The 144,179-nt window shown below is 38.3% G+C and overlaps 3 protein-coding genes and 1 non-coding gene across 4 annotated transcripts; 2 read left to right on the top strand and 2 right to left on the bottom strand.

The window, feature by feature from the left end:
• Positions 1-56,340: 56,340 nt before the first annotated feature.
• LOC132607649 (uncharacterized) lies at positions 56,341-72,488 on the bottom strand. The gene is made up of 4 exons (XM_060321742.1): positions 72,003-72,488; positions 71,529-71,825; positions 62,727-62,814; positions 56,341-56,360 (listed from the first exon to the last, which is right to left on the bottom strand). Exons 1-4 carry the CDS (start codon positions 72,486-72,488, stop codon positions 56,341-56,343), a joined length of 891 nt encoding a protein of 296 aa, XP_060177725.1.
• Positions 72,489-95,406: 22,918 nt separating this feature from the next.
• LOC132608501 (small nucleolar RNA R71) lies at positions 95,407-95,513 on the top strand. The gene has a single exon (XR_009570415.1). It is a non-coding gene; the product is annotated as a small nucleolar RNA R71 (small nucleolar RNA).
• A 3,441-nt stretch (positions 95,514-98,954) lies between these two features.
• LOC132605864 (factor of DNA methylation 4-like) lies at positions 98,955-102,687 on the top strand. Its single transcript, XM_060319126.1, has 2 exons — positions 98,955-101,418; positions 101,882-102,687. The coding sequence occupies exons 1-2, from the start codon at positions 100,915-100,917 to the stop codon at positions 102,068-102,070; spliced, it is 693 nt and encodes a 230-aa protein (XP_060175109.1). The 5' UTR covers positions 98,955-100,914; the 3' UTR covers positions 102,071-102,687.
• Positions 102,688-103,335: 648 nt separating this feature from the next.
• LOC132605863 (expansin-A6-like) lies at positions 103,336-107,646 on the bottom strand. Its single transcript, XM_060319125.1, has 3 exons — positions 107,411-107,646; positions 106,171-106,489; positions 103,336-103,944 (listed from the first exon to the last, which is right to left on the bottom strand). The coding sequence occupies exons 1-3, from the start codon at positions 107,562-107,564 to the stop codon at positions 103,635-103,637; spliced, it is 783 nt and encodes a 260-aa protein (XP_060175108.1). The 5' UTR covers positions 107,565-107,646; the 3' UTR covers positions 103,336-103,634.
• Positions 107,647-144,179: the final 36,533 nt, after the last annotated feature.

Here is a 144,179-nt window from a genome sequence, read left to right as displayed (position 1 = left end):
CATATTTTAAAATGACGTATTACGATTCTTATCTTGCCAAAGTATTATTTTACGAATGTATTTTGTATGAATTAATTTAAATATATACTATTTTTAAGAAAATGTGTATTATATTTTTAAAGGGGGGAAGTAAATAATATACTTACCCCTCCCCCCACCCCCACTTATTTTCTCGTGAACCATCACTTTATTCTTTTATCCTAAATATTTCATCTCTCTCTTGAGAGAGTTCAGAGGTGGTGCTAGGGTTACACCGCTAGCCACAGCCCCTCCACCGTGTTTCTACCCCTTTTCTTCCCACCACGGGTATTTTTCCTCCCTCCCCCCCTTTGTGGTGTGGGATGCCATGGGCGAGCCTTAAAGGCTTTAGCCAACTTGTGCTACCACACCACCCCAAGAAGGGGGGTGTGTGGTGATTTGCTCGACGGTGGGGATGAATATTTGGCTACGTGTACGCCTAGATAATGTTTTAACGGTCCTATTTTCTTTGTTGTTGGTCTGATTTTGTTGTTTTGTGTGTGTGGGCATACTATTTTCCATCTGGTTTTACAATCTGGTCTCATTTTTTGTTATTTCTCGTACAATATGCGAAAAATTAGCAATTTAGTACAACTTATTACAATGCGCTGTATTATTTTTTGTCATTATTCATTTTTGAAATGGAATCTGTGGAGGATTTGGGGATTTAGGAGGGAAATCTGGTTGAATAGAAAGTAGGAGTAGAGAAGAGGGGACTTTTTCTTTTCTTTTTTTTTCAAAAAATTGTTAAGGCTCGACTACTAGGGTTTGAATGCCTTGATAATTTATCCCAATAATATAGTACATATATACCTATATTACCAAAATATATAGATATATTACAACATATTACCATAATACATAGGATATTTACCAAAAGTAGTATATTATACCTTGAAAAATCAAAAAGAAAAGGCTGGAAAAAGGTTTTCTGGGTGTTTGTTGTTGAAGGGTTGATTCAATCTCTCCATTAGATCTTTAGGTTTCCTTCGTAAGAGGTAATACTCCTATGCTACTATCTATTTCAATTCCAGTCTTTATATGAATTTAAATGACCATATTGTTGTTTAAATATGTGTTTAAAGCTTTATTTCACTAATTTGGATATATTTCTGACTAGTTTAGTTGATAGTAAGCTGCTGATGTTGTTTAAATTGATATAATGTGATGTAGTCTGCCTTTGAATCATGATTGAGGGTTTGTTATGTTGTTTTCTTCTTGGAATTTATAAGCTAAATGTGACATAAAGAATGGTGTTTTGAGGTTTAATTTTATGGTGCTAGGCTGTTTAACGCTTTAGTTTTGTTATATGGTACTGTTTTATTGAAAGTTTAAGTGCTTGGCCTTTTTCTTGTGATTTATATTCATAATGTTGTAAGGATGGTTTTGTTTGATAATAATGGAACAATTTAGTTTACTAGCTTATTTGTATTATATGGCTGTGATTCTAGATATAACTTCAGATGGATTTTGTTATAAAAGTTGAATCTTTTCTCTAGAAATCTGTTAAGTTTGTGAGTTTTGAAAGGTAAGATTTGACCCTGTTTCATCATTTGGAGGTTTTGAATTACCTTTAATAAGTTTAACATCTTTTAAAAAGGGTAACTTAAGGTTTTGAAGTCTCATTGTTAGTTGAATCTTCTGAAGTCCTAAATTTACTTCTGAACCTGTGTGAATTGCTAGTGATTACCTAGAATTTGTTTTTTTTTTTTAAAGAAAGTAAGGAGGATACTTTTGCTGAGACTATGGTGTGTGGATCTCATTCTTAATATAACAGGTTTCCTTTTCACTTGCTAGCTAGTTGCCTAGACTATCATGGAATACTATTATGTTTTAATTTGGACTTTGAAATGCTAAATAGACAGACCTTATACATCTTTGTTGTTTGAATAAGTAGGAGTATAAAAAGGGTTAAACTAAGTCCAGGAAGCAAGAGTAAAAATTAGTATTAGATCAGTCAAGTCCAGGAAGCAAGAGTAAAACTTGTTATTAGATCAGTCTGTTGTTCCTTTCCTTCTATGTGCCTGATTTCTTGGAAGCTTGGTCTTTAATGGAAATTTCTCTTCTAAAATAGTGTCATGAGTTGACTAAAATATTAAACTTTGCTGGATTTACTGACATGCTATAATGAAGGATAAAATTTGCTCTTGAAAGATAACCACGGTGTTTGCTAGTTGTTTTTACAATCTCAGAACTGTATGTTCACATGTTTCTCCATTCTCCCTTATACTGTCTCAGTCTAAGTATGGTGTTTGGTGACCTAGGAATAGAATCATGATCCCCTATGCCCAAGGTCTAGTTGTTTTATGAGTGTTTCTATGTGCATTCTCCTATGTCTGGGATTTACTGTGACTTTATATGACCTTCACTCACACTTAGGGTAGATTCATGCTCCCATGATTCTTGTGAACTTGTGTAATCTTATTTTGATCACCCTCTATAACTGAGTAAGATCTTTGTTGTCTTCTTTATTTTATTTTGGACTTTTGTATGTAAGCTTTAAATAAAATCAAATGTAGAATTCTGTTGATGTATCATGAAGGTGACTTGGATCTAAAAATGACTTTAGTAAATATTTAAGGCCTCTATGACTTAAAACAGGCTAAGATTAGAAATTTAGAAGCCATGACCTTAAACTTGCTACTTGATTTTGTGGTACCTTGTTATGATATAAGTAAAACTAGGTAACTCACTACTATTTAGTTAGTCTAAGAGGTGATTAAAAGATGTAATTCCTAGAAATCATGTGGCATTTGCTTGTTTTGATTGAGGCTAAAACTGATTACTTGTTATGCTTGCCTGCTTACCTTGCTTTGCCATTTCTGAAGCTTGCTAAGTTATGTGAAGATAAAGGGGATCTTTCCTGTAACTTCTTGAACATATTTGAGACTGCCTAGATGGAAAGTTAGTAGAAATGTGAAAGCTGTAAGATTTGTAGTTAATCTCTGATCCTAGAATAGTATAAGTGCCATTTTGAACATTGTGTGTGCTAGTCAATGCCTATTCTGTTAGCTTATTTAGCAAAGATAGAAGTTTAGGGAGGTTGGAGGTTAAATTTATGTTAAAACTAAGTATAAAAGGCTAAATTAGTTCTTGAGACTACTGTGACGTGTCTTCCTTTTTTACCTGTTATTTACCTAGAATGTTCTGCAGTCTATTCTTTCGTATAAAATTCTACTCCTTCAAGTTGGTTCTTGAATATAGTTTTCTAGGAACTGTTGTTATTTCTAGGAACTGGGTTAAATTCAGTCTATGTAGTTGTCTTTTTTCTTTGCCATTTGCTTGATCAATTCTTGGCTTATATGATACCACCCTGACTTTGCTTATTGTTTGAACCATGACCTAATATACCACTTGGAACTTGGATAAAGAACCACAAACACTCTATCTCCCTAACTGGATCATATGATTTAACCCCCCCCCCCCCCCCCCCAAGTTTTTTTTTTCTCTTAACTCTTTCTGATTAAGACTATAATATACCTATGCTTTCACGTAGGAATAGTATCATGTTTTTTTTAGTCTCATTTTGGATTCCATGAACTGCCAGTACATCTGTTTGAAACTATATTTTGGATGTGACTAATTCTTATCACCATATGTACCTATCTGATTCCTATTTGAGCCTTTGACTCCTTTACATGTTTCTGGGAATAAACTGAGTTAGGTTATCACTTGAGTACTTCACCAATGCCCCTATATGACCCGATTTTGCTAGAGACACCTTGTGATTTGCTGTTGAAGCTTTGCTTGAAACAAAACTCTGAACTTGAATTTGTTTAGATCTTAACTAGTGAAATTGGGAAATCTGGAATTACTTGAGTATATTGTTTAAATCGTTTAGGCATCTAATCACGTGATAGGCTAAAAAATATATTGAAATTGATCCCTCCACTTATGACTGCTCTGTGCTATCCTGTTTAGGTAATTACGGATAAAATGAACTTGATACTATCTTAACCTATGAATAGACTCAAAAGAGACACTTATGTTTAACTTGATCCTCTTATCATGCTGTATTTTGCTTGGATTTCTTGAAACTGGAAAACAGTTGGTGTTCACAACCTTCCTCTGTTTGTCTTTTTGGCTTGATGGACACTCCTTTGCTCCTTTTCTTTTCCCTGCTACTGTCTTTCCCTGCCTTCACTTGGACTCTTACCTTGTTCATGTAGTTGTTGCCTGTGTGATTCTTGGCCTTAGGATGTTTAGCTTGGCCTTGCTTTTTGTAGACTTAAAACATGCCAAACTATGATGCATCTCATGTTTTTCCCGTAGTTGTATTCTTAACCATAATTGGTGGTTTCTTTATGGTCCTTTCCTATTTGATACTTGCTCAAAATTGTTTTAGCTTATAAATGACTCATTTTAAGTTAGCAATGAGAAGCTGTGTGAGTTTAAACCTTGAAAAAGCAGTGTGAAAACTATAGTTTTTTTTTTTTGGAAACCATAAAAATTTGTATACTTGATTCATCTTTGAATCTCATTGAATTAACTAAGTTTGGACTGAAAGCTTTGCTTGTGAGCTATGTTTGTACAACCTGTGCATCAACCTCTTAAAACTGAATTGTTGGAAAACTTCATTGCATGAAGATTTCTTTAACTTAGGACTAGATTAACCATGAACTTTGAGTGTTCATTTGACTCCCAAAACCCTACTCTGTACCGAGTTTTAGAGGCTGACATATATGTATTTGCTTAGCAAACTGTTGATTTTTTCCTATTTTGATTAACTGGAACACTACTTGATTTGTTGTGCAAAAAAGATTGTTATTTTAGACTACAAATGTGGCTGCTCATTCTGCCTGATTCTAGGTCGTTTAAATCTGAAAATTTTAGTTATTTCTTCTGGGAACTTTGATGTGTTTTCGGTAGTTTGGATGAGTTATTTTGAAGAGGAGAATATTGGGGAAGAGTAGTATATATTAGTGTATATGGAGGCTATGCCCTTCTAAAGGGTTTTGCTCTCTATGTCCAAGTATATCAACTAGTATATCATGTATATCATGATTCAACACTTAGAAAAATTGAGATAAAATGCAGTGGTATATCTGTGGTATATCATGTATGTTACCTTCCATACTTAGGAAATTTTCAGTTTGAGCCTATTATTTGGGCCTATCATCCGTGTGTGGTTTGTTTTCGCGGTTATTTACGGGCTTATTACATGTTTGGGCCGTTTTCCTTATTCTGCCGTTACAAAGTATTAAGTAGGCTTGGCCCAAATCTGATGTAATTTATTTTTAGCATTGTAATAATCATTATAGCTTTTAATTTTGTACTTACTTAATTTGTGAACGTATACTAATGTTATGTATGTCCTTTACCTCTCTGTCCATCCAAAACCCGTTGGTGGGCCCTGTTAGGGCCCACTAACGTATATAGATCGATTCAACCCAACTTGGAACGAAATAGAGCATACGTTGGAGTTAAGACGAGATTGATTGCATAAATATTTTCCTCTTGGGCTTCGTCGGCCGAAATTCTCTACCTCATTTAAATTATGTACTTTAAATTGTTATTTGCATAATTATTGTGCCAATTGGAACCCTTATTAGATTGCCATTTTTTAAAAATTGCCAAAATCAATTTGCCATGAAAGAAAAGACTAAATCTGAAGCATTAATACGAATTGGGACTGATTTGATTAATGGGACCAAAACTGCTGACTTTTATGAAGTGTGGAACTGATTTGGACATTTACGAAAACCTATGGACTTGGACGTATGGATTGATTTGGACAAAACTTTTGAGACTAGTTATGATTATTTAGACTTAGGTTAAAAAATAAAATTTGACTAAAACTTAGCAAAGGATAGAATAAAAAACGGACTATATATATGTAGAATATTATATGGCCTATAATAGTATACCTAATCGCTGAACAGAGTATGGGTAAGGGTTCTGATGATCCCCCGGGGAAGGAGTTAGGCACTCCCATATTAAGGATCCATAAAATACGGTTGACCTAAGGGTTCTAATAGTATGCCTTTGTAAATATAAATTGATTGTGATAAAAACAGTTTTTGTTTCATATTCCCACAAATAGAGATTAGTCATTTATGCAAAATGTACCACGTTTCAAGAATCAAAAGTGGTAAAAAAATTCCCAAAATTGGGCATTTAGGGTGTCGGACTAGAACACTTAGGCTAATACCCAAAGGCTCTTAGCCTAAGTAGGACTCTACGTAAGTCCACTCAAAAATAGTTTTGAAAAATATTTTGGAGTATAGGAAAATATTTTTAAGAAAATAATTTAGGTATACTATTATAGTCCATATAATATTCTACATATATATAGTCCATTTTGTATTCCATCTTTGCTATGTTCTTGTCAAATTTTATTTTTTAACCTAAGTCTAAATAATCATAACTAGTCTCACAAGTTTTGTCCAAATCAATCCATACGTCCAAGTCCATAGGTTTTCGTGATTAGGAAGCGGAGAAGAACGAGAGCTGCAAAACCAAGAAAAAGGAGAAAAGGAAGGAAAATGAAAGGAAAATAGCAATAACTATGCATTTAAGGAAAAGGGTAATTAATCTTCTCGGTTTTTAAGTAAGTATTGTTATGTTTAGCTTGGATATGGATAATCTCCATCTCCATTTATATTACTGTGGCCTGTGAATTTGCTTGGTGGGGTTATCCTAAGGTTGGTTCATTCGGCAAAACAATCAGAGACCCATGGAATTTTTTGTCGTAATAAAGATTAGGTGTTTATTGGTGTAGTTTTTTTTTTTCATAATTAATGGTAGGGTTGAAGACCTCCAGACAAAGTGATGATCTAAATCAGATTTTGATGATTTGTTTTGGGGAAGTTATGGTGGTCGCCGGTGAGGTGAGATTCTTGATTTTGAATTAGAATTGGCATAGAATTAGTTTTGCTTCGAGATTTAGAAATTATAAGTTGAGAAACTTATATAAGCTATATAGAATAGATACATTATCTATATACTACAGTTTGAGTTGATTTTGTGTGTTTATACATAATTACACAAAACATATAAATGATTACACAATACATATAAATTATATATACATAATATATGTAAGTTTTATATATAGCTATACAGAACAAATATATTATCTATACACTGATGATAAAGTGGCAACATCGGCTGCAAACTAGATGTGTGGATTGTATATATGGGTTATTTCCCCTTATTAATAGGTATAAGTCATGTGTATTTTCCTACATTTTCAAGCAACGTTAGGTCAGGTCCAATTTCATAATAAAGTCAGTTTTTAATATTTTATTTTTAAAAAAATATCAAAAGAGAAAATGATTTTTTTTATTTATGAGTGAAGGTCATTTACATTGCCATTATCTTAACTTCTAATTTTATATAAACTACTTATTTTTAATTAACACTTAGAACAATTTTTTTAATTAAATGTAGCCCATCATGGACATTTTATTAATTCAAAAAGCAACAAAATTCAAATCGGTCCAAAAGAAATAAAGTGCAAAAAAACGGAAAAGAAATAAACAATATTATCATTTGTTCTACTTTCCTAATTGTAACCCTAAAATGTCGGCTTTGCTTCTCTATCTTCATCTTCACTTCTCTCTGTAGATTCTCGCCGCCGATTGTGTGAAAATGATGAATAGACCGGCTTTCGATGCCAAAATCATTGTCTTGATGATTGATTTCTAATTCGCACCACCAGAATTTGCCTTGTTCGTCATTTTTAGGTATCAACAACTCCAGGTAATACTTAAATGGTGTATCACTTTCCTTTTTCTTACAATTTCTTACTGAAATAACTGATATTTGTTGTTTCTTTGACCTGTATGTATGGAAACGACACTTGTTATAACGACTCGTTCAGTCGTTGTGATGTTTCTTGATAACTCTGGTCTTTGTTGGTTTTCTCCCGACTTTTATTAAGCATAGTTAACTTGTGAGAAACGTATGATGCGTCGTTTGTACATTGGAAAGCTTCTAGCTACGAGTTCCAATCCGAAGTTCTTATACGTTCGAGTTGTTCGGTTTATTTCGTACTTCCTTCGAAAATTCCATATGATCGGGTAAGTTTGTAATGTTTCATCGGAATAATGTCCCTTATCAATACAAGTCTGGAAGGTCTCCTATATGTCGCGGATGTCGAAAATTGGAAGGTTAGATCTTCCAAGGTTCTGTAGCCACAATTCGCAGAGGGAAGACTTGTCGTGCAGCCGCACATCCGTTGCAGTGAGTAAAGGTCATGCCCCTGTGGAAGCTAAGCCAGAAAGTTAAGCACGCAGGTTGCAAATTGCCCACTGCGGCTAGTCCGCACCTGCGAGTAGAAATGCGCTGAAGCGCAAATCGCTGAACAGATCTAGAAGTAAATATCCACTTCGTCTTAACTCATTCCATTTGGGCATCATTGGATTAGGAAGCTTTACCTAGAGAAGATTTGGGAGGTCGGGACCAAGACCCTTGCTATGGTAAGTCCTCATCTCTCTCATTTGGTTTTATATTCTCCACTAGAGGGCTTTAATGGTAGTTCTTTTGTTTTGGAAGGAGGGTATGACTACTCACTCTGTGAAACCTAAAATCCTTTTCATACTTTTCCTAAATGAACCTTGTGGGTGGTTGTAATATGATTGATTCTTGATGGAACGGGTTTCGCAAAGATTTAGGTAATCTAATTTAGAATTTCAAAATTCTCATTTTATCCGCTATGCCCAAAAGTCTCAAATTGGGGGTTGGGTAGTCTATATATTGAACCTTTATTGACTAAATGTGAATATTTATGACTCATATGTGTGTATACAATACGTTTTGAACAGATTGGAAACCATTCGGAGATTTAGCAAAGAAACGAGAAGACTTGGGGATGCTAAGCTTCAATTCCAGGCATGTTGAGATTGAAAACCCTATTTTTGCGTATGTTGGTCTAAAATGAATCTAATAAGAGGGTCACGGGGAAATTAGATTGCGTTGTGATACTGGCGAGGTGACGAGCACCTATATCGGATACCGGTCATCATGTTAAGGGTATTTGCATGCTTTAAATTGTATAGTTGGTCTGAAAGCCATATTTGGGCACTAGCTGATAGATTAGTACGATCCCTTGGATTTGTAATTGTGGTCTGATGCCCATACTTTATGTCTCTTATTATTATTATTGCCTGTCTTTTCTGTTCTGTGCATATCACTTATATATCATCATCTAAATGAAAGATAAGTAAAAAGGTGAAGCTTTTATGATGATGAAAAGTTAACAATGGAATCCATGCATATTCTTGTACATTGGTTCTAGATTTGATGCATGTTATATTCATACTTTACATGTATTTCATGCATACTTTTGAGGATATGATAGTGAGTCCGAGGGGATCTTGTTCCAGATAAGTAATGATGTTGTGGCACGTTCTGTTGGCATTTGAGCCCGGTGGGCTAAGAGACAGGTTATTGAGATATGATGTGTTAAGATCGTGATCTGAGGGTTTATCGAAACATTGATATATGGGCCTCATGAGCCCCCTATGGGTCACGATTCGTTGACATTCAAACGTGTGTATATGGGGGAGTGGAACAAAGGCCTTACATTGCATTGCATTCATCCCTTGTTTATGTTGTTTCTTGTGAGTTATTAGTATTGACTTGCCGTGATTTGGTATCTATCTGTTATGTGAGTTAAATCAGCTAGGATGAAGTTATCCTCCACGTGAGTTAACAGTAATAAGTATGGGTGTGCTTAGTTGAATTGATCTTCTAGATTGTCCGTCAAACATGTCTAGAGACTTGATGAAACTTTGGGATAGAAGCTTTATTAGGTTTATGAGACGGCAAACCGCATAATTGGTTAGACTAACTAGAAAGAGCAGATTTTTGTGCACTTAGTTTGTGGTAGATCTAATTAAGCCTAAGTGGTTATACGAAATATTGGGAAAGACAAGTGAAAGCATGTTGAGTTCGATAATTGTGACACCTCTTTCTTATATCTCTTGTACTAATCGTGTTTAGATAAAGTGGTAAGTGGTTTGTCGGCTAGCCCTGGTCTCCGTATCATATAGGGACAGTCGACGATGCCGTTGGGTATTATTGATTTTGTACGCACGCACACTTGCTGCATCTTTTATGGTGCAGGTTTGATTGGATATTGGATCTGATGTTTGGGCGTGATTGGAGTCCACTCGAGAGCTTCGGGGTTCTAATGCTACCGCGTGTGGCGACCGGATTTCTCCTCTCTGAGTTAATTTTGTTCTGTCTACTTCTTATTTGAACAGTTTGTAGTATTGACTTGTTTAGATGGTTAGGAAAACTCTGTAGTGCTCATGTACACTTATGACCAGTTTTTGGGGTAATACTTAGTTCTTTTTGAATTCCGCGATGTTGTATGAACTGTATCAAATTGATTTGTTTTTAATAAGAAATGATTATTGTTTTTGCTTGATTTACAAAAGGATTTAGTTATCTTCAAGGTTGTCTTGCCTATCGATGGGAAAAGATAAGCGCCATCATGACCTTGTAATTTGGGTCATGACACTTGTTGATCTTGTAAAACTTCCACCTCGACCCTTGAGATCTGTCGATGTCATATTTTTGTCAGGTCCTCTGGTTAGATGTATGATGTTGTATACCTGCGAACTCAAAGAAAAGGAAAGCATATCTTCAAGGTAATATATCCCTTTAGTTCGATCTCGATGATATCTGCTTGTTACCCCATGAACTCTCTTCCTCAAACTTGTACATTGTTGCATCTAAATGTTCAGAGACTTGACACTGTGTTTCTTGAATGGCTGGTGTTACACCTCAAAAAATTTCGTGTCATCGTACGATAAATAGACTAACGCAGGGTGAGATGAATACGATGTTTCTACAAGTAAGAAGTAGTACTTAACGTTTCGCATTAAGATTCCAAAGACGTTTGAAGCAAGAGAAGAAAGTTCATCGAAGAATGCCAAGTCTAAGTCGTGCTTTGAAAAGGGTTTCCAAAGTACCGAGCTAATGTTGATCTAATGATGTCTTGAGGAAAAGTTATAACGCTCCTTAAGTTGTTAATGAAGTGCTAAGCAAGTGCTAAGAAGGTTCCATAAGGATTGGAGATCAAACGAAACGACGGAAATAATTTCAGGAAATTGGAGTTATACGAACACCTTATACGGTCCGTATAAGTTTATACGGTGCGTATAAGGGTCCGTATAACCCAACAAAAAATATGTTTTCCCTGATGGTGAAGTACGGACCATATAATGTGATACGGACCGTATAAGGGTCCGTATAAGTCCCGACGGGCTAAACATTTTCCAAGTATAAAAATGTGATCCCACTTCAAAAAATTCATTCTTCCAACTTCTCCACTTCTCTCCAAGTCTCTAGAACATTCCATACATTTCATTTACAAGAATTCAAGGGAAATCAAAGATCAATATCATTAATCCAAGGAAATCGAGTGCAAGAAGCTCTCTAGGGTTTCTTGGAGTCAAGAAATCTCTTTGAATGGAAGTTAGGGTTTTCTCCAAGTGAGGCAACTCCACCCAAAACCCGTTCCTACACAATCAAAGATAAGTTTTATGATCATTTCATGTTATTTGGAATACTTATGGGTTGAAAGACTTGGATTATGGAAGAAGGTAGAATGTAGAGCTTAAATGTGGAAGTGATGGTGTTCTTGAATAATAGTTGACATGAATCATGATTCTTGACATGTTACGAGTATAATTATGTTATAAATGATCTTAATAATATAGGAGAAACATTATATGAGGATGAATGTAATGTTGTATTTTGACCATGGTTATGAATGACGTTGAGAGGAAATTGTGGTAATTGGATAATGTCGAACTTGACAAAGTTATTGATTACGATATTATGGATGTTGTTATTGATGTTTAGGAGTTGTTATACCATATGGAGGAAGTTGTAGAAACAAAAGAGATGCTGCCCAATTTTCGTTAGCTTTAGCTTAAGCTTGAGTATGTTTCCGATTACCTAATCTTAGCACGAATTCTTTTGAATGTAGAATTACGAACTTGGAAGGAAGTGTTTATTCGGCAAGTTAGAAAGGCGAAAAAGGTATGTAAGGCTAGCCCTTCTTTTCTAAGCCATGATTTCTATGACATGACTTCCTCTACCTTCCCATGACTTTCTTACATTTCGAAAACGATGAGTCAATGTTTATAAAGAGTTCCTCATGAGATAAAGATAAGAGATACGTTATGAATATAACAATGATAATGATGAGTCTAAACCTAGAGATTCTAAAACTCATGATGTGATATTCCTATGAAGTTAATGGTCCTTGTATGACTCTTTGATGTCATTCATTGTTGTTAGACTCACCTTATAATGTTAGTTCTTTTAAGGTGATACATGATGGTTATGGTTACTCCATAATGGAATCGGGAGTCCTCGACCTTACGTCACCCCGATAGAGTTATAGTTGTCTCAGAATTCTTATGTATTCTTTATGATAAGGATATGATGATGAGATTACACCGTGCCTAGATGGCCGGGCATGACACCGCAAAGGAGGGCTGTTTGAGATAACACCGTGCCTAGATGGCTGGGCATGACACCGCAAAGGCGGGCGGCTTAAGAGAACACCATGCCTAGATGGCCGGACATGACACCACTAGTGGGCGGCGCGTGATGGTTACCCGGACGCGGGTTAACGATGATGATATCTTGTATACATGTGTTTTTCTTCAAAGATTAAGCGGGTTATATCTCCACCCCATGTTCTATTATTTCTCCGTTATGTTAGTATTATTCGTGCCTTACATACTCAGTACATTTATCGTACTGACGTCCTCTATTTTCGGACGCTGTGTTCATGCCCACAGATAGACAAGGAGGTGGCCCAGATTCATAGGAGTTCATCAGTAGATTTACAGGAGCACTCCATTATTCCGGAGGTGCAATTTTGATACATTATTTTGTGTATATATTTGGCACGGCGTGGTCCTGTCCCATCCTTATGTCTCAGTACTCTAGTAGAGGCTCGTAGATACGTATGTGTGGGTAGTACATGTCCCATGATGACTACATTGTATATTCTTGTATATCATTTTTGCAGCCGAGAGGGCTTATGTATACTTATATATTGCCTTGGAGTTTATATGTGTTCAGGATGAGTATGATGAGTAGCATAACGAGTGGTGCCCGGTAGTCAGCTCCGGGTACCCGTCATGGCCCTTAGTCGGGTCGTGACAAAAGTGGTAACAGAGCAGTTCCGTTCTAGGGTGTGTCTATGAGCCGTGTCCAGCAGAGTCTCATTTATGGGTGAGAAGCGCGCGACGCTTATAAACAAGAGGCTGCGGGGCATTTAGGAAAAATGATCGTTCTTCTTCTTACTAGATCGTGCCATAGAGCCATGTTGTAGGATTTTCTCCTCTCTAATTGTGCGTTATGATTTTAGCGATTCCGAGAGAAAATCCATAGCCGCCCAGAAGGGCAAGGATGCGACAGAAAGGCGGATGGAAAGGGAGCCATTAACAAATATAGAAGAAGGTGAATCTTATAATGAGGCTACATCCAATACCTCTCACACTCCGCCTATTCTAGAAGAGCAAGAGGGGGCTTTAGCTCTGGCTCCTATGCCTCCAGTTCCTCCACGAGGTGCTCCGGTCAACAAATGACCGAAGCTATTCAACTATTGACACAGCTAGTTTCCACTCAGGCACAGTGGCAGAGTACGAGTCCAGGTGATAGGGCGACTAGTGCTAGAGCCCGTGATTTCATGAGTTTAAATCCACTAGAATATTTTGGGTCAAAGCCGGATGAAAACCCACAAGGTTTTATTGATGAGATACTGAGAACGTTGAGAATCATCCATGCCTCTGATACGGAATGTGTGGAGTTGGCAACTTATAGACTCCGGGATGTGGCAGTTCTCTGGTATAATAACTGGATATCTTTAAAGAAAGAAAATGCACCTCCCCCAGTTTGGCAAGAATTCGTAGATGCTTTCATCCACCACTATTTTCCACCCGAGGTTCGGAGGGCTAGAGCTGACAAATTCTTGAATCTTAAGCAAGGGAATATGAGTGCCCGGGAGTACATCCTTCACTTTAACTCATTGGCTAGATATGCTCCGACTATGGTGGCTGACATGGGAGATAGAGTGCACAGATTTGTGAGTAGCTTAGGGCCACACCTGTTCAAAGATTGTTTGATAGCTTCATTGCAAGAGGGGATGGACATTTCCCGTATTCAGGCCCATGCCCAAAACTTAGAAGAGCAACAACATCCTTAAAGGGGTGAACGTGACATTGATAGAGGACAGAACAAGAGAGCTAGATCTGCCGGTGCTAGTAGTGAGTATAGAGGGGGTCAGTGGCAACAATATTCCAGATATTCGGGCCAGTCCGCGACGAGTACACCTCCTCGATTTGTAGGCAGGAGATTTGACCACCTCATTTATTCAGGATAGGGTCAGAACTCGAGAGCTTCGGGTTCCCATTTTAGAGGTGATTATAGTCAGAGGAGACCACCCGTACCACGATGTAGTAAATGCAGAAAGTTACATTTGGGACCGTGTCGCCAAGGTTCATATGCTTGTTATATTTGTGGACAGACTGGGCACTTGATGCGTGATTGTCCCTCGAGGTACAATAGAGGTGGGGTTCAGCCTACAGGATCAGCAGCTGGTTCTTCCTCGACCGTGCGCCCCGTGGGACAGACTCCCCATATTCCAGCAAGCCGTGGTAGGGGCAGCGGGGGAGCATCTAGTTCAGGTGGTACCCAGCCCCGTATTTATACTTTAGCCGGACGACAGGATCTTAAGTCCTCCTCAGATGTGGTTAGAGGTATACTATCCATATTCTCTCATAACGTTAATGCATTGATAGATCCGGGTTCTATGTTTTCTTATATTACTTCTTATATTGCTGGCCGTATTGGGGTGAAACCCGAGCCAATTAAACCTTTCGAGGTATCTACTCCAGTTGGTGATCCAGTAACAGCGAGGCAAGTGTATAAAAATTGTGTGATTGTGGTATGTGATCGTCAAACTAAAGTCGATTTGGTCGAGTTAGAAATGCTAGATTTTGATGTTATCATGGGCATGGCTTGGCTGGCTTCTTATTATGCTAATGTCGATTGCAGAATGAAAATAGTTCGATTTCAATTCCCGGGAGAACCTGTACTTGAATGGAAAGGTAATACAGCGTCTCTAAAAGATAGGTTTATCTCTTACCTTAAGGCGAAGAAGATGATAGTTAAAGGCTATATTTACCACCTAGTCCGATTTCATGACACCGAAGCAAAGCCATCGACTTTTCAATCCGTCCCGATAGTAAATGAATTTCCAGAAGTATTTCCCGATGAACTTCCAGGCCTTCCTCCGAAAAGGGAAATTGATTTTGCAATTGATGTGTTGCCGGACACCAAGCCTATATCTATTCCTCCTTACAGAATGGCTTCTGTAGAATTAAAAGAGCTAAAGGCACAATTGAAAGATTTACTTGAGAAGGGATACATTAGGCCCATTTCATCATCGTGGAGAGCACCTGTCCTATTGTGAGGAAGAAAGATGGCTTCCAAGAATTGATGATTTGTTTGACCAATTACAGGGTGCCAAATGGTTTTCTAAAATTGACCTAAAATCGGGGTATCATCAAGTGAGAGGTAGAGAAGAAGATATTCCTAAGATAGCTTTCAGAACGAGATATAGAGCCCGCTTGGTGTTTTCAGCTTTTTTGAGTGTTTGGCTGGCCAGCTTAAAGTCATTTTATGCTTAAAATAAGCTCAAAAAATAATTGACCCCATTTGACTTAGCTTATCTAAATCAGCTTATAAGCTGTTTGCAGCTTATAGGCATAAGCCCATCCAAACAGGCTCATAAACAGGCTCATAGTCACTGTGAATTTTGGGTGATGTCATTTGGGTTGACTAATGCTCCGGCGGTGTTTATGAACCCGATGAATAACGTATTCAGGCCACTTTTGGATCTGTTTATGATCGTGTTCTTTGATGATATCCTAGTATACTCTTGGACAGAAGCAGGGCATGCAGACCACTTGCGTATGGTCCTTGGAATTCTTCAGACTCGAGAATTGCATGCAAAATTTTCAAATGCGAGTTTTGGCTAAATTCTGTGACTTTTCTGGGCCATATTATCTCAGCGGATGGCATTCAAGTTGATGTTCAAAAGATTGAGGCTGTAAAGACTTGGCCAAGGCCTACAACGCCTATAGACTTTTTGGGATTAGCAGGTTACTATAGAAGATTTGTGGAATGGATTTCCTCTCTTTCAGAACCATTGACGAAGTTAACTCAGAAATTAGCAAAATATCAATGGACTGATGCTTGTGAATGCAGTTTCCAGGAATTGAAGGATAGATTAACTTCAGCCCCGGTCCTGATACTTCCAGAAGGACCAGATGGTTATGTTGTGTACTGTGATGCCTCTGGTGTTGGGTTAGGCTCTGTGCTGATGCAACACGGTAAATTCACTGCTTATGCCTCAAGGCAGTTGTAGAAACATGAAAAGAACTATCCGACCCATGATCTTGAATTGGCCGCGGTTATTCATGCACTAAAGATGTGGAGGCACTATTTGTATGGCATTCATGTTGATATTTATAAAGATCACAAGAGTCTCCAGTATACTTTCAAGCAGAAAGATTTAAATTTACGATAGAGGCGGTGGTTGGAATTATTGAAGGATTATGATGTGAGTATTTTATACGACCTCGGAAAGGCGAATGTAGTAGCTGATGGACTTAGCAGCAAAACAATGGGTATTCTATGTGAGATCCCTCCGGAGAAGAAAGAATTAATCTGTGAGCTTCACCAGCTAGCTAACCTCATAGTTCGTCTAATTTATTCGGGCAATGCAAGAGTTGGTATTCACAACCCAGCTGATTCATCCTTAGATATGGAAGTAAGAGAGCGCAAATATGAAGATCCCCATTTGATCCACTATAGAGATACATTTTATGAGAAAGAGAAGTCGCCATTTGAATTTTTCTACAGATGGAGTTCTTAGATACCGAGATAGGCTATGTGTCCTAAATGTTGCCGAACTACATCGTCGGATTCTAGAAGAAGCTCATTACTCTCGGTATTCCATTCACCCGGGAGCGACAAAAATGTATCACGATCTCAAGTTAATGTATTGGTGGGATGGAATGAAGAAAGACACAGCAGAATTTGTAGCTCAATATCCAAATTGTCAACAAGTAACAATCGAGCATCAAAAGCCAGGAGCATTATTGCAAGCGATGAAAATTCAAGCTTGAATATGGAAAGTGATTAACATGGATTTCATTGTAGGTTTGCCTCGTTCTCGGCGAAAATATGACTTCATATGGGTGATTGTTGACAGACTCACGAAATCAGCTCATTTTCTTCCAGTTAGAACCACATATTATGCAGAAGATTATGCAAGGTTATACTTTAAGGAGATAGTGCGACTTCATGGTGTCCCGATGTCTATTATCACGGATAGGGGAGCACAATTTACAGCTAAATTCTGAAAGTCCTTCCAAGAAGGTTTGGGTACTCAGGTAAGGCTTGGCACAGCGTTTTATCCACAAACTGATGGACAAGCTGAACGCACTATTCAGACCTTAGAAGATATGCTACGGGCATGTGTCTAGCTTTCAGTGGTAGTTGGGATGACCACTTACCTCTTATTGAGTTTACATACAACAACAGCTAGCATTCCAGTATTCAGATGGCTCCGTATAAAGCTCTATATGGAAGGAAGTGTAGATCCCCAATTGGATGGTTCGAAGTCGGAGTGACATAATTGATAGGTCCATAATTGGTTCAGCAAGCGGTGGAAAAGATCAAGGTTATTAGAGACCGATTGTTGACAGCCCAAAGTCGACAAATATCTTATGCGGACAACCGTCAGCGAGACTTAGAATTCCAAATTAATGATTGGGTGTTCCTGAAGGTATCACCGATGAAAGGCGTGATCAGATTTGGCAAGAAGGGAAAATTGAGCCCTCGATACATTGGACCTTATAAGATTGTCCGCAAGATAGACCAAGTAGATTATAAGCTGGACGTACCTCCAGAACTTGAATCAGTCCATCCAATTTTTCATGTGTCAATGCTCCGCAAATATTTTGGAGATCCCACTAGAATCATGCCAGTAAATGATGTTCAAGTGACGGAAAAGTTGATTTATGAAGAGGTATCCATTACCATACTAGATACGCAAATACGGAAACTTAGAAATAAAGAGGTGGCTTCGGTCAAAGTCTTGTGGGGGAAAAATAATCGAGAGGAACTGACTTAGGAAACGGAAGAAAGCATGAAGTCCAAGTACCCACACTTGTTTCCTCCCCCGGAAGAGATCCAAGATGAGACATCGGTATTATGAGGTATGAAATGCTCATTTTTATTGCTTTTGGTCGTATGTGGACATAATTGCTTGCTATTGTATTGTAGCCCTGTGAGGCGATGTTATTGTGGGCTATTGTGACAGGATGGTAGTGCCATATTACAAGGGAAACTCTGGCGAACTTTTTGCAGAATTCCCGAGAATTTAACATTCGAGGACGAATGTCATTAAAGGGGGGAAGATTGTTACACCTCGAAAAATTTCATGTCATCGTACGATAGATAGACTAACATAGGGTGAGATGAATACGATGTTTCTACAAGTAAAAAGTAGTACTTAACGATTCTCATTAAGATTCCAAAGACGTTTGAAGCAAGAGAAGAAAGTTCGTCGAAGAATGCCAAGTCTAAGTCGTGCTTTGAAAATGGTTTCCAAAGTACCGAGCTAATGTTGATCTAATGATGTCTCGAGGAAAAGTTATAATGCTCCTTAAGTTGTTAATGAAGTGCTAAGAAGGTTCCCTAAGGATTGGATATCAAACGAAACGACGGAAATAATTTCAGGAAATTGGAGTTATACGACCACCTTATACGGTTCGTATAACTTTATACGGTCCGTATAAGCGTCGGTATAACCCAACAGAAAATATGTTTCCCCTGATGGTGAAGTACGAACACTTATATGGACCGTATAATGTTATACGGACCGTATAAGTCCCGACGGGTTGAATATTTTCCAAGTATAAAAACATGATCCCACTTTAAAAATTTCATTCTTCCAACTTCTCCACTTATCTCCAAGTCTCTAGAACATTCCACACATTTCATTTACAAGAATTCAAGGGAAATCAAAGACCAATATCATTAATCCAAGGAAATATAGTGCAAGAAGCTCTCTAGGGTTGCTTGGAGTCAAGAAATCTCTTTGAATGGAAGTTAGGGTTTTCTCCAAGTAAGGAAACTCCACCCAAAACCCATTCCTGCACAATCAAAGGTAAGTTTATGATCATTTCATGTTATTTGAAATATTTAGGGGTTGAAAGACTTAGATTATGGAAGAAGGTAGAACGTAGAGCATAAATGTGGAAATGATGGTGTTTTTGAATAATAGTTGACATGAGTCATAATTCTTGACATGTTACAAGTATAATTATGTTATAAATGATCTTAAGAATATGGGAGAAACGTTATATGAGGAGGAATGTAATGTTGTATTATGACCATGGTTATGAATGACCTTGAGAGGAAATTGTGGTAATTGGATAATGTCGAACTTGACAAAGTTATTAATTACGATATTATGGATGTTGTTATTGATGTTTACGAGTTGTTATACTATATGGAGGAAGTTGTAGAAACAAAGGAGATGCTGCCCAATTTTCGTTAGCTTAAGCTTGAGTATGTTTATGATTACCTAATCTTAGCACGAATTCTTTTGAATGTAGAATCATGAACTTGGAAGGAAGCGTTTAGTCGGCCAGTTAGAAAGGCGAAAAGGGTATGTAAGGCTAGCTCTTCTTTTCTAAGGAATGATTTCTATGACATGACTTCCTTTACCCTCATGACTTTCATACATTCCGGAAACAATGAGTCAATGTTTATAAAGAGCTTCTCATGAGATTAAGATAAGAGATACGTTATGAATATGATAATGATAATGATGTGTCTAAACCTAGAGATTCTAAAACTCATAATGTGATATTCCTACGAAGTTAATGATCCTTATATGACTCCTTGATATCATTCATTGTTGTTAGACTCACCTTATAATGTTGGTTCCTTCAAGGTGAGACATGATGGTTATGGTTACTCCATAATGGAATCGGGGGTCCTCGACCTTACGTCACCCCGATAAAGTTATAGTTGTCTCGAAATTCTTATGTATGCTTTATGATAAGGATATGATGATGAGATTACACCGTGCCGAGATGGCAGGGCATGACACCGCGAAGGCGGGCGGCTTGAGAAAACACCGTGCCTAGATGGCCGGATATGACACCACTAGTGGGCGGCGTGTGATGGTTACCCGGACGCGGGTTAACGATGATGATATATTTGATATGTATACATGTGTTTTCCTTTAAAGGTTAAGCAGGTTATATCTCCACCCCATGTTCTATTATTTCTTTGTTATGTTAGTATTATTCATGCCTTACAGGGTCGCTTGCCTAGTTCACCGGTACTAGGCTATGAGAGGCTCAACATCGGGTCCAATGGAAAGCAAGCCTTGCGAATGATGGTGGCTCCATATACATTTATCGTATTGACGTCCTCTCTTTTTGGACGCTGTGTTCATGCTCACAGCTAGACAGGGAGGTGGCCCAGATTCATAGGAGTTTATTAGCAGATTTACAAGAGCACTCCATTATTCCAGAGGTGCCATTTTGATACATTATTTTGTGTATATATACGGCATGGCGGGGTCCTGTCCCGTCCTTATATCTCAGTACTCTAGTAGATCCTCGTAGATATGTATGTGTGGGTAGTAGATGCCCTATGATGACTACATTGTATATTCTTGTATATCATTTTTGCAGCCGAGAGGGCTTATGTACATTTATATATTGCCTTGGAGTTTATATGTGTTCAGGATGAGTATGATGATTAGCATAACGAGTGTTGCCCGGTAGTCAGCTCCGGGTACCCGTCATGGCCCTTAGTCGGGTCGTGACAGCTGGTTTGTGTGGAATCTTCTGATATGTACTTGATCTTCTTCTTATTGTATCCATTTTTGTTATCATTTCTGTACTCGATTATCAAACAAGGTAATTGGGATTTATTACTATTAAGTATCCTTATAAAATGACTCCCCAAATCCCTAAAATCTTGACAAAATACACTACCTTTATCAATTGCTTAATTAGCTTATGCATCAGCCAATTTATTACCCTCTATGAGAATACGAGTATTTAATATTTTCTTGTGATCAACTAATTCCCTGATTTCATCAACCCACACTGCAATATTCCGTGGAGGTTTCCAACCCTCTTCCAATATCATCTGTATAAGTTGTGAGTCTGTTGGAATAATAATCTTATCAAGAAGTTAACTCTTGCAGTACCTCATAGCTTGAACTATTGCACAAATCTCACTTTCATTGTTTGCCACATGTCCAATCTCTTCTGCTTGTGCATACACCAAATCTCCTACCTCATCCCTTAGACATTAAGACTCAAAAACTATTATTAATCTTGAGAAAAATTAGGTATCAATAAGCAAAAAAGTCAGGCTGGTCTTTGTTTGTTCAATTTGAGAACATAGAGAACAATCGGATACTGATGAAAAGAATTTGGGTTGGTCTTTGTTTGGTCAATGTGATTCTAATATCATTATTGACTTCGACGGAAGTTTAACCTAGTTAAAAGGTAATTAATATAATATGTGACATTTCTAAGTTGTATGATGCTCATTCTCTACCGGCCACTCAACCTCTTTGACGTGAAGGCCCGCGATAGCAGTCACCTCCTCTTACTCTTTTTTGTTTTAATTACACTACTAATTAATAGAATTGATGAATATCATATTTCAACTAACAGGTTGTAATGTGCTTAAGAATTAAGAATGAAATTAGGGCAGAAAAAGAATTTTTATTGCTCAATGATTTGATCAATTACAAGGATTATTACAATAGAACTGTAGTAACTAACTAATATCTCCTTAGCTTGCCTGACTGGATAATTGAAGTTCTTGTTAAACAAGAGATGGAGAAATTAGGAAGAATTTAGGAAGGAAGAAGAGAGAAAGAGATCGAGAGAGAAATTTGTGGAAGAAGAATACCGGTATATGTCATTTATGAATTATGACCCTCTCCTAATCAATTAGAATATCTATTGAGCTGAAAGTCGGTTAAGATGAATTGAATGCCCTCGTCCATCGCGACTTAATCTCCACCATTTGATTAGCTTCTCATTTAACACCAATCCTCCTCTCAAGCGTACACGTGTCTCTTTAATTGATAACCCTAATTCCCAATTTAGGTAAATTCTCAATTCAATCGCGGACATAACACGGGCTCTTTAGTGCATATCAAAAATAAAAAATGAATTCGAGTTGGCACAGTGCAGTAACATTAAATAAGCACCACGTCATGTGCCTTTTTCTCCGTTTAAAATCATTGTTAAGTCGTATGCATTTTTCTCCATCTAAAAGCATTAATAAACTGTGTGAAAGTCATGTGCATTTTTCTACATCTAAAAGTATCATTAAATCACGTACACTTTTCTCAATCTAAAATCACCGTTAAATCATGTGCATTTTTTCTCCATCAAAAAGTGTTGTTAAATTGGATAATTACTAGAAAATAGGCCTACAGCAACGCCTCAAAAACGGTTGCAATAAAATGAAAACCGTAGCAATGGACCTATCGCAATGGTTTAGGGGTCCGTTGCACCTCAAGGCGTTGCAATAGCCCTATTCCAACGGGGTCTGTAACCGCTGCTATAGGTAAAGCTACTGCAACGCTTGTTTAATTAAATGGAACCGCTCAAAACCGTTGCAATATTACTTTATGCAACAATTTTGTGGGGCTATAGCAACGGTTATTTGGAGCTATTGCAACGTGTATTTGGGGCTGTTGCAACGTCTTATTTATTAGCTATATAACAAAATATACTACACTAAAATTTATAAATTTTTTGAAAGAAAACAGTTTATCAACAAAATCATAATTCAAAATATCGAACTAATATCATGCATATATAAAAGAAAAACGTATAAAAAAATTGACATTCAAGAGTTAGATACATAAGTTTGCAAAAAAAATCTAAAATAAAAGATCTTAAAACATGTGAACATCTAGCAATGATCAACCTATACTCTTAAGTAAGGTCTTCACTTCTTTTGCCTACCCCTTGTTCATTTTCTTCACTTACAAAAAATGTTAAATAAATGATTAAGCAAAATGTTCACAAAAGATATATATATATATATATATATATATATATATATATATATATAAAATGATCAAAAGAAATGTGACAATTGTCCAGTAGAACATCCACAACTATGTTTTAACTTCTCCATAACATTTTATATTTTTCTTCTCTAAAACATCTCAACCAAATAGTTCCCCAAGAAAAAGACAAGTGAAAATTCACAAACACCATACTCTAGGCTTTTCTTTTCACAAGCTAATCCTAACAGAAAGATGAAATGGGCTTCATGACATATATGATTAGAAGTTTCAATATTCTCTGTAAACTAAAGAAAAGAATCTCGATCATTCTCCAATAGGATTAGTTGTAAGCAGATTTATACCAAGAAAAAGTCATTGTTATTTTTGAATCTGCTCTGTTTTCTTCTCCTCTTTTTCTTTTTAAGGATGATGAATAAACATTACCTAAAACAATAATAGTATTATGTAGTTTCATATTCCAAAATCCACCAAAGCAAGCTAGAGAATATCATTATTTACTTTCTTATTGGCCTCAATTGGTATTGAAAGACTGGAATAAAAGATCACATGTTCACTTATTCTGGGCAAAAGACTGAAACGATACAAGTAACAGAAAGTGCATAAGTAGTTCGAGAGTAACCATAGCATCCTGTCCGACAGCAACAACAGATACAAACTACGGCAAGCAAATACCACAAGCCACAAACTAGAATACAACAATGGTGAAAAGAGGGGTACCAGCACAAGCAACTAACTGTATCAAGAATTTTTTTTTTTAATCAGATAGTCACTAGGTCGTCAAGTATAAGCTAAAAGTATTGACGAGATGACTGAGTACATCATATATTGGCATATATGATAATAAAACAAGAAAACACATGAGAGACCATCCCGACAAATTCTACAAATTTTGTTTGAAGTGAAGTTTGTATATGGTTAAAACCGGGTCAATGTATGACCGATGAATCCGGAGTTGAGGGTAAGTCCAAATGGGCACGAGCATGTTCGATCTTTTCTTCACACCGGGTATCGTACCGGATGCAATTGACCCGAGATAAGGAAATCGTGTCCGTTGGTCCGGATACGCCGATCTAAGATCAATGTGTCTATTGGTCCGGTTAACCGGTTGCAATGTTGCCACGCGTCAGGAAACTGTTCTACCATTTTGTACTGACAACCGTACGGGTGTCAGACCATACGGTCCTACCTTATCTTTTTTAGGGTTTCTTTATTCATAAGGGCCTTTGTGTTGCATTAAAGGCCCATAAGGCATACCTATAAATAGAGGACATTCTCCCCCTTTTTGGGGTTAGCTTTTTCAGATCTCAACATTGTAATAGTCAAATATATTGAAGCTCTCTCTCTCTCTCTCTCTATGATATTGGTCCGGATTTGTGGTGTTCTTTAGCTTTACTCATTCATTCAGTATAACATATTTCTTAATATACATATTTGGCATAAAACACCAATCACATACACGTTCTCACAGCAATAAGGCACTCAAATATATATATATATATATATATATATATATATACATATATATATATATATATATATATATTGCAACAAACAAATCCATTGACACTTCACATCAACCAAATAGATTAAAATTCATCCACATATCCTATACCACACTTACAAATTTAATTGTTACCAAATCCGGGGTAAACAGTTTGGCGCCCACCGTGGGGCCAGGTTAATAGTGGTTTTTTAATCTTTGCTTCTTCTTGTACCCATTGATTGAGGAATCTGCTAATTTTCACAAAAAATAGACAAAATGGCAAGCAGCGAACAGTCTGGTCATGTCAACAACAACGAAATTGTGGCTGAAAACGAGAACAGTGGGCTACGAAACCTACCTGCAGATCCAGTCGACCCGAACTCTGTTGATTCGAGAAAAGGCCTCGACCTGCAGAATACTGTGAATCAGGAGAATACCGCTTTTCCGGCCACTGATCCTTTGAATACTCATAACTCAATTACTTTATCCAGGCTCAAGGTCGGAAAACACCGGATACTCCGGATGAGATTAACTTACGTTTAATATTTGAAATGTTGCAGGAATAGGGGACCGCTATAGCTGAACAGGGGATTGCAATAGCTCAGCTGCGGAGCAAAAATGACAAGGCAACTCCAGAAAGGTCAAAAGGGGTCACCGAAGCAAGGTGGGACGAAACGCGGATAGTCGAGAGTAACGGATCCAGAGCTGGATCAACCACCGAAGTTTTGAAGATGCTCGAAACCTTGGCAAAGGGGGTGGATTCAACAGAGAAGAGGGTGGAAACGTATAACCCTCGGGTGGATTAGATCCCGGGAGCTCCACCGATTCTGAAAGGGCTGGATTCAAAGAGGTACATTCAAAGGCCTTTCCCTCCTAGTGCGGCTCCGAAGTAAATCCCAAAGAGGTTCAAGATGCTGGATACACAGAAATACGATGGTACAACGGACCCACAGGAGCACGTGACTTCGTACACCTGTGCCATAAAAGGCAATGATGTCGAAGAGGATGAAATTGAGTCCGTGCTGTTGAAAACATTTGGGGAAATATTATCAAAATGAGCGTTGACCTGGTATGACCATCTGCCCAAGCATTCCATCACTTCCTTCGAAATGCTCGCAGATGTGTTCATCAAAGCCCATGCGGGAGGTAAAAGGTGCAAGCTCGGAAGACAGACACCTTCCAAATAGCCCAAAGGGAAGATGAGTTGTTACGAGAATTTGTGAAACGATTCCAAAGGGAACAAAAGGCATCATTCAGCCGCACAATGATACATTGGTAATTTCTATCCTTATTTTCAACTCACAAGTTAAACGTATTTTAATTGACCCAGGTAGTTTGGCCAACATCATCCTGTGGAGAGTGGTAGAACAGCTAAGGCTACTCGACCAGATTGTACCGGTAGCCCGAGTACTCAGTGGGTTCAATATGGCAAGTGAAATCACGAAGGGAGAAATTTATTTGCCGGTCAACATTGATGGCACCATACAGCAGACGGTATTCTACGTCATCGAGGGAGATATGAGAGCAATACCATCAACACTACACCAGTTCCTGAAGTTCCCGAACCCCGAGGGGATAAAAACTATCCGAGGTGAACAGCCCGCTGCAAGGGAGATGTTTGCGGTCGAGAAAGCGCCATTTTTTTCAAAAAAGCCGGATCAAAGAGATGATGAATTAATCGGAGACAAGGACACCAAATAGCAATTAAAGGATACGGGTTTGAAAGCGGAGCAAAAGGGATCGGGCCCGGTTGGTGAAGAGGACGATTTCAGCGTGCCCAGATCGTTTGTATTACCGAATGACTTGGATGCAACCAAATCTACCATGGAGGAGCTAGAAGAAGTCATCTTGTTCGAATATCTACCGGATAGAAAGGTATACCTAGGTACGGGATTAACCTCGGAGCTCAAGGACAAGTTAATTAAATTTCTTCAAGCTAATGTTGATTGTTTTGCATGGTCCCATATATACATCACAGGTGTGCCACCGGAAGTCACGACTCATAAGCTCGGCTTCGATAGGAGATTTCCCCCCGTGAAGCAGAAAAAGAGACCGATGGCCGAGCCGAAACATGCTTTCGTAAAAGAGGAGGTAATAAAGCTTTTAAAAATAGGCACTATTCGGGAGGTAAGACACCCGGACTGGCTGGATAATGTAGTGGTGGCGCTAAAGAAAGGTAATAAATTTATAATGTGTATTGACTATAAGGATTTGAACAAAGAATGCCCGAAGGATTCGTTTTCGATGCCACATATCGATCGAATGATCGATTCCACGGCCAGGTATGAGATGTTAAGTTTTCTCGATGCTTACTCTGGGTACAACCAAATCCGGATGCACCCGAAGGACCAAGAGAAAACATTCTTTATTACCCAATATGGGACATACTGTTATAATATCATGCCATTCGGGTTAAAAATGCCGGAGCAACATACTAACGCCTAGTTAATAGAATATTCGAAGAACAGATAGGGAAAATAATGGAAGTTTATATTGATGACATGCAAGTCAAGTCCCTGGAAACAGAGGACCATTTGAAATATTTGCAGCATACCTTTAATGTACTTCGCAAATACAACATGAAGCTTAACCGGGAGAAATGTGCCTTCAGTGTCCGATCAGGGATATTTTTAGGCTTCATGGTGTCGAACCGGGGAATTGAAATTAACCCGGACAAGATCAAAGCCATCAAAGATATTGAGATAGTGAACAATGTTAAGGTCGTACAAAGGCCCACCGGAAGGATAACAGTACTGAGCTGTTTCATTTCGAGGTCTTCCGATAAGAGTCACCGTTTCTTCTCACTACTAATGACTTCGTCTGGACACTGGAATGTCAAAAGGATTTGCACGAACTAAAAAGATACATATTGAGCCTACCTCTGCTGCACACACCGAAGGCAAACGAACAGTTGTTTCTATACCTTGCCGTGTCCGAGGTAGCGGTAAGCGGTGTTTTGGTCCGAGAAGAAGCAGGTACGCAATTCCCAATATATTATGTGAGTATAACTTTAGGGGATGCAGAGACTTGCTATCCGCACCTCGAAAAGTTGGCCTTGGAATTGGTAAGTGTGTCAAGAAAGCTTAGACCTTACTTTCAATGCCATACGATATGTGTAATAACTACTTACCCGCTAAAATATGTCATGCATAAATCGGAGTTATCAAGTAGACTGACCAAATGGGTCGTAGAGATTACCGGATATGATATCGAATATAAGCCAAGAACATGTTGCATCCCATATTTTTGTGCATTGGAAAGCGTGCGAGTTAAATGACACTACTAACGAAAACGTGGTTATCCCTCAAGCTTATAGGTGATTAGAGTGATGGTACATACGCATTGGAAATGTTAGAAGTTAAGCACATTGAAGAAAATAAGTTTCGTCGAGGTTTGAAATTTATTTGAATGAAATACGGTCCAAGCTATAATATCCTGCATTTTGGACCGGGAAATTGAAACGTCCAACATGAGAAAATTTACCCGAGCATGGAGGATTTGATCATATTCAAGCATGCAAATTAAGAAATCGGTGTATAAAAGGATGAAGTCCCGAAATAATTTAAGACGGTAAAGAGTGACATCGATGATTGAAAATAATAATTTTATGTGTGGCAAATGAGACTATGGACAAATGCTATATCTCATGATTATGATAATAAGTATATGAAATGTGTTAAAGTGGTCCATGTTTAAGTGGATTGAGATCAAAAAATTAATTATGCGGATAAATTATTAAGCATTGGATTTTAACGGGGCATTATTAAATTAACTAACAGATCATAGATGTGCATGGAAATGGGGCTTGACACGTGGTGGGCTGAAAAATATGACTAAGGGTCACATATTAGTGGTGGCATCCTTACAATTAACTACAAAGTGATGAGGTAACATATTGGACCCCATGATCTACTAGGTAATTAAGTCACATAATGTTTCTGTTAAGTAATGACAAGAGAGGTGGTCTCATTCTCCTATTAATTTCTCCCAACAAAAATGTGACCAGCAACCTTGAGAGGTCTTTGGGCTTAGCAACTTCATTATGTACTTGTGTAGTAGCTATTGTTTAATCCTTGAGAATTGACTTGGGGGAGCAAAACGTTAGCAACAACTTTGGCTTTGAGAATCAGCTTGAAGAGCAAGACGTCGGCAGCAACATGTTTTCCTCTACATAGCAGCACATGAATATTTCATGACATCAAATATTAATTCTAGTTAAGAAAAACATATGGGTTTTGCGCACCGCTTCGGTTTCGTTGTTCCGTTTTATCGCGTTGTTGAATTCGGGCTTTCTTCGACGTGAAGTGAGGTTGAAGAAGAGTACTTCTTGGAATATAAGGTAATAATTCTCCTCTACTAGATATAGTTAAATTCGTCCAGGTCATAGTTAAATTGAGAGACGAGAACTACGAAATTATTTGCGGGAAATCGGATAAATTGTTATTGTTATCATGTGGACTGTTTAGAGGTTGTTATAAATTGTTTGGTGTGCTGGAATATCGTGGGATTGGCTATAGTTGTTGTTGTTGTGTTTGTTGTTATACTACGTATATACGAAAATATAGAAGTGTATACAAGCATCGGTATAGGAATTTATATTGGGTTGTTTTAAAAGTGATTTAAGGACGGATTCAATTTCATTTGGATAAGTATTTGTTGATATTATTATTGGTATTGTGATCGATATTATGGCTAAGTTGGAATTCCAAGGATTATTAAGTTTTAAGGTAGATGCTACCCGAATATCGTTAGATTTCTAAGTAATTAAGGATTGGTTTGAAAGAGTATCCTAATTTGATTATTGGCATATTTGGTATTGTTTGTAGATTGGTGAAGCCCGAGACCTAAGTTATGGTTAACTTGAGAAGCGACAAGGTATGTAAAGTTATCCTTTCTTTCTTTTTGGCATGATCCCTATCATATGAACGAACACAGTGAGCAAGCAAGTTCCAAAGACTCTGTTCTTAGAAAGTGTAGAGATATTTGTATCCTTGTCCTCCTATATTTTATGTCCATAACTCCCAGAGACTTATCATACTAGCTTCTTATGTCACCAGAGGAGTTCGGAGTATCCTTTTCCGAGTCTTACATACATTTATATATTATATTATATATGGATCGGGCCGTACATTCCTCGGCACTAACATATTATATTATATATGGATCGGGCCGTACGTTCCTCGGCACTAACATATTATATTATATATGGATCGGGCCGTACGTTCCTCGGCACTAACATATTATTTTATATATGGATCGGGCCGTACGTTCCTCGGCACTAACATATTCTATTATATTTGGATCGGGCTGTACGTTCCACAGCACTATCAGTTATATTGTAATCTATGCCTATCATACGCCGTAGAGTCAGTTTCTGTCATATAGAGTTATGTAGATATTCTCAAATGTTAGCCACAAATGCATTCCATTATTGAGGCAGGTTTTCATGATTCATATGTACTTGATGTTCTTATGCTTTATATACTCAGTACATATTCCGTACTGACCCCCTTTCTTCGGGGGGCTGCGTTTCATGCCCGCAGGTACAAACGCTCAATTCGATGATTCCCCAGCTTAGGATTTCCTGTCAGCTGTCTTGGAGAGCTCCGTTGTTCCGGAGCCTAGAATTTTGGTACAGATCTTCTGATGTATTTATATATGGTTGTCCAAGGGTACGACGGGGCCCTGCCCCGTCATATTTCACTACTAGTACTCTTCGAGGTCTGTAGACATGTGTGTGGGTTGTATATAGATTATGGTCAGCTGTGTCTATATAGTTGTTGTGAATGTTTCTGTTGGTTGCGGTAGCCTTGCCGGCTTGCATATGTTATCGATACGTAGTGGCAGCCTTGTCGGCTTGCGTAGTATATTAATATGCGGTGGCAGCCTTGTCGGCTTGCATATTATAATGATATATAATGGCAGCCTCGTCGGCTTGCGTATTTGATTTCGTTGTGATTGGTTGGGACTCCGCAGGGGACAAATTATCTTGATATGTGATGTTGAGGACCTTTGTGTCTATGTCGATTCCCATGATGTCTATAGTGTCATTCTGATTGTGTCTAACAGGTATACATATGGGTGTCCAGCTCGGGCACTAGTCATGGCCCACAGGCTGGGTCATGACAAAAGTGGTATCGGAGCAGTTCATCCTCGGAGTGTCTACAGACCGTGTCTAGTAGAGTCTTGTTTATTGGTGTGTTGTGAACCACATCTATAAACAGGAAGCTACAGGACATTTAGGATGTTACTTTTCCTTCTCACTCTAGATCGTGCGATCGAGCCAAGAGATAGGAAATGATATCCCTTATATACTAACCTTTGATTTCAGCAGGAGAATGGTGTTGACAAGAGAAGGTAAACAATGCTACTGGGGGTTACAGAGGTAAGATATTTCATCGAGGTTACGTTATCAGAAATTGTATATATATATAATGGCAAACTGTCCATCATCAAGGTTAGTAATTGTAAATATAGTAAAGAAATGGATATAATGTATATATATTGATGATAAGTTCACTTATAAAGTGTGAGCAGAAGAAGCTGAAGGAATCAATAAAAAGATAGGTAAGCAGGGTATATGTAAGATACGGTATGAATGTTGCAGGTATGATTGAAACCTACAGTTAAAGATTGAAAGGGAAAGTAAACAGGAAAGTGTAACAGGTACAGTTTGATTTGGACATACGAGGTAAGTTCATCATTTTCATATTGTTATTGATATGGGGATCCCTGTGCGGCTATGATACGAGATAATATATATGTATATATGTTGGCCCTGTGAGGCATTGTTGGTATCTCCTACGTGCAGGTTTTGAGATATTAAGAAATACAGAAGAGACTCTGCCCAAATTTTCCTAGGAATAAAGAGGGAATGAGATATAAGTTCGTAATATTTCTTAAAGGTCGTGTCAATAGTAATGATAGGATTTGACCAAGTTGCAAGTCTGACTTCGAGAAATAAAGTTAACTATTGAATTGATAGTAATAGTGATTATGAGGTCGATATCGATATGGTAAAAAGGAAATGCTAGGACAATTTGGAAGGGCTTGTGATACTAAGGGATGATTTAGAAAAGGCTAGCAAATCTTAATAGAGCGTTATATTAAGATATCGACTGAATTGATAAGCAGGGATAAATTACGACGAGTTTGTAGTTAGAAGGAGTAATAGTACGATTGAGATAAGAGTACGGAAGAGGAAGAATTGTGATGAATATAAATGTATTGACATGGCAGCTTGTGTATTAAGGAAAATATTGATCAGAAGGGGTGAAAGGTTAAGTACGCCTACTCCACAGAGTGTAATTAAATCATAGTAAGAGTCGTGAATAAGGTTAAGAAGTGTTAAGCTATAGGATTGAATACGAACAGGATGTAATGGGAATACCATAAGGGTTGTTATGAAAATGAGTAAAGCCTAGCGAGGAAGTGACTAAAGGATATGACGTGATCTATGTGATTAAAACATTAAGGCGAGCTATAGAATGAATAAGAAAGACTTATGAAGTTCTTCTATAGGGAAAGGTCAGAGTAAAGATTATGCGATAACAGAAATGATAGCGAGCACAAGAGAAGAAGGAGTTAATTGAAGGAAGGAAATTAAGAAGAAAGCGAGATAATAGTGCAGTAATAGGTTATGCCATGTATAGCTGAGAACACGAGTAATATAAGTGACGGAACTGTGAAAGACCAAACTATAGCAAGATGAGCAACGAGGTAGAATGGGTGCTAGAAAAAGGATTGAGATTGGAAATAGGGACATAGAGCAGAATATAAATAAATAATGGTATAAGTACACCCTTAAGGGGGGAAGCGGGTGTGAGAAATATAGGTGTAAGGTGGAAACAATTGACACTGAAATATATTTGATATAAATGCTTAAACTTCAAGTGAGATCCCTCGCTGAAACAAGTAGGTAAGATCTGAAAGCCAGCAATAAACGGATAGAAGTCAGGATGGTATTTGAAACAGTGCTGAGAATTATTTGTAAGATCTTGAATGATATGACATTAAAAAGTGGGTGCTTCTGAAAAGAAAGAATACGACAAGAGCATGAAAATGAGTAATTTAAGAGATATTATAAAGAATAGCAATGCTATACCAGATTAGAGGCTAAGATGTTGGCAATAGAGTTGTTTGCTAATGATATTGTGACTTACAAGTACCAAAGGAGAAGGGATAGAAAAATCTCCTACAGTAGGATATGAAAAAAAAAATCAAAGGGTGAATAAAGGAAGGGAAAGGAGTATGACAAGAAACGGCATGAAACGACATGACATAATATGACTAAAGTGTTATAAGTTGGATTAAGGGAAATTATGAAGTGGCTTAAGCGAGACGATCAAAACGAGCGGGTTACTAGAAGACAGTGAATTTAAAGAGAACGAACAAAAGGACGGGCACCTTAAGTTTGGGTTGTAACATAAGAATTAGTTATGAACTATATTACTAAAAAGGGCTAATGCGTAAAATGACCTATGGGTCTCGATAAATTTGTGGCAAAGAACACTATGACAAAGGCATCTATCCTATGATGAGATGTTTATAGACATTAGACAATGAAGGGAAATTGACCCTTGACATTATGAGGTGATACGACAAACATAGACGTAAGAATGAAATGGTAAGAGGTATGGACCGAAGGACAAAAGAGGGACGAAAAGTTCAAGATAGCACTTCGTAAGGTGATGCAAACTATAAAACAGATTTAAAAAATGGGCATATGACAAAGGAGAGATATTACATCAATGTGATGATAGGGGTGCTATAGGGGAAAATTACCTATATCAGTGTTCACTCAAGATGTGATGCGAGTATTTACCTCAAAAGAGTGCTTTGGGAAATTTATTATGGTACACGATTAACATGGGATTTAAAATCCCTTGAGATCATCATGTATTTTAACCTTTGACCAGATATAAGTGAAATGAGAAGAGACACCCGGAGAGGATTCTAAAGATAAGAAGAAGGTTCCTAATTATTACGTAATCGCAAAAGGTTAAAGGATGACATGGTATCAGTATGTAACAAATGATTTATATGGTTGATTTAATAATGTGAGTATGGAGGTAATGACTATACGATGGACGAAAGGGTTCTAGACTAGTTGAGGCAAAAGAAAGAGGATCGACGAATTTAAGTATCAAGAAGAATTATATCAGGAGAGTGACTCACTTATATCTCTTGAAAGGATATTCCTCAGGTGTCAAGGGAATATTGCAGCCGGGATTCATTACTAAGAAGAAAACTCATTTTCGACTATTCACAGGGAATGTTATAGAAAGTGCGTGTCAGAGGATTAAAATGATGACTCCAAGACAGATGTAAGTTGCGGACTATGCAACCTAAATGGAGAGTGGAGGTAGACCTATAAGAATTAGAAGAGAGAACAAGAGGAACCGATATGTAATAGTAAAACTACCCAAAAGGAAAGATGACTCCACAACAAGAAAAACTCAACTTAAGCTTCAAGCGTAGATGGATATAGTAAGTTGCAGCCAGTTATGGAAGTATCTAAATTATGACCACCTTCTTTTGAAATTCAATGTTAATCGGTGTCAAGTGGAGAATGGTATTAAGTTAAGCAAGGAGAGACACGACATGATAGAAGAGTAATTGATTCGTCATAAGATCACCATAACCAGTATATTTATACAAAACTACTTTAACATTCGAGGACGAATGTTCTAAAGGGGGGGATTGATGTTACATCCCATATTTTCGTGCATTGGAAAGTGTGCTAGTTAAATGACACTACTAACGAAAACGTGATTATCCCCCAAGCTTATAGGTGATTAGAGTGATGGTACATATGCGTTGGAAATGTTAGAAGTTAAGCAGATTGAAGAAAATAAGTTTCGTCGAGGTTTGAAATTTATTTGAATGAAATACGGTCCAAGCTATAATATCCTGCATTTTGGACCGAGAAATTGAAACGTCCAACATGAGAAAATTTACCCGAGCATGGAGGATTTGGTCATATCCAAGCATGCAAATTAAGAACTCGGTGTATAAAAGGATGAAGTCCCGAAATGATTTAAGACGGTAAAGAGTGACATCGATGATTGAAAATAATATTTTTATGTGTCGTAAATGAGACTATGGACAAATGTTATATCTCATGATTATGATAAAAAGTATATGAAATGTGTTAAAGTGGATTGAGATCAAGAAATAAATTATGCGGATAAATTATTAAGCGTTGGATTTTAACGGGGCATTATTAAATTAACTAACAGATCATAGATGTGCATGAAAATGGGGCTTGACACGTGGTGGGCTGAAAAATATGACTAAGGGTCACATATTAGTGGTGGCATCCTTACAATTAACTACAAAGTGATGAGGTAACATATTGGACCCCATGATCTACTAGGTAATTAAGTCACATAATGTTTCTATTAAGTAATGACAAGAGAGGTGGTCTCATTCTCCTATTAATTTCTCCCAACAAAAATGTGACCAGCAACCTTGAGAGGTCTTTGGGCTTAGCAACTTCATTATGTACTTGTGTAGTAGCTATTGTTTAACCCTTGAGAATTGACTTGGGGGAGCAAAACGTTAGCAACAACTTTGGCTTTGAGAATCAGCTTGAAGAGCAAGACGTCGGTAGCAACATGTTTTCCTCTACATAGCAGCACATGAATATTTCATGAAATCAAATATTAATTCTAGTTAAGAAAAACATATGGGTTTTGCGCACCGCTTCGGTTTCGTTGTACCGTTTTATCGCGTTGTTGAATTCGGGCTTTCTTCGACGTGAAGTGAGGTTGAAGAAGAGTACTTCTTGGAATATAAGGTAAGAATTCTCCTCTACTAGATATATTTAAATTCATTCAGGTCATAGTTAAATTGAGAGACGAGAACTACGAAATTATTTGCGGGAAATTGGATAAATTGTTATTGTTATCATGTGGACTGTTTAGAGGTTGTTATAAATTGTTTGGTGTGCTGGAATATTGTGGGATTGGCTATAGTTGTTGTTGTTGTGTTTGTTGTTATACTACATATATACGAAAATATAGAAGTGTATACAAGCATCGGTATAGGAACTTATATTGGGCTGTTTTAAAAGTGATTTAAGGACGGATTCGATTTCATTTGGATAAGTATTTGTTGATATTATTATTGGTATTGTGATCGATATTATGGCTAAGTTGGAATTCCAAGGATTATTAAGTTTTAAGGTAGATGCTACGCGAATATCGTTAGATTTCTAAGTAATTAAGGATTGGTTTGAAAGAGTATCCTAATTTGATTATTGGCATATCTGGTATTGTTTGTAGATTGGTGAAGCCCGAGACCTAAGTTATGGTTAACTTGAGAAGCGACAAGGTATGTAAAGTTATCCTTTCTTTCTTTTTGGCATGATCCCTATCATATGAACGAACACAGTGAGCAAGCAAGTTCCAAAGACTCTGTTCTTAGAAAGTGTAGAGATATTTGTATCCTTGTCCTCCTATATTTTATATCCATAACTCCCAGAGACTTATCATACTAGCTTCTTATGTCACCAGAGGAGTTCGGAGTATCCTTTTCTGAGTCTTACATGCATTTATATATTATATTATATATGGATCGGGCCGTACGTTCCTCGGTACTAACATATTATATTATATATGGATCGGGTCGTACATTCCTCGGCACTAACATATTATATTATATATGAATCGGGCCGTACGTTCCTCGGCACTAATATATTATATTATATATGGATCGGGCCGTACATTCCTCGGCACTAACATATTATATTATATATGGATCGGGTTGTACGTTCCTCGGCACTAACATATTATATTATATAAGGATCAGGTCGTACGTTCCTCGGTACTAACATATTATATTATATTAGGATCGGGCTGTACGTTCCACAGCACTATCAGTTATATTGTAATCTATGCCTATCATACGCCGTAGAGTCAGTTTCTGTCATATAGAGTTATGTAAATATTTTCAAATGTTAGTCACAGATGCATTCCATTATTGAGGCAGGTTTTCATGATTCATCTGTACTTGATGTTCTTATGCTTTATATACTCAGTACATATTCCGTACTGACCCCCTTTCTTCGGGGGGCTGCGTTTCATGCCCGCAGGTATAGACGCTCGGTTCGATGATTCCCCAGCTTCGGATTTCCAGTCAGCTGTCTTGGAGAGCTCCATTGTTCCGGAGCCTAGAATTTTGGTACAGATCTTCTGATGTATTTATATATGGTTGTCCAGGGGTACGACGGGGCCCTGCCCCGTCATATTTCACTACTAGTACTCTTCGAGGTCTGTAGACATGTGTGTGGGTTGTATATAGATTATGGTCAGTTGTGTCTATATAGTTGTTGTGGATGTTTCTGTTGGTTGCAGTAGCCTTGCTGGCTTGCATATGTTATCGATACGTAGTGGCAGCCTTGTCGGCTTGCGTAGTATATTAATATGCGGTGGCAGCCTTGTCGGGTTGCGTATTATAATGATATATAATGGCAGCCTCGTCGGCTTGCGTATTTGATTTCGTTGTGATTGGTTGGGACTCCGCAGGGGACAAATTATCTTGATATGTGATGTTGAGGACCTTTGTGTCTATGTCGATTCCCATGATGTCTATAGTGTCAGTCTGATTGTGTCTAACAGGTATACATATGGGTGTCCAGCTCGGGTACTAGTCATGGCCCACGGGGCTGGGTCGTGATAGAACAGCCATTAAGTCTCAAATCTTAGCCAATTTTGTGGCAGACTTTACCCCCGCTATGATTCCCTAGGTCGAAAAAGAACTTTTACTAACCTCGAAAAAGGCTTCGGGTATCTGGTCTTTACACACAGACGGGGTTTCGAACCTAACAGGTTCCGAGTTGGGCATTGTTTTTAGGACCCCCGCCGATGATGCCATTAGAAAGCCGATTAGAACTATTAAATTGACTAATAATAAAGCAGAGTATGAGGCTATGATTGCAGATTTTGAATTGGCTAGGAGTCTGGGAGCTGAAATAGTCGAAGCAAAATGCAACTCTCTCTTGGTCGTTAACCAGGTAAATGGCGTCTTCGAGGTCAAAGATGAGCGTATGCAAAGATACTTGGAAAAAACTCAAGTGATATTACATCGGTTTAAAGAATGGACAATGCAACATGTACCCAGAGAGCAGAATAACAAAGCCGATGCATTGGCCAATTTGGGCTCTTTAGTCGAAGCGGAGGAAATCAACCCCGGTACCGTAGTGCAATTGATGAATTCGGCGGTAGAAAACGTGCAGGCCGAGATAAACACAATGTTACACCTCGAAAAAATTTCATGTCATTGCATAGTAAATAGACCAACGTAGTGCGAGAAGTATACGATGTCCTATAAGTAAGAAAGGTTATTTAACGATCTAATTAAGATTTCTAAAGACATTTGAAGCAGGAGAAGAAAGCTCGTTAAAGAATGTTGAGCACAAGTTATATTTTGAAGAAGGATGTGTAAAGTATCGAGTTAATTTTGACTTGATGATGTCTTAAAGAAGAGTTATAATGCTCCTTAGATTGGTAATGAAGTGTTAAACAAGTGTCAAGAAGGTTCCATAAGGATTGGAGATCAAAGGAAACGACGGAAATCGTTTCAGGAAAATGGGGTTATACGACCGCTTATACGGTCTGTATAACATTATACGGTCCATATAAGGGTCTGTATAACACCCAACAGAAATTTTGTTTCTCTGATGGTGAAGTACAATCATTTATGCGGACCGTATAATGTTGTACGGACTGTATAAGTGTCCGTGGAAGTCCCGACGGGCTGAGTTAAGTTCAAGTATAAAATGATGTTCCCACTTCATTATTTTCATTTGCCACTCTTCTCCACTCTTCTCCAAGTCTCTAGAACATTCCATATATTTCATTTTCAAGAATACAAAGGAAATCAAAGGTTCATATCATAAATTCAAGTGAATCAAGTGCAAGAAGCTCACTAGGGTTCACCCAAGGCAAGAAATCTCTTTGGAAGTGGAACTAGGGTTTTCCTCAAGTGGAGTATTGCTATCCAAAACTCATTCCTACACAATCAAATATAAGTTTTATGATCATTCCATGTTATTTAGATCATTGAATGGTTGAAAGACTTAGATTATGGAAGAAAATAGAGTATGGAACTCATATGTGAAGGAATGGTATTCTTGAGTAATATTGTAACATGAACCATAAATCTTGAGATGGTATGAGTAGAATCTTGTTGTAAATGGTATTAAGAACGTGGGAGAAACATTATGTGAGGATGAAAGTAATGTTGTATTATAACCATGGTTATGAATTATGTGAAATAGAATTGGGAGACTTGAGTAATATATGGTTGATGAATATTGTTGGATATGATGTTATGAATGTTATCATTGATGATTGGGCGTTGATATATGATATGGAGAAATTTGTATAAAAAAAGGAGATGCTGCCCAATTTTCTCTAGCTTTAGTTCAAGCATGCTTACATTATCGATTATCTAATTTTAGTATGAACTCTCTTGAAGGTAGAAACGTGAATATTGGAGAGGAACGTTCAAGTGATAGAGTAGCTAAACGAAAAGGTATGTGAGGCTAGTCCCTTCCTTTCTAAGGCATGAATCTTACGACATGATTTTCCCTTATTCTCCACGACCTTCTTACATTCTGGAAATTATGAGTCTATGTTCATGAAGAGCCTCATATGAGATAAAGATAATAGATACGTTATGAGTATGATAATGATGATGATGAGCTTAAGGCTAAAGATTCTAAAGTTCATGATATGATGCTTCTACAAGTGATAACGGCCCTCAGTTCGTTGGCAACAAGGTCAATAATTTCCTCAAAGGGTTGAAGATCAAGAAGATAGTATCGACTCCGTATCACCCGAGTGTAAACGGACAAGCGGAATCCACGAACAAAACAATAACTCAAAATCTAAGGAAAAGGCTCGAAACATCGAAACATAAATGGAGGGAACTGCTTCCGGAGGTACTATGGGCTTACAGAACTACGTCAAAATTAAGCACGGGAGAAACACCTTTCTTGTTGTTCTACGGGGCCGAAGCTCTGATTCGCGTAGAAGTTGGCGAACCAAGCCTCCGGTTCAAATACGTCGTCAGCGGGTCAAACGAGGAGGCTATTGCCGTAAAACTCGACCTGGCGGACGAACTACGCGAAAATGCGTTGGTCCGTTTAGCAGTTCAAAAATAGAGAATGGAAAGGTACTACAACCGGAGGGCCAAATTTCGTCATTTCCAAGTTGGGGACTTGGTACTCCGGAAAGTTACATTGAACACTAAGAATCCCAATGACGAGAAGCTGGGTCCGAACTGGGAAGTGCAGTACAAGATAACCGGAGTAACGGGCAAAGGATCATACCAACTGGAATCCATGGACTGACAACAGTTGCACAATAACTAGAATGTGGCTCATTTGAAGAGATACTATTGCTAAGGTATGGACGCCTACTGTCACGACCCAACCCCGTAGGCCGTGACTAAAGTGGTATCAGAGCGGTTTATCCTCGGAGTGTCTACAGACCATGTCTAGTAGAGTCTTGTTTATCGGTGTGTTGTGCACCACATCTATAAACAGGAAGCTACAGGACATTTAGGATGTCATCTTTCCTTCTTATCCTAGATCATGCGATAGAGCTATATTATTAGGATGATCTTTTTCTAACAGACTATTATGTTTACAGCTATGCCTCCGAAGAAATCGATAGCAGGGGATACTAGCCAGACTCGGAGAGTTACCAGGGCTCGTGCCCAGTCTATGCCTGAGGTTGGGTTTCAGTCCGCGAGTTCTGCTATACTGCCACTTCCAGAGGAACCTAGGACAGCGACAGCTCCGGGTCAGAGGGCGGCTCCACCGCCAGTTACCGAGGTCCCAGCACCTGAGCCTCCAGCTCCTCAGCCAGGGGCGGAGGATAGAGCTATGAGGGATGCAGTACAGTTACTCACCAGACTAGTGGCAGGACAGGCTCGCAGGCATGGACTAGGGGTTGACTAGGCGGATAGATATGACAGTTTGAGGGCCCATGACTTCTTATGTTGTAATCCTCCAGAATTTTTTGGGTCGAAGCACGAGGATGACCCGCAGGAGTTCGTTCGACAGATGCAGCGTACGCTGAGGTTAATTAAGGCTTCTGAGACTGAGTCTGTTGAGTTAGCTTCGTATCGACTGCGGGATATAGCTGTTAATTGGTATGAGTCGTGGGAGTTGTCTAGGGGCGCAGATGCTCCTCCGGTAGTGTGGGATGATTTTTTGGAGTCCTTCCTTGGCCACTTTCTGCCTCCAGAGATGCGACGAGCTAGAGTTGATAGATTCTTACGTTTGCGGCAGAGGCGGTGGCTAGAGTTGCTGAAGGACTATGATGTTGATATTCTATACCACCCAGGGAAAGTAAATGTTGTAGCAGATGCACTCAGCCGTAAATCTATGGGTAGTTTGGCAGATGTACAACCAGAGCAGAAGGAGATAGTCCGTGAGATTCGCCAGTTAGCTAATTTGGGAGTCCGTTTGGCCGATTCTGATAATGGCAGGGGTTCTATTCGGAGAGTTGCTGAGTCCTCTATCATAGAAGAGATAAAGAGACACTAGTATGAGGACCCTATTCTTGTACATCATAGAGATGCAGCTCTTCAAAAGGAAGAGACCCCATTCGAAGTGGCACCTAACGGAGTGCTACGATACAAAGGTAGATTATGTGTACCTGAGGTTACAGGGTTACGACAACAGGTGATGGGAGAGGCACACCATGCCCGTTATTCTATTCATCCAGGGTCAACGAAGATGTATCATGACCTCAGATGCTTGTATTGGTGGGATGGCATGAAGAAGGATATAGCAGAGTTTGTTGCTCAGTGTCCGAATTGTCAGCAGGTTAAGATCGAGCACCAGAAGCCCGAGGGACTATTACAGGATATGGAGATTCTGACCTGGAAATGGGAGGTGATCAATATGGACTTCGTCACAGGTTTACCTCGCACTCCGCGAAAATATGACTCTATTTGGGTCATCGTTGATAGGTTGACAAAATCAGCCCACTTCCTTCCAGTCAGGACTACATATTCAGCTGAGGATTATACCAGGTTGTACCTTAAGGAGATAGTGAGACTTCACGGGGTTCCCACAGCTATTATCTCTGATAGAGGAGCCCAGTTCACAGCTAACTTCTGGAGATCCTTCTAGGAGGGATTGGGGACACAAGTGAGTCTCAGCACGGCATTTCATCCTCAGACTGGCGGACAGGCCGAGCGTACCATTCAGACACTATAAGATATGTTACGGGCCTGTGTTATTGATTTCCGGGGTAGCTGGGATGATCATTTGCCACTTATTGAGTTCGCCTATAATAACAGCTACCATTCGAGTATTCAGATGGCACCGTATGAGGCCTTGTATGGGAGGAAGTGCAGATCACCTATTGGCTGGTTTGATGTTGGTGAGACCAAGTTGAGCGGCCCAGATATGATTCAGCAGGCTGTTGATAAAGTGAAGCTTATTCAGTGGAGATTACTGGCAGCCCAGAGTCGGCAGAATCATATGCAGATAATCGACGTCGACACTTAGAGTTTTAGGTTGGTGACTGGGTGTTCCTGAAGGTGTCGCCCATGAAGGGTGTTATGAGATTTGGCAGGAAAGGGAAGCTAAGCCCGAGATACATTGGGCTTTATCAGGTTATCCTTAGAGTAGCCAGGTTGCCTACGAGTTAGACCTACCAGCTGAATTGGAAGCAGTGCATCCAGTCTTCCACGTGTCAATGCTTCGCAAATGTATAGGCGATCCTTCCAGATTATTTCCCGTAGATGATGTCCAGGTGACAGAGGAATTATCCTACGAGGAGCAGCCTATAGCCATACTTGATCGACAGATTAGGAGGTTGCGAACTAAGGACGTGGCTTCCGTCAAAGTGCTATGTTGAAACAATAATAGGGAAGAGATGACCTGGGAAGCCGAGGAGGAGATGAAAGACAAGTATCCCTACTTGTTCCCTATGCCTACAGGTAACTTAAACTCCTCACTTGATTATATTAATTGCCTGGTGAAACTATATGTTATAACGATAAGGGAGACTTTCCCAAAATTCTTATAGAACGTTACGGGACCAATTCAACATTCGAGGACGAATGTTCAAAAAGGGGGGAAGAATGTTAGACCCCGTATTTTTATACGTCGAGTTATTCGCGAAGGAATCGACGTGAGTTAAAGACGGAACCCTTCTCGGACACGAAATAGAAACCTTTAATTTTTAATTTCTAAACTAGAACTAATTGTTTATAAATTTTACTTAGTATAAAGATATTATTGGAGATTAGGAACTACTTAATTGTGGTGTTAATTAAAAATTAGTGGCAACAATGAGCCAAGAGGAACATTAACGTGCCAATGCCTAGAGATGACTCAAGTCATCTAAAATAAGGCTATTACTCATTTTACTATTGGCAATTCATTATTTTATGAAAGCATGCTAGTGGAAGACTCATTACACATTTTAATATTGGCAATTCATTATTTTATGAAAGCATGCTAGTGTAAGACTCATTACACAATTTAAATATTGACAATTCATTCTTGTATGAATGCAATTGACAAAGGTTCACGTGGAAACCTTATGGGAGACATATAAACATGCATTTAAATATTGATTCATCCACTACACATTCATTGTATTGTAAACAATTAAGTTGAAAGGAGAGAAAGTGTGAGGCATGCATTTAAATATTGATTCATCCACTACACATTCAATTGTATTGTAAACAATTAAATTGAAAGGAGAGAAAGGTGAGGCTCGGCCAAGTAGCCGAGAATAGTGGGAGAAAGAAATTGAAATTAAGTTCAAGGTTAATTAATTGGCTCAATGTCACGAGTGGGACATGTGTCCAACTTGTAGGCATCATATTTAAATTAAAATGATGACAAGGAAAGTCATATTTCATCTTCACAAACTCAAGAAAACCTAGAGAGGAAGAGAGAGGCTCTCGGCCATGGCTAGCCGAGATTGAGCCCTGTGTGTTGATCAAAAAAAAAAAATTCTTCAAGCACTTCAACCCTTTGGAAGGTGTATAACAACGTGGGATTGATCCTAGATACAAAGAACAAGAATTAAACTCAAGGCACAAATTCTAGTCAAGTTGAGAAGTCAAGTGTTTAAGGTAAGGTTTAACTTTCTTTTGCATGTATTAAGGGTGGTTTAAAACGTGTGGTGGATGTGTAAATATAAGTTTCATGTATGAAATCATGAATGTTGGTGTTGGAATGTTGTTAAAGCCGTAGGGGCTGTTTTAAGGGTGATTTGGATGTGTTATGAATGTGTAAATGTGAATTGCATGTATGAAATTGTGTGAGTGTTGATGTTGGAGCATTGTGGAAGTCGTAGGGGGCTGTTTGGTGTGGAAATAGTGGACTGATTTTATTTAGTAATTATGGTTGTTGCTATCATAGATTACATATTAAAAGAATGAAAAGAATTAGAAAGTTAAAGGTGAAGTTGTGTTGATATGAATATAAATTGAATCCATGAAATTATGTGTGTTGATGTTGAAGCATGGTTGAAGCCGTGTAGGGACTGTTTTGTGTAGAAGGTGGTGAACCGATTTTACTTGGTATTTTGATTGTTGTTGTCATGAATTTTATGATGGGAATGAAGGTATTAAATGGTTAGAGTTGGAGCTAAAATTGTTTGTGGGTTGTTGTAAGGATTATAGTGATGACAATGTAGCTTGTTTGCGTATGAATTGATGATGTAGTTTTCATGTGGCTGCTGGTCGTATCTTACTGAAATTAAATGAAAAGAAGATATGAAATAATGTGTAAGAATCGTATGTGGTTTGCTTGGTATGTTCGTAAACGTTTGCAAGAATTCCGAGCATCTTTTGTGTAATAGTTAGGGGCTGTTTTGGATGTGTCGTTGTTGTTCTTATTGAGCTTGGGGGATTGATGATAATTGAGATTATGCATTGTATTATGTTGGTTGGGCTGTTATAGAATCGTTTTGACGAAATATTATGACTATAGACTAATAAGAATAAAATGGATGTGTCATAATCGCATGTAAACTATTATCGAGTGTTGTAAGGTATGGGCTTATTTGAAATCTCATGCGGGCTGTTTTGATACGTTGTTGTTGATCTTGTTGAGCTTGGAAAATTAATGATAGTTAAGATTATACATTGTGTTTATGTTGGTTGGGCTGTTGTAGGTTGTTTCGATGAAAACGTAAAGATTATGGATCATTAAAGATAACTAGAATAAGTAGTAGACATGTATGTGGGTTGTATCCAGATGTGATCAGTTGTGTGTACGATTAGTATGCATATTCTATCGTTGTGGCAGCCTTGCCGGCTTGCATATATTGTCATGTTGTGGTAGCAGCCTTGTCGGTTTGCGTTTATATATGGTTAGGACGTTCCCACCTGTTATGACAGCCTTGTCGGCTTATGTACTGTGTTATTTGTTGATAGTTGTGACTCCTCAGCAGACAGGTTGCCGAACATATATATACATTTATGCGACAGTTCCGAGGCTATGTTTTGGTCGTTATAAGTTCCATATTATGTTTGTTGTGGACTGATCATATAGCTAACAGGTGTGTATACGAGTGCCCAGCTCGAGCGCTAGTCACGGCTTACGGGGTTGGGTCGTGACACCTACCCTAGAGATCATCTTTTATTAACCTATCCTTTTTTGCAGAAGTAGTACCGAATGAAATTAGGTCGAAAAACACATGTTTCACTCTTTTCCTTAGTACGATTTTGTCCCGAAGTGGATTTTCCGACAAGGTTTTTAATAAGGCAATAAGTACAACGTGTTACTTTATGAAAACAAGGCAAAGTACCCGAAAACGGAGGGTCTGCCCCTCGAGTGGGGACTTAATAGTGCTTACCCGATCATGTAGCTCGGATAAATACTAGGGGACTATCATACCCACATCGAGGCCTATCGCCAAAAGGTAGAATGAGTTCAACTCACCAAAGCGGATGAAGAAACACTGTTAAGTGCTGCCCCGGAAAGGTCCTCGAAATTTTATGTTTCTTATTTTTGTGTAAAACTGGACCTTCTATGTTAGGTTTCGATGTAAGGACCAAATGATCAAAAATGAATCCTTATATTATGTACGTGCAAACACTTGCAATATAAAGAAGCATTATGAAAAAATTCATCTCGGACATGTCTTTTTTATTAAATGCCCTATACCGGGGACTATCATCGAAATTCAGCAAAGGCAACAAGGTCACGTTGAACCGAGCCAAAATCTTTTAACACCCTCGAATGGGTACTGCCGTCTCAAAATTTGACAAAAGGCAGGGATTCAGGTATCGGAACCTATTCTATTATAATTAAATGGTCGGAAAAGGTTCAAACAATTTCAAAACCTCGACCCAAAAATGGCCAACATGATTCGGAGACGTTTGAATTCACGAAGCATAATAAGCCCCGCGGGCAAACTATTCGATAAAATCCTCGGTCAAAAACGTACCGAACGAAGAAAACGCCAATACTTAAATGAGTTAAGATAGGCGCAATTCGGACAAAAAAAAAAGGGTGGCTCCGAACCTTTGATTATCCCTTAGTGGATAAACGATTAAGGAAAATATCATAGCGTACATTCGGATAAAAGAATGAAGAAAACAATAGCCAAAAGGGAAATACGCATTTCATCTTTAAAACTAAGTCTTTACATTCATACTTTTCACACAAGTCAAAAACAAAAACAAAATAAAGGCTCGTACAGGCCCTGATCTACCCTGTATGGTTGGAACGGGAGTTCTCGGAAACCATCTGCTCGGAATCTTCAGACTCAGCATCGAGAGCTTTCTTGGCCCTCTCTCCGATTCCTTTGGAGTCAAGTATCCGGGCCTGGAGGTCCCCTAATCCCTTTTCAACCTATTAGAGGGTAACCCTCCGAGATTTCCACCGCTCGTACTCGACCAGAATCGTAGAACGAGCCTCGGCAGCCTCCGTGTCATTAAGGGACTCTTCTAGGTCGGCCTCGAATTTTTTCAATTGTGCCTCTAGTTCGGATCTCTCTTCAAGAAAAAATATTTGAATTTGATTAGCCAACTCAAGCTCGGCCTGAAGCACGTAATTGGCCTCTGCAGCCTCCGCGAGCTTGCTCTTGAGCTCGTCACTAATTCGGGCTCGTTTATCGACTTTCTGTTCGACCACCTTCAACTTCTCCTTGTTATTAGCACTCTCGGATTCGAGCTACTGATTCCTTTCTGCCATCCTCACGGCATCGGCCTTGACCGAGTCAAGTTCACTTCGAAGTAGGAAAATAGTGGCCTCGAGTTCACCAAGCCTCGAAATAAAATGGGCATTGTCTTGGTTAAGACCAATATTATCTGCTTCAAGGAGTCGGTTCTTTTCAACCATATCGACCAACTCGGCCTTTAAGCGAAGGTTTTCGGCCTTTGCCGCTTCGAACTCGGATTGAAGGTTGGGAAGAGCAGCGGCCCAGCTCAGTTGTTCTTCTTTCTCCGTTTCTCGGCCCTCGGCATCCAGCTGGCCCTTTAAGTTGTCAACCTCGTGTTGGGCACGGACAAAGCCCTCATTAACAAGCACAACACTCTGCAGAAGAAACAAAATCGAGTTACGAAATTGAATAAACTGAGTTGAAAATCGCACATTAGTATTATGTAAAGATAAGCGTAGAGTTTACCCGGTTGCCCGCATGTATGCCTTCGTTTATAAGGCGCTACCAAGAAACCCCGGCCGTCTTTCTCTTATCTGAATCCGAAATAAGAGGCCTTAGATAACTTGCTACTCCCACAGGCCGGGATAAAAAAACTATAATCCTCGGGGGCGGTGATCACAGCTGACCTCGTCCTTCTTGATTCTACACTAGGGGCCAGGAAAATACCTACAAGGGAATCCCTCGCGCCCGTATTGGTGGACCGGCTAGCTGCCCTCGTGGCTCGAGGACTAGGAAGGTGTCCGAACCCAGCTGTTTCCCCGGTTGCAGGAAGGGTATCCGAGAAAATGTCATCCAAATTATCGGACCTCGATGCACGAGTAGGAGAAGCTGAAATGGCTCCAGCAGCCTCAGTAGATGCGGGTGCCTCGGACGTAGTAGCTTGGTCGCCACCGGGCAGTGGGCTGGCAACCATTGTAGCCTTGTTATCCGGGGTCGACTCTGCCCTTTGTTCAGCCTCGATGTCCGAAGATGTTCCAGATCTTTTAGGCCTATTCCAAGGGTGCCTCTTCGGGCGAAGCATCACCTGAACTATCAATAAATTCAATTGACCTCAATGGAATAGGAAAAAAACATTTGCTTCCCCACCTGTATGCGGGGTCGGGATGGAAGTTCCTTCCACAGCTGTAGGTGAGGGCGGAATGGCAGTTTCTTCCTCCAGAACAGAGGCGACGAAGGGCCCCTCACCAACCCTTAGAATAAGAACATCGGACTCTGATTCATCCCTCAGGGTCCGAACGACGCTCCTCCGCCTCTTCCTCTATTTCTGCCCTTTGGCCGAGGGCTTTCTCTGTCTCTTTCCGGCTGCAGCAATTGGGATGACCCTGCCGTATCAAATTCAGGAGCCGGTGCAGTAGGCTCGGCCGTTGATTCAGGTCTTGGCTCCACCGATCCCTTAGGCAATCCTGAATACCAAAGGGGTTATAGAAAAAAAAGAGAACGGGAGGATGCAATAAATACTGAATCAGGGAGAAGATTACCATAATTTTGGGCAACCCACCGGCCACAGGACAGGTCGCCCCATGTCTGTTCTAAATGAGGGTTATGGCTAATGATTGCCCCAAGCCACTCTGAAAGGTTCCAAACAGATGAAGGTATCCATGCCTCGGCTAAAACAAATTCACATATGCGTGTAAGGGAGCAAATTTGGACAAAGTATAGAGGAAATATTATAGAGAGGAGACAACCGAGAAACTTACGTCTATTATTCAACTTTTCCAGAAAGGGCATGCGATCAGCCGGAATAATGTCTGTGGTCCTTACCTGGACATAACGTTCCAACCATTCTCGATCTCTATCCTCGTCGAGTTTGGAAAGAATCGGGTTCTGACCTCGTTTGGTGACCTTTATCACGCTCCCTCGGAAGATTATCGGAGAACACAACCGGATGAAGTGCGCTAACGTTAATTCCCTTTTTTCATTATTGGCCAATAGGCGGAGGCAGGCCACGATCCTCTAGATAACCAGCCTAATTTGGGCCAAGGACACGTTGAATGTCCGACACATCTCGAGAATAACCGGATCAATTGGAGGATCGAATTTGAGTGTGAACGGATACGTGTAGACGTATAGGAAACCTTCTCTGTGATCGGTAATGGACTCATCGGGCCCGGGGACGAACACTTGCACCGGATGCTTATCCCATCCACATTCGAGCCGGACTCGAGGGAGGAGATCTTCTGTAATAGATGAAGGGTATCGCTTTACATTGAAACCCCTGTCCGTGATGGGTAATGGCTTCTCGATGTCAAATTCATTGTTGTAATTGGGCTTGGACGATATTATGTCCCAGGGCAATCGGTTCCACGAAGGTCTTACCTTTGCGTTTTGAAACAGGCTCGGCTCCTGGAGAAGAAACCGAGGGAAGGTCCTGGGAAGTAGATTCGGTGTTGGCAGACATTTTGAAGTGCAAGAGTGAAAATTTGAGAATTTGAAGTGGCAGATGAAAGATTCAAGAAAAGAATGAAACAATGAAAGAGGAATATTAGAGAGATTGAACAAGCAGTTGAAAGATGCAAAAAAACTTGAAGATTCAAAGCAAATGAAGAAGATAACAGAGGATTTTACGATCAAATAAGCAAGGAAGTTAAAGAAGAGAAGTGAAGAGAAATGAAAGTGAAAGTGAAAGTGGAAACATGGGGCTGCTTTGGGCCTTATATAGGCATTCCATTATAGCGTTTACAGAGAACAACCAATCGAGCGGCGACACGTGTCCCACAATTAATGAGACGTGATATGAAGCGACGTGGATTAAGGCGGTTCCCGAGGTCGACCACTCGAGGCGAGACACGTGGCTGAAGTCAGAAAGACGTGACATAACCGTTCCCGCCAAATTTGAAGATAAGAACCAGCTTGTAGAACCACCGGTTTTGAGACTTATCCACTTTTCGTTACTCCGGTAAAACTACGATCCGAAAAGTGTGGGGACTAGCTGTATACGGTAAAAACCGGGTCAATGTACGACCGGTGAATCCGGAGTTGAGGGTAAGTCCAAATGGGCACGAGCATGTTCGATCCTTTCTTCACACTGGTGTATCGTACCGGATGCAATTGACCCGAGACAAGGAAATCGCCGTTGGTCCGGGTACGCCGATCCAAGATCAACATGTTCGTTGGTCCGATTAACCGGTTGTGATGTTGCCACACGTCAGGAAACCATTCTGCCATTTTTGTACTGACGACCGTACGGTCCTACCTTATCTTTTTTAGGGTTTCTTTATTCATAAGGGCTTTTGTGTTGCATTAAAGGTCCATAAGGCATACCTATAAATAGAGGACATTCTCCCCCTTTTTAGGGTTAGCTTTTTCAGATCTCAACATTGTAATAGTCAAATATATTGAAGCTCTCTCTCTCTGATATTGAAGCTCTCTCTCTCTCTGATATTGGTCCGGATTAATATATGTATTTGGCATAAACCACCAATCACATACTCGTTCTCACAGCAATAACGCACTCATATATATTATTGCAACAAACAAATCCATTGACACTTCACATCAACCAAATATATTAAAATTCATCCACATATCCTATAGCTCACTTACAAATTTAGTTATTACCGTATCCGGGGTAAACAAAGTTAACAAGAAAATAGAGGCGGACAACAAACTAAGAAAGTGAAAATCCTAATGGCCTTATAATGAGGAATTTAGCTTAAAGTGAAATCCATTTCTAAAAGTTAAAAGTAAAATAGAACTAATAAAAAAAGCCAGCTGTGAGTGTATTTTGTAATGTCAAGAAGCCAAACATATGCCAGTCTCTAAAGAGTTCAAGAGTAAAACAACATGACACTGTACAAGGATGTTATAACTACAAGAATTATTGGGGTCATATTCTCTCTGTCTTTCATTCATTTCTTATCAGAATGAGAACTCTTCGTCCCTAAAGAAATGCACAATCAAGTTGCTCGATTGCTAACGCATATGAATAATCACTAAAACACCCAAAGCAATGACAAAAAGAACCATAAGAAAAATCAAATGTGAAGATTTTAAACCGACCTTCAGTATAAGTCACCAATTTTAGAAATAAAAATTAAGTTTTCAACAGAGAAAATGGGATTAAGGGCTGAAAAAAAAAATCTTACAACTCAATAATGAATGTTACTGATGTTCCATCCACAAGTGTAGCTAACACACAGAAGAAAAAGCGGGACGCACCTAGAATGGGATGATCTTGATCTTCCTCCATAACAACAGCTCGTGAAGCTTCCAGCATGGATGTGCTAAACCAAACCAAAGAAAAAGAAGAGAAGCCAGCACTATACAACTCTTACGATCCTACTATGCACAAAAGCCCAGGTACAGTAAACAAAGACAGCAAGGGTTACACAATTCAATGACACGAATCTTTTTTCTAAAAAAAAACCATGGACACTTAAACGCTGAATATATAAAACAACACAAAATAAAATCAACAAAGCATTTACATTGATTTTAGAACCTATTTATAAGAATGGAAGAACTTAATACAGTTTACGCCGCTATTAAACACCAATTAGCACTCTTTGGATGGACACTAAGAGTAAATTCATCAAACTTGGCAAGAGTTAAATTACAGATATTTCCCCAATATTATAGAAAAAGAGAGAGCTTTGAACTAAGCTACATACCTTGGTTCCCATAACCACGGATAGGCTTTAAACTTTTTGCTTCCTTGTCAATCTCCTCTCCAACATTTCCTTCCACGATCCTAGCGTCTTACGTATCTCAACATGGATCCAAAAGATTGGGTTTAACTAGAAATTATACCAATTAAACCAATACTATATATGTCAAACTCGATAAAACCAATAATTACACAGGTCAAATTCAATAAAAACAAACAATTAGAGACATCTGCCATGGTATTATATGTTGCATCATTATGAAGAAAAACGGCTCTCCTTATTTAAGTTTTAAGGCTTCAAAAATGAATACATCTTAAATATAGTACTATTATCTACAATTCAAATTAAAAGTCAGAAATGATAAGCACTAAAAATAATTAGGCTAATACAAAAACTCTAAAAAATGATGTTTTGCTTCAAAAGAGATGCATGGATACTCAAGAATAAATTTACCCTAATTGCAAACTAAAGCTAAGAAGGCTTGACTATGTAACCAAGTACGCTTTGTTAAAGTTATTTACCTCGAATTCGGATAACCAATTAAATTTGTAAGTAGGTATAGGATATGTGCTTGGGCCTAGATGTGTGTTAGATGGAGAAAATTTGTGTATGAGAGTTCTTCAACAAAGCGGTTAATAATGACGATTTGCTATGAATGTAAACGTTTATAAGCAATGTGGTACACTTGACGAAAGATACACAATAAAATGGAAACAAATGATCTCGGCCGAATCAGAGATTTAGAGAGAGAGATTGTATATATGGGTTTTTCTATTACAAATGTTCTTATGAAATAGAGGATCCAACCCCCTCAAAGGAGGGGAATGAGCTCTATTTATAGTGGTGCCTCTATGAGCCTCCTCTGATACAAATAATTAGAATAATAATAATGACAACTCTGAGCGGATTTGGTGAGATTAGGTTGGCCGTACGATCTGACACACGCATGGTTGGTGTTTGACCATGACAGGACGCTACTGACGTTGGCTTTGTGTGCAACGGCCATACCGGGTCAACGGCACAGATACTCGGGGTAACGACCTCGAGCAACTCGGTGATGAAGGAACCGGCCCAAATGGTCATCCTGATCAGCTCCGGACAGGGGTTCCTCCGGTTCAGAACGAAAGCCCTCATGTACGTTCTTGCCCATTCTTGCTCCGGTTTCCCGTTTCACCGGTTTGACTCACATCCGGTTTTTACCGTATACAGATAGCCCTCACACTTCTCGGACCAACGATCTATCGGAGTGACGGGAAGTGGATGAATCATGAAACTGGTGACTCTATTTGCTCGTCGTTATCTTCTCATTTTGGCGGGAACGGTTGCGTCACGTTCCCCCTTTCTCTGCCACATGTCATATCCCGAATGGCCGGTTCTGACAACCGCCGCACGCACGTCGTTTCGAGTCGTTTCTCATTAATTACAGGGGACACCTGGAATCCCCTGGTTGGCTGGGGAATCGTAACCGTGTCGGTCCAACGCCCATATAAGGTTCTCTACCCCTTCACTTCAACACTTTCACGCTCCATTCCTTCTCCATTCTTCACTTTTTGCTGCACTTCTTCTCCTTCAATTCAAATTTGTCGTTAATTCATCACTTCACACCACGTGAAAAGAAGCAAATTTGTGGCCATCCTTGCTAACCGCTCTCACTCGATTGTTCCTGTTTCTTATTCCGCCACTTTCTTTGTCCGTCTGTTCCCTTACTCTTTCTCACTTCCTTCCACAACCCACTCTATCTCCCCTTTTTCGCATTTTTAAAATGTCTGAAATCACTTCTCATGATATTCCCTCGGTCTCATCCCCAGGAACCGAGGCCGTCTCTTCGGTTAAAACAAAGAGCTCCTTCGAACCTACAGCCTCGGATATCATACCGGCTAAATTCAACTTCAACAAATACCTTGAGGTTGAAAAACCTTCGTCGGTATCCGATAGGGGGTACGATGTGAGACGATACCCCTCCTCCATTACCGAGGATAAGATTTATCTGGTCCGGGCTGACTGTGGATGGAATACACGTCTGGTTCAAGTTTTCGCCCCCGGGTCGGACGAATCAGTCTCGGACCACCGGAGAGGCTTTCTGTATGTTTACACCTACCCCTTTACTCTCAAACTCGACCCTCCGATTGACCCGGTCATTCTTGACATGTGCCGGACTTACAGCGTGACCTTGGCCCAAATCGGACCAATCGTTTGGAGGGTCGTGGCGTGTCTCCGGCTACTGGCCAATAACGCCGGAAAAGAGCTCACATTGGCCCACTTGATATGCCTATATTCCCTGAGGCTTTTCCGAGGTGGCGTAATAAAACTGGCAAAACGCAGCTGGAACACCTTCTTTTCAAAGATGGATGAAGACAGGGACCAAGGCTGGTTGGAGAGGTTCGTCCGGGTGAGGACCCCGGACATCATTCCGAATGACTTCATGCCCTTCCCAGAGGAGTGGAACAACAAGCGTAAGCCCGTACTTCGAGTTATCACCTTTATATGTTTTGTCACTCTTCGGTTTTGTTTTCTAACTGCTTTCCTTATCTTTATCAGCCAACGAGTACATTCTCCCGGTCGTCCGCGACCTCAATGAATGGGTCACGGCACTTCTTCGTCAGTACGACCACGACAACCGAACATGGTCCCACTTGTCACGTGGTCGATGGGTCACCCAAAATCACGGTAGCACTCTGTTCCCACTCGTGTTTATTGCCTTTCTTGTTACCCGTGACCGTTACGCCCTCTAACCTTCGCTAACATCTTCTATCTTCAGGTCTGCCTAAGGGCTCGGTGGTCCCTAGACCGGAATCGGCAGGTGCACCCTCAGCTCCGGCACCCGAGTTCGATATGGCTGGCTCGTCTCGTATTCTTGCCGAGGCTGCAAAGAGGAAAAGGCCCTCTGAAAAAGGGCAGAGGCCGAAAACGAGGGCGAGGAGTGTCGCTCGGCCTTCGAGGGAAGAAACAGAGCCCGACATCGTCATTCGGAGGGTCGGCGCATCCCCTTCCGTGGCTCCAATACTGAAGGAGGCTGTCTCCGTTCCGCCCCTGCCTCCTGCTGGTGAAGGTCTCTTGGTTCCCGTTCCACACTCAGGTGCGGAAGACATTCTTTCCCCGGCTCCTCTTCGGTCGATTGACTTTGTCGACATTTCAGGTGAAACTTCTTCGGAATATACTCCACTGCAAAGAACAAGGAGGCCCCGGGAGACGACCGCTACTGAAGGAGAACGAAGGTCTGGGAAAGAACCGGAGACCGAAGTCCCCAGAGTCGTTCATCCGACTCCCGAGCATGAGCCTGCTGTAACTGCAGAGCCTCCGTCTTTCGCCGAGGATACTAAGGCCGTTCCAAGTTCCTCTACTCCGGCTCCAAGGGAGGATGAATTTGAAGATATGTTTGCGGGCACTCCTCCTGCAACCGGCGAAGCTGCAGGATTCGAGCATCTCACGATCCCTCGGGCCACGAGGTCGGCCAGCCGGACCTCCGACTCTGGGACTAGGGACCGAGGAGAACAATATCGGCCATGGTCACCGTCCCAAAAGACTGTAGCTTCCTTTCCCGCCCGGTGGGCGTGGCGAGCTACCTGAGGCCTCTTGTCTCGGATTTGGACAAGAGCAAAATGATCGGGGTCTCCTAGCAGTGTCTTATGAACGCGAGCATGCATGCTGGCAACCAGGTAAGATCTTTAGCCGTCTTTGCATCTCTTCATCGAGGGTTTCCACTTCGCTTTATCCAAGTTTTTCACTTTGTTTCATTTGTAGAGTGTGGTGCTTGTGAACGAAGCCTTCGTCCGTGCCCAGCAAGAGATGGATGATCTTACGGGCCAACTTGATGCCCAGGGCCGGGAAACGGAGAAGTATCTGCACCTCCTTCGGGGGAAGGAGGAGGAGTTGAGCCGGGCGGTCGCTCTCTCCAACCTCCGACACGAGCTTGATGCGGCGAAGGCCGAAAATTGTCATTTGAAGAGGGATCTGGCCGCAATGACCGAGTGCAATCGAAGTCTCGAAGCTGACAAGATCGTCCTTAGCCGGGATAATGCCCAATTTTCTTCGAGGCTAGATGAGCTCGAGACCACCGTTTCTCAGCTCCGGGGGGAACTGGACTTGGTGAAAGTCGATGCTACGAGATTAGCCGAGAGGAACCGGCTGCTCGAATCCGAGACTTCCCAGTACAAAGAGCGCATGAGGGTGCTCGAGGAGAAGGCCGAGGAGCGGTCTCGGATATGTGAAGGACTAAGAGCTAAGCTCGAGGAGGCGGTGAGTGACAATGATGCCCTTAAGGCCGAGCTAGATGCGGCTACCCGTATGAGAAGTGTCATTGAGGAGAACCAGGTTAATCTGGAAGCCAAGCTGGCCAAGGCCGAGGCCGATTTGGAAGAGACCTGGAAAGGTGTGGGGGCGGTCGAGGCCCATACTGCTATTGTTGTCGAGTATGAGAAGTGGAAGTCTCGGCGGATTACCCTCAAGCAAGCTGAGCACGGCTTTTCGGATCTTCCGACCCTGATACTCGAAGCAAAAGGGATGGAGGAGGAGGCCAACCGCGCTCTCGGGTCTGAGTCAGACGACTCCGAGCGGACCGAGTCCGAACATTCATCCACCTCTAGTCATGCCGCATAGCATAGGGCCTGTACTTTGACTTTTGTTTTTGTTTTTTGCCTTTGTAGGATTTTGGTTTTTGATGTAAAAAGCATCCCTTGTATATATAAGGAACGAATCCTTCTTGTTTCTTCGTTTGAATGTTTGCTATTATTTTTGCCATAACTGTTGGTCCGTTTTTGGTCAAGGCGACTTGACCTCGTTTCCAAAAACGGACCAACAGTTATGGCAACAGTTATATCCGGTACTTTTCCAGCCTTGGCTAAAAACGGACCAACAGTTATGGCAAAAATAATATCAAACATTCAAACGAAGAAACAAGAAGGATGCGTTTCTTATATATACATGGGATGCTTTTTACATCAAAAACCAAAATCCTACAAAGGCAAAAAACAAAAACAAAAGTCAAAGTACAGGCCCTATGCTATCCGGCATGACTAGAGGTGGATGAATGTTCGGACTCGGTCTGCTCGGAGTCGTCTGACTCAGACCCGAGAGCGCGGTTGGCCTCCTCCTCCATCCCTTTTGCTTCGAGTATCAGGGCCGAAAGATCCGAAAAGCCGTGCTCAGCTTGCCGGTACTTTTCCAGCCTTGGCTAAAAAGAAATTTTATCGTATCAGTCCCTGTTTGGGGAAATTTATCCGATTTTGGCTCGGATCATTGTGACCTCGTTGCCTTAGACGAATTTTTAACGATTTGGGCCTGGTACGTTATAACCTTGTAGCCTTTGTCGAATTTCGACCACAGAACTCGGTATAGGGTATGTGAATGAGGCAGTGTCGAAATATGGTGGTTATCACCGGGGCAGAGTACATTTAACAGAAAGTCATTATCCCAACTTTTGATAACTTTGTGTTTGCAAAATGTTTGTACATGTGAGAGTTTTAACTCCTTCTTCCTTTGTCGTAGCAAATATAAAATGAGACACAATTCGTTGTGATCGTTTGGTCCTTACATTGAAGGCTATGGCCGATGGCCGGGCCTTAGTTTTGCCGTAGCAAATGCTAAATGGGGCACGATTCATTATGATCATTTGGCCCTTATATTGAAGACTATGGCCAGTGGCCGGGCCTTTGTTATGCCGTAGCAAGTTTTGAGTTTCTTCGTCTTCCTTGCTCGTGGTAAACTCCGATTTAGGCATAGTATTCCCCCAACACTTGTCCGGGCTACGAGGTCGGGGGAGTACTATTAAGCCCCCAATAGGAGGGTGTGGCCTCGAGTTTCCGGGTGCTGGTCCCTTATCTTTATCGAGTAACACGGTGTACTTGTTGCCTCATTAAAAACCTTGTCGGAAAACCCATTTTGGGACAAAACCGTACTAAGGAAAAGAGTGCATCACGTGTTTTCAGGCCTAAACTCCAGCTTTACCCCGTTCTTTGTTTCCTGCAAAAGAGAAAGGTTAATAAGAGAGCATGGGGGGTCCATACCTCAGCAGTAATATCTTTTCAGATGAGCCACATTCCAGTTATTGCGCAACTGTTGCCCGTCCATGGACTCCAACTGGTATGACCCTTTGCCCGTTATCCCGGTTATTTTATACGGACCTTCCCAATTCGGACCTAACTTTCCCTCATTGGGATTCTTGGTGTGCAGGGTGACTTTTCGAAGTACCAAGTCCCCGGTTTGGAAGTGTCGAAAATTGGCTCTTCGGATGTAGTACCTTTCCATTCTTTGTTTCTGGGCTGCAATACGGACTAACGCGTTTTCGCACAGTTCATCCGTTAGGTTAAGTTTTACGGCCATGGCCTCCTCGTTTGATTCCTCGGTGGTATATCTGAACCGGAGAGTTGGTTCGCCAACTTCCACAGGGATAAGGGCTTCGGCCCCGTAAACCAACGAGAAAGGGGTTTCCCCCGTGCTTGATTTGGCCGTGGTTCTGTAAGCCCACAGGACCTCCGAAAATATTTCTTTCCAATGGTGCTTCAACGCCTCGAGTCTTTTCCTCAAATTTTGAATTATGGTTTTGTTCGTAGATTCTGCCTGTCCGTTTGTACACGGGTGATACGGGGTCGATACGATTTTCTTGATCTTCAATCCCTCGAGGAAATCGTTGACCTTGCCACCTACGAACTAGGGACCATTATCACAAGTTATCTCTGCGGGGATGCCGAAACGGCAGATGATGTGATCCCATATGAAGTCGATGACTTCCTTTTCCCTGATTTTCTCAAAGGCCTGCGCTTCAACCCACTTAGAGAAATAGTCAGCCATAAATAAAATGAAACGGGCCTTACCTGGTGCCCATGGTAATGGACCCACGATGTCCATTCCCCACTTCATAAAAAGCCAGGGTGAGATCACCGAATGCAGTAGCTCTCCGGGCTGGTGAATCATCGGGGCATGTTTATAACACCCGTCACATTTTCGGACGAAATTTTCGAGTCCTCGTCAATCCGGTTCCAGTAATAACCGGCCCTGATGATCTTTCGGACCAGAGCCTCGGCACCGGAGTGGTTGCCGCGAGTTCCTTCGTGTACTTCTCTCATCACATATTCCGTTTCACCGGGGCCTAAACATTTAGCCAGGGGGGCCGAGGAAAGATCGCCGATACAATTGACCGTCTACCAAGCAAAAACGGGCAGCCTTTGTCCTTAGTGACCGTGATTCCTTTGGGTCATTTGGGAGCTTACCATCACGCAAGTAGCCAATGTACCTGTTGCGCCAATCCCAAGTTAAACCCATTGCGTTTATCTCGGCGTGTCCGTTTGCTATGGCCGTGTTTGACAGGTGCACCGTCGCCCCGGTGTTGATTTCTTCCCCGTCGACCGAGGATCCCAAACTTGCCAATGCATCGGCCTCACTGTTCTGCTCCCTCGGTATGTGCTGCATGATCCATTCTTTAAATTGACGAAGTACCACTTGAGTTTTCTTGAGGTACCTCTTCATTCGTCTGTTCTTGACCTCGAAGACACCGTTCACTTGGTTTGCAACCAAAAGCGAATCGCATTGTGCTTCGACGATTTCCGCTCCCATACTTCGGCCCAACTCCAAACCTGCAATCATAGCCTCATACTCGGCTTCATTGTTAGTCAATTTAGCAATTCCAATGGACTGTCGAATGACATCCCCGGCTGGGGTCCTAAGGACGATCCCTAGCCCGGAGCCTTTAAGGTTCGAGGCTCCATCCGTGTGTAGAGACCAAATGCCCGCGACCTTTGGCGAGGTCAGCAGAAGCTCTTTTTCGACCTCGAGGACCATGGCCGGGGCAAAATCTGCCACGAAGTCGGCCATGATCTGGGACTTGATGGTCGTTCGAGGTTTGTACTCGATATCATAGCCGCTAATTTCTACGGCTCATTTCGTTAGCCTGCCCGATAATTTCGGCTTATGCATGATATTTTTAAGAGGGTAAGTAGTTACTACACATATTGGGTGGCACTGAAAATAAGGCTTGAGCTTTCTGGAAGCGCTTACCAGTGCCAATACCAATTTTTCCAAATGGGGATAACGGGTCTCCGCCTACCCCAAAGTTCTACTTATGTAATAGATGGGGAATTGTGTACCTGATTCTTCTCGGACCAAGACGCCGCTTACCGCTATCTCGGAGACAGCAAGGTAGAGAAAGAGCGGCTCGTCCGCCTTCGGTGTGTGCAGCAACGGGGGGCTGGACAAGTACCTCTTCAATTCCTGCAGAGCTTCTTGGCACTCCGGTGTCCACACGAAGTCGTTCTTCTTCCTCAGCAAGGAAAAGAAACGATGGCTCTTGTCCGAGGATCTCGATATGAAGCGACTCAACGTCGCTATCCTTTCGGTGAGCCTCTGTACTCCTTTTATGTTGTTCACAACCTCGATATCCTCGATGGCCTTGATTTTATCCGGATTGATTTCAATTCCCCGGTTTGAGACCATGAAACCCAGAAATTCACCGGACCTTACTCCGAAGGCACACTTTTCCGGGTTGAGCTTCATGTTATATTTGCGGAGCACATCAAAGGTTTCCTGCAAATGTCTTAAATGGTCCTCTGTTTCCAGGGACTTAACAACCATATCGTTAACATAAACTTCCATCGTTTTCCCTATTTGTTCTTCGAACATTCCATTAACTAGGCGTTGGTAAGTTGCACCGGCATTTTTTAGTCCGAAAGGCATGACGTTATAACAATAAGTCCCATATCGGGTGATGAAGGACGTTTTCTCTTGATCCTTCGGGTGCATCCGAATTTGGTTATACCCGGAGTATGCATCGAGAAAACTTAACATCTCATGTCCGGCCGACGCATCGATCATTCTATCGATGTGAGGCAACGGAAATAAGTCATTCGGGCATGCCTTGTTTAAATCCTTATAATCGACACACATTCGAAATTTATTACCTTTTTGGGTACTACCACCACGTTAGCAAGCCAATCCGGGTATTTCACCTCCCGGATGGAACCTATTTTTAAAAGCTTTGTTACCTCATCTTTCACGAAGGCGTGTTTTGGCTCCGCCATGGGCCTTCTTTTTTGCTTCACCGGGGAAAACTTCCCGTCCAAGCTGATCTTGTGAGTTGCTATTTCCGGCGATATACCTGTCATATCTATATGCGACCATGCAAAGCAATCGGTGTTAGCTCGAAGAAACTCAATTAACTTGCACTTGAGCTCCGGGGTGAGCCCCGTGCCCAGGTATACCTTTCTGTCCGGTAGGTACTCGAACAGGATGATCTGTTCCAGCTCCTCTACGGTTGACTTGGTCGCATCCGAGTCATCTGACATGACGAATGACCTGGGTACCTCGAAATCATCCTTCTCATGCACTGGGTCCGACCCAGTATACTTTGATTGCTATTGGGGAACCCCCCCCTCCGGTTGCATCATTTTCTTCCTGAGCCGGCTCCTTGGGTCGAGGCGCCGCTTCCTCTACTGCGAACATTTCCTTTGCAGTGGGCTGCTCACCTCGGATGGTTTTCACTCCCTCTGGGGTGGGGAATTTCAGCAACTGATGCAGTGTCGAGGGTACTGCCCTCATGCTATGTATCCAGGGTCTGCCCAATACTGCATTATATTTCATGTCCCCTTCGATCACATAGAACACTGTCTATTGAATGGTGCCATCCATGTTCACGGGCAATGAGATCTCCCCTTTCGTGGTTTCGCTTGCCATGTTGAACCCGCTGAGTACCCGGGCCACCAGTACGATCCGATCGAGCAGTCCTAGCTATTCGACCACTCTCCATCGGATGATGTTGGACGAGCTACCTGGGTCAACCAAAATACGTTTAACCTTAGTTTTAAAGATAAGCACAGAAATTACCAATGCATCATTGTGCGGCTGAACGATGCCCTCCGCGTCTTCGTCATCGAAGAAGATAGAGCCCCCGGTTGAGTGATCTCGGATGCGCTTTTCACGAACAATAGAAACCTTTGTCCGTTTCAGTACCGGCCCCCGAGGGGTGTCAATACCCCCAACTATCATGTTGATTGTATGCTGGGGTTCGACCGGCTCGGCCCTTCGATGAGCTTCTCTTTCCTTGTAATGGTTTTTGGATCGCTCGCTCAGCAGATCTAGGAGATGACCGTTCTTCAATAACCGGGCTACCTTTTCTCTATATTGGTGACAATCCTCAGTTCTATGTCCATGGGTTCCGTGATATTCACACACCATGCTCGGATCCCGTTGGCCCAGATCTGACCTTAAAGGTTTCGACCATCTTACATCCGGGACGCGGCCGATGGCCGAGACGAGGCCGGAAGTACTAACGTTGAAGTTGTACTCCGAAATCTTTGGTGGACCCTTATTACTGGCAGAACTTCCGGCATCGCTCCTGAACGAGAGCCCCCGGCTATTTGACCGGGCGCTCGGCCCGCTTGCCACCCCGACCTAAGAAACGGCTCGGGCTCTCCCTTGACTTTTCTGAACTGAAATTGTGTTTCTCCGAATGAGAATATGGCCGAAACCTTTCCATCGATGATTCGGCCTTTGCTTCATAACCCTTCCTTGGTTTTTCAAAACTTCTATCCACTTTTACCGGGGCCCGGGGGAGCTCGAACTGATCATCCTCCATCCGAATCTTTGATTCATACCGATTATGGACATCGGCCCATGTCACAGCCTCGTATTCCAGCAAATTTTCTTTCAATTTGAACGAAGCAGTTGAACTTAGCACGTTGAGCCCCTTTGTGAAAGCTTGCGCGGCCCATTCTTCTGGAACCAGGGGGAGTTCCATCCGTTCCCTCTGGAACCGTTTGGCGAACTCACGCAGTAACTCATCGTCCCTTTGGGTTATTCGGAAGATATCGGACTTGCGGGCCTGCACCTTTTTGGCACCGGCATGAGCCTTTACGAAGGCATCAGCGAGCATTTCGAAAGAAGTGATCGAATGCTCGGGTAGGTGGTCATACCACGTCAATGCTCCCTTTGACAGAGTCTCCCCAAATTTCTTCAACAATACTGACTCAATCTCATCTTCCTCCATATCATTGCCTTTTATGGCACAGGTGTATGAGGTTACGTGCTCGTGCGGGTCCGTTGTGCCGTCATACTTCTGTATATCGGGCATTTTGAACCTCTTTGGGATCAATTTCGGGGCTGCGCTCGGAGGAAAAGGCCTTTGTATGTACCTTTTTGAATTCAGCCCCTTCAGCAAAGGTGGAGCCCCCGGGATCTGATCCACCCGAGAATTGTATGTCTCGACCCTCTTTTCCGTTGATTCTACCCGTTTCGCCAAAGTTTCAAGCATCTTTAGAACCTCGGTAGAGGAACCGGCTCCGGAGCCGTCACTCTCAACCATCGTGCCTCGTTTCTTCCGGTTTCGGCAATACCCTTTGCCCTTTCCGGCTCTGCTTCACCTTTTTCGCTCTGCAACCGGGAAATTGCGATTCCCTGCTCAGCAATTGCCGTTCTTTGCTCCTGTAACATTTCAAAAATTAAATGTAAGTTAACATTGTCGTTTGGGGTGTCCGGTTCTTTCCGGCCCTGTGTCCAGGACAAAGTAACAGAATTATGAGTATTTAGAGGATCGGTGGCCGGCAGGGCGGCATTCTCTTGATCCACGGTGTTTTACCGATTGAGGCCCTCCCTCGAATCAACGGGGTTAGGATCAGCGGGATTCGGCAATCCCCGTTGTTCACTGCCTTCGTTTTCCGCCACAATCTCGGTGTTGTTGACATGACCGGATTGTTCAATGCCAGCCATTTAGTCCGTTTTTCCAGGGACGGACAGGAGATGTTTTTGATTTTGATGAATATGGCAGAAATCAAGACCAAAAACCACTATTATCCTAGCCCCACGGTGGGCGCCAAACTGTTTACCCCGAATTCGGATAATCAATTAAATTTGTAAGTAGGTATAGGATATGTGCTTGGGCCTTGATGTGTGTTAGATGGAGAAAATTTGTGTATGAGAGTTCTTCAACAAAGCGGTTAATAATGACGATTTGCTATGAATATAAACGTTTGTAAGCAATGTGGTACACTTGACGGAAGATACACAATAAAATGGAAACAAATGATCTCGGCCGAATCCGAGATTTAGAGAGAGAGATTGTATATATGGGTTTTTCTATTACAAATGTTCTTATGAAATAGAGGAGCCAACCCCCTCAAAGGAGGGGAATGAGCTCTATTTATAGTGGTGCCTCTATGGGTCTCCTCTGATACAAATGATTAGAATAATAATAATAAGGACAACTCTGAGCGGATTTGGTGGGATTAGGTTGGCCGTACGATCTGACACACACATGGTTGGTGGTTGACCATGGCAGGACGCTACTGACGTTGGCTTTGTGTGCAACGGCCATACCGGGTCAACGGCACGGATACTCGGGGTAACGACCTCGAGCAACTCGGTGATGAAGGAACCGGCCCAATTGGTCATCCTGATCAGCTCCGGACAGGGGTTCCTCCGGTTCAGAACGAAAGACCTCATGTACGTTCTTGCCCCTTCTTGCTCCGGTTTCCTGTTTCACCAGTTTTAGAAAATAACCATAGAAAAGGGTAGAACAATAGGCTAAAAAGATGGGCAAAAAACGTATATATACCTAATAAGCACCCAATATTACGAAACGTAACAAGAGTTTTCAGTTTTCAAAACATAACAATAGAAATCTTATGAAAGATATACAAAGGCATAAAAAATTAAAAAGTCAGATTTTTTAGCTTTAATAAAGTTGCACTAATCATGCAATCAACGTGTTATTTGTTCCCAATTCTCTCCCCATCACTAAGTATCCAATTTTCTTCCCTTATTTGTTTCATGTTCTATTCTTGAATCCAACTTCAGTGCAAATTTATCTCTGTTTTTCTTCATTTTTTTCACGAATCCCATCTCATCATCATTGTCGTCGCTAGAGAAGAGAGGATAATATAGTTGAGATTCATAAAACATAAGAGAAGAGAACTTGCAAGAGAGACTCCTCTTTTCTCATCTCGTCTTCTTCTTCTTCTTCTTCTTCAGGGAATTCAACAATGAATTTTATCGAAGCGTTGTTTTGACATTCTGTTTTTCTAAAACTATTATTGTTTGGGTATTGTTGCAAACAATTGATAATATCTTTTGGAGCTTATATTTCAATTTTGAGGATGTTTGGTGAAGATTAGAGGTGATTTTGGTTGGATCTTCATATTAGAATATTGTATTTTTGAAATTGTATTAATGTAGTATGTAAAGTGGGTATGCTTAAGACATAACACGTATATATATGCCATATTTGGCCACATCAGTGCACTTAACTATTTCGTACTTAACAGTATAATTAGAAAAAGATAAATATATGTAGAATCATCTTGTGATTCACAGTGGAAAGAGATTAAAAGTACGACAACTAAATGCAATATATTATTACCATTTACGCTATGAAACATAAAAAAAAAAAAAAAAAATTGAAGAAGAAGTGAAAATGTAAATTTTAGGCTTACCAATTGAAGAAGTTAGAGATAAGAATGGAGGGCTTCCTTGTATCTGTTAAGATTGTTGAGAAGGCATAGAAATATATTGAAACACATATAGATAATGAGGAAGAAAAACAATGATTGAAATACACGTTCATAATTTAAACCAACTCCTATGTTGGTGAAAAAGTGAAATTAAATGTCCATAAATCAAATAATAAACTGTCTACAAATAAAATAAAATAAAATAAAACAGGGGGGATGGAGGAAGTGGGAGTGGTTGGTGGATTTTAAATTTCAAAGTATACAAATTTAATTTTAAATATAATATTTTAGTAATACCGCAAAGCTTCCAAGAACATGTATTTAAAACTGTCCCATTTAAAACTGGAAGTGGGAGAAGTCTTCTTCTGTGTTTTTATTTAACACAGATTCAAACAAAAAACTGTCCAGGAGCGTGTATTTATGTATTAAGGTAGTTAACTTTATTCAAAAATATAACATTTGGCTTCTATTTGAGATGTCACTTGGGTTTTTTAAAATTTAGTTATTAGAGCTGTTTTTTTGTCCGAAATGTGTACACGTGTCAAAATCTACTTAATATGCCACCTGGCTTAATCTTAGGCTAGACTTTTTTGCTTTTAATAATTATAATAATAATAATAATAATAATAATAATAATAATAATATAGATATAAATTATTAGAAATATTAAGATATAGATCCAGGTTGACTAACATGGGTGACCCGAATTCAATTTCCAATTAGAGCGAATGCAATGAAATTTCTATGTGCCTAAGCAACCTGATGATGAAAGAGACGCAGTGATCCATTATAATGAAGGTACATATTGTCTTTCTCCTACAATTAGTTAGCATAACCATTCAGAAGTAGCAAATTAAATATGCAGCAATTAGGAAAGTGAGAAGCTCAGGTTGGAAGAGAAATTTTAGGGTTATGTTTGGTCGGTGTCAGATTAGGAAAGTGACTTTGTTTTCACTTCTGTTTTGTTTTGTTCATTTTGCTTTTGTATGTACAGTATTTATTTTATTAATAAATATATAACCACTAAGGAGGACTTAGTGGTAATTAAATTTAAAAAAATAATTATGCAGCAATAAGTGACTTGCAAAAGGTTAAGGTCTTTATTTCCTTTATAGAGTCATATACTTATGCTAGAGTTGCAAAAACTTCCCAATGCACACTTTGCAATATCATAATTTTACTTATGGTCCTTTGAACTAACTGCAAATATACAATCTTACTATTTCAAATCAAAGATCTAGAGATACAATCTTACTCAGTAAAAAACATTTACACAATCATGTAAACCTCTCATTCTAATTCAGTGCTCTCCGAACCGTGCGGGAAGGTTTCTCTTCACATGGCTCACCAACTTGATCTTTTGCGGGAACCGTTTGTCCGAACAGGCTTGCAAAAAAAGCTAAGGTCTTGCTTTAGCAAATTTTAGTACAATGTCATCACTAATTTCACATTTTGTGTTATTTTCTTAAGAAAACACATTAATTAGATAGTTGTATTTTACTAGGACTGAAGAAATACTTGAATCTGAAGTTATGTATTTTGTACGAAGACTTTACCAAAAATCCCCAGAAAATCCGAGAAAATCGAAGAACCCGAGCTTGAAACACCTGACTTTTGTCGATTTTGGTTTGATTTATAGATAAAAAAAAAACCCAACACAATTAATGTGATTTGGTATTTGAAAAAGCCGAATCAACCCGATCCATGACACCACTAGGCGAGACTATAAATTGTGAGTGGCACATAGGAAAGAGTGGGTCCAACTACTTTCAATTATAAAAAGGCAGAATACCTAAAGACCCCCCTAAACTTGACGCGTTTTATGAAAATCTCCCAAAGCTTAACGTGTTTTATGAAGATCTCCTAAACAAACAGTAGTTTTAATTACCACCCCCAACTTGGCTATTTGATAGTTGTTACTCCCCCCCCCCCCCCCCCCCCCCGGACGATCTCATCTTAAGAGAGTGAGAGCCTGCCATGTGATTTTTTTGTCCATGTGGCAATATTTCTTAAAAAATAAAGAACATCTTGTTTTACTTTTAAAAATTAATTTTTTAGATTTTCCTTTTCGGGTCAAATTTGTAAAAAAAAAACTTTGCTACAACTTTTTAGGCAAATAAAATTTATTTGGCAAAAAAAAATATGAAATTTTACCCGATTTTTCTTTTACAGAATTTTCCCAAAAGTAGAAAAACATGGTTGAAATAGATAGTCATTACATCTAAATCAGTTATCAGTTATAATAAGAATTACACAATTGGAACTTCATTAGTTCGCTAAACTTTTTATTTCACTTAAAATAAAGGAGCTCTAACCATTTTTTTTTAATATAGACTTGTCTTGAAAATTAACTGTTGAAATAAATAGTCATTGCATCTAAACAAGAAATAAAAAGAATTACACAACATAATATCTCTTTCTTTTTCGTCTGTATATCATTTTCTCAAAACCATTTCCATCTTTTTCAATTCTCTTTCTTCTCTTCACTTACGATCTCCCATTGGAGACTCTGTTTCTTGGTTTTTTCACAGCTGTGACAACATTGGTGAGGTATATATATGATATATCGTCATTTGCTCCAATGCATGCCTATTTCTTCATTTGTATAAGCAAAAATAGAAATTCTCCATTTTACTTTGTGTTTACGGCAGCAGGAGCGGATCAATGTTGGGGGCTGTTATCAATATAATCTGTATAAGTTTAAATAAAGTTTCAGAATCTATAAACACTTAGTAAAAGCAGATTACACAATCTGTAAAAAACTTAAAACTAGTAAATTACAGAAACTGGAAAATGAACAGAAACAGTGTTGAAAAAATATCAATCAATCAGATCATTTGACTCCGACTCCGACTCCGACTCCGAAGCCGAAGCCGAAGCCAAGCCGAGCGACGACGACGACGACGACGGCGCGAGGGGTCCTTTCCCCCTCAACCCTTTTAGCGACTAGAGAAGGTGTAATGTAATATATACACCTCTCTTTTCCTCTCTTCTTCCTATGTGGGACAAATGCTTGAACCAAAGCAAAAGGGACCTTTTACATTCTCTTCACTTTCCATCCCATCATTTCTCATTCACCAATATCAAAACCCAACAATCCCCCACATGAATGGGGAATGGCCATAATATAAAAGAATGTGCGGACAAGCGTGATATACAAACGAAGATTGACTGCATCTGGATAAGTAGGTTTCCCTTTGAACTTTCCGGAGTGAACTTATATCGGACATACTCGATCAATCGGTAGATTTGATATCTTTGAACCGTTGAACTTGGTTGTATACCTAGACAACATAAGTCACACAATCAACCCTCAACCGTTTATGGTTCTCACGGTTGTGTTCGTTTCAGCCATGAACACCGCCTGGTTTCATGAGTGCATAGAGAATGGGCATTCACTGTCATTCCCCCTTTAAAGCGGCTTACACTTAACACTCACATAGGTGATTTCTAAACATGTGGTCCTATAGCCACATTATCTGGTCATACACTGCCAGATTTAGATAATCATTAAAAACCTTAATGCTTTATTAACTCATTAACAAGCCATAAAGTTTTTACCCTTATTTCTGAACATTGTCTTCATCCGAGAATGGGTTGAGTTATTTGACAATGTTGAACCGTCAGTCATAACTTTGTTTGATCTCCTTGAACCTAGCTCTTGGGATCTCCAGTCTGCTAGGTAGAGTTACCGCCATGATGACTTGTCCTCGGCCTTAACCCCATTCCCATTGATGATCTACTAACTCCCTCTCTAGATAAGCCTTTTGTAAGCGAATCCGCTACGTTATCTCTTGACTTTACATAGTCAATCGTGATAACGCCACTAGAGAGGAGTTGTCTAACGGTATTGTGTCTCCGTCTTATGTGACGAGATTTTCCGTTATACATTACGCTCCTTGCCCTACCTATTGCTGCTTGACTGTCACAATGTATACATATAGAAGCCAAAGGTTTGGGCCAGAATGGAATATCTTCTAAGAAATTCCGGAGCCATTCAGCTTCTTCACCGGCCTTGTCTAAAGCTATGAATTCAGATTCCATAGTGGAAAGGGCGATGCAAGTCTGTTTGGATGATTTCCAAGACACTGCTCCACTCCCAATTGTGAAAACATATCCACTTGTGGATTTAACTTCAGATGATCCAGTGATCCAATTTGCATCACTAGATCCCTCAATCACTTCGAGATATTTATTATAATGCAAAGCATAGTCTTGAGTATGTTTCAGATACCCCAAAACTCGTTTCATTTCCATCCAATCTGTGTGATTGGGATTACTTGTAAACCGACTCAGTTTGCTAATAGCACATGCTATATCTGGTCGTGTACAATTCATGATATACATCAGACTTCCCAACACTCTCGCATAGTCCCCTTGTGATTTACTTTCACCTTCATTTTTTTGAAGTGTGTAACTCACATCAATTGGAGTTCTGGCAATCTTGAAATCCAAGTACTTGAATTTGTTAAGTACTTTATCTATGTAGTGAGACTGTGATAATGCTATACCTTGCGGAGTTCTATGAATTCTAATTCCTAGGATTACATCAGCAACTCCTAAGTCTTTCATGTCAAATTTGCTAGCCAGCATGCGCTTTGTAGCATTTATATCTGCCATATCTTTGCTCATTATCAGCATGTCATCAACATACAAACAAACAATGACTTCGTGACCTGGAGTGTTTTTAATGTAAACACATTTATCACACTCATTGATTTTAAAGTCATTTGCCAACATGGTTTGGTCAAATTTAGCATGCCATTGTTTGGGTGCTTGTTTAAGTCCATAAAGCGACTTTACAAGTTTGCATACTTTCTTTTCTTTACCAGGAACCACAAAACCCTCGGGTTGTTCCATGTAAATTTCTTCCTCCAAATCACCATTTAAGAAAGCTGTTTTAACATCCATTTGGTGAATTTCAAGACCATACACGGCTGCCAGAGCCACTAACACCCGAATGGACGTTATTCTTGCTACAGGCGAGTATGTGTCAAAATAATCAAGGCCTTCTTTTTGTCTATAAACTTTGACCACAAGTCTTGCCTTATATTTGTCAATAGTGCCATCAGCTTTCATTTTCCTTTTAAAAATCCATTTAGAACCTAAAGGCTTGTTTCCAGGAGGAAGATCAACCACTTCCCATGTGTGGTTATCTAAGATTGATTGAATCTCAATATTGACTGCCTCTTTCCAAAATGTTGAATCAGAAGAAGACATCGCTGCTATAAATGTTTGAGGCTCATCTTCAAGCAAGAATGTCACAAAATCTAGTCCAAAGGAAGTAGATGTCCTTTGACGTTTGCTACGCCTTGGATCCTTTTCACTTGGTGTACTTTCCTTTGGTTCTTCCCGCGGTCGTTTAGATCTTTCACTTGACGACTCACATTCAATCTTATACGGATAAATATCTTCAAAGAATTCAGCATTATCTGATTCAATTACCGTATTAACATGAATTTCGGGATTGTCGGATTTGTGAACCAAAAACCTACAAGCTTTGCTGTTTGTAGCATATCCAATAAAAACACAATCCACAGTTTTTGATCCGATTTTTACCCTTTTAGGTAAAGGAACTTGTACCTTTGCTAAACACCCCCACACTTTGAAATATTTCAAGTTGGATTTTCTTCCTTTCCATAGTTCATATGGAATAGATTGTGTTTTGCTGTGGGGCACTCTGTTGAGTATTCGGTTAGCTGTAAGGATAGCTTCCCCCCCACAAGATCTGCGGTAAACCGGAACTTATTAGTGAAACATTCATCATTTCTTTCAATGTCCGGTTTTTCCTTTCTGCAACTCTATTGGATTGTGGTGTGTAGGGGGCAGTGGTTTGATGAATAATTCCATATTCTAAACATATCTCTGCAAAAGGAGATTTGTATTCTCCACCCCTATCACTTCTAATCATTTTTATCTTTTTATTCAATTGATTTTCGACTTCATTCTTATATTGCTTAAATGCTTCTATTGCTTCATCCTTACTGTTTAGCAAATAAACATAACAATATCGAGTGCAATCGGCAATAAAAGTTATGAAATACTTTTTCCCACCGCGAGATGGTATTGACTTCATATCACAGATGTCAGTGTGGATTAAGTCTAAAGGATTTGAATTCTTTTGAATAGACTTATACGAATGCTTAACAAACTTTGATTCAACACATATTTGACATTAGATATATTACACTCAAATTTAGGCAATATTTCAAGATTAATCATTTTCTGCAAGGTTTTGTAATTGACATGTCCTAAACGAACATGTCATAAATTATTTGACTCGAATAAGTAAGAAGAAGCAGATTTTTCATTAATACTGGTAACAACCATTACATTAAGTTTGAAAAGGCCCTCGGTGAGGTAGCCCTTTCCTACAAACATATCATTCTTACTAAGTACAAATTTATCACTAACCAGCACAAACTTAAACCCATTTTTCACGAGTAGTGCGGTTGAAACTAGGTTTTTCCTAATTGATGGAACATGCATGACGTTGTTGAGAGTCAGCACCTTGCCGGATGTCATCTTCAACAGAACCTTTCCATATCCTTCAACTTTGGCTGTTGCAGTATTTCCCATGTATAGCTCCTCTTCGGGTCCAGCGGGAGTGTAGGTTGTAAATGCTTCCTTAACGGCACACACATGTCGAGTGGCGCCAGAATCAAGCCACCACTCTTTTGGGTTACCAACCAGGTTGCACTCAGACAGCATTGCACACAGGTCATCAACATCTTCCATCATATTTGCCTGACCCTTGTTTTTCTCTTTGTCCTTCTTGGGGGCACGACAGTCGGGAGCTTTATGGCCTGCTTTACCACAATTATAACAGTTGCCCTTAAATTTTTTCTTGTTAGCATACTTCTCCTTTCCATAATGCCTCTTCCTTTTATTGTTCTTTTTCCGAGCAGCATTTTCAACGACGTTTGCTCCTTCAATCGGTGAACTCTTACGGTACCTCTTATCAGCGGTTTTGTTATCTTCCTCGATCTTGAGACGAATCACAAGATCCTCCAACTTCATTTCCTTTCTCTTGTGCTTAAGATAATTCTTGAAATCTTTCCATGAGGGCGGCAACTTCTCAATCATTGCAGCCACTTGGAACGCTTCATTCACTACCATACCTTCAGCAATAAGGTCATGGAAGATAAGTTGAAGCTCTTGAACTTGGGTTCCAACGGTTTTTCCATCCACCATTTTGTAGTCTAGGAATTTGGCAACCACAAACTTCTTCAAGCAAGCATCTTCTGTTTTGTACTTGTTTTCAAGTGCACTCCATAGTTCTTTGGAGGTCTCTACTGCACTGTAGACGTTGTACAAGTCATCTTCTAAGGCACTCAAAATGTATCCTTTGCACAAAAAGTCAGCCTGCTTCCAAGCCTCAGTAACCATGAACTTTTGGTTGTCAGGCATGTCGGCGGCAGGCACGGGAGGATCCTCACTGGTGAACTTTTGCATACCAAGGGTGGTAAGCCAAAAGAACATTCTTTGCTGCCATCCTTTAAAGTTTGCACCGGTGAACTTCGCAGGTTTCTCCGCCGGCGGCACAGTTGTACGGGTTGTAGGAGTAACCACTGGTGCAATACCCGCAGAGGGAGTTCCAGCCGCAGAGGGAGTTCCAGTCGCAGAGGGAGTTCCAGTATCAATTGCCATTATTTCTTTATAACTGTCAAATCGACAAACTGTTTTAGTTAATAAAACCAGAATGGCAATCAAATCACAAACTTAGACGATGAAGATTTTATTTCTTCAAATCGCAGTATAATCATGAACTTTGGTATTCTAACGAAGTTTTTATATCTTCGAGTCAGAATGCTAATATTCATATGGAGTAGAAAACTACAGAAGTTTTAATCTCCTTAAACAGAATACAGATTATAATATTATATATAATTTCCTTAAGATTGTTATCAATATAATCTGTATAAGTTTAAATAAAGTTTCGGAATCTATAAAACACTTAGTAAAAGCAGATTACACAATCTGTAAAAAACTTAAAACCAGTAAATTACAGAAACTGGAAAATGAACAGAAACAGTGTTGAAAAAATATTTTCAGAATATAATCGAGCCCATTTAGTTCAAAGTGTGTCCTTAAGGAAATTATTCCCCTCACAGTACTCGAGGTTGATGGAATATCCCCTCCCAGGATAGAACGATTATCTTACCAGAATAGTAGTACTCCAAATTCTGGTAGCGGCGAACCACTCAATGGCAGTATATCACACTGAAAAGAAAACTTTTAAGAAGAGTAGAAGAGTAGAGAATATCAGAACTGGTTGGGAAAGGTTTGCAGCTTTTCACAAAGGTTTGCAACCTTTCAGAAAATATCTGTTTTCTTTTTAAAAAATAAAACGGAGGGAAATTTAAATTAATCCAGGAAGAAACGGGTAGCGGGTCAGACACGCGGATCCGGGTCACTAACGGGTCAGGATCTGAAAATAATTAATTAATTAATAATTAATTAAATTAAAATTAAAAGAATTTTGATCCAAAAAGATTAAGATTATCAATCAATCAGATCATTTGACCGAAGCCGAGCGAGCGACGACGACGGCGCGAGGGATCCTTTCCCCCTCAACCCTTTTAGCGACTAGAGAAGGTGTAATGTAATATATACACCTCTCTTTTCCTCTCTTCTTCCTATGTGGGACAAATGTTTTAACCAAAGCAAAAGGGACCTTTTACATTCCCTTCACTTTCCATCCCATCATTTCCCACTCACCAATATCAAAACCCAACAGGGGCATAAAGCCAAACTTTAATAATAGACTTTAATTTTTATTTGTACTAGTATACATTTAGGGACTTTCTTTTCCGTCAATTAGTTAACTATTTCTCTTTGCTACAAGTAGTACTCACAGTAATTTTTCAAAATATATATATATATATTAATTAAAAGTGGGCCCCCCGACCTAAAGCCTTGGCTTGAGTGGCTTAACCCAAAAGTCACCCTGGTTTATGGCTATGCATATGTAATGGGTACATGGGTCTTATTCAGATTTCACATTTTTATTGTTGTTTAGTAGTAGTACAGGTGTTTAGGGTCTAAATTTTCATTTTTAAGCTCTCTATCTGTTATCTGTACATGGGTCCTATTCAGATTTTTATTATGGTTTAGTGTTTTTGTCAGTCATATTCAGATTTTTATTTTTGTTTATTTACGTATATATATTGAACATATTTTTTTTAGTTTTAAAATTGAACCATTTGAAGTAGGCATCTCCTTTGTAACAGTGCTGCCAAAAGAATCGAAAACCATGCTTTAGAGAATCCAAGGTTATCTAAGGAATAGCAAAAGCAAATGTGCACTTGAGGAGTAGTATCAAAGTAATCTTATATATTCTTCAAAACATTGAATGGGATCTACAATCTATACAATTTGGAATGACTTATACCATTCTTTAGGATCTTGTTTTAGTTGAGAGAAAAAGCATGTGTTTATCGATGTCAAGATCAAAACTACTAAGTGTGTGTTTGGTATGGAGTAAATCATTTTATGGAAAATATTTTCCAATATTTCCATGTTTGGTTTGTCAAGGAAACCAAATCCCTTAAAAATAAGAAAAATGGCTTCTCTAGTGAAAGTAGAAAAAACAAGTTTCACAAGTAACATTCCAAGTTCACTATATCCTCTTCACCCGCCCAATGCTCCCAACCCCAACCTCCCCCCATCCTCCCAAATCCCACCCCTATAGTGTTCTGCTGGATTACATACAAATTCTCTTATTCTTTTGCTTACTTACCAAACACTAAAAAATAAGTAAAAAATTCACTTATTTTCGAAACACGCCCTTAATCTTTTACTTTTTCGTTATGATGGTATATATGTCTTAACATATGAAATTGAAACATTTAAATGTACGCTCCTAGCTCAATAGTCCTTCCGATCTCGATGATACATCAAAGCAATAAATGTTGTATTCATTGTTTTAGTTTAAACACCAGATAGGAGTAAGTCTTTTTCATCGAAGAGAGCTTGCCTGGAAAAGTTCAAGGATGAAAGAAAGACTAGAAATGGCATCCAAATCCCTACTTTAGAGAATCCAATATTTTTTTATCTGTATACTCTTCATAGAAATAGCAAAATCAAATGTGCAGTTGAGTAATATCAAAGTGTCTAACTTTATACTACAAAGAGCCATTAAATGGGAAATAAATAGTAATGTGTTTATAGGTATTATTACATGGATTCTATGCGGATTGAGAACTGTTGTATCTCTCGTCTTTATGTTGTTCTTTGCTTGATGAAAATTGTTGCTTTTCGTCTGTTGTATTGCAAACTGTATTTCTTTCCGGGGTGTTAAAATATGTGTAGCTACTGCTTGATTTCAAAGAGAAGTGGTCCTGATTTTTTCTCTTGAATCTACAGAACCTAGGTTTAGATTCCAATTATGTGTTGATAAGTTGTAGCTTTATCAAGTACCACATTTTAATTTGTCTTGAAATACTGCTGGCAGAGTATGATCGATGTACTGTAACTTCCTCTGAAGCCAATATTTCTTGGCGATTGTGGAGCACAACATACTGCCGGCTGGAGGTAAGCATTATCACAGGAAACTGAATCTTGTTCTATCAAACTAATAGAACTTAGGTACCTTGCTTTGTATTCGTTTATCCATCTTCTTGTAGTTGTAAGTTGGTTGTAAGGAAAATTTCTTGTCCGTAGCTCAAATCCTGAAATTAATTTTTGCATAGTTCTTGAACTGAGAGGACAAAAAGCCTCTGCTAATATCATGGTATAATTCTCATATTTTGAATTCCTTCACCCACCAAATGCCTCTTAAATTTAATTATCTTGCATCTGTGATGTATGAGGATTACTAATTGGCAGGGGCGGATCTGTGTTGTTGGGGGTGTTCACCCGAACACCCTCGATAAAAAATTACAGTGTATATATAGGGTAAATTTTCTGTGTTTATGTGTATATATTAACTTTTGAACACCTTCGGCAAAAAATTACAGTGTATATTTAGCTTCTTTTTTTTTCCGAACACCCTGAATTAAAATCCTGAATTCGCCACTTCTAGTTGCCTAATTTGTTTTCCAAGTGACTATGTTTATTCCTTTCTAGAATATAGATACTAGTATATAAAGACAAGGTTCTTTTGGTGCATTATAGCTAGACCATCATTTCTCATTCAAAAGAGGTATGAGCTTCAAGCTACTTTCTTTTTGTGTGCTTTACAGCTCTAATTTCTTCAAGCTGCTAGTATCTTGTTGTGAGCTTCAGCCTTACGCTGCCTGATACGCTCAAATTACATCTATTAATGGCGTAAAGCGGACGCTGTCAAATATAGTAACTCAAACAAGGTTGGGGTCGAATCCCACGGGGAATATGGAGAGAAAAAGGTACTAATTATTTATGTAACTAATCTCTAGAAACTTTAATTTTATTCCGAATAGTATAGAAGAAAGATTTGGTTTATATTCACTATTTTGAAGTATTTGGAATTTGTTTGGATTGGGAGAACCAAAGTTGTGTCCCCGCGGTGATTAGATGTTATGCTATGGGTATCAATATGATATATTTCTAATGGGTCGGAGTTTTGTATGCACTTAATCTCTAATGCACTTTTTAATATTTTCCAATAGTTAGAAAGTATTTCTTTTCATGATTTTCCCAAATGTAGAAAAGTTGTAAGTAAGATCGATTAAATATGTCAAGTAGAACTCATCTTATCCCTAAGTGAGTTCATTAAACGAGAGTTAGCACCCCGAGTCCTTGTTATATTATTTCAAAACACACCCTAGTTCATCTTTCCAAATAAACTAGGGTTTGTGCATAAGCAAGTGTTTGCAACCACTAACGAACAATGAATGTGAGAAATAATAAAACACATCACAACCCATTATACATAGATACAATGTTAGACACCCATTACATAACATCCATCATTTGGGTCCATAACTTTGATTAAAGAAACTAATCACACATGATGGTCTCAAAAGTAGTAAGCAATAAATGAGACATAAAGCTTACAAAGTGTGATAAAGATGATGAAAAATGGAATCTTGTTGTCTTCACTAAGCTCCAAAAGTGGAGTAATCAATGCTCACCCACCAATGGAACTTTGTTCACGTGCATAAAATGAAAATTGGCTGCTAAAAATAACCTAAAATGTTCTTTAAATAGGCTCCAAAAAACGCACAGCAGCAACTGACAAAATTGCCCCCGATAGCAACATCGACGGACCGTCGATCGTTCGACGATCCATCGATTCCTCCGTCCTTTGTATCTTCAGCAATGTGATCCATTCGACGGTGCCATCGAACAATTCGACGCTCCGTCGAGTATTCCGTCTTTTTCTCTTCTTGTTGACAGATCTTGATTGACGACACAAACGACGAAGCGTCAATCAGTTCGACGCTTCGTTGATGTCTCCGTCCTTTGTCTTCTTCAACTAATGTAATCACTGGAAAATTGAGCTTATCGACGCATCGAAGGACAGTCCGTCGGCTGATCGACGGGACGTCGATTCTTCATTTCTGGCCAATTTTTCCTTTGTTCTTTGTTTTTGCTTTTGGGCCATTGTTTTCCTAAAACACAACAAAAACATATTAACAAGAACCAGACTTACTTGAAAACAACCAAAATTCATAGTAAAAAAGGCGTCGAATGTGCCACAAATCCGTGGCACATCAACACCCCCAACTTAGGATCATTGCTTCTCCTCAAGCAAGTCAGATAAAACAACCACAAAATAAAACTACAACTATGCTAAAAATAAAGTAAAAGTGACTACAATGGTGCTTTCTCATCACTACCGGCATATGTATTTTTCAAATCAACTCCCTCCTTCCTCGTTCCCAAACAGGGTTCTTTCATAAAAATTTATTAGAATTGACCATGACGCTTCAATCAATGACATCACACTATTAGAAGCATTTATGCGTGCGAGTATTCACCATTATGCCCTCACTTAGATTAGAGAATATCCCACACACAATTTTACGATAAGAATCGGGACAAGGATAGATGAGAATGGAAAGCACTCGCGCTCACAAAGAAGTTCATGATTTACAAGTGCAGATACCATATGCTTGCCTTTAATTTCAATGTCTAACACTTTCGGATGGTTAAGTTGTGATCACTATAGGACTTGTTCTTGGGTTGTAATGTAGGCTCGGGGACGGGTAGGATACTCATTTGGGAATTAGTGATTCATCCTCCTTGACACTACAGATTTTGACCTTTCTTCTCATGCCCATTTTATTCGTTCTTCAACTCATGACTAAGATGTGATTTTACTCTTACTAGAATTTACAATCTTTTTATGAGACAATATTATTATTATTATTATAAAGGTTATGGTAGAGGGGGAGGTGGACAGAGAGAGAGAGAGAGAGAGAGAGAGAAACGTAAAAGAAAATAATGGGGAGATAGAGGAGACGACGTGGGTTATAATACCACTTATCTGAACCGATGCGTCAAAAGTACGGAGCGTCGATTGGTTCGACGCTCCGTCTAGTGAACCCCCCCCCCCTTTTTTTTTTATGAAAAAGAGAGAAAAACGCCCGTCGAACTGACCGTCGATCAGTTCGATGGAGCGTCTAATCTGTCGTCGAACTTTCATTATTTCCAGTGACAAATCTTTCAGGTGGTCCACTCCGACGGTGCACTCGACGGCTCGCCGATGTTATATCCCGCAATTTGTACATTCGGATAATTTAAGATAATTGCAAGAAGTTAAGGACAAGGCCATATTTTGATCTTGTTTAATACACAGGTTGCTTATGAAAAGTTTTGATGTGGAAAAATTGGGGAAGGCTAAGGGAAAATTTGGAATTTGGAAAATAAATTTTCATGAATCACAAAAAAAAAAAAAAAAAAAAAAAATTGGGCTTAAGTAAAAGGCCAAGTGTGGCCGGCCAAAGGAGTATGGGCCAAGGCCCATATGGAGGCTTAAAATAAGTGGTATTGGATCATTTTTATCACCTTCAATTCAAGAACATTCAAGAAAACTTGAGAGAAGCCAACCATAAGGGGCTATTCGGCCATGACCAAGGAAATTGAAGTCTTCAATTTTGATCCGAAAAAAAATATTTTCTTCTAGTATTCCTACTAATTTGAAGGTCCTCTTTAACATGGTATAGTTGTTGGAGCAAGAAAACCATCTATTTTTACAAGGAGCAACTCTAGCCAAGTTGAAGAGCTAAGAGGAAAAGATTAGCAATAGCAAGTTCGGACAGTTAAGCGTAACTAATAGGACGTGGGACAGGTATGTAAGGCTTACCCTTTCTTTCTTTTGGCATGATCTTCGTGAAACGAACATACGATATGTATATGATTCCAATGAAACTTCTATTCTTAGAGCCACTAGGATGGCTAACGTTCTTGATTTCCATAAGTTGTTTCATGTGGTTTTGATGCCTATCTATGATGTCCAAGTTCGGTTGATATGTTTCCGAATGGAATTCGAAAGATAATTGATATGACTAATGTCTTGGTTTTCCAAATGATGGCACATTTGATTATTCCGTCGAGCCATTAATACATTTTGATACGTACATATGGTTCCAAAAGCTCTATTTGATTTGATCTATAACGATATCTGAAAGGTTCTTGACATGATTGTGGCATTGATCTTCCAAAAACGGCTTCTGAAACATTCGTAGAAGGTTCTGTACTTCAAACGCTCCTAACTTTCTTATACTAAATCTGATTGACCCGAAACTTGTTTCTGAGCCTTCAGGGGTCGGTGAGTATACTTGTCCATCGAGTCTTAGAATTGATTTATATACATATGGTTCTCGATACTCCACTCGTGCGTGCTACTATCATATCGACCACCGAGCCTCGGGCCGGTTACATCATTGTGTGCACTATGTTATACTCGCCACTAACATGTTATGTTATATATGAATCGGAGCCGACGCCTCGGCAACATGATATGTTCTGTTTTCTGCATGTATATGAGTAAGATATGTTTTTCAAAGAAAGTATTATTAAGGATATGTATGGATCGGGCTGCACGTTCCGCAGCAGTACAATATATGTATGGATTGGGTTGCACGTTCCGCAGCAATATATATTATATTTATGGATCGGGCCGAACGTTCCTCGGCAGTATATATTATATTTATGGATCGGGCCGAACGTTCCTCGACAGTATATATTATATTTATGGATCGGGCCGAACGTTCCTCGGCAGTATATATTATAGTTATGGATCGGGCCGAACGTTCCTCGGCAGTATATATTATATTTATGGATCGGGCCGAACGTTCCTCGGTAGTATATATTATATTTATGGATCGGGCCGAACGTTCCTCGGCAGTATATGTTATATATATATGGATCGGGCCATACGTTCCTCGGCACTATTATATTACAAATGGATCGGGCTGTACGTTCCACAGCACTATCAGTTATATGTATATCTGTATATGATGATATGTAGGTGATGACTTATGATGTCGGTACGCACAGTCTGTGTTTGGAAAGTAAGCATTTTGGCACTCTGGATGATTTACTTACTTGCTGTACTCCTTCTGACATATGACTTCGGCATATACGATTTGCGTTTGAAAAATAAGCATGTTGGTACTCTGAATGATGTACTTACCTTTGTACTGCTTGTTTCGATTATGGTTCCGTTTTCTGTATTCTATGCCTTACATGCTCAGTACATTTTCCGTACTGACCCCTCTTTCTTCGGGGGCTGCGTTTCATGCCGCGCAGGTACACCCAGATGAGTTGAAGCTATTATAGAAGATGTTCCAGCGAAGTTGGCAAGCTCCACTTGCACCTGGAGTGCTGCCGAGTCAGAGTGTGTCTGCTATGATGTCTGATTAATGTTAGAGACTTTGCAGACAGAGTTGTAGGTATTGGTTGTCAGTTCAGTAAGCGGCTCCATCAGCCGATGTGTCATTTGTGTTATGATATAAGTTCTATATGATCACAGATTTTGTTTGATTTGAAACTAACGAAAAAGAATATTTCTGAAAATTTTACTATGCATTTCATCATTATTTGATTTAAAAAGTCCAAAGGATTATGTATGTATTAAAAGTCAGAGGGTTCGCTCGGCTCTAGGTAAGGGTCGGGTGCCCATCACACCCTAGGTAGATTAGGGTGTGACAAAGTGGTATCAGAGCAGGTTTGTCCTAGGGGTTGTCTGCAAAGTCGTGTCCAGTAAAGTCCTGTTTATGGGTGTGAAGCCGGTCACATTTATAAACAGGAGGCTACGGGCATCTAGGGATTGTTGACCTTCTTTCTGTCATAGATCGTGCGATAGAGCCAAGTCATAGGAAATGAGATTCCTTATGTAAGCCTTACATACGACGGAAGGAGGTAAGTGATGATATGGAAAGTTACGGAGGTAAGTTCTGATATATTTGATCTGTTACCTGAAATTGGCATTTCCGGATGGCTAGAATGTGATATATAGCTGTATGCTCTGTGAGGCATTGTTGATACTTGCCGTGTACAGATTTTGAATAGAAAGAATAGTATAAGAGGAGCAAGGTCTGTTTGAGGATTCAGAAAGTCGACAATTACCTTTGCTGCCGGTTATTACGTAAAAGTGGTGAGTGGGGATCCAAACAGGCTGATACCCGAATACTTACAAGTAATGACGATGAAGATGTGATCATTACCATCGGGAATCTGGGAATCTAGGACGAAAGGTAGTTATATACGGAAGCGAAAAGTGAATATTGAAGATCGAAAAGGGTAAAATAGTAATTTTAAAAGAAAGGATGGGTTGCGAACATGCCTCGGAATCTGTGAGACCTCGACTCGCTTCAAATCATGTAATAAAGGTCATGCGAGGAAGCGGACGCGATTATATCAGCATTAAGGCACCGAATTCTATCGAAGATACGAGGTTAAGCGTGCTAAGGTGGGAGAAATCTTAGGATGGGTGACCCCCTGGGAAGTGCGCAAGAAATCCTATAGATTTAGACATAAGAGACAAATGAGAAGTTAGAGTAGCCTAAGGGAAACCAGAGTATACGGGATGGTTGGAGACCATAAGAGGTCGCGTAGGACGAGGCAGACTAGACTGGTGGAGAGACAAAGTGCATCACAGCTCTGGAATTATGATAGGCTTGAATAGCGTTTGGAAGTATTTTGTGGGCTAGTTGATAGTAATTATATATATATATATATATATATATATATATATATATATATATATATATATATATGAATGCGTATAATATCTCATATGTGACTGTATCGGTGGACATGTGAGTCCCAGCAACCGGCGCTATGGTAAAGAAGGCATTAATCAAGTAAGGGTACCGAAGTTCGAGTGACCGCAAAAATAAACGCTACAAGTGTTACGAGTTAAACTGATGCTATGTCACTACAGGTTAAGATTGGAAATTTTAATACAACGATATTTGGAAAAGAAAGTGAGTGAGTAGATGGAAAATAAAGAGATCACAGTGTCGGAAGAAAATGAAAGACAAGAAGCCTTAGTAAGTGAAGCCCCGAGAGGAACTACCGGCAAAGCACGTGACGACTTGGGTAAAAAAAAAACTCAAGATAGGCACATGAAAAGGATAAAAATGTGGTAATATGGAATAAAAGTGGAATGTGTAGCCATACTAATGTGGTTGCCTCGGACATGGAAGAGCTTTCCTGAAAGATGACTTAAGAATAGAACGGGTCTGCGTGTTTGAAAGAGTGTTTTCGAAGATTGTGACGTATAAGGAACCCCTAAAAAGGGGGGGGGGGGGGGGGGGGAGAACATACTTATTAGACTCAGAAAGGGTTCGCAACATTTTCAGGCTCCAGAGGAGGAAAATTTAATAGCTCGAGGCCAGAGTTCTAAATATATTGGCATATCAGGAGGATACACGGAAGAAGTAGAAACGAATTGACAATGAGTGTACCGCGAGGCCGACATAAAAGGGAAGGGTTGAGAGATACCTTAAGCGACATGTTGTAAGAGAAATAAAAGAGCAAGAAAACGGCTACAAGCTAAATGCAGAAAGGATAAGGGAGAAAATGATAAGACTCAAAGGATATTTCGGACAGGAACGACTATTATAATAAGAGAATTAACAATTGGTAGTTTGGGAATATTTAGAATGACAGGTTAAGGAGTTCGATTATAAAGGAAATTGTGTGAAAGATAAGGAATGGGTACGAAGAAAAGGACAACTATAAGAGGGACCCCCCCCCCCCCCCGAAGTATTATAACACCCCATGAGGCCAGTTGAACATTCGAGGACGAATGTTCTAAAGGGGAGGAGGATGTTATATCCCGCAATTTGTACATTCGGATAATTGCAAAAAGTTAAGGACAAGGCCATATTTTGATCTTGTTTAATACATAGGTTTCTTATGAAAGGTTTTGATGTGGAAAAATTGGGGAAGGCTAAGGGCAAATTTGGAATTTGGAAAATAAATTTTCATGAATCACAAAAAAAAAAAAAAAACAATTGGGCTTAAGTAAAAGGCCAAGTGTGGCCGGCCAAAGGAGTATGGGCCAAGGCCCATATGGAGGCTTAAAATAAGTGGTATTGGATCATTTTTATCACCTTCAATTCAAGAACATTCAAGAAAACTTGAGAGAAGCCAACCATAAGGGGCTATTCGGCCATGACCAAGGAAATTGAAGTCTTCAATTTTGATCCGAAAAAAAATATTTTCTTCTAGTATTCCTACTAATTTGAAGGTCCTCTTTAACATGGTATAGTTGTTGGAGCAAGAAAACCATCCATTTTTACAAGGAGCAACTCTATCCAAGTTGAAGAGCTAAGAGGAAAAGATTAGCAATAGCAAGTTCGGACAATTAAGCGTAACTAATAGGACGTGGGACAGGTATGTAAGGCTTACCCTTTCTTTCTTTTGGCAAGATCTTCGTTAAACGAACATACGATATGTATATGATTCCAAAGAAACTTCTATTCTTAGAGCCACTAGGATGGCTAACGTTCTTGATTTCCATAAGTTGTTTCATGTGGTTTTGATGCTTGTCTATGATGTCCAAGTTCGGTTGATATGTTTCCGAATGGAATTCGAAAGATAATTGATATTACTAATGTCTTGGTTTTCCAAATGATGGCACGTTTGATTATTCCATCGAGCCTTTGATACATTTTGATACGTACATATGGTTCCAAAATCTCTATTTGATTTGATCTATAACGATATCCGAAAGGTTCTTGACATGATTGTGGCTTTGATCTTCCAAAAACGGCTTCTGAAACGTTCGTAGAAGGTTCTGTACTTCAAACGCTCCTAACTTTCTTATACTAAATCTGATTGACCCGAAACTTGTTTCTGAGCCTTCAGGGGTCGGTGAGTATACTTGTCCATCGAGTGTTAGAATTGATTTATATACATATGGTTCTCGATACTCCGCTCGTGCGTGCTACTATCATATCGACCGCCGAGCCTCGGGCCGGTTACATCATTGTGTGCACTATGTTATACTCACCACTAACATGTTATGTTATATATGCATCGGAGCCGACGCCTCGGCAACATGATATGTTCTGTTTTCTGCATGTATATGAGTAAGATAGTTTTCAAAGGAAGTATTATTAAGGATAAGTATATGTTATATGTATGGATCGGGCTGCACGTTCCGCAGCAGTACAATATATGTATGGATCGGGCTGCACGTTCCGCAGCAGTATATATTATATTTATGGATCGGGCCGAACGTTCCTCGGCAGTATATATTATATTTATGGATCGGGCCGAACGTTCCTCGGCAGTATATATTATATTTATGGATCGGGCCGAACGTTCCTCGACAGTATATATTATAGTTATGGATCGGGCCGAACGTTCCCCGGCAGTATATATTATATTTATGGATCGGGCTGAACGTTCTTCGGCAGTATATATTATATTTATGGATCGGCCCGAACGTTCCTCGGCAGTATATGTTATATATATATGGATCGGGTCGTACGTTCCTCGGCACTATTATATTACATATGGATCGGGTTGTACGTTCCACAGCACTATCAGTTATATGTATATCTGTATATGATGATATGTAGGTGATGACTTATGATGTCGGTACGCACAGTCTGTGTTTGGAAAGTAAGCATTTTGGCACTCTGGATGATTTACTTACTTGCTGTACTCCTTCTGACATATGACTTCGGCATATACGATTTGCGTTTGAAAAATAAGCATGTTGGTACTCTGAATGATGTACTTACCTTTGTACTACTTGTTTCGATTATGGTTCCGTTTTCTGTATTCTATGCCTTACATGCTCAGTACATTTTTCATACTGACCCCTCTTTCTTCGGGGGCTGCGTTTCATGCCGCGCAGGTACACCCAGATGAGTTGAAGCTATTATAGAAGATGTTCCAGCGGAGTTGGCAAACTCCACTTGCTCCTGGAGTGCTGCCGAGTCAGAGTGTGTGAAACCATTAAAAGAACCCCCAATAATTTATTGGGCACTGTACGAAGTATTTGAAATACAGGAATGAAATACCATTCAGGTAATATTTCCAAAGGGGTTGCAAATGGATCTGCCGGTTCACCAATCATTGATTGCTATGATGTCTGATTAATGTTAGAGACTTTGCAGACAGATTTGTGGGTATTGGTTGTCAGTTCAGTAAGCGGCTCCATCAGCCGATGTGTCATTTGTGTTATGATATAAGTTCTATATGATCACAGATTTTGTTTGATTTGAAACTAACGAAAAAGAATATTTCTGAAAATTTTACTATGCATTTCATCATTATTTGATTTAAAAAGTCCAAAGGATTATGTATGTATTAAAAGTCAGAGGGTTCGCTCGGCTCTAGGTAAGGGTCGGGTGCCCATCACACCCTAGGTAGATTAGGGTGTGACAAAGTGGTATCAGAGCAGGTTTGTCCTAGGGGTTGTCTGCAAAGTCGTGTCCAGTAAAGTCCTGTTTATGGGTGTGAAGCCGGTCACATTTATAAACAGGAGGCTACGGACATCTAGGGATTGTTGACCTTCTTTCTGTCATAGATCGTGCGATAGAGCCAAGTCATAGGAAATGAGATTCCTTATGTAAGCCTTACATACGACGGAATGAGATAAGTGATGATATGGAAAGTTACGGAGGTAAGTTCTGATATATTTGATCTGTTACCTGAAATTGGCATTTCTGGATGGCTAGAATGTGATATATAGCCGTATGCTTTGTGAGGCATTGTTGATACTTGTCGTGTACATATTTTGAATAGAAAGAATAGTATAAGAGGAGCAAGGTCTGTTGGAGGTTTCAGAAAGTCGACAATTAACTTTGCTGCCGGTTATTACATAAAAGTGGTGATTGGGGATCCAAACAGGCCGATACCCGAATACTTACAAGTAATGACGATGAAGATGTGATCATTACCATCGGGAATCTGGGAATCTAGGACGAAAGGTAGTTATATACGGAAGCGAAAAGTGAATATTGAAGATCGAAAAGGGTAAAATAGTAATTGTAAAAGAAAGGACGGGTTGCGAACATGCCTCGGAATCTGTGAGACCTCGACTCGCTCCAAATCATGTAATAAAGGTCATGCGAGGAAGCGGACGCGATTATATCAGCATTAAGGCACCGAATTCTATCGAAGATACGAGGTTAAGCGTGCTAAGGTGGGAGAAATCTTAGGATGGGTGACCCCCTGGGAAGTGCGCAAGAAATCCTATAGATTTAGACATAAGAGACAAATGAGAAGTTAGAGTAGCCTAAGGGAAACCAGAGTATATGGGATGGTTGGAGACCATAAGAGGTCACGTAGGACGAGGCAAACTAGACTGGTGGAGAGACAGAAAGTGCATCACAGCTCTAGAATTATGATAGGCTTGAATAGCGTTTGGAAGTATTTTGTGGGCTAGTTGATAGTAATTATATATATATATATATATATATATATATATATATATATATATATATATATATATATATATATATATATATATATATATATATATATATATATATACATATTTATGAATGCGTATAATATCTCATATGTGACTGTATCGGTGGACATGTGAGTCCCAGCAACCGGCGTTATGGTAAAGAAGGCATTAATCAAGTAAGGGTACCGAAGTTCGAGTGACCGCAAAAATAAACGCTACAAGTGTTACAAGTTAAACTGATGCTATGTCACTACAGGTTAAGATTGGAAATTTTAATACAACGATATTTGAAAAAGAAAGTGAGTGAGTAGATGAAAAATAAAGAGATCACAGTGTCGGAAGAAAATGAAAGACAAGAAGCCTTAGTGAGTGAAGCCCCGAGAGGAACTACCGGCAAAGCACGAGACGACTTGGGTAAAAACAAAACTCAAGATAGGCACGTGAAAAGGATAAAAATGTGGTAATATGGAATAAAAGTGGAATGTGTAGCCATACTAATGTGGTTGCCTCGGACATGGAAGAGCTTTCCTGAAAGATGACTTAAGAATAGAACGGGTCTGCGTGTTTGAAAGAGTGTTTTCGAAGATTGTGACGTATAAGGAACCCCTAAAAAGGGGGGAGAACATACTTATTAGACTCAGAAAGGGTTCGCAACATTTTCAGGCTCCAGAGGAGGAAAATTTAATAGCTCGAGTCCAGAGTTCTAAATATATTGGCATATTAGGAGGATACACGGAAGAAGTAGAAACGAATTGACAATGAGTGTACCGCGAGGCCGACATAAAAGGGAAGGGTTGAGAGATACCTTAAGCGACATGTTGTAAGAGAAATAAAAGAGCAAGAAAACGGCTACAAGCTAAATGCAGAAAGGATAAGGGAGAAAATGATAAGACTCAAAGGATATTTCGGACAGGAACGACTATTATAATAAGAGAATTAACAATTGGTAGTTTGGGAATATTTAGAATGACGGGGTAAGGAGTTCGATTATAAAGAAAATTGGGTGAAAGATAAGGAATGGGTACGAAGAAAAGGACAACTATAAGAGGGACCCCCCCCCCCCCCCCCCCCGAAGTATTATAATACCCCATGAGGCCAGTTGAACATTCGAGGACGAATGTTCTAAAGGGGGGGAGGATGTTATATCCCGCAATTTGTACATTCAAATAATTTAAGATAATTACAAGAAGTTAAGGACAAGGCTATATTTCGATCTTGTTTAATACATAGGTTGCTTATGAAAAGTTTTAATGTGGAAAAATTGGGGAAGGCTAAGGGCAAATTTGGAATTTGGAAAATAAATTTTCATGAATCACAAAAAAAAAAAAATGGGCTTAAGTAAAAGGCCGAGTGTGGCCGGCCAAAGGAGTATGGGCCAAGGCCCATATGGAGGCTTAAAATAAGTGGTATTGGATCATTTTTATCACCTTCAATTCAAGAACATTCAAGAAAACTTGAGAGAAGCCAACCATAAGGGGCTATTCGGCCATGACCAAGGAAATTGAAGTCTTCAATTTTGATCCGAAAAAAAATATTTTCTTCTAGTATTCCTACTAATTTGAAGGTCCTCTTTAACGTGGTATAGTTGTTGGAGCAAGAAAACCATCCATTTTTACAAGGAGCACCTCTAGCCAAGTTGAAGAGCTAAGAGGAAAAGATTAGCAATTGCAAGTTCGGACAATTAAGCGTAACTAATAGGACGTGGGACAGGTATGTAAGGCTTACCCTTTCTTTCTTTTGGCATGATCTTCGTGAAACGAACATACGATATGTATATGATTCCAAAGAAACTTCTATTCTTAGAGCCACTAGGATGGCTAACGTTCTTGATTTCCATAAGTTGTTTCATGTGGTTTTGATTCTTATCTATGATGTCCAAGTTCGGTTTGATATGTTTCCGAATGGAATTCGAAAGATAATTGATATACTAATGTCTTGGTTTTCCAAATGATGGCACGTTTGATTATTCCATCGAGCCTTTGATACATTTTGATACGTACATATGGTTCCAAAAGCTCTATTTGATTTGATCTATAACGATATCCGAAAGGTTCTTGACATGATTGTGGCTTTGATCTTCCAAAAACGGCTTCTGAAACGTTCGTAGAAGGTTCTGTACTTCAAACGCTCCTAACTTTCTTATACTAAATCCGATTGACCCGAAACTTGTTTCTGAGCCTTCAGGGGTCGGTGAGTATACTTGTCCATCGAGTTTTAGAATTGTTTTATATACATATGGTTCTCGATACTCCACTCGGACGTGCTACTATCATATCGACCGCGGAGCCTCGGGCCGGTTACATCATTGTGTGCACTATGTTATACTCGCCACTAACATGTTATGTTATATATGGATCGGAGCCGACGCCTCGGCAACATGATATGTTCATTTTTCTGCATGTATATGAGTAAGATATGTTTTTCAAAGGAAGTATTATTAAGGATATGTATATGTTATATGTATGGATCGGGCTGCACGTTCCGCAGCAGTACAATATATGTATGGATCGGGCTGCACGTTCCGCATCAATATATATTATATTTATGGATCGGACCGAACGTTCCTCAGCAGTATATATTATATTTATGGATCGGGCCGAACATTCCTCGGCAGTATATATTATATTTATGGATCGGGCCGAATGTTCCTCGGCAGTATATATTATAGTTATGGATCGGGCCGAACGTTCCTCGGCAGTATATATTATATTTATGGATCGGGCCGAACGTTCCTCGGCAGTATATATTATATTTATAGATCGGGCCAAACGTTCCTCGGCAGTATATGTTATATATATATGGATCGGGCCGTACGTTCCTCGGCACTATTATATTACATATGGATCGGGCTGTACGTTCCACAGCACTATCAGTTAAATGTATATTTGTATATGATGATATGTAGGTGATGACATATGATGTCGGTACGCACAGTCTGTGTTTTGAAAGTAAGCATTTTGGCACTCTGGATGATTTACTTACTTGCTGTACTCTTTCTGACATATGACTTCGGCATATACGATTTGCGTTTGGAAAATAAGCATGTTGGTACTCTGAATGATGTACTTACCTTTGTACTGCTTGTTTCGATTATGGTTCCGTTTTTTGTATTCTATGCCTTACATGCTCAGTACATTTTCCGTACTGACCCCTCTTTCTTTGGGGGTTGCGTTTCATGCCGCGCAGGTACACCCAGATGAGTTGAAGCTATTATAGAAGATGTTCCAGCGGAGTTGGCAAGCTCCACTTGCTCCTGGAGTGCTGCCGAGTCAGAGTGTGTGTGCTATGATGTCTGATTAGTTAGAGACTTTGCAGACAGAGTTGTGGGTATTGGTTGTCAGTTCAGTAAGCGGCTCCATCAGCCGATGTGTCATTTGTGTTATGATATAAGTTCTATATGATCACAGATTTTGTTTGATTTGAAACTAACGAAAAAGAATATTTCTGAAAATTTTACTATGTATTTCATCATTATTTGATTTAAAAAGTCCAAAGGATTATGTATGTATTAAAAGTCAGAGGGTTCGCTCGGCTCTAAGTAAGGGTCGGGTGCCCATCACACCCTAGGTAGATTAGGGTGTGACAAAGTGGTATCAGATCAACGTTCCGTTGAATATGCCGTGTATCTGCTTTCCTGGCATTTTCTGGGTTCAACACTTAGGTTCCTCGACACATCAACAAACATCAAAACAACACAACAACAAAAATCAACGAAATGGAAAAACATATTGCGAAAATGACCATAGGTTGCCTCCCAAGAAACGCACAATTTAACGTCGCGGCACGATGTAATACCACTTTTGGTGTTAAGGTCCGGTGCCATGTTTCAACCGGTGAGCATCAACAATCTTGTCCCCATCAACCATCCAATGGTAGTGCTTTACCCGATAGCCATTCGCCCTGAAAGTACGCATCCCATCGTCGGACTTTAACTCCATCGACCCATTGGGTGACATACTCACCAAAGTAAAAGGGCCGGACCACTTGGATTTCAACTTGCCCGGAAAGAGCTTCAACCTTGAATTGAATAGCAACACCGAATCACCCGGTTGAAAATCTCTCTTCAGAAGTTTGACATCATGATAGTGCTTCATCCTTTCTTTATACAAACTCGCACTCTCATAGGCATGATACCGAAACTCATCCATTTCATTCATTTGAAACACCCGCAACTTGGTTGCTTCGTCCCAATTCATGTTCAATGTTTTTAATGCCCACAAAGCTTTGTGTTCAAGTTCAACAGGTAGATGACAAGCTTTACCGAACAACAACCAATAAGGAAAAGTACCAATGGGTGTCTTGAATGTTGTTCTATAAGCCCAAAGAGCATCATCAAGCTTAGATGACCAATCAGTTTTATTTTCATTAACCGTCTTGGCTAAGATGCTTTTTATTTCCCGATTGGAGACTTCGATTTGCCTACTAGTTTGGGGATGGTAAGGAGTTGCCACCCAGTGCTTCACTCTATATTTCGCCACGAGATTAGCGAATTGCTTGTTGCAAAAGTGAGTGCCACCATCACTAATGATTGCCCTTGGAGTGCCAAACCTTGTGAATATGTTTCTTTTGAGAAATTTGGTGACACTCTTGCCATCATTGTTGGGCAATGCTACAGCTTCGACCCACTTGGACACATAGTCAACCGCAATAAGAATGTATCGCATACTACAAGAACTCACAAATGGGCCCATAAAGTCGATGCCCCACATATCAAATAGCTCAACCTCCATGACAAAATTCATTGGCATTTCGTGCTTCCTCCCAATTGACCCTTGGCGTTGGCATTGGTCACAAGATTTCACCATCAAATTTGCATCATGATAAAGGGTGGGCCAATAATAGCCACATTCAAGCACTTTAGCTGCTGTGCGGTTCCCACTGTGATGACCCCCCACGGGAGAGTCATGGCAAGCTTTCAAGATTTCCATGGCCTCAGATTCGGCCACACATTGCCGAATGATGTTGTCGGCACAAGTGCGGAATAAATAGGGCTCATCCCAATAGTATTGACGACTATCTCTCAAAAATTTCTTCTTTTGATAAGCCTTGATGTCGTCGGGGATAAGACCCGTTACCAAGAAGTTGACGATATTTGCATACCAAGGGGAAACCTCACAAGATACAGCCAAGAGTCTCTCACCAGGGAAAACATCATTTAACTCAAGATTTCCACTCGGTCTCCCAGCTTCCTCAAGTCTAGATAGATGATCCGCAACTTGGTTTTCACAACCTTTTCGATCTTTGACCTCAAAGTCAAACTCTTGCAACAACAATACCCAACGAATCAATCGCGGCTTTGCATCTTTCTTTGTCATCAAATATCTCAAGGCCGCATGATCCGTATGAACAACAACTTTGGATCCAAGTAGATAGGCCCGGAGCTTCTCAAACGCGTAGACAATTGCTAGAAGCTCTTGCTCGGTGACGGTATAATTCATTTGAGCTCTATTGAGGGTATTGCTAGCATAACAAATTGGGCGCATGATTTTGTTGTGCCTTTGCCCAAGCACCGCACCAATAGCAAATTCGCTCATATCATACATGAGCTCAAACGGAAATGACCAATCTGGAGATACAATAATTGGAGTAGATGTGAGCATTTCCTTCAACTCATTAAATGCCTTAAGGAACTTCTCATCAAACGCAAACTTAGCTTCTTTTTCAAGAAGCTTACACATCGGGTTGGCGATCTTGGAGAAATCTTTGATGAACCGCTGATAGAAGCCGGCATGTCCCAAGAAGCTACGAACTCCTTTGACAGAGATTAGTGGAGGGAGCTTGGCTATAACATCAACTTTTGCTTGGTCTACCTCAATACCCTTCTTGGAAATCCTATGGCCAAGGACAATCCCTTCCTTCACCATGAAATGACATTTCTCCCAATTAAGTACAAGGTTGGTTTCTTCACACCGCTTCGATACCTTACCGAGATTGGCAAGACATTCGTCAAAAGCGTCACCAACAACTGAAAAGTCATCCATGAAGACTTCCAAGAAATCTTCCACCATATCCGAGAAAATAGACATCATACACCGTTGGAAAGTAGCAGGGGCATTACATAAGCCAAAAGGCATGTGGTTGAAAGCAAAAGTGCCATAAGGACAAGTGAAAGTGGTTTTCTCCTGGTCCTCTAATGCAATGTTAATTTAGTTGTACCCCGAATAGCCATCCAAAAAGCAATAATAAGCTCTTCCGGCTAGCCGATCAAGCATTTGATCAATAAAAGGCATAGGGAAGTGGTCTTTACAAGTCGCGGTGTTGAGCTTTCGATAGTCCATACACACTCTCCATCTGGTAATTGTCCTTGTATGAATCAACTCATTCTAGGAATTAGGGACAACAGTGATGCCCCCCTTCTTTGGCACACATTGCACCGAACTAACCCATCGACTATTTGCAATTAGGTATACAACACCCGCATCCAACCATTTGATTATCTCCTTCTTGACCACTTCTTGCATAGGAGGGTTTAGCCTTCTTTGATGCTCTACATTTGATGAACTATCCTCCTCAAGTTCGATTCGATGTTCACAAATACCGGAGGGAATCCCCCTAATATCCGTAATAGTCCACCCAAAAGATCTTCGATAAGCCTGCAACACTTCAAGCACCTTTTGAGTTTGTTCCTCATTTAACAAAGATAAGAGAATAACCGGTAAAGTATTATCTGGGCCAAGAAAAGCATACTTCAAATGAGAGGGAAGTAGCTTGAGCTCAAGTTTTGGAGGCTCAATAATCGAAGGCTTAGCCGGAGGAGTAGTTCTTTTATCAAGATCAAGAGATAATTTCTTCGGTTCATAAGAGTACGAACCCCGGCCAATAAGAGAATTAACCGTTTCAATATACCCCTTCATGTTATCCGCCTCGAAGTTCACCAAAATAGCCGAAAGTGTTTCGTCAAAGTGTTCCTCCTCTAACTTATGATCCACCACTTCGACTACCACATCGAAAGAATCAATGACCGAAATGCTCTCATAAGCACTAGGCAATTTTAACCCCTTGCTAGCTTGGATAGTTACCTCTTCATCATTGACCCGAAATTTTATTTCATTATTTTCCGAGTCCATTAGAGCTCTCCCGGTGGAAATAAATGGCCTTCCCAAGATAATTGAGAATTCTTTGTCAACTGCACAATCAAGGATGACAAAATCTGCCGGCAATAAGAATTCCCCCACTCTAACAAGGATGTCATCAACAACTCTTACCGGTCTTTTGATGGTTCTATCGGCCATTTGGAGATGCATGCTCGTAGGTCTAGGTGTTTCCAAACTGGATTGCTTGTAGATGGCTAGTGGCATCAAATTAATACTAGCCCTATTGTCACATAAAGCACAAGCAAAATCATGATGACCGATGGTGCAAGGGATAGTGAAATCCCCCGGGATCTCCCTTCTTCTCAACCTTTGATGACGAAATAATAGCGCTCACACGGTAGGTGACTCCCACCGTATCATGCTTGATTGGTCTTTTATTCGTCAACAAGTCTTTCAAGTAATTAGCAAATCCCGACATTTCTTGGAATGCATCAAGAAAGGGGATATTCATTGACAACCCTTTCAATTGGTCGTAGAAGCGTTGGCACTTGGCACCCTCCGTTATTTTCATCAATCTTTATGGGAACGAGGGAGGAGATTTATATGATTGAGTCAAGGGTTTAATTGCCCCCGTGACCTTTCTCTTTTGGGTGCTACCCCCGGTAGCTTTTTCAACACTTGGCTCCTCATCACCCTCGAGAACAATAGGGTGTGCCTCCTTCTCTTTCTCAACAATAATAGGCACTTCAATTGGTGACTCCAGTTCTTCTTCAATTTCTTTCTCAATAACCTCATCCACAATCAGCTCAACAATGATAGGTTCAACCAGTCTCTGATTCACCGCATTAAGGATCTTTCCACTTCTAGTAGAAATAGCTTTGCATGAGGTAATGTGATCACCTCCACTACCCCTTGGGTTCGGAATTGTGTCGCTAGGAAGGCCCCTCTTTGTGGTGGATGTTGCTCACGAGAAAGATCTCGCATTTGTGACTCAAGTTTTTGAATCGAAGTGTGAGAGCCTACCACTTCGGTCAAATTTTCCATCTTCTTGTCACTCTTATGTTGGTTGTCCAATATCTTTTCAAGCATAGATTCCATTTGAGAGGTCCCTTAATCATTGGAAGGACCCTTTCGCCAATTTTGAGAGTTAGAAGAACGACCCTTTGGTGGAACATAGGCATTGGAATTCCGATTACCATAATTATTGTTGTTGTAATCCCTCCTGTCCGAACCACCATATTCATTTCGGTCATATTGATTGCTTTGTTGTTGGGGTCTCCATTGGTTTTGATAACTCCCTTGAGAGTGATCGATATAATTAGCATCCTCACGTTGTGGCTGCCCCTCTAGATAAGTTTCCTCCGAGACTTGGTACATTCCGGGAGCATGAGATGGCATCTCTTCGACAACATTCACACTTTTAGCATATTTCTTCGCAAGCCTCTTTGACGGCAAATCCACGGTGGTTTGCAATTGAGCAAAAGCATGATCTCGCTCATGATTTTCTTTGGCCACCGCGGCAACAGAGGGACTATCATATGACAAGATTTCACTAGCATTTGAGTGCCAAGCTTAATTGTGGGTGGTGAGCTTATCGAGAAACCTGGTGATGCTAACAAATGATTTGTCCATGAATCATCCCCCAACTGCAATGTTGACAGCAATTTGATTCATTGTATCTAATCCCTTGTAGAACTTCTCGGTGAGAATAGCATCCGAAAACCCCTGAGTTGGAGATTGAGCTAGATAGTACTTGAAACGCTTCCATGCCGAATATAATTGCTCTCCCGGAAGTTGTTTGAACTCAAAGATCTTATCTCGAAGTTCAGCCTCTTTGCTTGATGGGAACCACTTCTTCAAAAATGTATTGGCTAACTCGCTCAAGGTGTGAATAGAATTGCTGGGAAGCTTTTCATACCATTCCCTTGCTTGGCCAGCCAAGGAATATTTAAAGACCCGTAACCAAAGTGCATCAGCAGAAACAGCACCTTGGGATTGTTGAGCACACACATGCAGGAAGTTCTTCAAATGTCGGAGTGGACAATCCTCCAAAGAATTTCGGAAATAACCTTCAAGTTTCAGCAGCTGATAAATAGAACTATCAATTTTGAAAGTAGCATTTCCAATCCTAGGAGGGACCACAGCAGAAGCATAATCAACTTCATTAATGAATTCCGCAAATATATTCCCATCCTCATCCTCTTCTGGTGCAGGTGGGTTCACCTGGAGTCCACCTTGGTTTCCTTGATTTCGATTCTATCTTCCTGCCATGTTTACCTGGTTCACCACAACAGCAAACAAGGTGTGATGGAATAGAAAAAGTTTTAAAGAAGAGCACACAACAATCAGTAATTTCAAAATCGTATTCCCCGACAATGGCACCAAAATTTGATACGCTCAAATTACACCTATTAATGGCGTAAAGCGGACGTTGTCAACTATAGTAACCCAAACAAGGTTGGGGTCGAATCCCACAGGGAATATGGAGAGAAAAAGGTACTAATTATTTATGTAACTAATCTCTAGAAACTTTAATTTTATTCCGAATAGTAGAGAGGAAAGATTTGGTTTATATTCAATATTTTGAAGTATTTGGAATTTGTTTGGATTGGGAGAACCAAAGTTGTGTCCCCGCGGTGATTAGATGTTATGCTATGGGTATCAATATGATATATTTCTAATGGGTCGGGGTTTTGTATGCACTTAATCTCTAATGCACTTTCTAATATTTTTCAATAGTTAGAAAGTATTTCTTTTCATGATTTTCCCAAATGTAGAAAAGTTGTAAGTAAGATCGATTAAATATGCCAAGTAGAACTCATCTTATCCCTAAGTGAGTTCATTAAACGAGGGTTAGCACCCCGAGTCCTTGTTATATTATTTCAAATCACACCCTAGTTCATCTTTCCAAATAAACTAGGGTTTGTGCATAAGCAAGTGTTTGCAACCACTAACGAACAATGAATGCGAGAAATAATAAAATACATCACAACCCATTATATATATACAATGTTAGACACCCATTACATAACATCCATCATTTGGGTCCTCAACTTTGATTAAAGAAACTACTCACACATGATGGTCTCAAAAGTAGTAAGCAATAAATGAGACATAAAGCTTACAAAGTGTGATAAAGATGATGAAAAATGGAATCTTGTTGTCTTCACTAAGCTCCAAAAGTGGAGTAATCAATGCTCACCCACCAATGGAACTTTGTTCACGTGTATAAAATGAAAATTGACTACTAAAAATAACCTAAAATGTTCTTTACATAGGCTGCAAAAAACGCACAGCAGTGACTGATAAAATTGCCCCCGATAGCAAGATCGACGGACCGTCGATCTTTCGACGATCCGTCGATTCCTCCGTCCTTTGTATCTTCAGCAATGTGATCCATTCGACGGTGCCGTCGAACAGTTCGACACTCCGTCGAGTATTCCATCTTTCTCTCTTCTTGTTGACAGATCTTGATTGACGACACAAACGACGAAGCGTCGATCAGTTCGACGCTTCGTCGATGTCTCCATCCTTTGTCGTCTTCAACTAATGTCATCACTGGAAAATCGAGCTTATCGACGCTTCGAAGGACGGTCCGTCGGCTGATCGACGGGACGTCGATTCTTCATTTCTGGCCAATTTTTCCTTTGTTCTTTGTTTTTGCTTTTGGGCCATTGTTTTCCTAAAACACAACAAAAATATATTAACAAGAATCAGACTTACTTGAAAACAACCAAAATTCATAATAAAAAGGAGTCGAATGTGCCACAAATCCACGGCACATCACTGCCCTATATTATAATCACTACTTGGTTAAGTGTATGACATGCTTGAACTTTGGTTTGGAATATGTTGAAACAGTTTTCCCTGTGTTTCCATTAGGAACACTCGTGACAAAAATTAATGCTTATTCTTCTTTCTTCATCTCAGGCAAAATTTCCTGTATTAGTGAACTCAAGAATGTACTTTTTATATTCCTTATTTAACCAGAATTTTCTCCTTATATATACTTGAGAAAAGAGAGAAACATTTACGAAGCAGCATCTTGATGTGGCTCATTAGTGAAGGACCACATGAAAGACTTGGTACATGTATGCTATAACTTTTGACGATCATATGAATAAAAGTTACATGTGAAACAGAAAACTACTAGTTCTGTTACTTCCTTCTTCAGTTTGTTTTCTAAACTTACCTCAAAGGATATAGGCTAAGCTTGTTTTCGTTTGCATAAGCGATTCACAACTTCACTATTTCTTCTTATGTTCTTTTTCTAGAATATAGATACTACTAGTATATAAAGATAAGTAGTACTCTGTCTTGATATTCAGCACCAAGCCAGCTATTTAGCTTTACTGTCTCTCCTTATTGAACTTGATTTTTAAGGTATTGATAGGGCTTCAGCCATACAGTTGATATATGTGAGTAACATGCACAATGAGCATATTAGTGAAACCAAGCGATGCAATGGAAGCGTCGCCTTACCCAACATCAGATTTGTTCCCTGAAGCTTTTCTTCAAACCTATACTCTTGGTTTTCCTTACTTCTACAGGTTCTTGAAAATAGATAAGTACTTAATTTTGGAGAACAAAATGTGCGAACCAGAGTTCATAGCAGATTGGTTACTCAACAACATCATGATGACAAAGTACGGTCCTATATTCTGCAATTAATGAATGCTCCGAGCTGCTCTCAAGCCCAAACATATGATGATCAATCAAATAATTTGAACAATTCTGTTGCCTCTGGTGCTGAGCAAAATAATGAATCAGGTTCTGTTTTTTTTATTTTTCTCGGAACTTCGATTTATAGATTGTTTGCACAATAAGATCTAAATACAGGTGAATGTCTCTGATACTAGTTCTTTGTATGGCAAAAAAAAAAAAGGAAATTTTTTTCTGGTTCTTATTAGAAGTAGAAACGCAAAGCTGATTAAATGATTCACATTGCAAAAGGCATCAAAACCAGATTATTTCATATGAAACATGAGAGATACTGCACTTTGAATTGAAAAAGTCTTTCCAGGTTACTTGGAAGTGACACACATTTGGGAACTTCTCCTTTTTTTGTCCCTCTTCGACATGTTATACTAAACTTCCTGTACAATGTTTGTGGTTCATTTTGAATGAGTTTAGGTGGTCCCTTTTACTTGTTACTATTATTATTTTTTGATAAAGATGGTCAGAATTTATGCTATTGTGAGTGAGAAAGTTAATCTCCCTTGCTAGGCCAATCAGTTTCTCTGTATCGTATATGCACTCTGCAGGCTGCACATGATTATTGTTCGCTGCTACAAGTGTGAGAGAAATATTGGGAATCAAACAAATTACATTTTTTTGTGCTCGAGGTTATCGAGTTAAAGAAAGAAGCTAATGTTTTGAGGAAAGCCATCTTCATTATATCCACAATAATAGATGTTGATGTTGGTAATACGCAGACATAATTACATTTCTTGTGCTCTTTTCCCTGGTTCCAACGGTGAAACTGGGCAAAAATCTGAAATTTTATTTTGAATTTTGAACTCTTTTTCTGCAATCGATTTACACTCTCTGACATTCTCAAGGCCTGAATCAATGCATATTGCATCTTTTGGGCATGAACTTCCACTGTGCCACTCATTGAGCCATCAATACACATTCTCTTGTCTTTCACATTGATGTTGAACTCTTAAGTTCCCATATCACCTAGTTTTTGTTTTTGGTTATGCAGAGTTGCAGTCAATGAAAGATAAACAAAACACTTACCAGAGGGATAAAAAACAAAGCCTGAGCTGTCAAAAGACCTCAAGGACCCTCTAATCCTCAGGGTCAAAGAAAGAAAACCAGAAAGGGTCCTGAGTCCAGTAGCACTGCTCCTGCCACACCTCCAGCATTGCCAGCACCACTTCCTCAGCCTTCCGCACAAAACCAAGTCAATGCTGAGGAAGGAGGAGCACTGTTAGATTTTACCCTCCAAAGGCTCAAGAGCTTTACAATGTTTATTTGGATGGGACAGCTGAAATGGAGCCCCGGGCTTTCTGTTACGACAGCAGGGTGCAACTCAATGTGACAGCTAGACAAGGTTTCCTGGAATTTGTGATTGAGCTGGAGTGAAGAAATTGGAGAGTATTGGCTCATCAGAGGTGGGCTGTGAATCAAACTCTTCTGAGAGAGTTCTTTGCAAATGCAGCAGTGTTGCCTAGATCAGCAAGAGAGGTAACAGTGAGGGGCAAGGTGGTGCCTTTCCATCCTCAGGCCTTTAGCACTGTGCTTGAGATTCCGCCCGTGGACGACAAGGAATATATAGATTCCATTAATGACAAAACGGGCAAATACAGAATTTGGGCTGCTGACTTCATAGGTGATCCAGAACATGTTGGAGAATGGCAGAACATTCCAAGGGCTACTATTCTTAAGCATACACTCATTCCCACGGTAAAGAATTGGTTAGCTTTGATTACTAACCGTCTTCAACCAACTTTAGACCCGAGGGAGGTTCCTGATAAGACAGCCATACTAATTGCAGCTATCATGAAAGTGTGGCCTATTAATGTGGGAGCGGTTATCACTTCCACCCTTCTGGAAGTGTTTACTCTGACACAGCTAATGAAGATCCACGAGCTTCATAGCATTCCTGGTGATGTTTAAGTAGGATGTCCGATACCAACTGATATTAGGAATTTTCAAAATGAGGACCCAAAAGGTGGGAAGTCTCAGCCTTGAAGAGTCCCACTATATCCAGCTCCTGTGCGTGCTACATCCACTCAGTCAGTTCCTGCTACTTCTACCACTCAGTCAGTCCCTGCCACTTCCACCACTAAGTCAGTCCCTGCCACTTCCAGCACTCAGTCAGTCCCGGTCATTTCCACAGCTCAGTCAGTGCCAGCCACCACCTCAGCCTCCTTTCCTGCCACTACTTCTGGGACTCAAGGGCAATCTACTCACGCAGTGAGCGAAAGAATAGAAGCCGAAAAACTTCGCAACATCTTTAAAGAGTTCAAAACTGACATTCAAAAGGTAAAGGAGGACATTAGTACAAAGGTGGATACACTAGAAAAGAATATAGCTACTGACAAAAAGGTTCTGACATCGACTTTGCATAGCAACATATCACAGACACCAATGCCAAAGTAAACATGATGATTCAACCACCTGGAGGAGTGAGGCCTCTTCATTTGATGAATGTTCCCTATCACGTCACATGTGAGACCTTTGGAACACCTTGAGTGCTATCCAGCACACCCTGAACTTGATGTTAAAGAGAGAAGCAAAGAGGGCTGAATGCAAAGACGCTGTTTCTGGTGTAGTGACTAGAGTGGCAGTCCTAGAGGGTAGAGTACAGAGACTAGATGGCAGTCAGGGACCGTCTGAGCCAAAAGCATTACCCACGGGCATTCTTACCACTGAGGAGATTCCAGCTCTCTTTAAGGTGCCTGTTTCAGTGGACCCTCTTCCACGTGATCCTATTGTAGATGTGCCCATCAAGACTCTAGATCATGGTAAGGGCAAGATGACAATTGAGGAGGAGGGGTCCACTTATGACGTTGAGCTTGAGGGTGCAGAATCAAATGCCGAGGCTGATGATGATGAGGATGAGAGCACACAGTTTCAGACTCTATTGTATCAGGAGGCAGGTGCACAAATGAGGGACAAAAAAGAAGAACTAGAAGATCTTGAAGCTTTGAATCAAGCTCTAGTTGTTAAAGAGCAACTGGCAAATGTTGAGTTAAAAGATGCCAGGAAGGAGTTGATCGATGTAAGTACAACTCTCACAGTTCTGCAATAGTCTTATCTATTTTGTGAATAAAACTCAAACTTTTATTTTTCCTTTAATCGAGTACGAACATCAGAATAATTAGAAGCAGAACAAAGCACGTTCAATTCATTTTGACCTGAAAGAGTTGTATGCACATGTTCTGTTTTCGTTCTCAGCTCAATTCAAACTTCCTAAAATCTACACCATCAACTGAGATTCTACCATATTCCATGCTGTTGAATATTCAATTCTACATACTTATGCATAACTTTAAGTTGTAAGGACTTAGTGAACAGGCTTCAAATCATGAAGATTTATGCAGTCATAAAAGTCTGTTAGCACCAGTCGAACTATTGAAATTCCTTCTCCTGAGGTTTCATCTTGCAAAGACAGTGTACTTTGGATAGTCATTCTTACATGGTGAAAATTTGACAAATTAAACATGTTTTTTCATGGCATTTAGGGAATGAAGCAGTACTCTTCTCGAGCTTTAATCGGTGTCAAGAGAATGGGAGAACTTGAAATTAAAAGATTTCAGGAGATAACAAAGAGAAAATTCCTCGGAAAAGATGCAGATCTGAAAGCTGCTCAATTGTACTCAATCTGGAGCATCATCTTAGGGATCCCAATTGGCATCCCTTTAAAGATGTAACCAGTGAAAATGGTTCCGAGGTATTATAGGTTCATAGTTGTTTCCCATCTCTGTGTCCCCTTACGTATAACTTAATTATTTCTTGTGTCTTGGTAGGAAAACATCATTGATGATAACGACGAAAGGTGAACAATTTGAAGCATGAGTTTGGAGAAGCTGCTTATGAACTGGTAACTACTGCTTTGATGTAGATGAAGGAAGGAAATAGTAGGTGCATAACCACGGATTTTTGGAATTATAAACTAGGAAGGAGAGCTACCCTCAATGAAGGAATAACAGATGTTCTCCAGAAGTTGAAGGCCAGCAAAGCGAAGAAGCATTAACTTTCATGGTTATGTTTACCATTTCGAATAGCATATTATACCTTTCCAAGAAATTAGAATCTGTTTTAGACAAAGCAGCATATGTTATGGTTGTACAGTTCAGACTGCTAATCTTTTACCTTTTCTCTATGGTAATTTTTTGTCATGACAAAAGAAATTGAACCATTTTTAGTAGATGACTCCTTTGTAATAGTGCTGCAAAAGGAATCCAAAGCCCTGCTTTGGAGAATCCAAGATCCAAAGCCCTGCTTTGGAGAATCCAAGGCTGTCTAAGGAATAGCAAAAGCAAATGGACACTTGAGTGGTAGTATCAAAGTTATCTTATATACTTCATTTTTAGTAGATGACTCCTTTGTAATAGTGCTGCAAAAGGAATCCAAAGCCCTGCTTTGGAGAATCCAAGATCCAAAGCCCTGCTTTGGAGAATCCAAGGCTGTCTAAGGAATAGCAAAAGCAAATGGACACTTGAGTGGTAGTATCAAAGTTATCTTATATACTTCAAAAACATTGAATGTCATCTGTTCACCATTTTGAATGACATTATACCATATTTAGCATCTGTTGAGAGAAAGAAGAAAGTGTGTAGGTGTTATGATCAGAATTGCTAATCTTTTACTTTTACTTTATGATGGTATATACGTCTTTAACATATGAAATTGGAACATTTAAATGTAGGCTCCTCAAGCCGATGTTGCATTCATTGCTTTAGTTTAAACACCTTAAGTTTGTTTTTCATCGAAGTGTGTTTGTCCGGAAAAAGTTCAAGGATGAAAGTCAAGACTAGAAACGGCATCCAAAGCCATACTTAGAGAATACAGTGTTTTGTCTCAGGATACTCTTCATAGAAAAAGCAAAATCAAATGTGCACTTGAGTAATTTCAAAGTGTCTACATTTATACTTTATATAGCCATTAAATGGGAAGTAAAAAGTGCATTGTAAAATACCACAAGAACTTAGATGTTTCAATTAAAGTAAACAACTAAAAGTTATTGAAATACAGTAAATACACTGCCCACGCATCATGTAGTACTAAAACATTACATTGATACTACTACATTGTTCTTTGAACAGCTGCGGGCTACATGTTTTTGCAGCCACTTCAGCTCTTCTTAACCAGAAAAAAAAGCAGGTTAATATGACAAACGAGAAAACCCGAATTTCAATAGGATCTAAACAATAAAACTCGAAGTGCACGAACCAGAGTCTTATATATTGTATTACAATCACCTCATTAGCCCAGTTAGACTCTAAAGTTCTTTCCAACAAATGTTTGTCCAAATTGCCAGTGGGAAGGGGCTATGTTCCACGAGGTGGATTTGCGCTTGTCGCTAGCTGTGACCCTGAACGACAATGACTGACCAACCAAAATGGAGTTTGTTTGCCAGTTTTGACCCCAGTTACGGCTCAATGTTATCCAGTTAGTCCTCGTACCCTTCACCATAACCTTTGTGATGTCACCTGCACCCGCGACATTGGTGACCAAAACCAAGTTGAAGTAACTAAAACCATTGATAGTGAACCTAATTCCACCTTGCTTCCTACATGGCACCCTGCATAAACAAACAAATAGGTTTAACTTCTATACACTGACAGTTTAAAAAAACTTTTATACTATCTCGTTTATCAAGAATCAAGTCAGTTTAGTCAATTTGAAAACAGAAAAAGTCTTGGGACAGAACAGTTACAATAAGTTCTATGGAATGTGAACATCATTTTGTTGTAGAATGTAAATCCTATGTTAGCATGAAACATGGACCGTTAATTAAGGATGAAAAAAACAGTGTGGCTGGGACGACTTTTCACACTGGTTAATTAAATCTGTGTCTCCACCACCTAGGGCTTTGGAGTTTGACATTCACTATGGAGAATGTGCATGTAAGACTAGCTTCCAGATTTTCCACAAACAAAATGTTCAAACTTGTAGTAGATGACAACTCACTATCTAAAAATATTGAAATTCAAACTATAATGTCTTATGAAAAAAAATTACTCCTCGTCCGGTCTTTACATCAAACCAAGTAATTTAACTCTAATAGACACAAATTAAAGGGAATATGCATATTGTCCGTTTCATTTTACTTAGTTTAACCTGTCACAAAGTTTAAAAAGTAAAGAAAACATTTCATTTTTGTGGTCTTGAACAAAAAATATGTGTGATATATCAAAATTCCTTTTGAACAATTTTGTAATCTGTAACATATTATGTGGACGTTGAATAAAAAACTACTCCCTCTTTTTCATGAATCTATTTCCTTTTTAGTCCATGCCAAAATAAATGATCTCTTTCGTAATTTGAAAAACAGATTTCACTTTATGAAATGATTTACAACTACACAAATATTCAAGACTTATTTTGAACCACAAGCTTCAAAAACCCTCTTTCTTAAATGCCGTGCCCAGTCAAATGGGTTCACATAAATTGAAACAGATGGAGTACTAAATATAAATAGTGAAACAGTTAAACATTTCTGTAACAGTATCGTTGGGTCCAAAATATTTTGATTATTATAGAGAATGGATGTTATACATCCATAACTGCATTGACATTTAAATAATATTTCCTTATATAGGCAAAAAAAATGCATAAAATTTAATTTTTTAATTTTACATGCCAAATTTCTAGAATGTATATATATATATTCATATGATTTTTTTTCACAAATAATATACTAAAGGATCAAATATTGGTCAAAATCTCTGCACCTATTATTGATAATCATAAATATTCTATCTCATAAAGATGTATAATTATTATATTGCCAAAAAAAATTATATAGTTGTTATAGAGTAATTTTACAAAGAGTGTTCTGTTATAAAATTGATTATTGTTGTTATAAGTGAAATGCTATTATAGAAAAGTAAAATATAAAATAAAAATTAGCTCCAAAAAAACTTAATTGTTATAGAGAGATGTTGTTATATACGAATGACATTATAAAAAAATCTGATTGTGTTATTTGTTAAATAGACTATAGATAATGGATACACATAAATTGAAAATGGAATATCATGTAATGTTGTCTCTTTTCCACTGAGTTACTCAAGAATCATTAAAATATTACTCTATTAATGTAGCTCACACCCTACTTTGACAAGTGATACCGGTGCCCTATGACACAATAAGTACTATCAAACAAAACCAAGTGATAACAGTGCCCTATGACACAAAATAGGTAGGGCTATAAAACAAAACCAATAAAGGAAACCAGCTCAAAATGACCCCACAAGGAAAAGGAAAAAAACATGAAAAAGAACAAGAAAAACCGAAAGGGCACCGAAAGAAACAGAAACAAATGAAAAAAAAAAAAACAAGAAACAAGAAAAGCTAAACAAAAAAAAAAAAACAATTTGAGCTCTTTACCACTCATGGCCTTACCCGTCACGACTGTGAATTAGGCGGTTAGTAAATTCCGAATACTAAAAATCCATGAAATTAAAGCATATATGTATTGACACTACAAGCATTCTCTTATATTATTAATGTATTTTAACCTAGTATGTCAAGTCAGTTAAGGCATAATTATCTTATTTAACCGCTCACTATAGCAAGCAAATGTATATGTTTTGCCTATTAAATAGAAATATGCATAGAATATACACACATAGACATATGATATACATATATACGTAATCAATATATATGTGTTGTATATTTTTCCTAGCTCTAGTAATTAAGTTCGACCGACGGGCAAACATGGAAAAAGCCCTTATCTCTATCAGGTATGCAATTAACGCTTATAATAATATTTTTTCCCCTAAAGCTCAAAAATGCTTACCGACGATAAGTGACGGGGACAATTCCAGCACGATACTCTGCAATCTTGAGGAACATGGGCATGGCGAGGTCGAAATGAGGACGAGGAGGGTTACACCAACCACCATTATCATTAGGCAATGCAAAATTTGGAGGGCAAAAATTAGTTGCAGTAATTAAAATTGAAGGGCTCCCAGGATGGCAGTATTGTGGCTGATTGTCACATTTGATCTCAAAGCAAGCTCCACAACTTAGCCCATTGTTGAATAATGCTGTGCTTAATGCTGCATTGTTCACTCCATAGCCTTGGCTATAAAGATTTCCATATCCACATGCCCCACCTGCAAGAAAGTCGCGTTAGCGCTCCTTATTTCACTAAAGCAAGAACGGAGAAATTAAAGTTGATTTTGACAAAAAAAAAATGTATTTTTAGCTGCGCAAAAGCCGTTATGCCTTAACACTTTCGTTTTTCTTGCTTGTTAGCCCCCCCCCCTACTAAAGATAGGGGATGATAGGTCACCGGTAAAGATTAAGTGTATTTGCCATTACTATATTTTAGCTATAGTCATAAAGTAATTAAAGGAAAAGGAAAACCTTTTAATGCTGTAATTATATCACACTATCAGGTCATCTAAAGATAACTAGAAATAATCATTTATTTAAAGAGGTAATTAGTTAAACTACCTATTATAGCATGTTAAAATACATCTTAATGGAAAATTTATTTACATTGTCAGTGTATATAAGTTAAAACCCGGATAAAATGTTACCTCTAGATTTACATCTGACTTGTGTTTATTTCAAGAATCATCTCAACTCTAGGGCAATTTCCACATTTTATGCAAAATTTGAAGCAGAACATGATCTATGTTCTCACTAAAACAGAACAAACAGTTCTACTGTACAAAAAACCAGAGCAAAACCCAGAGCAACTGCAGAAGTACTCTTACTAATGCTGTATAATTGTCATCATAATGTAGCTTTTAAGCACATTATGGACACATCTGCCTTTGACTTGAACTTAACATATAATATACTTCAAATATTTTCATATACACAGATGTGTTTAACAGCATACAGCATAATGCAACACAAGTTTAACTCTGAGATTATCTGCTATAACAGGTTAAAATACATAGATAGTATAACAATTATTTATACTGTCAGTATACATAAGTTGAATTCCAATAAATTTCCCATAAAAGGGGTAGCTTGTGAGTTGAAATTTGACAAGTTTAAAGTGGGAAAAATGGTGTACATACCCATAGTACCAGAAGCATCACTGCCACCATAGAAAGTAGCATGAGCACTTTGCCATGATCCACCACTATAAACACCTGGGATTCTACCTTCAACACCTACTATAATTAGTGAAATAGTTAGAGATAAAATACAGGACAACTTCATAATCTCCATTTTCTTGGAAAAAAAGAAGTTGAAAAGTTTACGAAGAATGGTTAGATAGAGACAAGAGAGATGGGGATGAGGAGGAAAGTGTGGAGGGAAAGAGGACTACTTATGGAGAAGGTACCAGTGGCAGTTGAAGTAATTTGAGTACTATTAATGATCTCATTATGGAAATTGAAAGTTTTTAAGAGTAACTTTTATGTATTTATGTGTTACTCCGTGTGTCTCAAAATACTTTCGTTTTAAAAGTTCACGACAATTTGTTTTTTTCATTTTACCCTTAATAGTAATTGTTCTTGAAGATACAAGCACCTCAATTATAAATAAAGTAAATATTTAATAAAGAAAAATTATTTTTTAAGACATAAATAAAAATAAGATAGTCAAACACTCTTCCCAGTTAATATTTTCTTAAGGAATGTATGGATGTAATATAACAAGTATTTTGAGGCAGAGGGAATATATACATTTCCTCTTCCTCTGTCGCCTATATAATAAAAATAAATTTAAAATAAAAACATATATATACACTCACTAGTCACTATGTAAAGATTTTTTGTAGTACATAACATGTGATAGTAGGTCAGTGACAAATTTTATCAGATTATTAATTACTCCTACTATTTATCAATTTATTGATTTGCAGTTACTTAAAAACTTATAATGACAGGCAACTCTCACTATTAAGCTTGATATGTGAATTCGAAAAATAGGGTAACAACCTACTACGATGGGTTAACTGCACATTATGGAAATTGACATGTTACATCGGTAAAACTGTACTGATAATATAAAATACTTTTACTCTCTTCTCCCAATGTATGAGGTGGTGTTCAAATTTCTCTAGTCACATAAGCTTTTTTTTTTTTATTGTAGTTTTTTTCATATGTCTTTTTAATATTTTAAATTATTAATAATATTTGTGACTTTTATTTTTTTTTACATAATTTTTAAATATGTAAATTTTATTCAAAACGTTAAAGATTTTATGTGTAAATTCATTGTCAAAATTTAGAAATTTGATTCCCCAAATATGAACTATGACACATAAATTGAGATGAGTAGTTAACTATACAAGGTAATATTAGTGTATTATTTTCTTTATTACTTCTTCTGTCCCAATTTATGTGATACACTTTCTTCTTTAGTTCTTCCCAAAAATAATGATACATTTCCTCATTTGGGAACAATTTAACTTTAAACTTTATCTTTTACACTTAACGAGATGATTTATAACCACACAAATATTTTTAACTTATTTTTAGACCATAAAATTTAAAAGCCTTTATTTTTTTTTAAGCTTAGTATCCAGTCAAATTATTTCACACAAATCGAAGCGAAGGGAGTAATAAATTGGAGTAATTATCGATCTTTCGGCAATATGTAATTTACGCTCCAATGGAATTGCTTCTTTTGAACGGATTATATGGGGTCCACTTTTCTGTCCAAAGAAATTTTACTTTTCTTCAATTTAAGTTATTTTTCAAAAAAGAAAAAGGACATTAAATTATTCAATTACAGTTGTATAATCCAAAGTCCTTTCATACTACGATACGAGATGAGGGCAACAAGTCAGCAATTTACGTGAAAATTGGAACCGTTTCACAAATGGAGTAAGACCAATAGGGAATTAATAAGAGAAATTCGGTTGTCGGTTTCTACTTTTTCCTTCTTTTTTTTTGTTCTCATAAACAATAGGAGTTCATGATTGGATAAATTACTATTATTATTAACATGTTACATGGGGTCAGCTGTCCTATGAGGTCTTTCTTTCATAAACAGTATTCGCCAGAAATTTGAAGAACAAAAAAACAATATGGTACTATTGAAAATTTTGTATTTGGTAAGGAGGAAATGTTTTTTAATGAAAAATGTTTTCATAGAAAGATTCTTTAAAAATAAATAGTTTTCTTACTTACTTTTTCGTGTTTGATATGTAAGTAAAAAAAATATTATCTTAAGAGCATCTATATAAAATCAAAGCAATCACTATGTAGTTAGGGTAAAAACTTACTCACGCAGGTATTTACACCAAATCAATACAATTTACCATGGTTAAGTGATTTAATGAAGTGAATATATATTGATTAATCATGGTTAAGTGATATATATATATATATATATATATATATATATATATATATATATATATATATATATATTCAAAGACATGTCATATATCCATTTGATTGGTGTAAACACCAGGTGTGGTAAGTTTTAAATTATCGTTAGGGGTAGAGGGTAGGGAGTATTAGAGATGGGGGCAATGGGAGGTTGGAGTGGGATTGAGTTTGTTGGAGGATGTAGAGGATTGAAACAATACATACGGAATTTTTTTTATTATTATTTTCACTAGAAACGTCATTTTTCTCATTTTTAAGAAATTTAATTTTCTAGTCTTGACCAAATCAAATGTGAAAAAATTGAAAAACATTTTCTGAAAAATGTTTTCCTCCATATCAAACACCCTAAATGTATATATTGAAAATTGGAATTTGTGTAACTAAACTTTAAAGTTTAAAGGAACTAATTATGGCGTTTGCCATGGTAACACCAACGGGACGGGCTTGACGCAAGACGAGATTCGTGTGTTATTTTAATTTGTACACATGACAGTTTTATACGTTGTATATCTTCGGGATACATGATTCACATAATTGTATACTTAGGAAGCATATGATATTACGAATAGTTGAATCACATTGTTGTATATTATTAAGCTATACAACATATGAATTGTAAATCTGGAAATATGCAAAGCGTGTATTTGCTAGATATTTCATAAATATTTTTTTCTATATGGTATGAGGTGTAATAATTTTCTACAATTATTTTATGATCGCATGGGCATATCGTTAATGTAACAAAGCAACCGATCATTTTGAGTTTTAGAACTTTTTTCCTAACTTTCTGTAGATTCATTCTTGTTGGTAAGGGTGGCACTTAGAACCATTTTTAAACATCTAAACTAAAATTAGTGGCTTAAAGTTCATAGAGCTGACCAAAGCCAAATAGCTAAGAAAATTGATATAGATTCATGATTTGAAGATTCTGATAGGTTCGTAGATGATTTTGCACTTGTACATATGTTCCGATTGGGACACAAGCGGTTCAGGTGTGTTTCGGATGCTAAAACCACATTAAGGTGCACCAGATTTCATTTAGTTTTATTTTTTCTTCAGGTGACCTTCGCGGTTGTGTGAGGTTTGGGCTACGATCGCTCTGAAAAGAGGCATTGTGGCTCGCGGTCGTAGCAGAAGCCTCGCGATTGTGAAGGGTCCTCTCCTAGTCGCACTTTGCGATCATGAGAGGTCCTATCACAGCCGTGAAGGTTTGTTTCCTGGCATATAAATATTCATATCGGGATTTTTTCACATTTGAAAGTTGGAGACTCGATTTTCGGACAATTCAGAGAGAGATTTTTGTCCTGAATTATTAGATTAGTATTTACAATTTGGTATTGAGTTATTGTTATGATTACTGTTGATTGTAACTAATTTTGCATATTTGAATTGAAAACATTGATTTTTTGCCTGGGTTTAAGAAACATTGATTACCGTTATTGGATTTAGAAATTGATTGTAGATTTGAACTCATGATTGTATTGATAACAGAAAAAGATATTAAAGTTGAGATTTGACCTGCGTGCTCTAGTTTGACCTTTTGGTTTGACTTTTACTGAGATTCTTTTTATATTGAATATGGGTATCGCTGGATTCACTAACTTTTGGACAGATTGAGAGCATTCGAAGCCTCAAGGAAAAGAAAGGTCGTTCATAGTGTTTTAGGGCTTCAAATTGAGGTAAATTAAGATATTGACTTCGATTGGGGAGCTTTTACCAAACTAATTAATAAATGTGATATACTCAAAAGAGGAAGTTTCAAGTCCTTGGAATACAAGGGGACGGGGAGATTGACGATGATATCGCATACCGTATTGGAGCAGGGTGGATGAAATAGAGGCTCGCCTTCAGGGTGCTTTGCGATAAGAAGGTGTCGCCTAGGTTAAAAAGTAAGTTTTACAGAGTGGTGGTTAGACCAGCATTGTTGTATGGGGCAGAATGCTGGCCAGTCAAGAACGTTCACGTTCAGAAGATAAAGGTATCGGAGATTCGGATAGTCAGATGGATGTGTGGTCATATTAGGAGAGATATGATTAGGAATGAAGATATACAGGACAAGGTTGGAGTGGTTTCCGTGGCGGACAAGATGAGGGAAGCGAGACTGAGATGGTTCGGACATGTGAAGAAGAGGTGTGAAAATGCGCCATTTAGGAGGTATGAGAGATTGGCGGTCTCAGGAATTAAGAGAGGTAGAGATAGGCCGAAGAAAAACTGGGGAGGTGATTAGACAGGACATGGCACAACGTCAGCTGATTGAGGACATGACCTTAAATAGGAATCTTCGGAGGTCGAGGATTAAAATAGAAGGTTAGTAGGTAGTTGAGTTTCGCCGCGCTATGTGAGAGAGGTAGAGGGCTAACCTTTCCATCCTCTCTCTCCTTCTCGTCGTAGTATCATTTTGGTATCGGGTAGATCATTATCCTTATGTGTGTATTACTATGTATTGCTACATTTGTTCTGTATCTTGATATTTTGTCGTCTTATTTCTCTTACAATCCTGCATTGACTATATATATTTTTTTAGCTGAGTCTATCGGAAACAACCTCTCTACCCCATAAAGGTAGAGGTAAGATCTGTATACATCTTATCCTTCCCGGAGCCCGCTTATGGGATTACACTGGGTAGGTTATTGTTGTTGATATACAATGGGTATAGGGGTGACATATAAGCGAGGTGAGGAGCGCTTATACGACACCGAGTGACGTGTTGGGTTTAGCTATCTATTATGCCTTTGTATGAATGATTTGACTGATTAGTTAATTAAGAGAGCATAATTCCCTTCAAATTAAGATGCAGTGAGCAGTATGTCCATACTAGATTACATTTCGAGCTATGCAAATGTAGGTTACATATTTAGTTGTCAGTTGTGATTTATTTATACATCATTTGATTGCATACATAATTCATGTTTATTCCATGATCTTTTGCACTTGTTAATGATTATGTCACGATGAGATGTTCTGTGCGGATTGATATGGTTATGGCACAATGTGACATTCCGTGTGGATTGATATGATATGACACGATAGGACATTCCACGCAGCGTATTGACAACTCAACCCCCATGCGTTACTGACCGAGCCACCCCCAACTGGATCAGTGTGCCGATGGATTATTGGAAACACCAGTATGAGATATGATTGTTACAGAGTCAGCATTATATTGTTGCATCATGACACTTATATGTGCATATTTTTGTATATTTTGTATTTGTGCATAATTTATATGCTGTCAGTTGGATTTACCTTATGCTGTTAATTTCTTATATGTTGAGATTATATGAAATGTACATGTTAAAGCAAGTATTGCTAAGATCAACCTTCGCCACAATCTTGTTCAGGTTGATCGATGATACTTGTTGAGTACACGTTGTTTTTGTATTCATGCCGCACTTGTTGTACTATTTGTACAGATATTAATCTGTGTAGTAGGCCAGAGTTTGCGGCAATGTCTAGAGGTTTCTAGAGGTTCAGTGTAAGCTGATTGTCTTATCCACAGCACCGTGGACTCCACTCCTACTACTTTTATTTCTATCATTCTATTTATTTCCTAACAGTGCTCATGTTATATTTAGATTTGCATTTCTATTCAGTAGAGCTCTTGACGCATATCGCCAGATTTTGAGATTTTTCTATATTGTTTCCGCGCTTATGATTTATGAGACATACTTTATGACTCGTGACTGTTTTGAAATACTTACTTTTGTGTTTTATTTAGGAAAGCCGATTATTAATTGAATGGTTCACCTATCAAATTGGGTATAGGTGCCATGTGGCTTAGGTAGGATCGTAACAATTAATTTCCCTTTAAGCAATGTCAAATGTATATGATTTCTAATGTCCGAATACATTGATAGCCCTTTAAACTTGTCAGTAAACTTTCTTTAGACACTCAAATTACGGTTTGTCCAATTCACCACTTGACACATGATATTGTGTTCCCATGAGACACTTTTCTTTCAAATTAGAAAATATATTTGTGCGTGTTCTTTAGTGTCCATTAGATATATAAGTTCACTACTTACAATATGTCATCTCCTTTAATTATACGCATTAACCTGAATAAGTCGTCGAACCTCAGGCTTGTTTCAACTTTCAATTGAGGCTAATGCGTATAATTAAAGGAGATAACATACTTTATGTGGTTAAAAAAAATTGGAAATACGCCCAAAAAAAATTCCAAAATTTAAACTAAAAATGTCTAATAAGATCACTTTATCATGTGTTCATGTGCTCAATTAAAAAAAATTAAAATTTGAGTATCTAAATAAAATTTACAAAGCAATTTGAAGAATTGTCAATGTATTAAGCCTATTTCTACTGGAAAGAAAAAAAAAGCATGCCAACTACATAGGTAACATTATTGAATTAAACAAAGAATCTACACCTATCAAATTGAAAGACTACTCTTAACAACAGTAAGTAAAATATTACACAACATTTGACTTTTAAAATAAATTAGTTCTTGTTTTGTTGTTGAGTAACTAGTAATTAATCGTTCCGGCTTTAACTGATTAATAATCCGTTTGACCCAAAATTTGCATAAATCTTGATAGCTTGTTCCTAGTTTTTACTCTAATAATAAACTATGCTTCAACTTTTAAGAGGAATATCAAGGTCTCCCTCAGGAAAAAATTGAATAACGAATTACCATATTTTTAATGTTCTGGTCATTAACCAATCAAATATTCTAAAGTTCAATCATTTGATTTCTCTGTAGCACAAGCTGCATTCAAACCTCTCCATAATAGCAGGGTTTGTCCGAAAATTTCATGGTTGTTATTGTGAGGTACTGTTATATGTGTATACTGACATTTGATATTTAAATCTCATTTAAATGTTATAAACAAAAATACGCAAACAATTATTTTTTTATACTTTTTATGTTATAAACGAAAACAATAAACTTGTTAATTTTTAAAATCTCAATTGATTTAAAAGATTAATAAATTACTAATAAATTCATAACTAGTTGTACTATACCGATAAAGAATTATAAAATTTAAGAAACATATGCATTGAAAATAAATTGAGAATTTAAATATTTCAAGTTTGACGTAAGAATTCTACAATTGCAGGTTGTTTTGTAAATCCAGTTTTTTAGTGATAAAATGATTGAATTGAAGAAGAATTTTATCCAAACTTTCAGCAAAAAGGAATTCAATAGTTTTCCCTTGAAGGCTGTCTAAGAGCTTAACAGATGATTCTTCTCACTCCAAAATATTATTACACAATATTTGTGTATGACTGTTATGGACAGGTAATTTTACAAAGAATATACTGTTAGAATGAATGTCATTGTTGTTATAGATAGAATATTGTTATAAAAAAAATAAAATATAACATGAAAAATTGATTCTTCAAAAAATCAGACCGTACATAAATAAACTAAGAATGTAATATTGAATTGCGACACAGAGTAACATTTGGAGATTGTCATGTGTTAACACCACACTGGCACAATAAATTTAACATCAATCTGATTTTTGCCTTAAATTCCAATAATGAGCTCAGAAAATAATTTAAGTCACTACTTTATATTGCACAATATATAATACAAGTTTAAGAACATGTTTAATCTTAAAAAATATATAAGGTGAATTTAATTTCTTAATAAAAAAAAAAAAGGGTACAAGAAATTGGTTGATCTACTCTAACTAACAAGATAGCGTGATCCAAACTTTAGGCGTTGTCAGCGGCTATTATTTGAGGTTACTCAAGAGTGCAATAATTCATACATTTGATTTTGAATGTACTTTTTCAAATAATCTTAAAAAATTTGTACTAGAATTTACATATTTATTGATTATGAAAATTATTATAAATTATAATTGTTTATTGTTAAGGATATTGAAAAATATTTTAAGAATTATAGCCAAGGAAAAATGATTCAACTCTAAATAATTAGAGTTTCATTCCCTTTTTTGGTCAATAGGACTTTGGACTTAGTATTATCCTGGTCATCATTGGATCCGCATAACTAAGATTATTTCTTTTGTTTCATTTCATTTTATGTAATAATTCTTTTGTAATTTATCTGAAAAATGGACCTTGATTTTAAGGTGCCGTTTGGCCATAAAAATTATTCACTTTTTTTCGGATTTTTTTTTTTACTTTTGGGCGTTTGGCCATAAATATTCCGAATACAACTTGAAGTTATATTCCGGAATACCAAAAACTCAAAAAAAAAAAAAAAAATTATTTAAATTTCACTTTTTTCACTTTTTTACAACTACATTTTATCAAAAATTACAATTTTAGAAACTATGACCAAACACAACTCTAACTTCAAAAATTTTAAAAAAAGTGAATTTATTTTGGTATCCATAGCCAAACGCCTACTAATAACCTAACTTTTTCCTTATTGAAATTATTGTTTGAGACCTGACTTGATATAAAGTCTCATCTTTATTTGGCGAGAGAAAGACGAATAAACATGTGACAGTTTTATTGTGTCTGGTTCAATTGTTGACCTTAAGGACAATTTGAATATTTTGTGTGTAATAATTAGCTTTTGATTCAAAATCTTTTATATGTAAACTGGGTTAAATATCACATTTAACACAGAATGATAACAGTACTGCATTCGTTCCAATTTACGTGGAGATGTTTGACCACATTCTATGTTTAAGAGAAAAAAGAAAACTCCTAAAACTTGTGAATCCATAAAAAATTTATAGTTATATATCATTTCATTAAGAATAAAATAAAAAATTTAAAGATAAATTATTACTAAATATGAAAAAATGTCATATTCTGAACCGACTAAATTGGGACCGAAGGAGTATTTACTTACGCCCTCTTTTTTAGTTTATATGACATTAGTTCTTTATTAGCCGTTTTAACTAGAATGACATATTTCTGAAAATATTAAACTTCTCATTTTATTTTTGATGAGATGTTTTATAGCCATGTAAATATTCCGTAACATTTAAGATTATACATTTTAAATTTTCCTATTAAATTAAACTATGTCTCCTAAATTTGAACGGATAAAATATTCTTTTAATTTCAATAGAGTAGAAAGCATTTGTACCTGCTTTTGCCTGCAAAATAACACATGTCACATGGTGATGAGAAAAGCAAAGGCAGAGGACACCAGCTAGATGACATTATTAACAGTAAAAACTAATCGAAATAGAGCATCCAACGCACTTTGTGGGCCATTTTCTAAATTTCCGTGATTAACGGGCCAGTTTGCAATGACAAATTTGGACATCAACTCTGGGTGGGGCCAATTTAGAGACCCCGCGGATCTCGAGCCGCACGTAAGAATTAGAAAACTTTTCATAAATAGCTATTGTTTGGTGCGTAATTACAAAATATAACTGTAGCTTGCATATTTACAAAACATAATTATAATTAGGTACATAATTATAATTGTTGTATAGGGCGGAACAAATGTATTAGGTGGTGAGTATCAGCTCTGTCCTTCATTCCATAGCACAAACTTGTATTCATCCGCTTTATATTAGGCGGGTATCAGACATGTATCAATTGTATTAGCGCATACTATTTGACTGAAATCGCGTGAAAAAGCTGTATGGGGCAATGTATTAGCGCATATAGTTCCACGTGTGTATTGTATATTTACTACAAAACTCAAAGTATAGCTACATTTTTTTTTATCGGAAAAAGAAGAAAATTTATTTATACCTCGTAATATATCGAACTAAAGATATAAAATATTTCTTCTTACACATACTCATCATTTAGGACCCATTTGGCCATAAGAATTATCCACTTTTTTCTGAAAAATGTTTTCGCTTTATTTGGAAATCAACGTTTGACCATGGAAATTCCAAATACAACTTAAAATTGTATTTGAAATTTAAAAAACACCTGAAAATTTGTTTTCACTTTTTTTACTTTCAGTACATTCAAACAATCAAATATTCTTTGCAAAGCCTATAACCAAACATAATTATGTCCTCAACTTTAACTTCAAAATTTCAAATAAAGTGAAAAATATTTGGCTTTTATGCCAAACGCCTACTTAATTACGCGTAATTGACATGCATACTGACTTTAATTATACACAAATAACATTAAAAAAAATTTTAATTATGAGGTGAACAATGCTAAAAAAGAGAGAAAAGTATTAAAAATAGAAATTGACATATTTATAGACCGACAATGAAAAAGATTGTTCACGCTAATGATGTCAGTTAAAATCAGTTAGGTAACTTTCTATAGCAAGTATGAATTGATAACTCGTAGAAAATACTAAATAATCTTTTACAATAACAACAAACTCAATGAAATCCCACAAAGTGGTGTTTGGTAGGGTAATGTGTACGTGACCTTATCCCTATCTCGAGAAGGTAGAGAGGTTGTTTCTGATAGATCCACGATCGACCCAAACAACGGCAGGAATAGAAATCTAAGCTTAAGAAAATACTAATACTCCCGGATAGGAAAGATACGCGTCCGACTACCTATTAACTTTCTATCATAATTCTTGATCTCAATACGATCCTATCAAGGATCATGTCGTGTGTAACTGCATATAAGTTTAATCCAAATTGAGTATATTAACATCGTGCCAAAATTATATTTTAAGAATGTATGTTCTTCAATGTGTCATATTATGTAAGACATATTATTAAGAGTAAAATAAAAATAAAATTTACAAAATTGTAAAATATAAAATAAACACAAAATAAGCAGGAGAAGCATTGACTTTAGAGTTAACTTTCAGACCAAATTATTTTTTCCTTTCAGTTTTCACCGACGAATGATATACAGCTGTCACTTTTTTGTTTCTGTCCTTTTTTCTTTTTCCAATTTACATACTGTAATCCACTTTTAACAGTAATATTTGGAGTGAGATTGTTAAAATTGTTTAGAAGTTTCTTAGAGAATTTACAAGAAAATCCAATGATTATGTCAGTCCAAAATAATAGGCAACATCGAGACTTGGCATTATTTAAAATTCAAATTTGCTAGCATGGCCAGTAATTTCGTTTCTTGATTATATTCTTTACAGTTTGACAAGGATATGATAGTACAAAACAAATTGGATCCAAGTACTATATATCTTTAAAAGTTCTTTCTGGGTGAAAAAAGGTACCGTAAAAGAAAGAAAAATGAAAAAAGTTTGATTATACCTGAACATTTCATTTTTTTTTTCTAATTGAACATTCATTTTACGAGGACTATAGTATATGATTGGGGAGAATTAATAAGAATGAGATTGTTATGTCATATGTGATTAATAGTGAATAGATTTTATGTATGAAATACTTACTTTAAAGGGTATTTTTATTTTCAAACAGTTTAATCCCTGCATTGCTAGTATAAGCATTCTTATTCCACATTCTATCTCGTATAAAATACTTAAATTTTTGCATGAATTAATAATGCATGTATTATTTTATAGTGTCAACTAATTACTGCAATTATCAGCAGTTATTCTTTCTGATACGACCAGCTAAATATTGTATTATTTTATGCTAAATTTTATGTTGAAATTAATTATTCTAAAACCATCAACCAAACAACCCCTAGAAGTACAACTTAACTCTCTTATTTTGCTTGTTAACGGGTTTACTCAATTATTATGATAAAGACTTAATATGTAGTGGCACATGCACACAAACATGCGTCCAAGGAACTAGAGTGAGAACAAAAATGACAAATGTTGCCTCATCTAATAATTATAATTATTAAGGCATGCTTTATAGCCACCTAAATTTACCAACTTTTAATCATTTGATCCTTCATCTTTGTTCGAAACCTATATTTGCCTCCTTTTCTTTTCCCATTCTGTTTCACTAACTCATGTCTCCCTGCTTCTGTCCTTACTCCTTTCTACTAGTATCATTTTTATTTTTAGAGTTCAATATTTTGGAATACTCATTAGAAATATTAAGTATAATAAATATTTGACTCAATTACCCTCATTTCTTTTGTAAATGAGCTATTAATGAATATATGTCTTCTTGGAATAATACAGGTAAAATTGAGAAAACAATAATGTCTTCTCATTTTTTTTTAAAGTGACAAATATTTTTGGACCCTTTTTTTTTTGGCTAAAGTGACGGATAAAAAGGATTAGAGGGAATATTAAATAAATTTGTTCCGTGACCAAAAAAAAAAAAAATTTGTTAGAACTTGGGTTTGTTCTAATTAGTAAATTCTTTTTGTTTTCTTTTAACTTTAAGTATTCAGTATATAAAATTCATTAACCTGACTAATTTAGATTTTCATCGAGTAAGCCCATTAAGAAGAGAAAGGGTTAAAGCATTCCATATCGAAAGGTTCTCTATTTCTAAAGCTTTTTATAGCCTGTTTGGCCAAGTATATAAAATTAGCTTATTTTGAAAAGTATTTTTGAAAAAGTGATTTTTGAAAAAGCATTTTTGGTGAGACAGTGTTTGTGTTTGCTCAATTAATTTTAAAAAAAAAAACTTTGAGCAGCAATTAGGGTTTAATCAAGTTTTTAAAAGGTGCTTCTAAATATATACTATTTTCTCAAAAGTGCCTTTTGGGAAAAAACTATACTTCCTCCGTTCCATAATAAGTGTCACTTTAGCCAAAAACACGCATATTAAGAAACAATAATGCAATGTGAAGTTTATTAAATTACCCCTATATAATAAAAATTAATTACTTCTACCTTTTGATTAGAACATGCACAAGAAGTAAACCTTTTAACATTGGGAATCTAACAATACCAAGTTACTATGTGACTTTTTCAATCATCATTTAGATGTTACTTTATTGTCTAAGAGTAGAATTGGAAAATACTAGCCAATTTATATCTTGATTTCCTAAGATGACACTTATTATGAGATAAAAATATTTAATTAAGATGACACTTATTATAAAACGGAGGGAGTACCTTTTTTACTTTAGAAAAACAGTTTCTGTTCAGCACTACTCGTTTCCCAAAACCTTGGCTAAACTGGCTTTTAGTATAGGTCGAAGAAGTTCCCTACCGCTCTGCTGCACCCCTCACGGCTTTTCTAAAATAAGCTAAAAGCTAATGGAATATAATTTAAGGCAAATCAAAAGTTAGTCGAATAACGCCATTATTAGTTACCTCTCTTTTTATTTCTCATTGTGTCGAAAAGCTAGCCAGTCTTGATTAGTTCAACCTAGTAAATCCAATTTGGTCCAACACGGAGCTAAAATTTTGATGGAATTAAGAATTAGGCAAACATCCAATTTGGAAGAATCAAAACTTGTGCCAAGAATTATTTTGGAACTATTTGAAACCATTATGTCCCTGCCCAAAACACAAGGCCTTTGGAGCAGGATTTGTTCATAGTCCCCAAAACATAGAAGATTGTACATTTGAGTTTCTAGAAGACTATGCATTTGTACTAGAGATTCTTCCTTTGATTTTTCATTCATTGTCCAATATTTACTTTAGGGTTCGATTAATTCAAATTTTTTTTTCAAACTAAATATTTCTCATGGAAAATACATTCGATGAAAAAAAGTTTGTTGTACCAAACAGTGTTTTAAAAGGCGGGGCGTTTTACATATGCTTCGGCGAGGTGTAAGCCCCGAGGCACGGGATGTAAGCCCCATGGGTATTTAATTTTTGGTATTTCATAAAATAATGTAATTACAATAACTATTTTTAAATAGGTAAAATTACATAAAGTCAAAGAAAACTATATATGTGTGTGTGTGGGCGCGCTCCCGCTTGATCCTCACAGAAAACTAATCAAAGCAATCTATTATACATCACTTACAAGGAAGATTTAACTTATGGTGACAAATAAGTCTACTAATGTCACACCCCTACCAGTAGTATGACGGGCTCCGACCCGTAGGTCGGGAACCACTTGACTTATCCGTTACTTTGAACATTATAAACCATAATTCAAAGAACACCTGCAAGCAAAAAAGGCCCACCATAGGAATATCCGATCATTCAGCAAATATATTCATATGCGGACCGACAAGGTCGTCACAACATAACGTATATCATAAAGCCGGCAAGGCTAACAGTAAAGTATCAAGAGCTCAAAATAAGGTCGACAAGGCCACCAATATATTATACAACAATATGAACCGGTGGAGCTATAAAACATCTAACTGTACACACAAGTCTACGAGCCTCTACATAGAATACAAATGGATCATAAAGACAATACTAAATAGACTGCAGCTCCGAAGTAAATGGAGTGCTCTTGAGAATCCGCTGATAGAACACCTACGGGTCTGATCCGTCTCCCTGCCTACCTGCGGGCATGAGCGCAGCGTCCACAAGAAGGGACGTCAGTACGAATAATGTACTGAGTATGTAAGGCATGAATAACAACATAATATAGATATTAAGGGTAACATGAAATAAGAGAGATAACCCGCACATCTGGATGCCTCATAAGGCGGATGTCATGCATGCTTAGCCTTTTAAAAAAAAACATTTTTATACATATACATAGTACCATGCCCGGCCATTAAGGCTCGGTGTTATCATCATTAGCCTGCGTCCGGGGCAATATCATAAAATGCCCACTGCAGTGGTGTGCACATCTACGTGCCATGCCCAGCCGACTATAGCGCGGCGCGGTGTGAGAAAATGCATACATATATATAAAGCATGCGTGAGAGCCCAATCAAAAGACACAAATATATCGGAGTGACATAAGATTGGTAGCCTCCGATTATATTATGGATCAATCATCATCGTTTATCCCACCTTGAAGGAACAAGAGTCATAAGGTGAGATTACCAAGAATGAAAGAAATTAAGAAATTGCAAAGCAAGCTCAATCACCTCATAATAATATATAGCTCATGTACTTGGAAATCTCTATGAATAAAATCATCTCATAATATCATGAAATTCGTATGCCTTGGAACTTTGATAAATTAATCCCTTATAATCATCGTCATAGTTATCATAAAAAAAATTATTCATATTTAGCACCATAAAAACTTTAAGAATTATGAATCTCTAACATTCTTGAAAATGAGGATTTTTATGGAATTCATGCATGGGTTGGTAGGAAAAGAATTATGCCTTTAAAAGAAAGAAGAATAGCCTTAACATACCTTTTGGTCTCCTTAACTATTCAATGTTTATCTTTCCAAGCTCGTAAATCTACATGTAAACCATTCAGACTATTGTTAGGCTCACTGTCACATGCTTATCTTAAGCTTTCAATTTAAATCCATTTAGAATCTGTCGAAATTCGGGCAGCATCTCCCCTGTTTATATGCCTAGCCCAAAATCACAATCCAATAACCAACAACAACAACAACAATACCAACATCACAACAACATTATCAACACCAATAGGCTCCATAAAACATCTCACACGATGTTTTCCAAGTTTCTCAACTATCCAACTTGTTATACGACTATTTAATAACTTTATCTCCGTAAATAAACTGATTAATATTAATAAGGAGAGCTTCATACCTTATTCTTGCTAGAGCAGCAATATCTTCAATATTTACTTTGAATCCAAGCCAATTCCAACGCAAGACAAAACTATAATCGCGACTACACGTTACCCGGACCTCGATTAATACTCCGTCACTTGAAATTACTCAAAATCCTCGCTTTTATGTTGTGTGCATGCTCTCATATGGTGGCTGATCTCTCTAGAACATTTGGGGGAATTGTTATGGAGAAAAAAATGGGGTTTTAACCCTTATATAGGGTGTCAAAGTCGGTGGCACTATAGCAGCACTGTAGCAGCGTACCCTGCTCTGCCCGCTTAACTTGTAACGTTCATAATTCTCTACTCTGACATCGTATCGATGAGCGGTATATTGCGTTGAAAACTAGACTCGACGAACTTCATTTAGGCTTTTGAAATACCTTAAAACTCCTAATATACTAGGAGATATATGCCTCCAAAGTTGACTAAAAATATGCCTAAAATCCTGCCAACTTTTTCTAAATTTTCGTCAAACTTATTTTCTTCGATTTGCTTGATCCCGAAATCTTCCAAAACTCTCCATACATGATATTTATCACTAATCATACTTGATAATGGTCATGTCCTTTGGTTCCAAGGTTGTCCTTCCCGGTTACGACTTACAAGATCATAATTCATCCTTTACTTAAACAATATACTTAATAATGCTTTGTTCCTTACACTCCAAAGTTGTTTTACCTAGCCATAGCTCGACATACTTACATTCAAATTTAACCAGTGCTTCTTCGAGGTACAGGGTGTAACACTGAAAGTGCGGGGTGTAACAACTAATTAGAAATGGTGACAAGTTTGACCAGCCAAGGTCAAACTTGTCTTAAAAATATGATTATGTTAAATGAGACTGAATTGTAGTTTTTAAAACCTTTTAATCTTTTACAAAATATAAAAAGTCCCCAACTTAATCACAAAAAACCCACGAGCCCCCACCCCCCCCACCCCCTTCTCCTCCTCCCACCCCACACACCCCTCATCCTCCGATTTTTTTTTTAAGTTTTGATATTTTTTATTTGCTTTATCACCAGCCCCCCTCCCCCGACCCCCACCCCCGCCCCAACCCTATTTTTTTTTAAGTTTTAAAGTTTTGTATTTGCTTTTTCACCAGCCACCCTCCTCCCCCCCCCCCCCCCCCCAAATGATTTTTTTTTAAAAAGTTTTGATTTTCTTTATTTATTTTTTCACCCCCCCCCCTCCTCCTCCTCCCAACCCTCCCCCCACCCCCCAAAAAAATTATTTTTTTAAAAAAAGTTAGAAAAGTTTTTCTTTTTGTTTTTTTGCACTCACCACCCCCCCCCCCCCCCAAAAAAAGAAGTTTTGCAAAGTTTTTGTTTTTGTTTTTTGGGACCCCCCCCCCCCCTCTCCCAACCCAAAAAAAAAATTAAAAGAAGTTTTTGATTTATTTTTTTTGGTTTCTTACTTCCCATTCCCCCGCCTACCCAAAAAAAAATATTTTTAAAAAAATGGTTTTGAAAAGTTTTTATTTTTGGTTTTTTGCACACCCCACCCACTCCAAAAAAAGAAATCTTGAAAGGAAGTTTTGATTTATTTTTTTTTGTTTAGGAAAAGTTTGGATAAAATCGAGGTTGTTGTTGTGTGTTCGTAGTGAAATTGATGGTTTTTCTGTTGTTGTCCTGGTATGGTTCAGGGTTTAGGAAAGTATATCCAACAGATAGTTTTTTGTTCTTATCCTAGTATTTATCTGGTTCTGTTTGTAGAAGATAACCAACAGATTTGTAGTTGTTGCAACAAGTTCTACACTTTTTGCAACAAGTAGATAATCTGTTGCAACGACTCACTAATCTGTTGGACATAACTTCAGTTATTTGCTTTTGTTTGTAGAAGATATCCAACAGATTTGTAGTTGTTGCAAGAAGCTCTACACTTGTTGTAACAAGTACACAATCTGTTGCAACAACTACAAATCTGTTGGACATAACTTCAGTTATTTGGTTCTGTTTATAGAAGATATCCTACAGATTTGTAGTTGTTGCAACAAGTAGACAATCTGTTGCAACAATTACAAATCTGTTGGACATAGCTTCAGTTATTTGGTTCTGTTTGTGGAAGATATCCAACAGCTTTGTAGTTGTTGCAACAAGTGTAGTGCAACAAGTTCTACACTTGTTGCAACAAGTAGACAACCTATTTATGAATCAGCAAATGTTGAGGAAAGATATAGTCAAATTGACAGCCAAACTAACAATCAATCCTCAGAAAGAGATGAAGAACAGAGCCAAGAAGTAGTAGATACAAATGAAGAAAGTGAAGAAGAACTAGAAGATAAAGAAACTAATGATGGAAACGAAGGAGATGGAGTAGATCAAGGAAATCTGGTACACCCCAGAAAGCAGTTGCTGAACAAATTATTACTTAAGTTGTGGTATTTGGAGCCAAGGTGTCTATTGAACAATTTATGTTTATGAACTTATTTATTTTGCTTACTAATTGTAGAAACAGATGCATGCATTTGTTGAAGAAGTTGCAACAAGTTACTAATTTATTTCAACAAGTTACTAATATGTTTCAACAAGTTACTAATCTTTTTAAATAAGTTGCTTAGTTGTTGCAACAAATGACTCACCTTGTTGGAAAAAATAAACAATTGCTTAAATTATTGCAAAAACTAAAAAATATGTCGCAACAGATGAGTTAATTATTGCAACAGATCGATCATACATTTGTTGAAGAAGTTGCAACAAGTTACTAATCTGTTTCAACAGATGGATCAGATGTTTAAGCAAGTTGCGTAGTTGTTGTAATAGATTAATCACCTTGTTTGAATTATTGCAACAACTTACTCACATGTTGCAGCAGATATCTCATATGTTGCAACAACTTACTCATATGTTGTCGCAGGTATCTCATAAGTTGCAATAATTCCTCCATTGTTACAACATATTCACGATATTGATCACATTGAACTCCTTTATTTATACTGAATAACGTTGAATTCATTTTTTATCACTAAATATGGTCTAATTAAGTACTTCACATCAAATCACTCTAATGATCACTCGATTTAGGAAGAATACACTTAGAATTGCCCATATATATATATATATATATATATATATATATATATATATTCATCACTAAATACCATTTATTTTCTTTGTTTAACACTAAATATGGGTGAATCAAGTAGTTCGCATCAAATCACTCTAATGATCACTCGATTTAGTGCATACTAACTTAGTTGATCATCTTTCCTGACTCAAAATACATCAAATTGATTAAGTATTATACATTGATCATTAAATATCATTGATTTCTTTTGTTTATCACTAAATATGGGTGAATCAAGTAGTTCACATCAATTCACTCTAATGATCACTCGATTTAGTGCATACTGACTTAGTAAATCATCTTTCCTGACTCAAAATACATCAAATTGATTAAGTATTATACATTGATCACTAAATATCGTTGATTTCCTTTGTTTATCACTAAATATGGGTGAATCAAGTAGTTCACATCAATTCACTATAATGATCACTCGATTTAGTGCATACTGACTTGGTAGATCATCTTTCCTAACTCAACGTACATCAAATTGATTAAGTATTATACATTGATCACTAAATATTGTTGATTTCCTTTGTTTATCACTAAATATGGGTGAATCAAGTAGTTCACCTCAATTCACTCTAATGATCATTGGATTTAGTGCATACTAACTTAGTAGATCATCTTTCTTGACTCAAAATACCATCAAATTGATTAAGTATTATATATTGATCACTACATATTGTTGATTTCCTTTGTTTATCACTAAATATCATTGATTCCCTTTGTTGATCACTAAATATGGGTGAATCAAGTAGTATCTGTTGCAACAACTGTAATATCTGTTGCAGCAAGTGTAGTATCTGTTGCAACAACTGTAGTATCTGTTGCAGCAAGTGAGATACCTGTTCCAACAAGATACTAGTTGCTGCAACAAGTCTTGTTACTTGTTGGATAAAACCCAAAAAGTTACAGAGTTGTTGCAACATATTCATTACTTGTTGGAAACTGTTCAACAATTTATTAACAAGAATACACACATTTGTAATTTGAACACGATCAACATATCATATAAACCAAGTTCACAAACACCAAGAACATAAATTATCATTCTAAAAAAGAACAATATTAAAATGTCATAAAGTTCCAAAAAATAACTATTTTTGTGCCAGCTGTTTTGCATAAGGAGCATTTGTTTTTCCTCGTTAGCAATGATTCCCCAATTCCACGCCTCCTCTTTGTCCGCCTTCTTCCGGGTTTGCTGGGATTAACATATGGAGGAGGTATCTTTCTCTCTAATTCAAAACTTCTTTTCAAGAATTTTTTTTGGGGGGTGGGTGATGCAAAAAACTAAAAACAAAAACTTTTCAAAACTTTTTTTTGGGTGGGTGAGTGGAGTAAGAAACCAAAGAATTTTTTTTTGGGGGGGGGGGGGGGGGGGTGGTGGTGGTGCAAAAAATCAAAATAAAAAACTTTTCAAAACTTTTTTTTAAATAAAATTAATTTTTTTTGGGAGGGTAGGGGTGGTGCAAAAAAAAAAAACTTTTCAAAATCTTTTTTAAAAAAACATTTTTTTGTAGGGTTTGGGGGTGGGGTGGTGCAAAAAAAAAACTTTTCAAAACTTTTTTTAAAATAAAATTAATTTTTTTGGGAGGGTGGGGGTGGTAGGGCGGGGTAGGCCTGTGCACAAATCGGTTCAACCCGAATTTCCGAACCGATTCGAATTAATTCAGATAATTCAATTTGGATAATACAATTCGATTTTGGTTTACAAATTTAATTGTCAAATATTATGGTTTTTCAATTCGAATACGGTTGGGTATTACTTATAAATCGAACCGACCGAACAAACCGAATTGGGTATATATATCACTAATGACTAATAGTACTCTAATACACTTTTAATACTTTATATTTTATACCACAGGCCCAAATCCCAATATTTCGTAGACCTAATATTCTAGTACAGAAATACACTCACTCCCTTTCAATATTGTCTTCTTTTCTCAAACTCACTTTCTCACAGGCTCCTAAATCCTATTACACTGTCTGTTCTTCTCAAGTGTTTTTCAAGGTAAAACATTAATTTTGTTTAGCTATATGCGGATTTGTATGCTTGCACAAATTGTCAAACTCTTGTTTTGCTATTTATATGCTATTTTGCTTGCAAGTTTATGGTTTTTTCTTAGTTAATGTCTTGGTTATAGGGCATAGGGCTGCAAATTTAGGATCTCATTACTTTTGATTATGTTTGCTCTAAAACTGAAATAAAAATAGTTGCTTGTTTAAATTTCAAACAAACCGAACAAATCGATTTGTGTAACCGAACCGAAATAACAAAAAACGAATCAAATTGAACCTAGAATGGATCGAGTTTGGTTGAAAATTTTAGAAAGTCGAAATTCAAAATTTCAACTCGATGATAGCCAAAACCGAACCAAACCGGTTCGTGCACAGCCCTAGGGCGGGGGGTGGGTGGTACAAAAAACAAACAAAAAACACTTTTCAAAATCATTTTTAAAAAAACATTTTTTTCCCTGGGGGTGGGGGTGGGGGCCAAAGGCGGGGGGAGGGGTGTATGGGGTGGGGTGGTGCAAAAAACCAAAAATAAAAACTTTTCAAAGCTTTTTTTAAAAAAATAAAATTAATTTTTTTTGGAGGGTGGGGGGGTGGGTGGTACAAAAAACAAATAAAAAAACTTTTCAAAATCTTTTTTTAAATATTGTTTTTCGTGGGGGTGGGGGTGGTGCAAAAAACCAAAAATAAATCTTTTTTAAATAAAATTAATATTTTTTGGGAGGGTGGGGGGTGGTGGGGCGGCAGGGTGGGGGGTACAAAAAAAACAAAACTTTTCAAAATCTTTTTTAAAAACATTTTTTTTGTCGGGGGTGAGGGTGGGGGGCAAGGGTAGGGGCGAGGTGGGGCTGGGGGAGGGAGGGGGTGGGGGCGTGGGGGCGTGGGGGCAGGGGATATTTTATGATTTATATAGGCTGGGTCAAAATGTTAAAAACAAAACTTGGAGGCAAAGTGTAAAAAACAAAGCTTGGGGTCAAAGTGTTAAAAATATAACTTTGGGGCTAGTCAAAACTCCGTAATCACTAATCCAAAGTTTATTACCTCTACTCAATTAAAATTACTAGAGTTACCCCAACTCAATTTTTAAACCTTTTTGTCACCTTTAATTAAAAGCCCCCACTTACAACTTATAATTATATATAACATAATTTTACAAGTATAAACAATACAATAAAATAAAAGTTATTATGAAATACAAATCAACTCAACATCTTAACTTTCAAACAATGAAAAAATCACAATTTCTTAAAATAATATTACTATCATACTATTCATTTTATCTCCCTATAAGCAAATAATCAATAAACTTTATCTATATTATAATTAAAACACAACTCCTTCATGAATAAAAATAAAATTACTTTCAAATAGCGAAATAATAAAATATGATAATTTTGATGCATAAGACAAAAGACCAATGACAAGTGAAAATGTATAATTCGGCTATGTATTTTTAAAAGAAATATTAAGTGATATTCACCCTCACGATGTTCTCAAATAGTAAATATGCAATACTACGACTTGTTATTTGAGTTACAACCAATCTTCTTCTATAGTTGAAAAACTATTAAGTGTCATTCATTTATTAAAGAATTATGAGGATCAACGATTTTAATGAAGGAATTTAACATATAATTTGTTAAAAACTGTTAGGCGAGTCCTGAGCGTTAGGCGTGTTTAGGGCGTAAGCCTCACAGGAACTAAGCCTCGCACATGAGCCCCGGGGCCTTTTACTAGTGCCCCGCACCGAGGCTCTAAAACTGCCTTTTAAAACACTGGTACCAAATGCCCCTCTAACAAAGTTTTTTTATTTTAATTGAGCAAAATTCACTAATCTCCATTTCAAATCAGATTACACAAGTTCGAATTATGATCTTATTCCTTGTTGATTACCCAAAAACTAAACTCCCGTTTGGTCATAAATTTTGAAGTTGAAAATTGAGTTTTTGAAGTTGTGATTTTTGAAACTTGAAGTTTGTGTTTGGACATGCATTTTACTTGAAAAAATCTAAAGTGTTGTGAGTGGAAGTGAAATTTCTCTCAAAAATTAGTCTGAACCAATTTTTGAAACTTGAAATATTTTGAAAATAAATTTTCAAAATCTCATCAAATTTCATAGACAAACAAATATTTGAAGGTAAACTTTCATTTCAAAATATAATCCACAATCTATGGCCAACCACAATCTATGGCCAACCGCTAGCTAAGAAGAAGAAAAAAAATTAAAGGGGGTTGACTTTGAATTTTGAGTAGAATGAAAGCATTCCTTATGAGTTAGTAGGAGTTAGTATGACCTTTACCAAATATTAGACCTTTTGACTTTACCGTACGCCTCTCTGTCCTCTTCTCATTTCGTATAAATAATCTGCTACTAGTATAGGATATAATACTACTACAAGTAATTCTTTTGATCATTATCAGGAATGATATAAGCACCTAAGTAGTGCGATCTATATAGTCCAACCCTAGAATATTAAGTACTAATCTCGTAGTCCACAACAAGTGATATCTTTTTAAACTTTAACAAGTGATATCTTTTTAGACTTTGTCCAAATAAGTGACTTTTACCAAACTAAAATAATAACAACATACTCTGTGTAATCTCATAAGTGGGGTATGGAAAAGTCTACACAGATTTTACTCTTATCTCGGAAGGTAGAGAAGTTGTTTCCGATAGACCCTCGACTCAGGAGAAAAGCATTTCAAAGTAGGTCGGAAAAAGAAATAGCAGATAGTCATCGCTATAGAAAGCATGTCAAAGCATTCTGATCAAAGAGGAACAATAACTACAACAAATTAATATGGCAATCAAAGTCAAGAAACAACAGATAGTAATAGACATCGAAAAGGAAAGAAACTACTGGAGTGATCCTACAACTACTAGTATGAAATGATAAGCGAGCAACGCTCTACTAGCTACTAACCTTCTACCCTAATCCGTGTCCTCCACAAACTCCTATCTAAGGTCATGTCCTTGGTAAACTGGAACTGTGTCATATCCTGTCTAATCACCTCTCTTCAATACTTCTTCGGCCCACTTCTATCTCTCTTGAAACCATCCATAACCAACCTCTCACACCTCCGCATTGGGGCATCTGTACATTTCCTCATCACATGTCTGAACCATCTCAACATCGCTTCCTGCATCTTGTATCCATCGAGGCCACTCCAACTTTGTCCTTAATATCTTCATTTCTAGTCCCATCTCTCCTAATGTGGCCACACATCCATCGCAACATCCTCATTTCCGCCACTTTCAGCTTCTGAATGTGAGATTTCTTAATTGACCAACATTCCACCCCATATAACATATGTAGTAGCTAGTCTAACTACCACTAGATCTGTAGAACTTGCCTTTAAGTTTTGGTGACACCTTCTTATCATACAAAACTCTAGATTCGAGCTTCTATTTAATCCACCCAGCACCAATACGATGTGTAACATCATCATCAATCTCCCCATTTCCTTGGATAATAGACCCAAGATACTTAAATTTTCCTCTCTTTGAATGACCTGTGTGTCAAGCTTCACTTCCAGGCCAACCTCATGCATCACGTCACAACTCTTATTAAACTATGAAGGTATTAATTTGTTTCTCAAATTTAACCTTGTTAATAAATGATTTGATAAAATTTCTAAAAAAACTTTCAATACTTCTTTATATTTTCATGTGAGAAGATTAAGATAATCTAGCTAAATAATCCTCTAAATTAATGTTATTGAGTGATTTTCTGATGGATAAGCTAAAACCTTAAAAATTAATTATTGTGGACGGGATAAAGTACTTCTAAGTTCGTGAACTCAGTTCCTCTTCTTTGTTTTTTCTCATACATTTAAGAGAAAGACGTTCCCTAATATAATTTTTTCATAATCAGGACTTGAACTCAAGACCTCTATATCCAACCACCACAACTCAGGTTGGTCTCATGGTTAGTTCCACCACTAGTTGGATGCATGAACTTTTTATTATTAAAAAAAAAAAAGTTTCTAGTTGTAATAGTATCTTATAGTAAATAAAATATCAAAAGGTTAGTTGAATATTGATCAAAAAATTCCTCATAATGTGAAGGATGAAGGACTTCGAATTTTTGGATATTTTGGTAGTATTTGACTCAGTACTACACTTTACTTTAATCACATCTGATAGTTAAATATTGTATTTTAATTACAACTCGTAGCTATATCCTTCTAATTTTTGTATTCCAATTCCCATCTTCCCTCTCTCTTCTGGGTTTGAATCCCCTCCAGTAATTGATGTTCCAGTAATGCTCAATACTCATCTTGATAGAAGCCACGTGTTCCTACAAATTTTAATTGGATTTGTCCTCCTCCATGTTAGGATTTTGAATCCCAAATCCGACTTTTGTAAGCAAGTTCCCAGGAAAGATTGGAGGGTCACAGCTGGACCACTTAAATATCAACCTCCTTAGACAGAACCTACTTACGCTGTGATGTAAGCGAAAAATAAATAGCACACACAGATTTATAGTGGTTCACCCTCAATGTGAGAGCTACGTCCACGTTGCTGCTGCAGATCTTATTAAAGAAGAAATATTACAAGTGTTTACAACACTCAACCTCACAACCCCAATCCCAATTACACTCAAGAATTTTTTTACTAAAAAATTCTCTCAAATACTTCTCTTACTTAAACCTTTCACTAAGAGTATTTCTCTTAGATTTTTCTCTCTATGGGATGTGTTGTCTTCTTCAATTTTTGGTGTATCTAGCAAATGAGAAAGCTTCCCTATTTATAAGTATGAGATGAACCTATTGATGTCATTAGTGACTCAAGCAAGCACTTGACAATTTTCCAAAGATAAGGAAGATGCTTTCTTCCTCAAAACAAGGGAAGTGTTTTCTTCCCTAAAATAAGGGAGCTGTTTTCTTCCTCAAAATAAGGGGATGGACCCAACAAATCTCCCACTTGAAGACTAATTTTAATTTGTCTTCACACTTTGATCGATGCAGCAGCTCTTTCCTAGTTTCATACTTCGTGCAGGCCAACTGAAGCTGAGCATAGCTTCAGTTTGTCTATCATCACTGCCTTTGTCAGCATGTCTGCTGGATTCTGACTCCCTGCGATCTTCTCAAGCACTAGCGCTCCATCTTCCAAAGCTGATCTAATGAAATGGTACCGGAGTTGTATGTGCTTCGTTTGAGCATGGTAGACCGGGTTCTTTGCCAAATGAATGGCACTTTGGCTATCACAATATAGCACACTTCCCTCGTGGTCCTGATCCAATTCTCGCAGAAAAGATTGTAGCCACATCATTTCCTTTGTGGCCTCCGTCACAGCAACGTACTCAGCCTCACAACTAGAGAGAGCTACTATCTTTTGCAACTTGGAAACCCAAGAGATTGCAGTACCTCCGAAGGTGTAAACATACCCGGATGTGCTCTTTCTGCTATCAACATCACCACCGTTGTCAGCATCAACATACCCTTGCAATCCTGTTTTTGATTTTCGGAAATACAGAGCTGAACTCGAGCTGCCTTTCAGATATCTGAATATCCACTTCATAGCCTCCCAGTGTTGCTTTCCCGGATTGCTTATAAATCGGCTGACAACTCCCACTGCATGTGCAATGTCTGACCTTGTACATATCATTGCATACATAAGACTACCGATTGCAGATGCATAAGGTATCTTGTCCATCTGCTTCTTCTCATCCTCGGTTGTAGGCGACTGATCCTTTGACAACCGAAAGTGTCCAGCCAAGGGAGTGCTGACTGGCTTGGCATCATGCATGTTGAACCTTTTGATAACTTTCCTCACATATTTTTCTTGTGAGAGTTTGATGCCTTCTTTCTGTTGAAATCCCTTTGCAACCAGCCTTTCTTTATAACGCTTGCTTCCATTGGGTTCTTCCTTTATCCGATAAACCCATTTGTTTTGCAATGCCCTCTTATCCTTTGGCAACTCGGCTAACTCCCATGTATGATTTGCCGATAGTGAATCCATCTTATCTTTCATTGCCAGCTCCCACTTGGTCGATTCATCGACTTGCATTGCTTCTTCATAACATTCTGGCTCCCCTCTATCAGTGACTAGAATGTAGTTGAGGGATGGAGAGTACCTGTGAATCGTCTTCCTGATCCTGGATGATCTACGTAGTTCTGTGATTGGCGTCTGCTTATTTGTTTCAGAATCGGCACTTTCATCAGCACCTTCTTGGATTGTTTGTTCCTCTGCCTCGGCTGTACCTGGCTGCGGCTCAGGTGTCGGGAAGTCCCTCAAATCGACTATTTCCGATTCCTTGTCCTGACATTCTGATTTTTTTTGCAACTTGTCTTTGTACAGTACCTCTTCGTTGAAGACAACATTCCTGCTTCGGATGAACTTCCGATTTTGTGCATCCCAAAATCGGTAACCAAGCTCGGTGTCACCATAGCCAATAAAGTAACACTTCTTTGATTTTGGATCAAGCTTGCTTCTAGCCGTATCTGTCACAACCCGACTAGGGGCCGCGACGAGTACCTGATACTTGTACCGAGCACCCCTTATCTCGTATCATATTCTTATGCTAAGTGGGCCGTGATACTGATTATTGTCATTCCTCTAGTTAACATTACTAATTACAGCATTATTATAAACATATATTAATATACATTACTAACTTGATATACAGGAACGGGAGCAAACAAGATCATAAAACATCTGACTGTACATAGCTGTCTACGAGCCTCTAACATAATAGCTGTCTACGAGCCTCTAACATAATACATATGATAAGAAGATGGGTCGGGTTCCGCCAAGACCAAGTATGTGCACGAAAGTAATACCACTAAACTGGAGCTCCGGAACAACTGGAGCACTTCACTGTACCACTGGAGAGCTCCTAGGAGTCAAGTCCGTCAACCTGCTTACCTGCGCGGCATGAAACGAAGCGTCCGCAAGAAGGGACGTCAGTACGAAAAATGTACCGAGTATGTAAGGCATGAGTAATATCATGAGATCATAATAGAAAACATAAAACACAACATGGGAGAGGGGTATAACCTGTATCGCTGTTTGTCTACCATGATAGATGTTATGCAAGTTAACTTTACCTTCTGGGGTAATGTATAGATACTGCAAGTAAACTGCCCGACCGTGTGGGTACGGTGTGTAACTGCCCGACCATGAAGGTGCGGTGGACTACTGCCCGACCATATAGGTACGGTGGATTACTGCCCGACCATATAGGTACGGTGTAACACTCTCTGAGTAGACCATGAAATAAAGGAGTAATCTGTCATCTGAGTGCCCCTTGGGGCGGATGCCATGCATGCTAGCTTTCAAAAAAAAAAAACCATGTAAATATCTGTAAGTAAACTGCCCGACCACGTAGGATCGGTGTATAGCTTCCCGCCCATATAGGAACGGTGTATAAGCCCGCGTCCAGGCCTCCCGCGTCCGGGGTATAATCTGCCCACTGCAGTGGTGTGTCTGCCCGGCCGCCCGTTGGACGGCGTGGTGTCATAAAATAAATCATACATATATATGAAGCATGCATGAGAGCCCAAGTGAAAACTGCAACTCCATCGGAGTGACGTAAGGTCGGTAACCTCCGATTCATTATTATGGAACCGTCATGATCGTTATGTCTTACCTTGAAGGAACTAGCATTATAAGGCGAGACTGTCAACAAAGAATAGCGTTAAGGAAGAACGTAGAATGAAGTCATAAACTTCATAAGACGATAATTCATACACTTTGAAGTCTTTTAGAAATTAGTGTCATATCCAAGAAATAGGATTAAGAATGAAAACTAGCTTGACACTTTCATACTCATGTTAAATTCTTAACTTGAAACTCTTAGTCATGGAATCATCCTTATCATATTTGTCATATACATACTCTCTTTCTTAATATCATTGTCATTAACATCATGGAAGTATTCTCAGTAGTATGGTTACAACACTTATCGTTTGGCGAACAGAACAGTAAAGGAAAATCTGAGACCAATGGGCCCACCTCAGGTCAAATGAGGCGGCGTATACAATGTATGTATATTACATTTCATGACATCACTTACGAGAGTTTTAGGATGGTCGGACCCTATTCATGCAAGTTCTAGGTATTTAGACGATTCTTTCAACTATTCATAGACATTTAATTCAATTCTACTGAATGAATAGTAGTCAAATTCAAACTCGAATTTCTAGAATTAGAGTGGCCCCCGAGACACGTATTCAGGCCTACTACGTCTAAGACATGCCAAAGAAGGAAAGGGGAAGCCTTACATACCTTTCTTGCTTTTTAAGCATGTCGAAACTCCAATGCCGTTTCGTCAAAAACCTACAAATGGTCACATTTGCCAATTACTATTCATGAGGTTCAAAATTCCAATTTTGGTTTAGTACTTTTCTACCGAAATTTCGGCAGCATCTCCCCTATAAATATGACACCCCGAGAATTTAACTCGGCTCAAATGTCAACAACAACCATGCCAACAACATCAATTATCGACTAAAATCGCTTTCTAACATACATAGTCCTTTTTCTACATAAAGCAACAACTTCCAAACTAACTTTGCATTTATAAACCATTGTCAATATTTTCATATCCACATACTAATTTAAGATCCTTCCAACATAAACTAAGAGCATTCCAAGGTATATATCCAACATTCAACAATTCCATCAATTTTCATATTCAATCCAAAATCCTTATATATGCAACAAAACCATTCCAGCACATTTTCTACTTACTAATTCATCTCCAGCAACAACAATCTACCCCTTAACAACTTCATTATCTTAATATCATAAAATCATATTAATATGACATAATTCTCTACATTCCGTTTTCATGCCAACTTACCCCATCTATGCTTCATTTACATTGTAATGATCACAACAACACAACTAACATGTGAAACAAAATAAATCCATCACCATTTCATCCACCTATAGGCCACGGCCAACATGCAATTTTTCAACTTCATCCCGTTTTCATTCAACTTTCATTTCCATTAAAATTTTCATAATAACCACAACTAGAATACAACATAAAATCAACTAATCTTGCCTACACCACACATGCATACTCACGGCCACACCATGCAAATCTCCACAAGTTCATGAATTCTATCCATTCCTTCATACTACAATATAAACAAGCCTTTATAATATCATAAAAAGGACTAAATCTTACCTTTTCCTCACAATTCCTCAACTTGTCTAGGTTGTCATCTTGCAACAAAGAGAGAGATTCTTGCTTCAACAACTATACCATGTTGAAGAGCATCCTTCAATTAGTAGAAACACATGAAGAACCAAATTTTTGGAGCAAGATTCCTTGGTCTTCTTTTTCTCCTCTCTTGGCCGAACCTAGGCTTCTTGTTGCTCTTTTTTTTTTTTTTTTGTTCTCTTGAATTTTCTAGAGTTGTAAAATGATGACTTTGTCTCATTTTTTTCCACCACTTCTCTATATATATTTTTCCACAAGCATGTGAGGGGCACATGCCCCCTCTCTAGAAATTTCTCAAATTAAAACAAAGATGACCTATTTGTCATCTTTTTCATTCCTTTTCTTTTCCCCTTTTTTTTTCTATCATTTTGGGAAATTACCATTTCGCCCTTTATCTTCCACATTATTTCCATTGGCCATTATGCAAATTTCTCTTTTTATCCTTGGCCTTTCTCAATATTTCCATCCTAATAATAGTCATAAATAATATTCATAGCAACTTGTACATTAAAATCACTTTCGAAAATGACCTTGTCCTTAACTTACCACGACCCTCTCGGATTGTGCGAATGTATGAAATACGGGATATAACAGTATCATTATTATGAACATATGATAAGCAGCCGAACACTTTCAGAAATGAAAGATTTACCTTCTTGCCACTCCATACTTCTTCTGGAATTCTGAAATCCAAGGGAACTAACGGTCCTCGGTTAATTAAGAAGGCCGCAGTATTGACTGTATCTGCCCAGAATGTCTTGGGCAGTCCAGAGTGTATTCTCATACTCCGAGCACGCTCGTTCAACGTTCAGTTCATTCTTTCGGCTATTCCATTTTATTGCGGCGTTCCAGGAATAGTCTTCATCATCTTGATCCCATTATCGGCACAGTACCGTTTGAAATCACCATCAGTGTATTCTCCGCCGTTGTCGGACCTCAAACACTTCAACTTGAGGTTTGTTTCATTCTCAACCATGGCTTTCCATCTTTTGAATACACTAAACACATCGGATTTATTTTTCATAAAGTAAACCCACACCTTCCTGGTTGAATCATCAATGAAGGTCACGTAGTAGTGTGATCCTCCGAGAGAGGGGACAGTGGTAGGTCCCCACACGTCTGTGTGCACCAATTCCAGCTTCTCGACCTTCAACTCCCTGCCTGCATTTGAGAAGCTTACTCGCTTTTGTTTTCCGAGAATGCAGCTCTCACACGCATGAAGGTCCACCATCTTTAGCTCCGGAATTAAGCCATTTGTCACCAACAGCTTCATCCCCTTCTGGCTGATATGTCCCAGCCGACAATGCCACAAATCTGTCTTTTTTGTGTTGTCAACCACAGCAACAGTATCACGACAGCTAGTCGTCATGTAGAGAGTGTCAATCTTCTTTCCTCGGCCAACTACCATAGCACCTTTCGCCACCTTTCAAGACCCATTACCAAAGTTGAGATCATATCCCTCATCATCAAGCTGACCTACTGAGATCAGGTTTCGCATCAGCTTTGGAACATGTCTAACTTTTGTAATCTTCCACGAGGATCCATTTGACATCTTCAAATTAATGTCTCCCGTGCCAACAACGTCTACCGGCTCTCCATCGGCTAAATAAACTTTACCGAGATTCCCAGCCACGTAGTTTGTCATTATATCATGATGTGGGGTGGTATGAAAGGACGCTCCTGAGTCAAGCACCCAAGAGTCTATCGGGCTGTCAACCGATAGAAATAACGCATCGCCAATGTCTTTCGTAGCAGCGTTGATTCCAGCCCCCTTGTTGTCCTCCTTCTTTGGCGCCCTACAGTTTTTCTTGAAGTGACCTGGTTTTCCACAGTTCCAATACTCAAGTGTTCGTCCTGGTCTGGATTGACCCCTGCCATTCCTTGACTTCGATCTGCCCCTATTTCGGTTGTAGTTTCTGTCATAATTTCTGCTTCTGTTTTCAACATTAAAAGCAGAACTCGTCGATGCCTCTCCAGAATCTGTCCTGCGCGCCTCCTCAGCAAGGATACGATCCTTAACATCGTTGAACTTTAGTTTGTCACTGCCGACAGAATTACTAACCGTTGCTCTCATTGGCTCCCAGCTATTTGGTAGGGATGCCAACAAAATTAGAGCTTGTACTTCATCATCGAAATCAATTTTTACCGATGACAATTGATTTACAATGGTATTGAATTCATTTACGTGTGCAGCAACATGAACATTTTCCATCATCTTTAGATGAAATAGTTTCTTCATGAGAAATACCTTATTATTTGCCGAAGGTTTCTCATACATATCAGACAATACCTTCATCATATCTGCGGTGGTCTTCTCTTTTGCCACGTTGTGAGCAACGTTCTTCGACAGCGTTAGCCGAATGACTCCCAGAACTTGTCTGTCGAGGAGATCCCAATCTTCTTGCTTCATCTCCTCTGGTTTCGGACTCAGAGGTTCATGAAGCTTTCTGCCGTATAAATAATCTTCAATTTGCATTCTCCAGAACGCAAAATCTGTACCATCGAATTTACCGATGTCGTACGTCGTACCATCTTCGCCTCTCATCGTTTCTAAATCACAACACAACCTGTTGCTCTGATACCAGTTGTTAGGATTTTGAATCCCAAATCCGACCTTTGTAAGCAGGTTTCCAGGAAATATTGGAGGGTCATAGCTGGACCACTTAAATACCAATCTCCTTAGACAGAACCTACTTACGCCGTGATGTAAGCGAAGAATAAATAGCACACACAGATTTATAGTGGTTCACCCTCAATGTGAGAGTTACGTCCACGTTGCTGCTGCAGATCTTATTAAAGAAGAAATATTACAAGTGTTTACAACACTCAACCTCACAACCCCAATCCCAATTACACTCAAGAATTGTTTTACTAAAAAATTCTCTCAAAGACTTCTCTTACTTAAGCCTTTCACTAAGAGTATTTCTCTTAGATTTTTCTCTCTATGGGATGTGTTGTCTTCTTCAATTTTTGGTGTATCTAGCAAATGAGAAAGCTTCCCTATTTATAGGTATGAGATGAACCTATTGATGTCATTAGTGACTCAAGCAAACACTTGACAATTTTCCAAAGATAAGGAAGATGTTTTCTTCCTCAAAACAAGGGAATTGTTTTCTTCCCTAAACAAGGGAAGTGTTTTCTTCCCTAAATAAGGGAGCTGTTTTCTTCCTCAAAATAAGGGGATGGACTCAACACTCCACCCATGTAACCATCTTTTTCTCTACCCAAACAAAGAACGAATATATAGAAACGAATGGCAAAGAACGAAGATATAGAAACGAATGGCATAAGCTCTTCCACTTTTTCGGAGAGAAACTAATTGAAATATTCCTAATCTTTTCCTTCTCTTCGTTTTCAATTCCATAATAGCAGGGAATTGAGAAAAAGCTTTAATGCTCAGTCAGTAGTCACCTTCTTCAACATTGAGTGGATTTTTTCAGATGTGAGTCTATTTTCTCGGATCTAAGCGTATTTTATTTTTTATATTTCAGATCTGAGTGTATTTTATTTTTTCGTATCTCAAATCGTAGTGTATTTTATTTCTTATATCTTAGATCTGAGTGTATTTTATTTCTTGTATCTCAAATATGAGTATAATTGAGTGTATTCGTTATTTTTAAGTGTAAATACAGTGTTTCTTTATGTATTTTTCGCCTGTATTTCTAAGGAGATCTTTTTGTATACAAATGAATACAGTGAATTTGTATACAACCCAAATTTAAATACAATAAGTTGAATACAGTGTAAAAATAGCTGCGAATGGATACGTCCGAATTGAATACAACGAAATACAACCGAATTTAAATACATATTATTATAGTTACGAAATGTAATTAACAAAAGTGTAGTTATGCCTAAAAACAAAAAACCAAAATATAATCATTTGTGAAAATTCCCCAATATTGCCCACTCTTGAGATCGAGAATTGTGTAATTCCTATTGGACAAATATGTACAAGTGCCCATGCCATATTGAGGCTTAGCTAGGGGAAACGGCTATTTATTGTGGATCAGTGGAGTATGTACGCATGTATTATAGTTAGGAACTTTGGGGTGGTTTTGACTCGGTTGAAACCCTACTTATCTAAAATATACGTATTTAATTAAATCAAGCTATTAAAATAAGACTTTAACTTAAAAAATTCAAATATGTTGACGATCTGCAACTCCCATAAAAGATTACAAGTGTATCGCCCTACTTCCATACATAAAGAATGAAATTTAGGCCTAACTCAACCCCGAAAGCTAGCTCACGAGGGGAGGATTGCCCAAGTCCATCCATACAAGGAGATCACTCATCTTATTAACTATCGATGTGGGAGTTATTTTTATTCTTCAACACCCCACCTCACACCAGGCTGGACATCTGGCGCGTGGACAATTTAATTTGGGGTCCCAAACATCAGGTGAGATGGGTCCTACTCTGATACCATGTAAAGAATTAACTCAACCTCAAAAGCTAGCTCATGAGGAGAGGATTGTTCAAATCCATATAAGGAGACCATCCATCTCATTAACCACCGATGTGGGAGTTTTTTCATTCTTCAACACCCTTGAAAGTCTTTATTTTATTTTTTAATTTAAAAAAATTAGTGTTTGATCAGAGGCGAAGCTAAGATTTCAATTTTATGAGTTTTGAAGTTTAGAACTACGATTCAAGTGCTAATAATTAGCCTAGAACCTAATTTAATATGGGCACATATCGAATGAACTTATTAACAAAAAATGCACTATTTGAGCTAAAGTTGAGTGCAGTCGAACCAGTATATGGGCTTCTACCTCCACCCATTTATTGATATGACGTAAGTCAATTCCCATAAAACTATTTTTGCAAAGAAGTGATTTTATAGTGTTTGATTACTAAAAATGTAATTTTTATGAGAAAGTAATTCTCTAATATTTTATTAAAATATTTTTCTAAAAGTAACTTCTAAATCGAGGATATGATAACTCAAGAACTCATCTCCAACTTACTGCTACATTATTAATTTTGTCTGTAAGGTAGTTGATATTTTGTGAAATTAGTCGAGGTACATACAAGTTAGTCCGACACAACAGTTATTAAAAATATTATTTGTGACAATAAGACCTTATAATATATATTTCACACAATAATTTGTCTCCTTGAAATTAAATATATAAAGCATGGTCAACAATGACGCTTTTCTTAATGTACGTTCATATGTACATTTCTTCATTGTGTACGGAAGGTGCTTTACTTGAAATTTAGGTTAAGACCAAATTTGGTGCTTATCAACAACAACGGCAAGTCACATGCAATGGGAGCTAGGATGTAATGAAATTTCTCATTCCATGATTTCCACAATATCCTTGTCTGATTTTCACGTATCAATATGGAATTCCCTCCTTTATATACCTACTTCTCTATTTATTTATGTTAATTATGCGTACATTGGTATGGGCATCACTTTTTTTTGTTTACGGTTTTTCACCTGGTGTTTGTTATCTATATTGGAGCCCTGACTAACATATGTGTCACTTTCTTTTTTATTTTTCACCTGATGTTTGATATCTGTATTGGAGCCGTGACTAACTCGAATCGTCGTTGCGTAAGGCTCATTTAAGGGGGAATCACTGATCCCTAATAGTATTTTTCATACTCATGCTTGAACTTGAGACATTTGTTTACGATGGAAAGATCCTATCCATGCCAGCGCAATCCTTCTTGATATATATGTGTATGTATCACTATTAGAAAAAACAAAGAGAAAAATGGAAAGAGAAGAGGATAGTTTAGATCCCTTCACTCTTTACTAAGGGTTTTAGCGTGTTGTTATAGTCGCCTTATGTTGTCAATTGAACATTGTCGTCAAGAAATTATGCTGTGTACATAAATAAAATAATTTTTCCTACAAATGCATTAAATCTTGAACAACCTTCGACGGAAAATTATACTATATTATCAAATCTTGAATAAATTTAATAAAATTTCTAATTTCATCACTAAAAATTTGAGTTTAGGACCGGAGAACCTCTTAATAGAAAGAGCGTCTTGCTTTTCTTAGTAAACCTGCGAATTTGAATTAATTAAAGATCAACAACTTTCAAACATCGAATGTCTAACGAATATGACAAATAGAAAAGGAGGAAACTAATGACTGGACAACGGAAATTAATGGTTGAGAAGAAAGATAAGACTACCGTTATATGGCAAACCATGTGAAACTAGAAATTTTGGCATGCCAAATAGGACAAGTCACAACAGTTAGTAGCTGTCACTGATAAATAGTCTTTGTTAATTATTCCCATACATAAATTCTTTCCTTATCCAGAAACAATTTCCCTTCCATGTGCTGCATTTACTGCTGAATTTCCTATATGAACCGATTTCGTCTTCCCTTAGCAAATTAAATAGCTCAACGTGATTTATTGAAACCAAATTTTGAAAATACCGAACCTAATATCGAATGCTCACCCCGACCGTATTCATTTCATTGATGTCAATAATTCACTGGAAACTCAAAACTTGAAATTTTCAGCTTGTAGAATTGATAAGTCAGGATGAACACCGTGCACATGTTCATCTTTTCAGTTACAAAACTTCTGCCATATTAGTCTGACAGATTTTAAAGTGCAAACTTTTCAAAATTGGGATAATAGAAAGTGACATTGTGAGACATATAGGGCCTTATAAAAGCAACTTTGACTGACACAGGGGGGTCTTTGTATTGACTATTGCTTGGGAAAACATAATTGATAACATTACCTGTACCCAACGAAACAAGAAAAGTAATTAATTAAAGGGAACATGCCTTCAATTAATTTCTTCTACTAAGAATTGGTGCAATGGCATTACTACTATCATAAGTGAA

The sequence above is a fragment of the Lycium barbarum genome, chromosome 8 (assembly GCF_019175385.1).
Source record: "Lycium barbarum isolate Lr01 chromosome 8, ASM1917538v2, whole genome shotgun sequence".
NCBI lineage: Eukaryota > Viridiplantae > Streptophyta > Magnoliopsida > Solanales > Solanaceae > Lycium > Lycium barbarum.
The sequence above is the reverse complement of the archived record's forward strand: the minus strand, read 5'-3'. Positions and strand labels throughout refer to the sequence as shown.

What these genes read in the sequence shown, in the direction of transcription:
- LOC132607649 (XM_060321742.1), bottom strand. Translation starts at nt 72,488, where the DNA reads ATGGCAATTGATACTGGAACTCCCTCTGCGACTGGAACTCCCTCTGCG. An exon ending in GAAAAACCGTTGGAACCCAA is followed by an intron (nt 71,826 to 72,002) that starts GTTCAAGAGCTT and finishes ATTCGTCTCAAG; the next exon opens with ATCGAGGAAGATAACAAAAC. An exon ending in TGCTGTCTGAGTGCAACCTG is followed by an intron (nt 62,815 to 71,528) that starts GTTGGTAACCCA and finishes GAAATGTTACAG; the next exon opens with GAGCAAAGAACGGCAATTGC.
- LOC132605864 (XM_060319126.1), top strand. Translation starts at nt 100,915, where the DNA reads ATGTTAAAGAGAGAAGCAAAGAGGGCTGAATGCAAAGACGCTGTTTCT. An exon ending in CCAGGAAGGAGTTGATCGAT is followed by an intron (nt 101,419 to 101,881) that starts GTAAGTACAACT and finishes CATGGCATTTAG; the next exon opens with GGAATGAAGCAGTACTCTTC.
- LOC132605863 (XM_060319125.1), bottom strand. Translation starts at nt 107,564, where the DNA reads ATGGAGATTATGAAGTTGTCCTGTATTTTATCTCTAACTATTTCACTA. An exon ending in TGATGCTTCTGGTACTATGG is followed by an intron (nt 106,490 to 107,410) that starts GTATGTACACCA and finishes ACTTTCTTGCAG; the next exon opens with GTGGGGCATGTGGATATGGA. An exon ending in GTCCCCGTCACTTATCGTCG is followed by an intron (nt 103,945 to 106,170) that starts GTAAGCATTTTT and finishes TTGTTTATGCAG; the next exon opens with GGTGCCATGTAGGAAGCAAG.